Consider the following 142,663-nt stretch of genomic DNA (forward strand, 5'->3'; position numbering starts at 1 on the left):
TTGTTGGGCCCTCAAGTTAGAAACCACACAATAAGACTCAGGTTGACACCTTTGCCCTCAAATGACACACTGTGTGGTTGCCTCCTTCAAAAGTGCAGAGTTTTAACTTGCATTTTCCTAATCTTTACATTTCGTGACATCCCATATCTTTCGACAGACCTTTGAGGACAGAGCGTACAAGATCTGTCTCCCCTAAACAAAAGGAGAGCTGGCATGGGAGTGGCGTGGGAATGCTCTTGCAACAAGTCAGCAGGGAGAGGTATGGAATGACTCAAAATGACCGCCACCTGGTGGCCAACTGCTCACGCTGTGGGCATCCCGCATCCCTGTACCCAGGATGGTTTTTCTGAGGGATGCCTGTAATTTGTTGGCAGCAACTTTGGTTCCCATGTTCAAGGAAAGGCAAGACTGTTGTTGTTGTTTTGTGCCTTTCAGATCTATAATGAACCCAAGGCAACCCCAGAGCCAAAGCGCATAGTAAAACCTAGCATGGCATAGTGCAGTGGTGGCGAACCTATGGCACAAGTGCCAGAAGTGGCACTCAGAGCCCTCTCTGTGGGCACACATGCGTTCACCAGAGTTTGTTACTAGAAAGTCAGAGGGACAGTGGGTTTTGGGTTGCAGTTTGGGCACTCAGTCTCTAAAACATTCGCCATCACTGGCATAGTGTTAGACTATGACTCTGGAGACCAGGGTTTGATTCCCCGCTTGGCCATAAAACCCACTGGGAGACCTTGGGCAAGTCATATGCTCTCAGCCTCAGAGGAAGGCAATAGCAAACCTCTTCTGAATAAATCTTGCCAAGAAAACCCCATGGTAGGTTCACCTTGGTGTTGCCTTAAATCAGAAATGACTTGACGGGACAATACAACAAAAACAAGGCAACCTTAAGACATGCTATTCTTGACAAGATAGCATCAGAGGAGGTTTGCCATTGCCTTCCACTAAAGCTGAGAGAGTGTCACTTGCCCAAGGGCCACCCAGTGCGTTTCCATGCTCAAGCAGGGACTCAAACCCATAAATTAAATAAGAAATTAAGTAAGGAAGTGGATTTTTGGCTACTTCCTATTTGGCAGTCCTTTAGCACCCAGAGGGCCGTGGAGAGGAAAACTGGGACCCCAGACCTATGTCCATCAGGATTTTCCCAGCCCCCCAATTAAAACCCTGCCTGCCCAACCTCCCCACCTTGACAACCAGGAAGAAATGCTGAGGGAGCAGGACAGCAGCTACTGCTTGCTCTTCTGTCTAACTCCAGCTAGTTAACAAACCAGGCTGACCACAGCTAAGAGTACAAAAATAAGATATTTTCCTTGTCATACCAGTTATCAAAGAAACCAAAACCAAAAACCAAAGCAGAGGTAAAAAACAAACAAAACAAAAACAAAAATACAGACATACAAAGCTCAGGGCCGGCCTGACTGCATGCTCCTCAAGTGCCATGCTGTGCTCAAGCCCTTTCCTCCTCCACCTCTGCGATCCTGTGAGATCTCCTGGGGGACAATTCTCCAGCAGTGTGGTGTTTTGCAGATACTGTAAAGGGAACAGGGCAAGAATGCCTCAGGCTGCCTTGTCCCCAAAGAAGCTCAGGGCTGGTTCCTTTTTGTTCACCCCCATCACACACACACACTCTCTTTTTTGCATTTTGTTAAGTGTGAGGCCTTCAATTGAGCTTCGGATCAGTCTCTCTGGAAGCGGAGTACGAATAGGCCTTCCCCAGCACCAGTCGGTCCCTCAGGAGCTTGAAAAAGGCATAGTAGTTGCTGAAGAGGATCAGGGCCAGCGAGATAGTCTGGTGCCACTTCTCCGACATGATCAGCGAGTAGAGCTGGTAGAAGATGACAGCCCCTTCCAGCAGGATCAGGATGTTCAAGATCCGCAGAGGTTTGCTGAAAAAGAACTGGAAAAGCCAAAAAGAAAAGGTTCCCTTCAGGAGAGAGATTTGTGGTTTGTTGCACATTGCCTGGCCTTTTGTCTGCAAGAAGACTAGAATGGTGCTTTTACATTTTTAAATAAATGGGAAAGAAAGTAGCTACAGCAGTGCTATTCAAAATGCCAGTTTGTGGACTGATTCGCACCGGTTTGGTGCTGATTCACAAGCCAGCAGGTGCTGATCCACAGCAAGTTTCCAAGAAAGAAACAGTTGCAGCCAACAGGCGCAAATATGGTTTTAGGTCTTAGCACAATGGGAAAAAGAAATTGCTGGTCCATTGTATCAATTCGTTTGAGAAGCATTGCTCTAAAGCTCATTCCAATCACAACTCATCTGCAGTCCAAAGGGTACTCTACGGCGGATGGATATAAAGGGGCTCCCAAATGGACTGATAAAATGGTATAAGGCTCCCCCTGATGGGCAAGGCATCTGAAAGCCTCTGCTGGAATGTATTTGCCCTCACAACCACTCAAGAAAAGCCCTGGAAGACCATGATTTCCATTTCTGACAGGGAGAAACTCAAGCCACCAGGCAGAGGTGTATAAATACAAGACCAAATTCCAGGCACTTTCTGCCTGCTCCCTTTTGATTTATGGCCCCAGCTGCTGAACGGGGTTGTATCAAAACAGTGCAACTCAAGTTATGTGATATGGGGACTAGCATCTTCCCCCCTCTCAAGTGCCAGAGACTGGTACCATGTCTGTGCCTGTTAGCTACAATTCTTTATTTCCTGGAAATCAGCAGCCAGTGCCTCTAGGAATGGTATCAATCCATGGACCACCACTTTGAGTAGCACTGTTTTAAGGCATTCCCTAGAGACAATGTGGTGTAATGATTAGGGTGGTGGCCCAGAACTGGGGTGACCCTTGTTCAAGTCCCCATTAGTTCAGTGGATGGCCTTGAGCCAGTAAATAATTCTCTCCCAGGGGTCTCTGTGCGAATATGTGGACATGAGTCTCCTATGAGCATTCTGGAGAGATGAAAGATAGAACAGAAATTTCCTTAACTCATACCCAGTCACCATAAGGGCAAAAACTTACATGAAACCGGAAGTGGGAGACGTCTGAAGGCACCGCCACGTTGTAATGGCCCACGGCTTTGTAAACGTTTTTGCTGTGCTTCACCAGCACTCCCTGTGGCCACATGCATTCCTCTGTCCACCTGGAAAAAGAAATTAAAAGTCATCTGACATGAGAAGAAAAGGAGAGGGACCACTGAACATGGCTCTTCTAGTTTGTTATTAAATATAATTAATTTTATTGTGTGAAAGGTTTTACCAAAATTGGTCATGGACTCCCAGCTAGTTCTCTTTTTATTGTGGGTTGGTAAAATCTGCTGTGGGTCATGGAGCCAAAAACTGGGCCCCACACTTCTTGGTATTACTCAGCCCTTGTGTGAACAAACCCCAAAATGTAGAAACTCCCACCCTGGATCATAAATAAGGGTCCATTTGCACAATAAAGGCTTTCCATTCAAGATTGTGCTATCCCTTGCAAATGTATCCAAACAATTTCTAAAAGATGATGATGCACAGGGATGGAACCAAATCCAGAGGGTTACTTACTGATGCTGCAACACATTGGAGCAAAGGGCTGGGTCAACCTTCTGCCAGCAGCCCAGATGTGCTGCGGCCTTGTGGAGGAGATCGCAGTAACGGGCCGGCAGGAGATGTTGCATGAGGATGACAGAGGTGCTGATGGAGACCAAGAGGAACAACTCACATGACCACCTTTTGTCATAATACTGAGTATTCTGTGGGAAAGAGAAAGATGAAAGAGAGAATGTCACCCACATAAGAGGAAGGATCAACACAGACGTAGCTATGGAGATGTAGTTACAATGCTTCTCAATGCTGCTGCTATTGTTGTGTGCCTTCAGGTCCATTCTGACTTATGGCATCCCTATCATGGGGTTTTCTTGGCAAATTTCTTCAGAGGGGGTTTGCCTTTGCCACTGCCATCCTCTGAGGCTGAGATAATACGACTTTTCCAAGGTCCCCTAGTTTCCACAAAGATGGGTTTCCACATCATGACTCACTGGGCCACTCTCTCGCATGCCAGATAGGGCTGCTTTAGAGGCAGGGTTGCAAGGCTTCAAAGGTAGGATGGCAGGGGTGAGAGTCGGGACTTTTGGCCACTGCAATTGTGCAATTACTGTAAATGTGACCTGGAATAATTACTATGTCGTAAGCCAGGCTTACAACACTATAATTACTGAATAGGATGCCAGCCAATATGTTTTTTACCTGTCATTCTTTTGCTATTTTTTAAAACTTCCTTGAGACTCAGCTTTGAGGGAAAAGTGAAGGGGATACATTTAAAAGGAACCTATCCTTTACTCAGTTAACATACCTTTACAAACCAGACTGGCACGAATGCCACATAATAGGCACTGAGCATGGAGCTGACCAGCACTTCCTTCATGCGCCAGTTGAAGCCCATCTTCAGATATTCCACCTCATTGCGGATCAGATCCGGGGAGAGGCAGCAGGCGTGGGTCGGCATGGCCTCCATGCCGTAGAGCTGCCGGGTGTGCTGCTTCCAGCTCTCCTTGAGGACTGACAGGTAGTCCTTTCCTCTTGAGCCAACGTCGCCGGTGTCCCGAGGGCCAATGTTGGCAACTTGGGAGAAGAGGCCGGTTTTGCGGAAGTCACAATTTAGCTGCAGGAAGGGGACATACATGCCAAACCTAAGGGAGAGGAGGAGGAAGAAAGCTATTCCAAAATTTCTTGTTTTTTGTCATTCATCTACAGGTACTTTACAAAGAAGGAAAGGGCAGGCCCTTGTCCTGAGAGGCTTACAATGAAAGAAATACTGCAAAGGAGACAACAGAGGAGGGAAATGGAGGCAGCACAAAACTCTGAATAACTTGAATGTAAGAATTTAAGTGTTTGCCGTGCAAAACATACAGTGCCCTGAGTATTTGTATTTGTGGTCAACTAAGGGGATTGTTTTGTTGTAGGGTTTCAAAGTTGTCTCATAGCAGAACTGGAAAATATATTTATATCTATCTATATAGATATGAGAAGATTACTCACGGATAGCACAAGAACAAGAGGTTGAGGAGAGAATATGTCGTGAAGAGGTGGATTATTGACCTGGCGAGACTCCAAACAGCCCCAGTAAGGACAGGGAAACAAGTGACCACCAGGAAAATGCAGCGTGGCAGGGAGACTTTGCTGGTATGAGAAGCCTGAGAAGAGAAAGAGAAGCAACAAGGTCAAACTCCACTCTCTCTTTGGCAGGAAAATCAGCAGTGCCCCTGAATTGCTTGTTTGGCTTTCAAAGGATTAAGAATGCAATCTCAATTAGTGGATACATCCACTGATATCAAAGTGACTTAGCTCACTTTTTAAACATATTTAAAATTGCACCCCTCTGAACAAATCTTGCCAGAAAACTCTGTGATAGGTTTTCTCTTAGGGTTGCCATAAGTCAGAAATGACTTCAAGGCACATAACAACAATGTAACTTAACCTAAACACCTTCTGCTCACAGCTTCCCCTTATTTATGCATTTATTAATATCAGGGCTCTCCTCCATCCAAGGTGGCTTACAGCATACCACTGAAACTAAACCATCAAGTGAAGCTGTACACCAGCACCCAACTCCTTCTAACCCCACCAATTGTATTTTGCAGGAAGAGAGGGCAACCTGAGGCCCCTCCAGATGTTGTTCGGCCCCAAGCCCCATCAGCCCTAACCAACACAGCCAAGAGTGACACCTGAAGGGAGGTAAAGCCCAGCAACATCTAGAGGGCTGCATTCTGCCCACTTCTATTTTAGAGGATAGTATCTATTGCAGCAGGTCCCATATTTCAGAACCTCCTTCCCCATTCTTGCTTGCTTGTGCAAAGTGGGCAATGGACACTATCCTCTGGCAAGATCTCTCAGGGAACACCCACTAAAAGGGTCAGGAGATAGAAGAGGATTGTTCTTTCCATAAGAAAAAAGGAACGTAAAGAAGCCCAAATCACAAATGACACCCCCACCCCTCTGGACTGATGGAGTGAGAGGGCTCCCCGCCTCTACCTCCTTCACCTCCTTCATGACAGCACCGATCAACCTCCGTGCCAGAACAATGGTAGTCACCGCTAGGACATTGAAGTCAATGAGATGAAAATTCTGCAGGAAGAAAAGAAAGGAGAGGCTCTAGTTAGCTCACAAGCCGAAGTCTTGCCAAGAGAAGGTCTGGTCACTAAGAAATGCATAAAAACGAATTCCACAAGAGAGCCAAAACACTCCAGCTTCTTATGGATCAATGGGGAGTTTTCCCAATCCAACACTTGTGCACCTTTGCTTTTAGCATGATGCCTAATCTCCTAGAGAGAGAGGGAGTTCCAGAAAATGACCATAAAAATCACACAAGCAAATGCTTTACTATTACAGTTGTTTGTTTCCATGGCACTTTGAATGTTTGGCCTAGTTTGCCATCCAGTGTTTCAGAATGTCCCTCTGGCAAGAAACCTTTAATAATCCCTTAACCTGGAAGGCAGCGCAATCCCACAATTCACAAAAATCTCTTATCTTTCCCCTCCCCTCTCCAGAGGAATTATTCTGCAGAGAAAAAAAGATGTGGGTTTTTGCATAGAAAAAAGTTTTCTGTGAAGAAAATGAGCTTCTTCAGCAGAAAACACCGATTCCTGTATAGAAAATGGCATGGCATTGCTTTGATTAAAATAAAGTTTGTGTCCTTAGCAAATGTCCCGTAACTCTGTATAATCTTACACAGCCTTCACAGTAAACTATTCATGGAAGTAGTACAAGATCTTCCTTTTTAGTAAGGTTTTGAGGGGTTCCTTGTAAAATATTGGGTGGGTTATTTTTCTGTATTCTAACAAGAAATAAGATTATTTTCAATGTTGGATATTCTGTCTTTCTTCCATCTCCAACCTTATGTATGTTATATTTTACCAGATATCTCTACCTTAACCAGACTCTATTCAACATATATCTCTACATTACTTATACATCATCATCCTTGTTAAATTATACTTAATTACTTCCTCTAGTGGTCCTGGTAGTTGGTCCTATCTAGAAATCAGCTTTTTGTGTTACTAAAAATAAAGTTAACACAATAAATAAATTGTGAAATATAGTATATAATATGTGTGTGTGTGTGTGTATGTGTGTATATATATATATGGGGTTATTTTGAACATACAGTTCACCCACATCATATGCAGGTGTGACATACGTGGCTTTCAGCATATGTGGAAAGCCACGCTGGCACAACCGGCGTCGTGCACCGGAAAGAGTAATGGTGCGTGTGCCCATGGTGCGCACCGCCGCGCACACGAGCCCCATTACTTTTAATGGGGCTTGAGCATATGCATAATTTCCCTTACATTGGGGGTGGATGGGTCCGGAATAGACCCCTCGCATAAGAGAAGGGACCACTGTATCTGGTTTTATGAAACTGGCTTCATGATTACAATTTGACCTTTTCCTAAACTGTGAAATGACAGACAATGACACCCACCAGTGAGGTATGAGAGGGAGGGTGGGATGGCGGATACCACCACACGGTTTTGTAGATGTTGATGTAGTGGACGAAGAGGGCGATCAGATGGCAGAAGAAGAGCTGAAGTTCAAACAAGATGCTTCTCTCGGTGGGCAGCTCCGGGATCTTGCAGTGTTGGAGGGGAACCACGGTCTGGGTCGCCAGAGGAGGGCTGGAAAGGCCTGTCCCTGAACCGCTCCTATGGGGCAGTGGGCAGAGAAAGAGTCAGCACAGGAAAAACAGTAATGCAAATGAAAAAATACCCAGGATTGGGGTTTCCCAGCAGACAATGGATCTCCTCTTTGTATATCCTCCCACCCCAAGACCATGCCATTCAACAACGGAACCATACACAGATTGACATGGACATCACTCCTCCCAACCCAGGATCACACTATATATGTATATGCGCACACCCCTTTCTCTTCCATGCCAGCATCCTCTGAAGATGCCAGACACAAATGCTGGCGAAACGTCAGGAACAAACTCTTCTAGAACATGGCCACATAACCCAAAAACCTACAAAAAAAGCTATGGATGCTGGCCATGACAGCCTTCGGCTTTTTCAACAGCGATAATACGTCTGCTGTTCTCCGAAGTAAGGAAAGTCCCAGAAATGACAGACTCAGAGGGCAATGTCCTTGGGCTTGGCCCTTACCTGGTGCGTGAGCGGACGCTGGTGACGGAGGAACTAGTGGAATGACCGGTGCCCCCAGCAGCTCCGCTTTCGCAGAGAGGGTTGCGGCAGTAGGACGTCCGGTTAGGCCCCCGTCTTCCCCCTGCCATAACCACCGAGGGTCAAAGAGGTCTCTGGCTTCTTTCCTCAAATGGTTCCTTTGGCTCTAAGGACTGGAAACAAAAGCTTTGTTAAGGCTGGGTAGTAGTTGCGGCTACTCTTTAGCTGGCTGCAAAGCACCGCACTAGTTTTAATATTTACATGTATCAGTTCAGTATGTAGAGAGATCTTGTAGTGCCTTTGAGACTCACCCAAAGAAAGAAATTGGCAGCATGTAGGCTAAAGTCTACTTCCGCAGATGCATTTGCACATAGACTGAAGTCTCTGAAAGCTCATGCTGCCAACCTCTTTCTTCCAGTGACTCTCAAAGGTGCTAGAAGAGCTCTCTACATATCATCATCATCGCATCTAAATGCATACAAACATATAAATGTGGACTATATATATATATATATAAACACATATATGTATGTGTACATACATATCACTGTCTCTGTGTGTATTTATGCGTGTGTGTATATATATATGTCTATGTACGTATATATGTGTGCATATGCATGTGTGTATGTTTGCATGTATATAAACATCTATATATATACACACACACATGTGTATATATGAGTATACGTATATGCATATGCATGCATGCATATAAATGTCTCTGTATATATGTGTGCGTGTGTGTACATAAATGTGTGTGTATGCATGTATATATCCGCATGTATATGTATGTGTATATATATACATTTGTATCTATGTGTGTATGTGTCCATACATATATGCATAAGTGTACATATGTGTGTGCATGCACATCAATGCCTGTGTGTATATACTTTGTGTGTGCCGTGTCAACCCAAGTCACACTCTCTCAGCCTCAGAGGATGGCAATGGCAACCCTCCTCGGAAGGAGCTTGACAATGGGCTGCATCCACACTGGAGAGATAACCCGGTTTGGCACCGCTTTAACTCTGGTTCAAGGCTATGGAATTCTGGGAGTTGGAGTTTGTTGTGGGGCCCAGAGCGGAGCAGAGCTCCGCTCTGGGCCCCACAACAAACTCCAACTCCCAGAATTCCATAGCAGTGAGCCAGACAAAGAGTTAAAGCGGTACCAAACCGGGTTATTTCTCCAGTGTGGACGCATAGACATACAAAACAAAGCCGTCCCCCTACGAAGCCCAAGGGTCCCTTCCCTCCTTCCTTCCTTCCTCACCCATCTCCGCCCGGCTTCCTCCACTTCGGGTCCAGGAAAGAGCCGCCTCCGCCGCCGCCTCCAAGGGAGACAAGATGGATGGATGGATGGAGAGAGGCAGCGGTGACGGCGGCCCCGCCAGGACAAAAGGCCTCCGCCGCGAAGGCAGCGCCGCCATGGAGAACTGCGCATGCGCGCCACTAAACAAAGGACAGGAGACAAGCTCCCAGCTGCACGTGGCGGGAAAGGATGGATGGAGGGTGCTTTGTGTCTCTTACATTGGGGGACTTTGGGGGATCTTGGTATCCCCCCTCCCCCATGGGGACCAAAATCTGTGGGTGCTCAAGTCCCCATTAAAATTCAGTGGGGCATCATTATCATTATAGTGGCCCCTTGGTATCTTCTAGGGCAGCGGTCCCCAAACGGTGCCCTTTAAGAGATTTTTGGACTTCAGCTCCCAGAAGCCTCAGCCATGTTGGCCAATAGTTTGGGATTCTGGGAGCTGAAGTCCAAAACCATTTAAAAGAGCAGTTTGGGGGCCACTGTTCAAGGGTTTGGTTCCAGGACCCTCCCATACCAAAATCCATGGATGCTCAAATCCCATTATAATACAATGGGGTATTATTATTATTCCTTTATCTGTTGGGGCTTGGTTCCAGGAACCCCCCCCCCCCCCAACCAGTATCTATGGATGATGAAGTCCCCAATGTATAGTGGAGTGTTATTATTACTACTAGTAGTAGTAGTACAGTGGGCCCTTGGTTATCTGTTGGAGTTTGGTTGCAGGACTCCCTCCCCCATGGATGCTCCAGTACCATTAAATACAATGGGTATTATTATTATTAGTAGTAGTACTTCGTATCTTCTGGGGTTTGGTTCCAGGACACAACCCCCAGATACCAAAATCCATGGGTGCTCAACTCCCCATTATATAGTGGGGTGTTACTACTACTACTACTGTGGGCCCTTCACATCTGTTGGGGTTTGGTTCCAGGCCCCCACCCCCATGGATGCTCAAGTCCCATTAAATCCAATGGGTATTATTATTATTAGTCCTTTGTATCTGTTGGGGTTTCGTTCCAGGACCCCCCCCCATACCAAAATCCATGAATACTCAAGCCCCATTACATACAACAGCATAGGGAAATGGCACCCCTTCTAGTACTGTGTGTATACCTACACATACATATATATAGATAGATAGATATACTGTCTATCTTATTGCAAACCAATGACAGTTTTAAGTTGAAAGCACCGAACTATGCACCCGTGTAGTTATGGCTTTCTCTTCTGCAGCATCCGGAGAAGGCTGATCTGTACCAAAGGGATGCCAAGAGCTGTAGACCAACAATACTTCGGACCATTATGAGATTCCCATCCTGGCCCTAAAGTCACCAGAATCCCATGCTCAGGTGCAAAGTAAGACAAAATGGCTATTAAGTGCAGGGATGGTGTCCTGCTGGGCCCACTACAGAGAGGCTGACCTGGGCCCTTGCTTTGCTTTTGGTCACAGGTTTTATTGCTTTAGAATGTATTCTCATTGTGGTTTCAGCTTGCTTTCAAACTCCTCTGTATTTGTATTCTGTGGTTTTCAGCTCTGCCCAGCCACTCGGATACAGTGGTCCCTCCACATTCACTGCAGTTAGGGGTAAAGGACCCCTGGGAATCTGCAGGTTCTCCAGTGCAATGCCGTGGTCAACATCTGCCAGACATTCATCATAGAATTGTGTTGGAGGACCTACAAATGCCTAGAGAAGTGTTTTCTCTAGGAACTTCTCGGTTCTCCAGCACATTTTGGTCAACTTATGGCAGAGTTGCACTGGAGGATCCAGAGAGAACATATTAATTAAAACTGGTAATAAAGCCACAAAAGTCAAAGCTGTGGAGGGCTAACTGTAATATATTAGTGGGTGCTATACAAAAGTACCGTTAATAAACTAAAAACTGCCAGCATCTGTAGCTTAGTTCTTTGGGCCAGGAGTTAAACTTTCATGCATTCCATTCTGGTGGCCCCACTTAACTCAATAGATTTGGGAAGAGTCAACATATGCACAGAAAATGTGTTCCCTTAGAAGCACAGTACTGTATTTCACAATAAAAACCCTTCACCCTTCACATTTTTGTGCCTGCTGTGGAAGACGCCTTAACTCTTTTTAGACGAGTGTTGCCAAATTATTTAGACTTTGATTTGGCTCAGAAAGGCAAGAAAAGTCTGTCCAACAGCTATGGCTCCGGCGGTAACCACACACATTGCGCAACGGCTGCTGTTTTTCCAACAACCAAAGATCTTGTCATTTATCCTTGTCAAAATCACTGAAGTGGAGAACACTTTCGTGGCTACGAACTGGAATGCAAAGGACTGCATAATGCAGCTTCAGGACAGAAACGCAGGCACAAAAAGCATCAAGCCACAACTAGAACCAGCTGTATAAAGCATGGTTACTATTATAACACAGGAGTCATAAGGCTGTGCAAAAAGCAAAGAGAAAAGTGAACAGTTTCTGTCCTTGAGAGGCTGAAGCTGTACGAGTTCCAGCTTCCCTTCACCAATTAAAATATTGTGCTTCTAGTCCTTAAGGTTTGGTGGGTAACATGCGGTCCACAAGCTGCATACATGCCCAAAGACCATCTCCCCACACTGTATCACTGAATATTGGAGGCAAATGGCCACCAAAATAAATACTGCTATCTGTGGACCCTGGATTCTATTTTTGTGGTCCCTGAATCATAGAGTTGGAAGAGACCGCAAGGGCCATCCAGTCCAACCCCATTCTGCCATGCAGGAACGCTCAGTCAAAGCATCCCCGACAGATGGCCAACCAGCCTCTGTTTAAAGACCTCCAAGGAAGGAGATTCCACTACACTGAGAGGAAGGAGTGTGTTTCACTGTTGAACAGCCCTTACTGTCAGGAAGTTCTTCCTAATGTTGAGGTGGACTCTCTTTTCCTGTAGCTTGCATCCATTGCTCCGGGTCCTAGTCTCCAGAGCAGCAGAAAACAAGTCAGCTCATTGTCTCCCCAAAGCCTCCCAATTTCATCCCCCTAAAAACTGGCACAATTTTTGCCCCCCATGTCTGCTTTTTTCTTAGATCGTGTAACATTTGGATGTTTTTCTCTTTTTAGATCCACACCAAAGCTGAACTGCGGTTTGAAAATGAAAATCCAAGTGAAATACAGAAACATGGTCAAAACTGACTTAAATAATTAACAGGAGATCATATTTTACCAAAAAATAATAATGGGAGTACCTTTATTAAAATGTACTAAAAACTACAGCACACTGAAATGTAACAGAGTCTCACACACTTGCTGTTCCACCAACAGACAGACCGTTGTGATAGCCATGCAAACGAACACCCTCCAGAAAACCAGCTGTGAGAAGTGCACACAGTAAATGTGTTACTAGGTCAGTGTCTACCACAATTGTCCAGGTGTGGCGTTACATGAACCCACGACAGCAAAGGTGCAGGTTTCACACGCAACAGCATCATCTTTTTGGTATCATCCTTGGCAGTTCTGAAAACCTGCTCCAAAGGGTTTCCCCAGCCCTCAGAAGCAGGTTTTTAGGTGCGCTAAAAGGGTGCAGCAGGTAGGAGTGAAGAGTGCTCTCCTCCAACTTCTGCCAGTGCAAGCGCACTGTGGGATACTACTCAATAATTACATCCTGTCTTCTAGAGGTTTATCTGCCAGCACTTCCAGTTTTCAGGACTAGTCAAAAGGCTGTGTTTTAAATGAACCAAACTGAGTTTACCCTCTGAAGCGCTAGTACAAATATAGTCGACAAGTGATTTGGAAATTGTCCAGAGTGCTTCTTGGTTAAGAATATACCCTAGAGAAAAGTCCCCTCCTCTGAGCCATCTTCTTGGATTTGAGCATTCCACCTGTTGGGAGAAAAATGGGAGAAGGCTAGGTGAATGTAACACTGTCATCAAGCATGTGCCACAACCTTTATGTCAAGAGCTCTCAACCAATGGTTTTGTGGATCATGCTTTCAGGTAGCCCCATGAGATCTTGATGAAACTTAAAATCTGCACTGCTAAAAGGCAATGCCAAGAAGCAACAGAATTATTCAGCTTGTCTTGCTGAAGCATCAACCTACTTTTCAGTTTAAATTCCAAAAAACAGCTTGTCTCTTCAGTACTGCAAAGAACCCCTCATACTAAGCTTTCTCTCCCATGCATGAATATACATTTGTTGGGACTGTAGCCTCAAAAGGAGAACTGCTCAGCTTCAGTTAACCTGGACTAATTTCATATTGTGCCCCAAAAGTAAAAGAATATGGTAGTTCGCAAAGAACAAACACACCAGGAGAGAAAGACTGTGGGTCTGCAAGTGTAGCAACTTTTGTCAGTTCAGCAAAAATAAAAGAGTCCTATCACACCCTGAAGATTAACAAATGCAAAAATACATGAGACCAACAACCATTTGTTAGTGCTAAAGACTCTTGGTTTTTAATTATACTGGACAAATTATTAATCTAAAGCCGCTAGAGGGAGCTCCTTCATTACTCACTGGCTAATATGCTAACAAAGGAACCATGTGCTCCATTCATACAGCACATGTTATTCATTTGGTAGGCCATTTTCAGAGCCAAGGACGGTTGCGCCGAATTCTGTCCCCAAACCAGCACTAGTTAATTCACTGCTTTGTATGTGCATGCATACATGTGCCTTCAACTCACCTGTCTGCCCATGGACAGGTTCTTATCTATTTTATTGTTTGTATGTACAGCACTGTGCAAATCTACAGCACTATATAAATAAAGCATAATAATAATAATAATAATAATAATAATAATAATAATAATAATAATGGCAACCCTATGAATTTCGTAGGGTATTCTTAGGCAAGGAATCCTCAGGGTTGACTTTGCCAGCAATTGTCTTCCTTGGAAATGTGGCCCACAACACCTGGGCTTCCTTGGCGATCTCCCATCAAAGTACTAACCAGGCCTGACCCTGCTCAGCACCCAAGATCAGACAGGATCTGCTGCTGTATTTAAGCGACAGCAGCAAAACTATCACATTAGATTTATAGGGGACAAAATTAATCTTCCAGAAAGTGCGTCTGGTGTTTAAAGAGTGATATTATGCAAAATAGAAATGCTAAGTTTGTGCTACTTGCTTTCTGAAATAACTGATTTTGCTTCAGGCCTTGCTCACACACCTTCTGTCTCATCACTAACACCCTCCTTTTGTCAAAAATAGCCCTAAATCAGTGATGGTGAACGTTTTAGAGACCGAGTGGCCAAACCGCAACCCAAAACCCACTTATTTATCGCAAAGTGCCATGTCCCTCTGGCTTTCTAGTAACAAACTCTGGCTAACTCTGTGCTGGGGTGATGGCATCTGTGCCCACAGAGAGGGCTCTGAGTGCCACCTCTGGCACTAGTGCCATAGGTTCGCCACCACTGCCCTAAATCAAGGGCCAAGTGACTATGCCTGCAAACCTAGTCTATAGATGTTACTAAGGGTCTTTGGCTCCAAATCAGATGGAAAGTCAACTAGCTTACCTGTTAGTTCTTCAGGAAAAGAGACTTCCGCCCCAACTAGCAGAGCGCCTCCTGCAAACAGAGAGGAAGAGTAAGTCTCCTCGGAATAACACACAAATTGAAACAAATCTTTCAACACAACTCTCGCATGCAATTTAAACATTCTAGGAAAAGAAAACATGCAACTAAACACCTAAGTGCTAAATATTTTTAATACAGTGAACAGCAATATTGGGTCAATAAGGGCTGAGGTTTTACTTGAATAACTGAGATTTTGTTACTTTGCTGCATCCAGTTTTGATATTTAAGGTTTGATTCTCTTTTGTTGTTGCTGTTTTGCCCCAAGGTTACAGTTGCATTGACAAAAGGGCACAAGTATTAAAACATTATCACTAATTTATGCAGAAGCAAGTGGATATATTTTAAGTATCTATTTTTAAAACCATCTCTTTTTTTTAAAACCAAAATTTTACATTTAAAATTAACATTTGAAGAACCTCTTCAGTAATAAATAATAATAAAAAAAATAGTTTATGCAAGTTGCCGTCACAGTTTATGTAAAAAGAAATGTGCTATTAAAATCAGACATTTAGGTTACCTTTTGAGTTTTTCGGTGCATGTTAGCTTTAAGACATCCTGAATTCTCCTGCGATAATTTTCCTTTAAAAGGGGGGTTTGGGCGATCTTTTCATCAAGCAAGACATTAAGCCCTGAAAGCTGACTCCAAACCGTTGCGGAAAATTCAGTTATTTACATTTTTTAAAAATAACAATCTACAAATACAACTCTCTTTTTTTTGTGTGTGTGTTTGCTTTTTGTCTGGCTTTTAAAAGTAGCTTCCCTCAATCATGCACTGCTTTGAGCAATTTTTTGACAGTAACAGTGGACTCTTTTTTTTCACCCCCAAGCAGTTACTTTCCCAGTGAATATCCCATTTTTATTTTCCTCTTTTTCCTTTGCCAAGAAGGGAGAAGACAAACAAGATGCCCCAACCCTGCGCAGCCATCTGTGCTGCTATTATGTCAAACTTGTAAACAGCCATTCAGCCTTGCTGCCTGGGGAGGATTTAGACTTTCCTCCAGACAAGAAAGTTGGTTCTCGCTCTCTCTCTCTCAATCTCTCTTTCTCCATCAAGGCGTATCAATTGCTAACGCTGGGAGTTGGCGGGGAGCGAACAGGGGCAGAATGGCTGGTTGCAAAGCTGCATTTATGTGCCTTCGTTCGGCTGCAGAATCTCTTTTCTGCCCTCTACTAAGCTTCCGCTTGTGCTCTGTGTAACTGCTTTGGAACCCAGGCTGGTTGTCTTGGGAGAAGGAAATCTGTGGCCACAGAAGGAAGATTCGTGTCCTATTAGTTAGAAAAAAAAGGCAATGTGAAATTTCTCAGGAGACTAGGCTACTATGACAAAGCAAGACCTGTCTGGATCAACCCGTTATCAGCTTTTCCGCAGAGGGTACAATAGCGGGGAACGACATTCCTTGCACAAGCGCCGCCAAAACGAATAGGGCTTGTGAAAGGACGGGCCGTGCCCTTTGGAAATCAATAGCCTCGGTCCAATGGCGGGCGGGGGAAGAGTAGCAGCTGCTGCCCACAAACTAAAGCTCAAAAAGCCAGCAGATGTCTCAAGTCTTCAATGCAACAGGACACTTGAAAGCTGCCAGTTGAAGGCCAGTTTCTGGCCCAAGAGGCTCAACTTCCAGGGGGTGAAAAATAAAATTTTGTATTACAATTAAAACTCATTTGACTTATTTTTTTAAAACTTTGGAACACTTAAGGATTTGATTTTTAGTGTCTTTTCTTTTAAAACAAATACAAACCATGTACTTTAGCGTTAGTTTAAAGTCCTAAGAGAGTAAAATCTACTTTACGATTGGATGTAAGTTTTTTTTTCTTTTAAAAAAATGACAATTCATCACATTTACTTTGATTTAAAAAAGGACTAAACTTTATTGACAAACTGCTGCAGACATCTTGACAAATTTTAGCTACCTATTTAGGCAGGCTTACACATGTAGTAGCATTTAATCTTCCAAGAACAAAAATGGGAGGACAGCGTACAAATCTTTATGTACAAAATAAGCTCTTTCTCCTTGGTTTTTCAGCTGCAATGTCCCTTTTTAACATAATGCTAGTGCGGAGACACACAAACATGTCACTGGAACGGCTTGAAAGCTTGACAGCTTTGTCAGTTCCAAGCCTGAACTGTGTTATGTATTGCAAACACCCAAGTGTTCAGAATCTTCCTTTAAGGGGGGTAAAATAAAAAGAAGAGAGAGAGAGAGAGACACAATGCACAGCTAATCATTTAATACTTCCTAATATCAAAACACTGGGCAATTAGAGCAATATAAAAAAATTACAGAGCAGCTAGATGTCCATTTCTCTTAAAAGGTTTTTCATGCAGAATTAAGCTAAAGAACAACGTTTGCTGGAAATATTCTCCACCACTTAGCATCTCAACACTGGAGCTAGATTTCAAAACCCACATGGAAAGAGCCAATGTTATAAGCCTACAGGTTGTTTTTTTGAGGGGGGCTAAATTAGATTAATTGAAGAAAACATATTTAATTTGTTAAGCAGGATCTTTTCTACTAATGTTTAAACTTAAAAAGATTAATCAAGCAATCTGCTTTTTAAGGGCAAGGTTTTGACATTTGAGCTTACTTTTTAAGTCGCGGCAGTCACTATCATTACGATTTTAATTCTTAAAAAAACAAAACAATCCTGAATTTTGAAATGTAGCCTATTTTGGGATTCTGCGACTACAACTTTTATGGGTGGCCTAAAAAAACAAACCAACAAAATAAAAAAAATACTTAAAAAGATTAACAAAGTTTTAATTTCAGAACTGTTAAGCAAGCATGTCACTTTGGAAACTAACATTTTATCTCGGCTTTTTCTTTTTAAAGGTACAGTTGTGTTTATATATCTAAACAGAGAGAAAGAAAAAAAGCATTCTACACACTTAAAAATCGAATCCCATTTTCTAAATCTAACTTATATATATATGTTTTTTTAAAATACTACATACAGAAGCAAGAATGCAGGGTCAAGTGGTGGGGGAGGATGGAGGTGGGAGAAAAAGGGAGCCAGAGAAAAATCAGGGAGACAATTACTTGTCTGTTGTGGGTAAAGCAACAGGAATCCTGGGAGATACAAGAATCAGAAACAACTGTTTGCTCAAAAGTGATATTTCCCCCTCATGAATGCTTTAGTAGCGTCCGTATGGGTGCTCTCTATAAGCTCCTTTCACGGGCCTCGCTGGAGGGGCCTTGAGGGAGGGCCGGGTCCCATTCCAGTCATCTTGACCTGAAGAAAGAACAGAGCACATTGGCACACTGGGCAAAGAGAGAGAAGGACAAAGTGTCTGCTTTCTACGAATTACTGTGTTAGCAATAATAGACTGCAAGGCCGCGATTTCAGACTGCTACTCTCCTGCATTGGGGGGGGGGGGGGGGGAGACATTTTGTTGTTGTTGTTGTTAAGCCCTGGGAAGCTGCAGAGGAGGCTATACCAACTGCCAGGAATCTAAGATGGGATGGGTTTGCTCCTGGAGGCAGAATCCCAACAGACAGTTGACTTTGGAAAGCTGGTTTTTTAAAAGGAGCTCTGCTTTTAACAGAGAGCACACTCCTTTCTGGGGCTTACCATCCATCTGCTTTCGTGCCTGCCTCTGCTAGTTTAAATCACAAAGAGGATTCAAGTCTAAAGCCTCCAAAGAACATGACTGGTTTGCAGAATCCCCAGAGACATAACTACTTGGGCTCTGTAGGAGAGTGCACTGTTTCCTTGCTGTGGCCTGCAGAATTTGTTTTTCTTATTTTGTCTGCAGGAAAGGAAACACCAAAGAAAGCTGCTATGATGAAACTAATTAAGAAGTAGCAATGTGGTACTTCTTAAGGAATGTTGGCAATCTAAAGAGACTCAGAAGATGTACTTGGGATTGCCTAAAGGAAGAAGGCAGGAAAAAAGGGCACCATGTCAGAGTTGAGTGCAGTGACATTGTCAGAGCCAGTGGCTCAATACCTTGGGGTCTAGAGGGAACCGAGAAGGCAAGGATTTGACTGGCTTAAGGTGGAGCCATTGGTTCAATCCTATTTTTATTTGGTGAGAATCCCTTGGTAGCTCAGTAAACTTTACAAAGATAGGAGCGCACTGAAAATTCTAGCACAGAAACCTAAAGCCCCTATCAATTGCACTTTTCCATAGCTATCACGTTTATATACCATTTATTTCCAAATATTTATAAAACTGCTTTTAATTTTAAAACAACAAAACACTGGTGAATAGGAGAAAAAGATAAATCAATAACAACAATCCTTCAATATTAACAAATTAGAAAAATTAACAGGAAAGTCCATTGGTAAACAGGTCTTCCCAACTTTTAGAGATTACCTAATTCTGAGAGACCCTCTGACATGGCAGGACCCAAATCATTACAACAAACAGAGCCCCAGCCCCCCAAACCATATAAGAAGTGGTGTGGTCTATATGAGATCAGGCAATCTCTGAATCTGGGTCTGTATAAGGCTTTATGAGTGAGAAGTAATACCTGGAAGATGGCTTCCTAGCTAAATGGTAACCAGTATGAATCATTTAGCAGAGCATGAATATGTACATGGTAGGAATCCCCACTAAGGAACCTGGACTATTCTAAAATATTACCCCAAAAATAATCACTTCTCTATTTAACCAGTTTAGTAATCAGGGGAGAAATGCTTAGCTCACTGCAACTTCTGTGATTGTATTCAAGTCAGACATAAGTGGAAACATATGCAAAAGACCCAGTTATTTTCAAGTCAACTCTAGTCCCACCTCTGTCAACTGCAACAGAGTGTGCAGACGTACCATATGCCTCATAAGATTCTTGAGCCTCACCATGTCCGTAGTCATAATATTCTGTTTCCCTGCAAGAACAAGATGGGGCAGGATTATTCCTTGAGATGGCAGTGGCCATCGTTCCTGAAAATCATACAATTATTATTTCGGATAGGCCACTTTGACCTCTTGCCTAATGGAAGGTGGTCATGTGCACCTGCCTCTTGCAATGGCTAGCAATCCCTCCCCCAGTTGAGGACACTGCACTTCTTTGCAATACTGTTCATGCGCCAAGGAAAGGGGGGCTGTTCAGATTCAACTATCACTGCATGCAGCCCAGGAAAAGGCAGGGCTGCTAACAGTCACAGAGAGGAAGATAAAGGCTCTGTGATGGTTGGAACCCACTGTCCCTTTTCTGCAGAACAAAGTCCTTTGTTAATAGGCGGCTTCTACTTCCCTTGAACCACAGAATGCTGGGTACTGCTGCTCCTTGTGATATACTCCCCTGGTTCAGAAGTACACAGTTCAGTCAAACAGAAGATGCTCTGCACTTCTTTTGTTCAAGATATTTGATAATTGGGAAAGAAGCATGCTAATGGCACCAGAAACCAATAAGAACACTCACTGTTGACCCTGGCTGTAGTAGCCTTCATAGCCTTCATAACTTTGTTCTGCATAAGCATCATCATAACCCTGAAACAGACAGAGAGATAAAGACAGAGTCAGTGAATTTAAATGGACAACTGCCAACAGGAGACAAGGATAAAGGGCAGGCCAAGTACAAGTCATGAAAGGGAGGAAAAACATATACAAGAAAACAATATGATCCTCCCCAGCTGCTTTGGTGACTGTCCAAGAGATGGCCAAGAAGTGTATCTTTTAAAGAGCGAGACATATACTGTGGCCCTGTTTAGACATGGGTCCAAGTAACTGTGGAGGACATTTCTGTGCCCATTAACTCCCTCTCCCACTGCATGCTGTAATGAAAAAAAGTGTGCTATCCCCATGCCTTCTGAATGAGAAGGGTTTGCATGCACTAGATCTCTGACAACCAATATAACCCTTGAAAGGTTTCTTACATAATCTTCATAGGTCTCTGGTGCAGGAGGGGGAGGAAGAGGTATTCTCTGAATGCCCGCAGCACGAGCTCTTGGGGCAGGAGCACCTCTCACTGCTGGCAGAGGGGGAACGCCACGGGCCACAGCTGCTCCTCTTGCGATGGCACCTCTCACTGGGGCTCCTCGGACAAGGGCTCCACGTGGAGGAGGAGGAGGTGGCCCCACACCACGTCCCCTAGAAAGGAAGGTGAGGAAATACAGGCACATGTAATCTGAACATCTTCCACAGAGGATGAGAAAACAGATACCTGGAGAAAGATGCTAAAGTTGAAAAGGCCTAGCTTCTGAAATTAATGATAAAATTAACCTCGGCTGAAGCACAGCCAGAAAGTCCCAGATAGGAAAAACCAGGATGAGCAAACAGCAAGGGCCAGTCAGAAGGTAAGCCAAACAGGATAAGTCAGTACAAAGCAGAGCCCAAGACTTCTCAAAATTGGTTTGTGCCTTTGGAAGTTTTTTTTAGTTTTATCACAAAGTACTGGGTGGAGGGAGGGTGTGACAAAGTAGTGCCATCAACAAAACACATGGCTCAGGCTGTGCAGAAATAAACCCTACACAATAGACTTTCCTTTTTGAACAGTTATGATGTTCAAGACTGAAAGACACCAGAGGGGATGTACAGAGAGCGATTCCATGAATCCAGGAGGGATGAACAGAGCTAGGAAAAGAAATCAGAAGCTTTACAGAACAGCAGAATTTAGGCTCAAAGGAGCTGAAGGAAAGTAGCCATAGAAAAGCAAAAAGAAGCAGTGTGAGACATTCACACGGACACCCTGTCACTGTAACCCATCATATTAGTGAGACTTTGAGAAGAGGAAGCATGCAGACAAACTTCTCTCTGAAGCCATGAGGACTAGATCTTTCTTAAAGGAAAGCCAAAGTTCAGAATGACAAATTACAGGTGCTTAGTGCAGAACATCTTGGCAGTGACATGGGTGGGTATAGTTAAAGATCATCTGTAATGAAAGGGGCAATAAAGTGGCCAGAACCTCTCCCCCCATAAATCTGGTGTCCGGTTGAATGCTGAATGAGACACCATTTGCAATTTCAAGAGTAATCCCAGACTCAAAATCCACCACCCAAGAAATATAACTGAGCATTTTTGCTATCGCCCCATACCTGTTCATCAATGCTGCCCCACTCCACACACTAAAAAATAAACAAAATTAAAAAAATGAAATATCAATTTAAGTTTGTTTTGCTTCCCCACATTCCTGAAGTGCCAAATGTCCCACGCTTAATGCTTAAAGATATGACTGCAACTGGGAAGAGCCTGTCCTTAGAGACACTTCCATTTATTACCTAGGAACAGGTGGAGGTGGGGGAACAGCTCCCCTTCCCCTGACAGGAATCCCTCGGCCACGGGTTGGTTCTGGCACACCATTGAGATAGGACAGCTCCAAAAACTGTTCCTGGCAGATGTCATCCATCATGTCCTAAGGAACAAAGAGAAAATTAAGTGTCTGGGCCAGTTTTGCAGACTGAGTGCCCAAACTGCAACCCAAACCCCACTTATTTATTGCAAAGTGCCACGTCCCTCTGGCTTTCTAGGAATGAACTCTGGCAAACTCTGTGCTGGGGCGACAGCATGCGTGCCCACAAAGAATGCTCTGAGTGTCACCTCTGGCATATGCACCACAGGTTCTCCACCACTGGTCTGGGCCATCCAAAATGCTCTTATCTGAAACAATGTTCTGTGTCATTAATGAAAGGCACCGCTTGCTGCTCTATTTGGGAGCGTGCAGGAGTTGCACAGGGTATGGTTGCTGTTGCAAAACATCTCCTGCTCCCTTCAGAGCACTGTTCTGAAACAGGACAGACCATTTAGGAAACTGACAATCCAGGAAATATTATTTATCACAGTATCCAAAGGTCAGATGTTTTTGGCCAATCCCATCCCATCCAACAGAGATCTGCAAAGTTAGTGAAAAACTTAGGTTCAATCTTATCCAATGTTTCTATTGTGAAAGAAACAATGCCTACCAAATTTTCTGGAAGCAAGGCTTGACAAGTTTAGTTTTCTTTCAAGCTTTTCTATTTTAATAACAATTCTTATATACTTGTTATTAACATCTTGAACTGTCCTCTTTTCCTGATATGTATCTGACATAATTTACAAATCAACTGCTTTTTTGGGGGGCAACTTTCTACTTTAATCTGGGTTGTCAGGTTTTATTAGTTTTCAAATGAAGGCTGTGAAGATGGCTATCAGAATTTCACAAGATAAGAATAGCCTTTCAGGTGAGGCAGCACAAATTTATCCAAGATGGAGAGGACAGGAAAGATTTACCTTCAAATCCAATACTTTTAAAATATTACAAGGCCTTCCTTATCCTTTGTTGCTTAGGAGTCATTTTTCCCCCAAACAGACAATGGTATAGTCAGGCTAGCTCAAAAGGTATTTTTGGAGCTCAACAGTATCCCTTCAGCACTAGCCATAAAACTGTAAAACATTCTGTCCTACAGTTAAAGTGGCTAAATAATTGTGAAACCAACCTCTGAAGGAGTAAACCCAAGAGCTTACTGGTGACCAATGTCTGAGAACTCCTAAGCAATGCACACAAACTTGCCAAGGCCCATTACAATCCATTTAGATCTTCTCAGCAGCAGTTTAAGACTAAACTGAATGTTTTAAATGTCATCCGCTACCTCTCTCTGATTACGGTGAAGATATGATGAAAGGCAGTTACGTACCGGAACAAGGAACTTCTTGACTTCTTCCATGGCATGGGCCATAAGAGCATAAGCCTCACAGGGTGGTCCAAAGACTTCAATGAAAACATGCAGGTCCATATTTAAGTGAGCATATTTTGGATCACCTCCTTTGCGCAGCTCTTCCTCCTGAAAATGGACACCATCATGGACTGCCATGTATTTTAAAACCTAAGACAAACTATACCAATATTCACATGTGACTCTTGCCGACTAATGGTCAGCTGTAACAGTTCAGAACTTGACTTCATAAGCAGCAATGCTGTAAGTTGGAAGGGAGTGAGAGAATTCTCTCATTTTAGAATATACCTTACACTGAAAAATAAGTAAAGCAACATTCTTAACTACTTAAAAGGCCATATGCTCTCAAACAAAAGGGGAGAAGCTACAATAAAAGGCTCAACTCTTATCCTACAAGCAGAGAAACATTTGCAGGAGTTCTGCAACAGGGCAGTCACCGTATTTCAAGCCCAGGGCTCCTACCTTCGCCTTGTCTCTCATTGATCCCTTCCCCAGAACAGAAATCTTTGCTCCGGTTTCTTCTTGCAGTCGCTTGATGGTGTTGCCTTGTGGTCCCAGTATCTTTCCAACAAAGTTAAACTAAGAGAGGACAGACAGACATTTCCCCTCGGTTACTTTCAATGATCAAGGTTAATTATTCTTCTTGTTGCTGTGTGCATTCAAGTCATTTCTAACTTATGATCACCCTAAGTCAAACCTATTATGGGGTATTCGTGGCAAGATTTGTTCAGAGAGGGTTTGCCTTTACATCCCTCTTAGTCTGAGAGTGTGATTTAAACAAGGTTAATGAGGGAAAAAATGTTAGGCATATCCCTCTCCTCCCACCCCCCTTCACAGAGGCAGAGAGACTTTTGATCACCCTAAATTTGGTTTCTGTCCCCCTGCTCTGCCGTCACTCAATGAAATGAATCTCACTGAAATTACTGCCAGACAAAAGATATGGCCCATCTTGTTCATTTCTAGATTCTGCACAGATTTCATCCTCATTTTCCAAGCCCTTCACTGCTTTGCCTTGTCCCTGATAATCTAAAAAATTGCCTTCTTTAATGCTGTAAGATGCTGGGCTGAATAGTAAAGCAGTATGTTTTTATGATCAGATATGTACCACTGTTCTAATTTTGACATGTTAAGAAATATATGATGTTAAGAAACATATGGAAAAATGACTGGTGGTAATCTTAAATCTGTGATTCAGATTAGGTATAAACCTACCTACATCAGGGATCATGAGAGCTGTATTTTAACACATCTAAGGGATAGCAGGCTGTGTATCTCTTACATATGGCAAGGCAACATAGACTTTCATTTTACAGAAGTTGCTAGATAAGTGCTGGTCCTTACCTTGGGATACTGCTTGACTGGGATCAGAACTCTTTCCTTCAGCTTCATGTTTTTATGGGAAAACAAGTCCAGGTAGGTCTCCTCCTCATCCTTCTTTGACTCACCCTTCTGAATCTTGTCAATTTCTAAAGAAGACAAAACCTATTTCAGTGGTGGACAAGACTTTAAACTTTTTTGTAACATGTGTAACCAGGAGCAGCGATGGAGGGGGCCAAAAGGCAGGCCATCTAGTCTTGCCCTCCCACTTCCATTATCCCTGAACCTCAAAGCTCACTAAAGAATTTCAGGACTACAGACATTTCTGGAAAAGCTTTTAAATGAATAAAGAACAGAAGTGGTACAAGGCTTCTGACAAGGCTATGGTCTGTAGCCAAGATAATTATTAAGACCTGGAAGTTATATACTTGGTGAAGATGCTTATTCAAACGTAGCAAATGGTTACCAGATATTGGTCGAGTTTCTGCTTAAAACGTGTGAGCTTTTGCTATCATGTGTTTTTTGCTCTGCACTGAGTAGCGTGTGTATATGACTGTTCCAACTGATATATAGATAGCCATAATGCACTTGTTAGCACATTATACACCTAATGCCTTATATGAATACTTTTTATAACCATGTTTAGCAAACTATTTCCGCAACCACTTTGTTTATTTAGCACCTGTTCATTGTATTTCCTACTTGTCACCACCAAACATTTAGTGGCATCATATATATATACTCTTCCTACTTCATTTTGTCTAGGCAGCAGCCATTTTGGAAGCAGTTCAGTTTTTTTGTAGAAGTCTGATCTTGGACTGTTTTGGTTTCTAGAATGCGAGATTTATGCAGTTTTGCAATCTGCGAATCAAGATAGGCACACTTACTGTATATATGCTTTGCCATAAATATGACCCGAAGCTCAAGCCTTTCTCAAATCACTTATAGAGAGACTCTGGAGCACTAGGAACCCAGTGCTGAACCCCTCCTGTCTTTGCAATGCTAGAAGGACATTCCTGGTGCAAGACCCCTTGAGCAACTAGATCTTTCCTGCTTGATTTTGAGGGGGGCAAGGGGGGCTATTTTTGGAGTAGGATGATCTGGTTCAAGTATTTGAAGATGTATGCCTTGGCACTAACAGTGATCTCAAGAATTTAACAGGCAAGTTCACAATCTGCAACTGAAAACACTGGGCTGTTTTCCAAGTGCCAAAGCTTTCTGTAGTAAGCAGGTCCGGGTGAAACCTGAGAACTGCTAGCCGGTTGTGATATATATTTTTGGTAGAAGTTTTCCAACTCGCGTGATGTTCTTGAGGACGAAAGAACAAGAGCATCCAACTCACAGAGGTTTTTACTCAGTAACTACAGAACAAACAAAGGAGAGCCAGGAAGTAAAAATACTGGTAGCCATAAAAATGTCTGAGTTGGGAGCAGCACTTCCAAATGAAGGATTTTTGGACATAATTAAAATAAAGGTCCTGATCTGCAATTTCCCCCATGTCTTTTTAAAGTGACCTTGGACAGACCTTCTACCCAAGACAGGCGCTTGAATAGTAAATGAATTTTCATAGCACTCAGTGAAGCATGCTGAAAATTTCCTGAGTTTTCTTTGCTTTTGGCACACCTTATTAAGGTTTTTAAAGCACAGCCTGTCAAGAGAAATTACTCAAGCACAGAATCCAATTTCTTCTGTTAAGAGGCATACATTTGGGGTGGGCAGACGATTGCCTTTTGCAAGAAGAGCTATACCTACACGATAGACATATTTAGTAAAATAAATTCTATTTTAAGAGGCATCCATATCTTGCCAATAGTATTATGACCTTAGAATCTCCAGAATGAACAATGATGAATTAGGCTTTTTGCCATAGGGGAGATTAACTGATCTTGTTAACAGCCTCTAGACCTCTGGTTGGTGCTATAGAGTTGGTTGAGGGTAAGTACAGTGGGCCCTTGGTATCCGCTGGGTTTGGTTCTTGGGCTTCCCGCAGATACCAAAATCTGTAGATGCTCAAGTCCCATTAAATAAAATGCCACAGTAAAATGCTGTCCCTTATATAAAATGAAAAAAGTCAAGGTTTGCTTTTTGGAATTTATATATATATTGGGAATATTTTCAAGCCGTGGATGGTTGAATCTGTGGATACGGAGGGCTTACTGTACAATCTTACTTCCTTACAGATGTACCTAGGGAGGCATGAACAAACTCCCCACAGAAAGAAGCAAGTCCTTCCCGCTCCTTTTCAAAAAACACACCCAGAAAGCATTCAGAGGAACTCAAGAGATAAGGTTCCAGGGAGTGTGGATAGATAAGGAAAGTCACTAACACACTTTGCAATGTTCTATGCATGCTGAAAGCTAAGCTTTCATGCATGCTTTCAAGCAATAGGCTTCTCTTGCTGCAGAGGCAGACCAAGGAGCAGCTGAGTGGAGAAACTGCCTTGAGGTGGCTTTGCTGACCCTTACCGGGAAGCTGTAAAAGTCTGCTCAGGCGTCAGGGTCTACATGACTCACGGAGATGGTGGTGGCAGTGGAAACTGCAGATGACGGGCAACTCAAACATGACACATTTCCATCAGCTTCTGCAGAGGAAAGACTCTCAAGCTGTTGCCAACTACTTCTTTGCATGTAGTTTCATCAGCATTAGAAGGCAGAGACCAAATGCTGCTTCCCATTAAGAAGAGTAGGCAGAGGTGTGATCATTACACTTCATACAGCTTCTGTGCAACGGAAGAGGTCTCTGTGTAGGAACTTGTGAGATACCTGGATCAGCAGTTTTTAGGATCGCTAGAAAACTTTCCAATATTTTAGAGCTAAAATAACCATGCCACCTCCAATGAGAATGAATTGCAGTCCTACAGCATCAGGACGGCCGCCAAATTCTCAGCCTTGCTTTAAGTGAAGGCTCAGAAATCCTTGGCTCCAAATACGAAGCAAAAGCCAGCACTCCTATCAGTTTCTAGCAAGTAAATACAAAGTCTTATTTTGTCTTCAGCTTAGGCACAAAAACGATAAAAATGTGTTGGAGGTGAAGCGGTCTCATGAGCAAATGGGTTTTACCCTGAATGGTTAAAAGAGGAAAATACCCAGCCAGCAAATTGTTTAGCAGAAATTACAAAATGTTCAGTATTGCATTTCAACGCCCACTCGCACACCCGGCATTTTGCTAAGTGGGGACAGAGCACCATTCTTTGTGTGTGAATTAGCTAGACTGTACTTTCCCTGTATGACTCCGGCAACAGGACTCTGAAAAGGCATTCATCCAGCCACTGGAGGAGGAGAAAAAAGAGTGCCAGAGGGCAGTGCTAATTGAAGAATTAAAAGCTATATGTTAGGCTGGGAAAATTCTAAGAGGAACCCATGAATGATCTTAAGGCAATTGGTTTACACCTCTAGGTCAGAGCTGGGGAACCTGCTGGCCTCCAGATGCTGATAAAGGACTGACTCCATCATTCTCCATCTCTGGCCAGGATGACTGGTCTCCATGGGAAGCCTGAGTCCAGCAGCATCTGGAGGACCACAGGCCCCAGTAATTTGGACAGAGGTCATTGTGGATAGTGCATCCGCCATTGTCTTGGAAGCAATCTTTTATTATTGTGGATTGAAGGACATTATTGTCCAGCTATAGATTCTAGGCTTCTCCCCTCTCTATCTTAAGCTATTTTTAAAATGTGCGTTGAAAATAGCACATTCAGTTGTTTAGGATGGAGGGTTTGTTAAAAACCACCTAAAGCATGACTATTCCCCAGATGAACAGCTTATAAATTAATCTCCAGCTTTCTTTGTATAAACATTTTCTCATATTTAAGATGGGGTAAACCTACAAAAGTCCCAGAGACAGGAAGGGCTATACACAGTATTGGCAAGAAACATGTAAGCAAGGAAGAGGGAGCATGGGCATAGAACTCATGTCTTAGGCCTTAACAGGTTCATTCTTCCAGCTGTGGCATTTGCTGTTGCTACAAGCACTGTGATCTGATATTCACAAGTGGTAGAAATGGCCAAAAAGAAATATGGCAGTGGCAAGGTTACTTTTTATATCTTCTGCTAAATTCAACCTTTGGTCCCAACTAGAATAGATCCCTTGAACCGAGGGACCAAACCTTTTGCAAACCCCATTGATTCAAAGGGCCTCTTTCAGTTGGAATTAACACACTGATAGCATTGATTCAGCCAGTTGTTTGATAGAAGGCTTTTAATTGTTTTTAAACTGTATCATGGCACTAAAATGGTTCCAGGAATTTTAGTAAACGGTAACACAGGACCAAGAAAACAATACATCTTGAGAGAAATAGACCAGTGGTGTCTCCATAAAGCCTTCGTGAAATCACGGCAAGGCCTAAAAGGGTTTTCTAAATGCCCACAGTTTAGGGATTTTGTTTTGGTGGTTGTGGGGTTTAAAGGTTTTCTGCAGACAGAGTTTACTGTTGGATTTTACTAAATCAGAAATCTCTGGCACTTTTCGTGCTAAAATTCCACACTAATAGGGTCTAAGCACTTGTGTAAAACAAAGCTCCTCAACTGCAGAAGAACAAAACAAAGGAAAGGGACAGCCATCCTTCAAAGTGGCCTGAGAAGTGACCTCCAAAGAAGTATGAGAATTTGCCTGAACTGCATGGCTTGATGAGCCATCCTCATCTCTGGCGCCGGTTTAAAATCCAGCGTTTCCCCTTTGTTCTAAACCCTGCCTAGTTATTTCCAGGCGGTTGGGTTCACTTGATATAGGAAGAGGCTGAAAGCCCAGCAGCTGCACTGTGGCGATTAGACACTGTCAAGACTGAGATGGGGAAGGAGGGTGCTAGTGAGACAAAGGCTGCCATTTCCACTCTGTTTAGTTCCAGGGGAAGCATGAAAGAAAGGCCAAGGCAGATACACACAGCAATGAACAAGAGGTAGATTACAAAGCCCTCTGTCTCCGCGGGAGGGAAAGAGGAGAGACAGACGGGCTGAGTCTGGCTTTGAAACCTCTACTCTTGGAATAAAACAGAAAGGAAGAAAGGAAATACTCATGGCTAGCATCATGGCTACTTTAATAAGTGGAAGGCTGACATGGGAGCGCCATAGAAGGAGCCAACGCATGGTGGCATTTTCTTTTCAAACGTGCGAACGCAAAGCAATAGCTTTGGGAATTACAAAGCTCCTATAGCTGCTCATCCCTCTACATTTGCCAGGGTTAGGGGCACAAGACCCCCATGAATGTAGAAAAAACACAAGTAACACAAACACTAAGAGAGAACACTTCTCTAGGAATCTCTAGGTCCTTTAGTGCAACTCTGTGGTCAACGCCCAACAGACATTGACCATAGAGTTGCACTGGAGGCGCTACAAATACCTAGTGAATGTGTTCCCTCTAGGAATCTCTGAGTCCTTCAGTGCGACTTTTGGTTAAAGTCGACCAAAGAGGTGCTGCGCTGGAGGCCTTAGATGATCCTAGAGTGAACATATTAATAAAATCCGTTAATAGTCAAAAGCTGCAAAAGCCAAAGCTGCAAAAGTGGTGGAGACTACTGCAGTGATGGTGAACCTTTTAGAGGCCGAGTGCCCAAACTGTAACCCCAAACCCACTTATTTATTGCAAAGTGCCATGTCCCTCTGGCTTTCTAGTAACAAACTCTGTGCTGGGGCGACAACACATGTGCCACAGAGAGGGCTCTGAGGGTGCCACCTCTGGCATGTGTGCCATAGGTTCGCCATCACTGGACTAGTGACTGGAACCCCACAAGGGGGAATAGAGCCCGGTACATGACTATCCCCTTCCCCTCCTGTCTTCCATGCAAGAAGTAGCAGAGTACCAGCCACTCCCCCCCCCCCCCCAAATTGGAACAATAGGCAGGAAATCCCCTGGTTATCTCCAAATCAGCCACATAATAAGGGAGTGGCATGGAAGGAGGGGGGGATTCCTTGTAATTAGCTCCAGTTTAGTTACAGCTGCACCCACAGCCAGAGAAGTCAAACAAACTGACTTTCTTGGTTACTCCTTTTGGACTCCCTGGATGGTCCAGCTTGGATAGCGTGACTTCTTTGGACATTGACTCCTAGAATTGTCATTCCCAACCAGCACAGCAACCTTGGATAATAAGGCTTTTTCTGAGACATCGGCCCCATACAGACAGGCCAAAATAAAGCTGCTTCGAGTCACTTTGGAGGTATTCTGTTTAAATGATGCATGCATATTAAGAGCCCGGAAGCTGCACCAAAGCCACGATCCAGTCCTAAGGACTGGTGCACAGCTTTGGTGCCGCTTCCGGACTCTTAGGATGCATGCATCATTGAAACACCATACCTCCAAAGTGACCTGAAGCAGCTTTATTTTGGCCTGTCTGTATGGGGCCTACAGCCCCCAGAATCCCTCTCCCTGCGTTGCAAGATTGGGGAGGGAGTGCGACTTTTTGAACAACTCCCATCATCTTCCTCCTTCCCAGTGTGAGACATTTGGAAAAAATGCAGGGTTTCTTGTACTACAACTTCCAGAACCTTCCTCCAGCCACCATGAGTCTCAGCTTTGGGATAAAGGGCGGGATATAAATTAATAATCATAATAATAATAATCACCATAATGGGTCATAGAATCATAGAGTTGGAGGAGACCCCAATTAGGGCCCTGATCCAGTCCAACCCCTTTATTCTGCCATGCAGGAACTCTCAATCAAAGCATCCCCATTGACAGATGGCCACCCAGCCGCTGTTTGAAGACCTCCAAGGAAGGAGACTCCACTACCCTCCAAGGAAGGAGTGTGTTCCACTGTTGAACAGCCCTTACTCTCAGGAAGGTCCTCCTAATGTTGAGGTGGAATCTCTTTTCCTGGAGCTTGCATCCATTGCTCTGGATCCTATTCTCTGCAGCAGCAGAAAACAAGCTTGTTCCCCCCTCAATATGAAATCCCTTCAAATACTTAAACAGGGCTATCATATCTCCTCTTAACCTTCTCTTCTCCAGGCTAAACATCCTTGATATCCACTGGAGTTTGGTCCCAGGATCCGCTGTGGATACCAAAATACATGGATTCTCAAGTCCAATAACAATGGGGCATTATTATTATTTTTATTACTACTATTATTGCGAGACCCTTGATATCTGTTGGGTTTTGGTTCCCCTGCGGATGCCAAAATACATGGATGCCGAAGTCCCATTAATGGGGTGTTACTATTTCTACTATTGCGGTGGGTTCATGGCAGCCATCGAGGTCCGATTATTGGATACCAAAATCTGTGGATATAGTTGTGGTTGTCGATGTCTCATAATAACAAAGTATTATTATTATTATTATTATTATTATTAGAGTGGTCCCTTGGTATCTTCTGGGGTTTGGTCCCAGGCCTCACCCCTGATGGATACCAATACAATGGCGCACTTACAATGACATAAAATGGCAAAACCAAGGCCTTATGTTTGGAATCTGTATACGCTTTTGACTATTTCCAAGCGGTGGATGGTCGGATCCGTGGATACAGAGGGCAGGCTGTATTCCCTGGCCTTTGGGAGGCCCCTTATAAATTCGTGGTGTGTGTGTATATATATATAGATATAGATGTCCATTGCACTCTCTCTCTCTCTCTCTCTCTCTCTATATATATATATATATATATATATATCCTTTTATTAATGCATCCCAGGCCCTTTCATTCCCTGGCACCCTTCTGTTACTAGGCTTAGGGCCTCTATCTATGTATTGTAAGTCAATCGATTTATTGAGAGGGCTTTACTTCACTTACGTTTTGCATTTAGTCTATTATTATTATTATTATTATTATTATTATTTTAAATTATATTTTGTATGTATTTCACGTGTTTCGCATTCCTGCTCCATAGCAGCCCCTCAGGGCTTGACATTACTTATATTTACCCCTTCATCCCCCCTTCCTGCCCCCTCAGGGCCCGATTCCCCTCCTCTCTCGCCTCCCCGCCCCATAGCAGCCCCTGGGGGCCTTATTGTCCTTGTATCTCCCCCTTCCTTCTCCCCCGAGGGCCTGATTCCATCCCCACGGCCCTCTCTCTCTCTCTCACCGGCCTGGAGGAGCTGCGTGGCGTGGGTGAAGGACGGGTCGAGGCTGTCCTTCTCGGCCATGAGCTCCGGGAGGTACTTGGTCTCGGTCTCGCTCTCGGCGGCGGCTGCAGCTGCGGAGGCGGCCTTGGCGGTGGTGCCTCCGGGGAGGAGCGGGGTGGGCGCGGCGGTGGGCCCCGGCGGCGGCGGCGGCGGGGCAGAGCCGGTGGCCGAGGGCGGGAGCAGCGGCGGCGGCTGAGGGCCTCCTCCGCGGCCGCCGCCTCCTCCTCTGGGAGGCCTCCGGGGCGAGGAGGCCGCGGCCTGCGGGGATTGGAGGCGCCCGGGGGCGGAGGCCGGGCCCGGGGCCCTTCCGAGCCGGACGGCGCTGGCGGGCGCCAGGTCCTCGCGGCGCTGCATCCGCGGCCGAAAGAGCGGCAAGGGCGCCTGAGGAAACAGGGTTGCCACGCCGACGGGACACACAGGAAGCGGAAGGAACGGAGCGGCGGAAGTGCCTCCCTCGCTCGCGCTCGCTTCTCTTTCTTTCTTTCTTCTTCGAGCCTCGCCGCACCGTCGCCAACCGTCGCTGCCTCCTCGACTCGAAAAGAGAACGCCACTGCGCCTGCGCACAGAGATAAAGGGGCGGGGCCGCGCATGCGCGCAACCACAGCAGCGGCAGGGCCGCCCTCCTTAGACAAAATGGCGGATAAGATAGGGGATGGAGTGGCGGGAGGAGCTGCGCATGCGCGACATTCTTTTCGTTCTGCGCGCGAGGTTGGCCTTCCGCGCATGCGCATTAGGGGCGAAGTAAATGGCGCCGCTGAGCGTGGAACGAGTGGGCGGGGCTTAGGGAACGACGTTGAATCAGAGGGATTTGTTTATTTGTTTATCTGTTTTATTTATTTATTTACCACAGATGCTTTTTTTAAAAAAAAATCTTGATTGGTTAATAATAGTCGGTTTATTATTATTATTATTGTGAAAAGTAAGCTATTCTGGGTTGTTTTGGTGAAGTTATTGTTTAGTTACTTATCTAGTTACTTATTTAGTTACTTTTCAAGTTACATTGGAAGAGGCACTGTAATTTTTCCCCCCCATAAATGAATAACAGCAATATTCAAAGTGTGTCAGTATTTCAGTGAGAGAGTTACATTTTGAAACTGGCAAAAGTTTATTATTGTGAAAAGTAAGCTATTCTGGGTCTATTTTTTGTGAAGTTACTTTTCAAGTTAGATTTGAAGAGACACTTTTTTAATTTTTAGAAACAAATTGGTGTTTAACAACAATATTCGAAGCTTCTCAGTATTTAAACGGGAGAGTTACATTTCAAAACCGACTTAAAAGGCAACGGTTGGTTTATTTCTGCGAAAAGCAATTCTGGTCTTTTTAAAGTTACTTTATCAATATTCAACAACAGTCCAGCCTCAGCATTTAAAGAGGTGCCTAGCTTTTGGGTTTCACCGCCGTTCGGTCAATGCAATCCTAGGGTTTTCCTCCGCTCAAAAAAGTAACATTTAAAGAGGCACTTTTAAATAATGTTTTTTAGCCTTAAATTGTATTGATATTCAACAATCTCTGTATTCAAAAAGGCACAGCGATGGAAAGTATTCAAGCCAATATCCCTCTGCCTTTGGGATCCGTGCCTTTGGACGTCTTCACGAAAGATGGAAAGGATCCTGGTTGGGACTGGATCCTTTAAGATCTAGCCTTGTTAGTCTGTAGGAACAGTATGTAGAGAGATCTTGTAACACCTTTGAGACTAACCGAAAGAATGAAATCGGCAACATGAGCTTTCCTAGGCTTCAATCTACTTCCTCAGATGCATTTAGGGTTAGGGTCGAGGATGTAGACTGAAGCCTAGGAAAGTAGGATCAATATCTGGAGAGTTATCCCTGTTGCTTCCTTGCGGTTGGAAGGCTGTCGTCTGCTGCTCTCTAGTGGCACTTCAAGCAGAAAATAGGGAGCTTCTGAAATGGAAAAGCCAAATTAGTACAAGGCGTTATTAAAGGGAAGATAGAGTACTGTGTCCAGTTATTATCGGCTCCACAATCCAAGAGGGAGGTTGAGAAGCTGGACCATGTCCAGAAAAGGGCAACTAAATTGGTGAAGGGTCTGGAAACCATGCCCTATGAGGAACGCCTTAGGGAGCTTGGGATGTTTAGCCTGGAGAAAAGAAGGTTAAGAGGTGATATGATAGCCCTGTTTAAATATTTGAAGGGAGGTCATATTGAGGAGGGAGCAAGCTTGTTTTCTGCTGCTCTAGAGAACAGGACATGGAGCAATGGATTCAAACTACAGAAAAAGAGATTCCACCTCAACATTAGGAGGAACTTCCTGACAGTAAGGGCTGTTAGATAGTAGAAGACACTGCCTCAGAGTTTGGTGAAGTCTTCTTCTTTGGAGTCTTTAAACAGAGGCTGGATGGCCGTCTGTCGGGGATGCTTTGATTTTGAGTTCCTGCATGGCAGAAGAATGGGGTTGGACTGGATCAGGGCCCTTGTGGTCTCTTCCAACTCTACAATTCTATGGCCCCATACAGACAGGCCAAAATAAAGCTGCTTCAGGTCACTTTGGAGGTATACTGTTTAAAAGATGTGTGTGTCCTAAGAGTCCGGAGGCCATACCAAAGCCACGCTCCAGTCCTGGAGCGTGGCTTTGGCATAGCTTCTGGACTCTTAGGACACAGAGCATGGCTTTGGCGTGGCTTCCGGACTCTTAGGACACAGAGCATGGCTTTGGCGTGGCTTCCGGACTCTTAGGACACAGAGCATGGCTTTGGCGTGGCTTCCGGACTCTTAGGACACAGAGCATGGCTTTGGCGTGGCTTCCGGACTCTTAGGACACAGAGCATGGCTTTGGCGTGGCTTCCGGACTCTTAGGACACAGAGCATGGCTTTGGCGTGGCTTCCGGACTCTTAGGACACAGAGCATGGCTTTGGCGTGGCTTCCGGACTCTTAGGACACAGAGCATGGCTTTGGCGTGGCTTCCGGACTCTTAGGACACAGAGCATGGCTTTGGCGTGGCTTCCGGACTCTTAGGACACAGAGCATGGCTTTGGCGTGGCTTCCGGACTCTTAGGACACAGAGCATGGCTTTGGCGTGGCTTCCGGACTCTTAGGACACAGAGCATGGCTTTGGCGTGGCTTCCGGACTCTTAGGACACAGAGCATGGCTTTGGCGTGGCTTCCGGACTCTTAGGACACAGAGCATGGCTTTGGCGTGGCTTCCGGACTCTTAGGACACAGAGCATGGCTTTGGCGTGGCTTCCGGACTCTTAGGACACAGAGCATGGCTTTGGCGTGGCTTCCGGACTCTTAGGACACAGAGCATGGCTTTGGCGTGGCTTCCGGACTCTTAGGACACAGAGCATGGCTTTGGCGTGGCTTCCGGACTCTTAGGACACAGAGCATGGCTTTGGCGTGGCTTCCGGACTCTTAGGACACATGCATCATTTAAACAGCATACCTCCAAAGTGACCTGAAGCAGCTTTATTTTGGCCTTTCTCTATGGGGCCTATGATTCTGTGGTGATGGCCCTTTGGATCTCTTTCAACCCTATGATTCTAGGTTGTGTCTTCCTCCATGGCAGAACGGGGTTGGACTGGGTGGCCCCTTGTGGTCTCTTTCAGCTCTGTGAATCTATGGTGCTCATCCTTGGAAAGGTGCCTTGGTGGATGGGCTTTAAAAATTTGGGATTGGGGGAGGACCGCTTGCAAAACCTATAGAGTTTCTTTCTTTCTTTCTTACTCTCACCCTTTCCCTCTTGACATCAGGAACCAGCCTTTCTTGGGAATGGCGAAACCTTCCGCCTCCCCCATAAAACAAAACCTGCTTTCTCCTTATTTACCCAGGCAAGCCACTGGTACTTTTCCACTGCTGTCCGCTGGGAAACTACCTGCCTTCGGATTATAAATACCAAGACCACTATCAGCAGGAAGAAGGAGAAGACGTTCTGCATCATATGGCAGTGGTATGGCAGCCATAAAAATTGTTTGCTCAGGAGTCATGCGCTGAGGCGGAGGCCCCACCTGGCCTCTACCTGAAGTGACATTGCGCTTGTCTTGGCATTGTGTCCGACCCAAACGGGCCCCTCTGGAACTGCTTTTAAGCTGGAGAGGGGGTCATCATTTGCAGGCAGGTTGTTCTTCATTTTGCCTCTTTGCAGATGCACACAGTTTCCTTTCCCTATCCATTATCATCCAAATTTGTTGCGGATGAGACATCTCCAAGACTCCCTATGCGCTATTGCTCTGCTTAATTCCTGCAATGTGTTCCCATGGCTTCCTTCATAGAGTCCATCCGTCTAGCATGCACTCTCCCTCTCTTTCTGCTTCCATCCACCTTTCCCAGCATTATGGCCTTTTCCAGCGAGTCCATCCTTCTCATGATGCGTCTGAAGTACAACAGCCTCAGTTTGGTCGTCTTGGCTTCTTCCAGGGAGGTTTGCAGCTTGATCTTTCCACACCCAAAGGATTTTGAATTTGAATTGACATCCTCACATACCAATGGCATATATTATTATTATTATTATTATTATTAAGCTTTATTTATATAGTGCTGTAAATTTACACAGCACTGTACATAAAATCATTTAATTAGACGGTTCCCTGCCTTCATGCTTACAATCTAAGAAGACACGACACAAAAGGAGAAGGGAATGGTTGAGGGGAAGAATATATATATATATATGTGTGTGTGTGTGTGTGTGTGTGTGTGTGTCTGTCTGTCCCTGGCTTCCACTCCACCAAAAGCATCTGAGGAAGCAGACCGTGCCAACTTCTGTCTTTCAATGAGTCTCAAAGGTACTACAAGATCTCTCTACATATTATTGCATCTAAATGCACCTGAGGAAGTAGGCTGAAGTCTAGGAAAGCTCCTGCTGCCAACTTATCTCCTTCAATTAAGTCTCAAAGGTGCCACAAGACATATCTACATCCCATAAGTATTGTTCCTCTATTTATGGCACTGTGCAAAGCCTGAGATCTCAGGTTCCTGCCCCAAAGATCTTGCAAATTAAAACAAATATGGGAAATGGCACCCAAAAGGGAGGGGAATAAAGACATATATATATATACACACACACACACACACACACACACATATATATATATATATATATAAAAGCATATATGGTTTTGTTGCAATTGCATACTCTTGGGCCAGCAATTCAAGGGGTGAGATGGTCATCTTCCAAAAGTTTCAGGTTTTGGGGGAAATTAAATTTTTGCACAACAACAACAACAACAATAATAATAATATTTCCTCTATTCTCCACTTAATAGAATAACAACAAAGTGAAAAACTGCAGCAGCCTCAACCCTAGATAAAGAGAAAAGGGCACCTGGAGCGTACCATTACAGGACAGGAGGGGTGTGCGCGCGCGTCTTGTCCGCCTTAAAGCGGGACGTACCATTCTATTTGTGCGTGGGGGGTGTTGTGTGTGAGTGCGCATGCGCGTGAAGGGACCCGCTTGCGTCCCAAAGCCGGGCGGGTGGGCGAGACCATTTTCACAGGAAGGGGGGGGAAAGAAGAGAAGACGCTACGATTTCTCAAAAAGCAGGGTTGGGGTAACGCGTGTGTAGCCCGAATGGAGGACGAGGGAAAGGAAGAGGAGGAAGTGCTTGAGTGTTTCTGTCAGCTCCGGCGAGATAAGGGCGGCTGGAATGTACCATTTTTATCGAGTGGCGTATGCGCATGCGCGAAGGGGCGGGCCCGTCCCCACCCCGGTCGGGGCTTGTGATTGGCTGGCGGCGCCCTGCCTGTCTCGTCGCCTTTGAGGGGAGAGCTTACCGCGCGTGCGCACACGCGTCCGTCCTTCCTTCCTTCCTCCCTTCCGTCAGTCAGTCAGTCTCCTCAGCCGCCGGTCGAGTCCGGTTTTTGGGTCGCGAGGCTGCCGGCCTTCGACGCCTCCTTCCCGGCTTCTCTTCCTTCTCTTCCTCCGCGGCTCTGGCCCGGCTTCTAGGCCTCGACTCCTCGGGCGCAGGGGCCCTCCTCGGCTTGGCCGCCGAGACGGAGGCGCCCGCTCCGACGCTCGCCAGTCAATGCTCCCGGTGCGTCAGACTTTGTTCATCACCGTCGCTATGGATTAGCATTAAGGGTTATTATTATGGGGCGGGGTCTCCCTTTCCTGGCACCTATTTACCCCCCCCCCCAAATTAAAGGGATTAAGAGCATTAATTATATTCATTATTACTATTTATGAGTATATTTATTATTGTAATTCATAGTTTTCACACAGCTTTGGGGTTTATTTCCTACCTTTTTTGCCCCTAATTTGCGCCAAGGAGAAGCTGACTTTGGGGTTTTTAAGGGGAGGTGTATTAAAACCAATGGCAGGACTTGCCCCATAGGGATACCGTCCTTTCTTCCCCATAGAGAGCGATGGGGGGAATACTTGCCCATAGAAGGTTGTTATTAGAAAGTATTTTCCCATAGGGAAGCATTGGGGGATATTTGCCCATAGGGAAGCATTGGGGGATATTTGCCCATAGAGAAGCATTGGGAATATTTGCCCATAGAGAAGCATTGGGGAATATTTGCTCATAGGGAAGCATTGGGAATATTTGCCCATAGAGAAGCATTGGGGAATATTTGCCCATAGAGAAGCATTGGGGAATATTTGCCCATAGAGAAGCATTGGGGAATATTTGCCCATAGAGAAGCATTGGGGAATATTTGCCCATAGAGAAGCATTGGGAATATTTGCCCATAGAGAAGCATTGGGGAATATTTGCCCATAGAGAAGCATTGGGGGATATTTGCCCATAGGGAAGCATTGGGGGATATTTGCCCATAGAGAAGCATTGGGAATATTTGCCCATAGAGAAGCATTGGGGGATATTTGCCCATAGAGAAGCATTGGGGAATATTTGCCCATAGAGAAGCATTGGGAATATTTGCCCATAGAGAAGCATTGGGAATATTTGCCCATAGAGAAGCATTGGGGGATATTTGCCCATAGGGAAGCATTGGGGAATATTTGCCCATAGAGAAGCATTGGGAATATTTGCCCATAGAGAAGCATTGGGGGATATTTGCCCATAGAGAAGCATTGGGGAATATTTGCCCATAGAGAAGCATTGGGAATATTTGCCCATAGAGAAGCATTGGGGGATATTTGCCCATAGGGAAGCATTGGGGGATATTTGCCCATAGAGAAGCATTGGGGGATATTTGCCCATAGAGAAGCATTGGGGAATATTTGCCCATAGAGAAGCATTGGGGAATATTTGCCCATAGAGAAGCATTGGGAATATTTGCCCATAGAGAAGCATTGGGGGATATTTGCCCATAGGGAAGCATTGGGGGATATTTGCCCATAGGGAAGCATTGGGGGATATTTGCCCATAGAGAAGCATTGGGGGATATTTGCCCATAGGGAAGCATTGGGGGATAGTTGCCCATAGGGAAGCATTGGGAATATTTGCCCATAGGGAAGCATTGGGGGAATATTTGCCCATAGGGAAGCATTGGGGGAATATTTTCCCATAGGGAAGCATTGGGGGATATTTGCCCATAGGGAAGCATTGGGGGATATTTGCCCATAGGGAAGCATTGGGGGAATATTTGCCCATAGGGAAGCATTGGGGGATATTTGCCCATAGGGAAGCATTGGGGGATATTTGCCCATAGGGAAGCATTGGGGGAATATTTGCCCATAGGGAAGCATTGGGGGATATTTGCCCATAGGGAAGCATTGGGGGATATTTGCCCATAGGGAAGCATTGGGGGAATATTTGCCCATAGGGAAGCATTGGGGGAATATTTGCCCATAGGGAAGCATTGGGGGATATTTGCCCATAGGGAAGCATTGGGGGATATTTGCCCATAGGGAAGCATTGGGGGATATTTGCCCATAGGGAAGCATTGGGGGATATTTGCCCATAGGGAAGCATTGGGGGATATTTGCCCATAGGGAAGCATTGGGGGATATTTGCCCATAGGGAAGCATTGGGGGATATTTGCCCATAGGGAAGCATTGGGGGATATTTGCCCATAGGGAAGCATTGGGGGATATTTGCCCATAGGGAAGCATTGGGGGATATTTGCCCATAGGGAAGCATTGGGGGATATTTGCCCATAGGGAAGCATTGGGGGATATTTGCCCATAGGGAAGCATTGGGGGATATTTGCCCATAGGGAAGCATTGGGGGATATTTGCCCATAGGGAAGCATTGGGGGATATTTGCCCATAGGGAAGCATTGGGGGATATTTGCCCATAGGGAAGCATTGGGGGATATTTGCCCATAGGGAAGCATTGGGGGATATTTGCCCATAGGGAAGCATTGGGGGATATTTGCCCATAGGGAAGCATTGGGGGATATTTGCCCATAGGGAAGCATTGGGGGATATTTGCCCATAGGGAAGCATTGGGGGATATTTGCCCATAGGGAAGCATTGGGGGATATTTGCCCATAGGGAAGCATTGGGGGATATTTGCCCATAGGGAAGCATTGGGGGATATTTGCCCATAGGGAAGCATTGGGGGATATTTGCCCATAGGGAAGCATTGGGGGATATTTGCCCATAGGGAAGCATTGGGGGATATTTGCCCATAGGGAAGCATTGGGGGATATTTGCCCATAGGGAAGCATTGGGGGATATTTGCCCATAGGGAAGCATTGGGGGATATTTGCCCATAGGGAAGCATTGGGGGATATTTGCCCATAGGGAAGCATTGGGGGATATTTGCCCATAGGGAAGCATTGGGGGATATTTGCCCATAGGGAAGCATTGGGGGATATTTGCCCATAGGGAAGCATTGGGGGATATTTGCCCATAGGGAAGCATTGGGGGATATTTGCCCATAGGGAAGCATTGGGGGATATTTGCCCATAGGGAAGCATTGGGGGATATTTGCCCATAGGGAAGCATTGGGGGATATTTGCCCATAGGGAAGCATTGGGGGATATTTGCCCATAGGGAAGCATTGGGGGATATTTGCCCATAGGGAAGCATTGGGGGATATTTGCCCATAGGGAAGCATTGGGGGATATTTGCCCATAGGGAAGCATTGGGGGATATTTGCCCATAGGGAAGCATTGGGGGATATTTGCCCATAGGGAAGCATTGGGGGATATTTGCCCATAGGGAAGCATTGGGGGATATTTGCCCATAGGGAAGCATTGGGGGATATTTGCCCATAGGGAAGCATTGGGGGATATTTGCCCATAGGGAAGCATTGGGGGATATTTGCCCATAGGGAAGCATTGGGGGATATTTGCCCATAGGGAAGCATTGGGGGATATTTGCCCATAGGGAAGCATTGGGGGATATTTGCCCATAGGGAAGCATTGGGGGATATTTGCCCATAGGGAAGCATTGGGGGATATTTGCCCATAGGGAAGCATTGGGGGATATTTGCCCATAGGGAAGCATTGGGGGATATTTGCCCATAGGGAAGCATTGGGGGATATTTGCCCATAGGGAAGCATTGGGGGATATTTGCCCATAGGGAAGCATTGGGGGATATTTGCCCATAGGGAAGCATTGGGGGATATTTGCCCATAGGGAAGCATTGGGGGATATTTGCCCATAGGGAAGCATTGGGGGATATTTGCCCATAGGGAAGCATTGGGGGATATTTGCCCATAGGGAAGCATTGGGGGATATTTGCCCATAGGGAAGCATTGGGGGATATTTGCCCATAGGGAAGCATTGGGGGATATTTGCCCATAGGGAAGCATTGGGGGATATTTGCCCATAGGGAAGCATTGGGGGATATTTGCCCATAGGGAAGCATTGGGGGATATTTGCCCATAGGGAAGCATTGGGGGATATTTGCCCATAGGGAAGCATTGGGGGATATTTGCCCATAGGGAAGCATTGGGGGATATTTGCCCATAGGGAAGCATTGGGGGATATTTGCCCATAGGGAAGCATTGGGGGATATTTGCCCATAGGGAAGCATTGGGGGATATTTGCCCATAGGGAAGCATTGGGGGATATTTGCCCATAGGGAAGCATTGGGGGATATTTGCCCATAGGGAAGCATTGGGGGATATTTGCCCATAGGGAAGCATTGGGGGATATTTGCCCATAGGGAAGCATTGGGGGATATTTGCCCATAGGGAAGCATTGGGGGATATTTGCCCATAGGGAAGCATTGGGGGATATTTGCCCATAGGGAAGCATTGGGGGATATTTGCCCATAGGGAAGCATTGGGGGATATTTGCCCATAGGGAAGCATTGGGGGATATTTGCCCATAGGGAAGCATTGGGGGATATTTGCCCATAGGGAAGCATTGGGGGATATTTGCCCATAGGGAAGCATTGGGGGATATTTGCCCATAGGGAAGCATTGGGGGATATTTGCCCATAGGGAAGCATTGGGGGATATTTGCCCATAGGGAAGCATTGGGGGATATTTGCCCATAGGGAAGCATTGGGGGATATTTGCCCATAGGGAAGCATTGGGGGATATTTGCCCATAGGGAAGCATTGGGGGATATTTGCCCATAGGGAAGCATTGGGGGATATTTGCCCATAGGGAAGCATTGGGGGATATTTGCCCATAGGGAAGCACTGGGGGATATTTGCCCATAGGGAAGCATTGGGGGATATTTGCCCATAGGGAAGCATTGGGGGATATTTGCCCATAGGGAAGCACTGGGGGATATTTGCCCATAGGGAAGCACTGGGGGATATTTGCCCATAGGGAAGCATTGGGGGATATTTGCCCATAGGGAAGCATTGGGGGATATTTGCCCATAGGGAAGCATTGGGGGATATTTGCCCATAGGGAAGCATTGGGGGATATTTGCCCATAGGGAAGCATTGGGGGATATTTGCCCATAGGGAAGCATTGGGGGATATTTGCCCATAGGGAAGCATTGGGGGATATTTGCCCATAGGGAAGCATTGGGGGATATTTGCCCATAGGGAAGCATTGGGGGATATTTGCCCATAGGGAAGCATTGGGGGATATTTGCCCATAGGGAAGCATTGGGGGATATTTGCCCATAGGGAAGCATTGGGGGATATTTGCCCATAGGGAAGCATTGGGGGATATTTGCCCATAGGGAAGCATTGGGGGATATTTGCCCATAGGGAAGCATTGGGGGATATTTGCCCATAGGGAAGCATTGGGGGATATTTGCCCATAGGGAAGCATTGGGGGATATTTGCCCATAGGGAAGCATTGGGGGATATTTGCCCATAGGGAAGCATTGGGGGATATTTGCCCATAGGGAAGCATTGGGGGATATTTGCCCATAGGGAAGCATTGGGGGATATTTGCCCATAGGGAAGCATTGGGGGATATTTGCCCATAGGGAAGCATTGGGGGATATTTGCCCATAGGGAAGCATTGGGGGATATTTGCCCATAGGGAAGCATTGGGGGATATTTGCCCATAGGGAAGCATTGGGGGATATTTGCCCATAGGGAAGCATTGGGGGATATTTGCCCATAGGGAAGCATTGGGGGATATTTGCCCATAGGGAAGCATTGGGGGATAGTTGCCCATAGGGAAGCATTGGGGGATATTTGCCCATAGGGAAGCATTGGGGGATATTTGCCCATAGGGAAGCATTGGGGGATAGTTGCCCATAGGGAAGCATTGGGGGATAGTTGCCCATAGGGAAGCATTGGGGGATAGTTGCCCATAGGGAAGCATTGGGGGATAGTTGCCCATAGGGAAGCATTGGGGGATAGTTGCCCATAGGGAAGCATTGGGGGATAGTTGCCCATAGGGAAGCATTGGGGGATAGTTGCCCATAGGGAAGCATTGGGGGATAGTTGCCCATAGGGAAGCATTGGGGGATAGTTGCCCATAGGGAAGCATTGGGGGATAGTTGCCCATAGGGAAGCATTGGGGGATAGTTGCCCATAGGGAAGCATTGGGGGATAGTTGCCCATAGGGAAGCATTGGGGGATAGTTGCCCATAGGGAAGCATTGGGGGATAGTTGCCCATAGGGAAGCATTGGGGGATAGTTGCCCATAGGGAAGCATTGGGGGATAGTTGCCCATAGGGAAGCATTGGGGGATAGTTGCCCATAGGGAAGCATTGGGGGATAGTTGCCCATAGGGAAGCATTGGGGGATAGTTGCCCATAGGGAAGCATTGGGGGATAGTTGCCCATAGGGAAGCATTGGGGGATAGTTGCCCATAGGGAAGCATTGGGGGATAGTTGCCCATAGGGAAGCATTGGGGGATAGTTGCCCATAGGGAAGCATTGGGGGATAGTTGCCCATAGGGAAGCATTGGGGGATAGTTGCCCATAGGGAAGCATTGGGGGATAGTTGCCCATAGGGAAGCATTGGGGGATAGTTGCCCATAGAGAAGCATTGGGGAATATTTGCCCATAGAGAAGCATTGGGGAATATTTGCCCATAGGGAAGCATTGGGAATAATTGCCCATAGGGAATAATTGAAGAATACTTGCCCATAGGGAATAATAGGGGAATGCTTGGCCATAGAGGATTATTATTAGAAAAAATGGACCTATAGAGAATGATTGGCGAACACTTGCCCTTAAGGAAACATGGGGAAACATTTGCCCATAGGGAAGCATTGGGGAATACTGGCCCATAGGGAATAAATGAAGAATAGTTGCCCATAGGGAATCATAGGAGAATATTTGTCCATAGGGAATAATGGGGGAATGCTTGGCCAATAGAGGATTATTATTAGACCATGAGCTTTCATAGACTTCAGTCTAATTTCTCAGATCCATTTAGATGCAATAGTAGTAGTAGTAGTAGTAGTAATAATATGTAGAGAGATCTTGCAGCACTTTTGAAGTTCACTGAAAGAAAGAAAAGGGAAGCATGAGCTTTCCTAGAATTAACTCTACTTCCTCAGACACATTTAGATACAATAATAGTAATAGTACAGTAATATGTAGAGAGCTCTTGTAGCACCTTTGAGACTGAGTGAAAGAAAGGAGTTGGCAGCGTGAGCTTTCCTAGGCTTCGTTCTGCTAATCTTGGCCACAGAGTTACTTACTGCCTTCCTCTTGCGGTTATGAGACTTCCTGGCTGCTTGCAAAATTGTGAAACTCTGGGGAGGTTTGCTGATGGAAGAGCATTTTGGACTACATCTCCCAGAAGCCTCAGCCATGTTGGCCAATTGCCTGGGATTCTGGGAGCTGGAGTCCAAAGATCCCTTCAAGAGCACAGTTTGGAGAGAGCACTGCTTTAGAGAAACTGGGGGAGGCCAAATGAAAGAGGAGGTTTCTCCTGGGGATGATGAAGGTAGGGATGGCATTTTCAGGCCTGTTTTTCTTATGTGACTCAGGAGTGAGTCAGGGTACGCTTTGTAACTAGGAGTGGGACATTCAGGGTGAAAGTTGGCACAGTTGTCGCTTTCGTGGTGGTGGTTCCCAGAAGATGCCAGCCACAGATGCTGACGAAACGTCAGGAAGAAGCTCTTCTAGAACATGGCCATGTAGCCTGAAAACCCCACAACAAAACCACTTCTTGGTGCTGGTTTGACCTAGTTTGGAGGTGGGGCGGCTTTGGTGAGCGGGTGATAATAAGTTCATGCAGCTTGTATTGGGAAGTTAAGGGGGGTGTCGCTCAGCTTGGGAAGGCAAGATAGTGGAACTGGGCAGCGTTGCAGGAGAAGAGGATCCCTGAAGGATCATAGACTCAGATGGAGTTGGAAGTGGCATTAGTCCTCCAGGGAGCCACAAGGCCAAAAGCAAAACTGCTCTGAGAGTGAGCTACGAAAAGTCATGCCTGTTGTTAATGACTGACAAATATAGTTTTTGTGTGGGTTTTTCGGGCTCTGTGGCCATGTTCTGGAAGGGTTTATTCCTAATTTTTCAGCATTAGGATGCTGGCATGGAAGAGTGGTGTGTGTGTGCGTGTATATGTGTGTGTGTATATATATATATACTCTCTCTCTCTCTCTCTCTGTGACCATGGGTTGGGAGGAGTGATGTCCATGTTAATCTGTGTATTGTTCCGTTGCCGAACATAACAAATATGTTACGATACAAGCTTTTGTAGGTTACAATCTGCTTTGTCATTAGGGTAAATGATGATCTAGAACAGTGGTTCTCCACCTTCCTAATGCCGCAACCCTTTAATACAGTTCCTCATGTCGTGGTGACCTCCAACTATATGTCTTGGTTCCTAAGACCATTGGAAGTACATCTTTTCTGATGGTCTTAGGCGACCCCTGTGATCCCCAAAGGGGTTGCGACCCACAGGTTGAGAGCCGCTGCTCTGGAATTTCAGGTATCTACCTGATTGGGATGGGTATGTGTGGAACTGTGGGCAGTTATATAGCATTAAATGTAGAGAGAACGGATGGAAACAAACCAATTAACACATTTATTAGTGTCTCAATTTGGATCTCTGGAAACGGATTGGAGTATTAGCTCACCTCTGCCTCACTCCAATCTCCCTTTGAGGTTTCTTTGCTCCATAGAGGCTACTTTAAGGTCAGTGTCATGGAAGGACACTTGCTTCCCCATTGGTTTCTGAAAATCGCTCTTTCTGATGCGCAGTGCGTTCTGCATGGGTCAGATATGACAGTCTCTGCGCAAGAGACAGAAATCTGATATTGGATGGGGGAGAAAAGCTTTTTCCTCAAGAGGAAGAGGCCATGTCACAATTCAGTGAGATTATATATATATATATATATATATATGAAAAGGTCACAAAATATTGTGCAAGCTTTCCAGTTTTCTATCAAGCAAATTGTGGCTGTATTTGATTACAGATGGAAAGTGGTGGGAAGTTGGAGTTAGGCCCCTTTTGCTGGCTACTGAAAAGGAGAAACGGAAAAGTTGACATCCCATTTTGAAAATATAAATTCCAACTGTTACTCACAGTCTGGGTAGAGATAGCACTTTATTATCATCTTATGTGTGTTGCTATGCATTATCAGCAACGCCATTTGTGAATAGATACAGTTGTTCAATAACATAATTGTTCCTTTCAGTTCTTTTTGCGTTAAATATCTCTTGAAGTTCACTGTTCACGGCTTACCAGCCCCACCTGTAATCTATGTATGTCATGTGTCCTAGATAAGGCTTCATACATCCAATGAAGGGAATGGCATTTTGTGAAAACTTAGGCAGTAAATTTGATAACTTTTAGGGAGCCACCGAACTCTTTGTTGCTTCTGCTGCCACAAAGTTAACACAGCAATTGCTTTGGAAATGGTTGCAGTGTCAGGGATGGAAACGTTGAAGAAGGAAAATACTTGATAAAGGAAATGTTCAAAATGTGTGTATTATACTCATCTCTCCACGTTTGCGGCTTTGACATTTGCGGATTTGATTATTCACGGATTTGATTAATACGTTCTCTCTAGGAATATCTAGGTCCTCCAATGCAACTCTATGGTCAATTTTAATGTTGCATTGAAGGACATAGAGATTCTTAAAGCAAACCCTCTACTAGGCTTTTGTAGCTCCTCCAGTGCAATTCTGTGGCCAAAGTCTGGTAGATGGAGGACCTCTAGGTCCTGGAGGACCTAGAGATTCCTAGAGAGGTTTTCTCTCAGGTAAAAACACAGTGTTTTTGTTGTTTGCGGTTTTTCCACATTCACTGAGGTCCTGTGTCCCTATCCCTACCGAATGCGTATTTGTAGAATGCTTTGCTTTTTGTCTCTAAGTTCTTTGGGAATAATCTCTTTTGTTTTTCCCCCCAGCAAAACTGACAATTCTGGTAGACAACTGAGGATTGGTAGCCTTAGCAAAGACTAGTGTAGGCCCCTGGGGTGGCAGCTACACCAGAAGGGAAGAGGAAGCACAAGGATGGGGCAATGCAACAAGGCTTGGTTGCTGTGATGGGTGAGTCGCAGCATAAGGGGGCATGGGTAGTTCTTCAGATTTTCTTGGCATTTGATTGCAGAAAGGCAGCAGCAGTAGTCCAAGTAAGTGGCTTTGTACCAAAGGATTTCCTATAGGGAAACCTATAGATCCAGACCATGGAAAGATGCAATGGGAGCATAAAACCAGGGGCAGAAAAGATATAAATGGGATACCTGTAGCTGGAGGAATTAACTTGGAGTAGAAAAGCAGAAGGCGGTTTATGGCAGATCTGTACAGGAGACAGCGGAGTTGAGGGAAGTCTTTACAGGTGAGTGACAGCTCTGGAGTACCAAGGAGAGTTGGGAGTGTGCTACAGCAGAAGGTTAGACCTGGGGCAAAAGACACTGGGAACGCAGTTTAAGGCCATGTGTGTTAGGTGTGCCACAGGTGACTGAGAGAACAGGAAGAGACCGTGTGGGAAAGAAATGGAGGCAGAAACCTCTGAATAGTCAACACCTAGAGTAGTAAAGGCAAGTGTGGAAGTACAATAGGAGAAGGGCCAGGTGATAAAGGACCAAGCAAATATGAGGAAGTGATGTGTGGGGTAGGGGTGGCTTAGTGCTGGAAATGAACTAAGTGCCAGGGTTTGTGACACCAGAGCAGAGGTCATTGCCACTTGAACCCTCTTGGTAGCTCCTTTGTTTCACTGGGTTGCTTAGTCACAAAGCCACTTTCCTCATGCTGGGCAGCTGTCTGTGCCTCATTTTTAGGACCCAGGAACAGGCTGGCACTCAGGCTCCCGTGTGAATTGAAAATGAAAAACACGCCCACCCTCTGGTTGTTGAATGAGCCGAGCAGGTTGTGACTCAGAACTGCAGTAGTAAGGAAGATGAAGCACCTCCCTCTGTGAGTCAAAGCACAGAAATGTTATCTTTGGTCAGCCCTGGATGGGACCGGATTGCTTCTGTGGGGCTGGAAGAGGTGGGGGTAGATGCCAGGTAAAACCCGCAAGTGGCTTTCTTTGTGGGGGAGAGGGATTGGGTTAGCTTCGCCGGAGTGTTTAAGAGGGGCTTCTTATAACTGTAGCACTTCATTCAGGAGACGTGAGGAACCGTCAAGATCGTTTGCTTGGCTCTGTGCTTGATTTACTTTTTGCAGTGGCCGAAACCGAGGCTGTTTTGACCACATTTGCATTAGGTTACCGTCCTGGCTCTAAGGTTGATGATTCTCACAATACAGTGCTGGTGATATCGACTAATATTTCCTTGAAAATTTACTGGTCAGTCTAGACTCCTTCTTTGGATGGTTTAAAACAGAGTCTGGGTGGCTATTTGTTGGGGGTGCTTTGATTGTGAGTTCCTGCATGGCAGAATAAGGATTGGACTGGATGGCCTTTGTGGTCTCTTCCAACTCTGTGATTCTTTGACTATGATATTTCATGGTGTAGCTTTGGTTTTGGCACTCAAGGTGTCAGCGAAGGTAATGCTTTCCCCTCCATTGTGTCAGAAAGGTGAGACAGCCTTACTGGGTTTTTGTGTGTAAGACAAGCCAGGCAATCTTCTGAGATTCTCGGTTACTGAGATTCTCAGTAGTCTGTGGCATTTATTTTTTCTAAAGAGCTTGTGGTTTAGGATTGTAGACTTGGCTAAATGCAACACTTGCCATTAACACTTGGTAACTTCTAGTTAGATACTCGTAAACTGAACAGAACCTTATTTCATAGTAAGCTAAGCTGCGTGTAGTATCTCTGCTGTTCCTGTCACTGTACTTTGCCCCATGGTGGAATGCTTTGCTGGTGAGTTGTTGTGGGGCCTCAAGAGGGAAGAGGAACAACATGGTAGCACTCCTTCTTCTCATTTTTCCTTTTAAAGTGCAGGTAAGCTTCCTGGTTTTTCTGTGAAAGCAGAAAGGCGGAATCCATTTTAGCTGCTGCGGTGTGGTTTGAGAAATATATTTGAATTTTAGGCATTTCACTAATGCTTTGTAGGAGCGTGGATTAGAGAAGTAAGTAAAACTTCAGTATAGATTGAGTCGGGTTTGTTAGAATTCAAGGTTCTGCAATAATTTTGTTTCAAAAGCATCTCTGAACTCATGACCCACTTATGAAAGACTGCTTTTCTGGTAAAGAGGGAACAGCGAGGGAATAAAAAATTTGAGCACAACACCACAAAAAAACCTCCCTAACTTTATATTTTGATAGAGGCTGAAGTCTTGTGCATATTTCCTTGGGAGTAAGAAGCGAAAATAACCGAGGGTGTTATAATATAACCCAGGATGTGTATAGAGTATACATACAGGCCAACCGGGTAAAGGTTGTGCTAGCAGTACAAATATGGGCTGATCGACTTATAGGGTTATACAGTCAGAGCCAAGTTTATTTAGCTCAGCCTTTTGCCTTCATGGCTTTGCCACAACTTGACAGGCAACTTGAAGGCACGCACATACACACACATGTTCTATACAATCTTTACTTAGTTGGCCCATAAGTATATTCTGTATAATCTTTTATAATCTGAGGGTGAGTTTGACCTTTATCTCGCAGTTCCTTGGAGTGAGCATGCCTTCTGAAAATGCATTCTGCTGACTGCGTGATCTAGAGGGACATCAAATAATTACTCATTTGGGCAAACAGAAGTGTTGACATAGGTCATGGAAGATGGTGGGCGGTGGGTCATTGGGTTGCTTACAGGCTGACATCTGGCTTTGGGTGGAGACTGGGTTTTATGTTGACAAAAACAGCCCTGTTTCCACCCACATACCCAAACTGGGAATTGCTGGCACCCACCGGAAGCACACACTCACATAATTTGAAGCGTTAAAATAGGAATCCCACAACTTCCCTTTCAGTGATTTTTAAGTTCATTTCCTTTTGCATTCATTTACATCTCTTTTATTTGCATCCGGTTCCATGGTCATCTACTTCCTCTGTCAGCTGCTTGGTGCACCCACAAAAAGTTTCCATTATGTTTAATTTGGTACAAAAATACCCGTAAGTCTTGTACTTTTTATATTTTTACCCCTTCTCGTATTTATTGAGTGTATGATTAAGAGATGAAACAACAGTTAAGATGGAGATGCAGAAAAGGCCTCCTCGATAGGACGGTGCTCAAACTTGTCCTGTCCCTTTGCCTTCCAGGGTCCTACTGACTTTGTTCCTAACCAGCCAATTTGGTAAATTACAGCGCTTTATAAATAAAGGTGAATAATAATAATAATAATAATAATAATAATAATAATAATAAATGGACCTAAAGTAGAATGAAACTATTTTGCAACTAGTCACTACTATGTAAATGCAGGAACAGCCCCCCAAAGGCAGGCCTGGGTTTATACAGTGAGTATAGTATAGAGAGCCAGCATGGTGTATTGGTTTGAGTGTTGGACTATGACTCTGGAGACCAGTGTTCAAATCCCTGCTTAGCCATGGAATACCCAGTGAGTGACCTTAGGTAAGTCTCACTCTCTCAGCCTTAGAAGAAGTGTGGAATTCAGCTAAGAATAAAAGGAGTTCAGATGAGCCAAACTACAAGGTGTTGCTTGCACGCAGCAGAGGGTAATCTTTGATGACTGGCTGACAAATTAGCAGGTTTCCCTTCCTCCTCCCCAACTGCTTTGCTCTGTTATGTTGAAAGGTGATCCAGCTAACCTTTTCCAAAGCATTTGTCTCCTGCAGTCCTTGGAAACTGCAGCTGTTGCGGCCTGTCCTACAGCCTCAGAGCCCCCAAGGCAAGTCAGAGATGCAAGTTCCAAGGAGGTCCTTTTGGTAGGGCTTCCCTCTTAGTAGGAAATCGAACTGGAGGATGAGGGAATAACTATAGATGATACGACAGGTGAGTTAGCTGCTTTGAAGAGAGTCTACGGGAAAGCTGTGTGCCATTGTAGGGGTTCTGGTTCAACGCTAAGCCTAAGAAAACCTGTGAAATTCAGGGCTCACCATAACTTGATGGGCAACTTGAGAGCATGTATACCCATATACTCTTGTATGGACTGTTGGTTAATATTTCCATTTAGGAAATATTAGGTAGATGGAACATGATCTTTATGTTGAAAAGCCCACAATAAATCTAGAACTTAAACTTGTGATTTGCTTTTTACTTATCGGCATTCTTGTGGGGTTTCTTCAGCCTTGTGCTTCAGAATTTCAGCCTATGCGGGGATCATTGTTGATGTCACTTGGGTTCTTATAGTGGTGGGGTGATACCTGCACACATGTATTTCTGGATGAATAGCCTTGTAAGTCCTTTTACTTTTAAAGTTGACTTGATAACCAAGAAAGTGAGGGTGGTAATTAATGACCCCTTCCCCCCCAAAAAGAAGCATTGGTAAGGAATTGAAATCCTCATAACTGCCTTTCAATATAGATCCAGGGAGGAATAGATTTCCACTTACTTGAAAGAGGAATTTTTGGAGACGAGTCTGGTAGCGTTCCCTTTACGTAAGTGCCTTTTGGTTTTCTTCAGTATCTAATTGTTTAAGGATGGCCTCTCAGATCCCTATGAACATAAATAGTTTAATATAAATCGACAGTTCTGGGGAAAAAATTGCTGCGTTCCTCTTTCCATTTTTACAACGGAAAGCTACGCGGAGCTGTATGAAAAGGAGAAGATAGACTTTTTTAAAAACTAAGATAACGGAAGAGACCCTCAAAGGCAAACTCACTTACATAAAGGGAATGCTACCAGACCTGTTTTTTCCTCTCCTTTCAACTCTATCTCAAAATATCCAGAGGCCTTTAGTAACTGGCTCCTCTGGCTGGGAGAGAAAAGGAGGGAGATGGTTTCTCAACAGAGCTTTGGCTTCTCTGCTTATTCGGTCAGGTCAAGCTGTTCTTCTGTCCCTTTTCTTGTAGTGTAAGGCATGCTAGTTGTTTTTGATGGAGTTTACTCAGCCGTACCCTGCCCTGAAATAAACACGTTTTCCTTCTAAAAAGGAAAAAATAGCTGTATTGGCTATAAGACTCCAAAACCCGTATTAAGTTAATACCCTTTACAATGGTAACTTGAGCCAGAAAATACTTTGCAAGGCACTAATTCATAACCTTTGGATTATTATTACCCTAATAAGACTAATTGTTTGATTTCCCCTTCTACATTAGGCATTACTGATGTCACTGGTATAGATTCTTAAAGTATAAATATCTTGCTGTGAAATTGCAGAAAGATAGCTATTTTCAGACATCGATGTGTGAAGACATGAAGGTGGGTGATTTCTGCATGTGAGAACGCACAGTTGAAACAGATTCATACAGCATCGCTCACTCACACATAAGGTTTCATCCAGATTCAGACTGGCTTAAGTGATGGCATGCATCCCTGTTCTTAGCTCAGGCAACTTAAAGTGTTGTCATGCCTTGAGGAGCTTTGTTTCATGGAAACAGTGAAAGGCCTAGAAGCGGTCTATAGTATCTGGCTACAGTAGTACTACTTAATTAGTAGTACTACTGTAAGTAAGTCTGAAGCTGTACTTTATTAACCTCCTGTCCCAGACATGTTGTTGTTGTTATTTTGCCGGAGACAATGTCTTAGACAATATTGTCGGTCTACATCGTTGCGAATTGTGCAACAAAAGTGGTAATAGCAGCTTCAAAAGTGCATACGTTGTGTACTAGTTCAGTCCCAATGTTTGAGTCAAAGATTTTTTAAAGCGTAGGAAAAGCAAACAAGGCTTAACACTAGTGACACAGAGGATCCTGTATGTGGTTTACCTCCAGTCTATTTATTGCATTCATGGCAACCACCAATGACTGGAAATTCCCTCTAGATGACCAGGCTGAAGCCTCAGGTTCAGTACCTCTGGTTTGAGCCTAGTCTTTAGAGAGCAGATCTATTGGATATCCTCCCTTCAGTGCTATTCACAAACCTGATACTTTGGGACGAAAAGTTTCTCTTTTGTCGTACAAAGAGCTCCGTTGTTTGTATGCTCTTTGTACTGGTCAAATCTCAGTCAACGTAGCCAATTCCTCAGTGAGTAGATTGTGTCCTGTGACTGTGGTCTTTGTCTTTGGAAGAAGCCCTTACCTCTAAGACTATGAGAGAATAAGGTGTGAAATCTGACTAGCTGTTGCCTTTGCCATAGCAGCCATCAGGGAAAACTAGCCTGGAAACTGCTTTTGTAGAGTTTCAGAGTTAAGAGGAAAAGCCCAAAACAATAATTCTGAATGAGAAACAAGCCGAGAAATGATCAACAAGGAGAACGATACAGTAAACATTCAGTTCATAAGTTACAAAAGCACCAATTCAGCTAATATAGAAATCACCTATAATGATTTTTTATCGTTACAAAAATATTTACACCAATTACAAACATACGAAATGGGGACATTAAGGCAGAGACTGTATTTTAGCCAGAAGTAGATCTGTCTGTACCCTTGTGTCCTAGCTGTGTGGATGGTCTGTTAAGGAAGCAGAGCCACCCTAGAACCGGACAAAACAAGAACAGGCAAAACCAGTTAATACAGTGACACCAGAAGATCACATACTTCCAATTCCTAAAACGTTTCTGACTTGTAGCAAAAAGAGCAGGAGCTTTCAGCATCTTAAAAGGTGAGCATATTTATTATGGCATATCCTTTCATCAGATGAAAGAAGTGTTATCCTCTGACTTCTTGTGTCTGATAGTGTGTGTGTGTGTATTTGTGTGTATACACACACACACACACACACACACACACACATATGGAGTAGGATTGTAAATAGTGAAGAATATATTTTACTCTGAAGTCACTGTTGACAACATCTCTGCCAATCTCTGAAAGCTAATGCCACGACAAGAGTATTAGTCACTGAGGGGTAACAAGATTCTTTGGCTTTCTTGGAAAAGATTAAGAGGGCTAGCCTTTAGGGAAACTCCAGCTTAGTGTTTGCTTTACCTGGCATGTGGTACTTGCCTGTTGTGGTTTGAACAGCTAAAAACTGCTTTGGGTCCCATATTGGGGGGAAAGTGGGGTGTAAATCAAAGCCTTGTGTAGAAATAAAAAGTTGTTACAGCTTATGATTTGGTTGAAACTTTTCTGATCCTTGTTGGCATACCATAGTACCATGTATTCTTGCCTTTTGTCAAGAGTCTCACTCAGTATATATAAGCTCTGTTGTCCTTTGTAATGGAGCACAGGTGGGCAAGTTGGTGAGCAGAAGAGCCTAATAGTCTATGCTTTGTCTGGTTGCTTCCCATGGGAAGCCTTCTCCTGGCAGAAATTACAGAGGAGCGTAACAGCAAGGCTATCTCCATGAAGACTTCAGTACCTTTATGCAACCATCGGCCGCTGTTATTTATTTTGGGTAATTTTTATTCCTTCCCCCTTTCAGCCTTTAAAAGCCAGTTCCTGGAGCAGCTGACATCCAGTCCAGAAACGCAAGGCGGCCCTTGCCCTCAGGAAACAAAAGTGGGATATGAATTCCCTTCCCTCTTGCGTGTTTGAATCGTAGTACTAATTGATAAGTGGCTGTTTGTGTTCTGTACGTTTTGATTTCAGGCTTGCCTAGCAACGTGCTGCGCCTCGCCTCATATAAAGTTCGCTGTGGCCTTTGGACAACTCTGCAGCACCTTACAGTGCTGACATGTAGGAAGGGAGATAAGCAGGAGCAGCTTTGCAAACAAATCTCGTGGGGTTGGTCACCTGCCTGTTTCTCTTTGTTTGATTTGAGACCCCCCCCCTCGCTGACTCCAGCTGTGAATAGCCAACTTGTATGGGGGTTTGGGGTACTTTTTTACTACTTTGGGGTGCTGTAGTGTTGAATCTGCAGACTGATGGGGGTGTTTCCTGTTGCATGTGGATTCTGAATGTGGCATTCTCCCTTGAGGATAAATGGGGAGTTCTTGAGCTCCAGAATACAGGCTCCATGCTACAATACAGGTCTGTGGTCCAGAAGCTGTTAGGAGGAGGAACGTCCTGAGAGTAAGAGCTGTTTGACAAAGGAATAGGCTGAAGGCCTCGGAGATTGGTGGTCTCCTTCTTTGGAGGTTTTAAACAGAGGCTGGATGGCCATCTGTCAGGGATGCTTTGATTGTGAGTTCCTGCATGGCAGAGGGGGGAGGTTGGACTGGATGGTCCTTGGGGTCTCTTCCAACTCTATGATTCGATGATTCCCTTCCAGCTTTAAAATCCGATCAGTGATTGTCTGAGGTTGAAAGGGATAGCAAGATCCGTACAATTCTGTTACTACATTAGATGAAAATAAGATTAAGTTGCTTTCAGTTTAGTGCAGAAAGGCCAGCATTTAGAAGTTCTAAGTGCAAAAAATCAGATCTGTCAAATGTTGGCAGGGACATTGGGTGGCCTGTTCCAGGACAGCCTTCAGCCTGTTCCTTGTGGACGAAACTTCTCTGCACTAAAAACTTAAGATTACGAGCAGGACTTTGTTAGAGGCTTTAACTGGACTATGTAGCCAGGTTACTGGAGTGCAATCCCTTCCTTAATGCATTGTCTTAGCTGGTGTACGTCATAACCTTGGTAAAGATCAACACTGAAGTGAGGCAGGTTAGCATTTCCTGGTATTTGTTTTACGCTGTGCGTCATGGAACACTGTGCCTTGTGAAAATGTGAGTTGGACCGTTCTTGGCTTTCAGCTTCCTTCTGGCATGACTTGTGTGCATGTGGCCGAGGCAAACGGAGCACTTCATGAAACTCTTCGGCTGTATGTGTTGAAACTGAATCTTCCATACGCAGCTTATGAAAGCTAACAGGTTTCTATCAGTAGTATTTGCTTCTGGATTCCAGCGTGCTAAGGTGCGTGCTTACAGCTACAAGGCCTGGTTCACACAAAATTATGGTGGGGGTTCTTGGAAACAAGAATTGCTCTTATGTCTGTCTGGGGTTGGGGTAGTGTGATCTAGAATCTGGAAAGATCTCAGCCACAGACCAGGCCTTACGAATCAGGTCGAAAGCTGGCCTCGATTAATCAAAATGAGAGAGTTCATAGCACAGGAATGTTGTTGTGCTACAGATAACTATTCTCAGTATATCAAAAACAGTTGGAGATACAGATTTGCTTTGTGACCCTCTGAGCGTTATATGACTTTTGTTAGAAGTCAAATTTTCTTTGCGTAATTCTTTCTAAGCATGGATGTGTTTTTTTCCTTTCCTCTTAGGTTTTCCGTTTGAATCTACGCCACACATTTATGGCGATTCTGAGAGTCAGGGCAGATTTCTGCCGGGCCCAGCACAGCACCCTGGTCAAGAAGTAAGCTGGGGGCCGGGGTCTTACGTGCCATAACTAAACTTTGCCTTGAAGACTTCCAGACACCAAGACACAAAAAGCCTCAAATATATGGGGTTATCTTCTGCACATTGGAAACCTCTTCCTCTTAGTGACACTAGAGAAGCGAAGCCTGGCTGAACCCAAGTGGAGAGAAGACCTGTCCTTACATTTTCTTTGTGCCTCACCAGTGCCTAAATGTAGTAAAGGCTGCCTATTTTTTGCATGTAGTAGAAGACTGCGGAATCTGAAGGAGCGCCACCTGCAGTGATCGAGGCTAAAGTTGAATTCCAGCGGATGCCCAAGGAAACCGGCTTTTCTTGAAGTGAAGAATCATCCCGAAGAACAAACCAACAAGAAAAGCTCTGATCAATCCCTGGACACTTTAGTGGTCTTTTTTTTTTAATGTTTTCTGCTGTGAAACGTTGCAAGATTTGAATTTTTTTCTCTCCCAACACATCTCTTCCCCCCTTTGCCACAATGAACCGTCCTGCTCCAGTGGAGATTACCTATGAGAGTATGCGCTTCCTGATCACCCACAACCCAACCAATGCAACCCTCACCAAATTTACAGAGGTAAGAAACGTACTCAGAAAACACAGAGGCTGGGAGGGATGACCCTGATCTACCTGGACTGTGGTGTTTAATACTGTGCTTTGGGGAGTTTTGAAGTGGGGATGGTGGGGACATTAGAATCATAGAATCATAGAGTTGGAAGAGGCCACAAGGGCCATCCAGTCCAACCCCCTGCCATGCAGGAAATCACAATCAAAGCATCCCCATTGACAGATGTGTATCCAGCCTCTGTTCGAAGACCTCTAAGGAAGGAGACTCCACTACACTCCAAGAGAGTTTGTTCCACTGTCGAACAGCCCTTACTGTCAGGAAGTTCCTCCTAAGGTTGAGGTGGAATCTCTTTTCTTTTAGTTTGCATCCATTGTTCCGCGTTCTAGTCTCTGGAGCAGCAGAAAACAAGCTTGCTCCCTCCTCATCATGACATTCCTTCAAATATCTAAACAGGGCCATCATATCACCTCTCAACCTTCTCATCTCCAGGCTAAGCATCTCCAGCTCCCTAAGGGCTCCCTCATAGGGCATGGTTTCCAGACCCATCACTATTTTGGTCGCCCTCCTTTGGACACGCTCAGTTTCTCAATGTCCTTTATTAATTGTGGTGCCCAGAACTGGACACAGTATTCCATTCTTCAGAAGCTTATTGGCGACTTGTCGCGAAAAGTTCAAGAATGATGGACAAATGTCGTTCGCAGTGATTGAGATTATAATCCCTGCTGGATAAAATAAAAAACAGATTTACACCTACCTGCCCCTCATGTTTCCTTTCCTTCTAAAAGGGCAGTTCAGTTTCCATATTTAGTATGAGAATTGAAGTTTTTCTGCCAGACACCAAAAGATCCACCTTGATTACTTATCCCTACCAATGATAAAATTGCTCATACTCTTTTCAGTTCAGAAATGAACAGCGCTGTCTCATTTCCTGGGTTGGTTGGCTGCCAGCAGGCCATTATTGATCCCAGTGACCTAAACTTCTGCAGCAGAGAGCTTGTGTGGTACAGCAACGTGGATGACAATGTAATGAAGGTCATTTTCCTCCCTGACCTGTGTCGGATGAGCAGATGCCATCCTGCATTTTCAAAAGTGACCTAATTTCTGCCTGCTCCTTTTCATACGTCATATGATGGCTCCTGCTGCACCAAATTTTGCTGTTCGACAGCATGCTTGTATTGCTCACTGAGGGATTGCCTTGCTAGGAGCCAGGATGTTCCTTGCTGCTTCGTCTGGAGTGGCCTCTAAACCTGGGTCATGTCATAATGATATGGATGGTAGCCCTCAGTATAAATTTGTTGGTAGAATATGTGTGTTTACAAAGTAAACAGAGATCTCTTGATGCATCAGCTCATGATGATGCAATCCTTTTGGCAGGAAAAAAAGGCTACTTATTTTCCATGTTTTGCACCTAAAGTGGTGTGTTTGCTTATCCGGATAATCATTTGTACATACAGGACATTGCTAGAAGACAAGACTCTCCTTCAGACGCAAGCTGTCTGAAGGCTGTGTAAACCAGACAACCACATGTTTCCGTTTAAAGGAGACTAAGGAGGTGGCGGTGTTAACTTTGCTCTTCCATATTGCCTCTGTATTCCTTATTCATGCTCAGGAGGCTTAACAGTTAACCATATTACATTCCCCTTATACTCAGGTGTAGGGCGTTCAGAATAAGAGAGTTGTAGAATGACCATGGTTCCTTTTTCATGCGTGTTTTGTCCTTTATCCTTGTTGGTTTCAGTATGGGCTTCTGCTTTGACAGGTCTTGGTAACTGTGCCCAAAGTCTATATTTTACACCTCAATAGGGGAGTGATATATGTGTGAATTTAGCTGTTCTGCTCACTTTTCCTCTGTCCTGAAACAGTTCAGTCCTGGCAGGTTACTCATTCAGAGGCAGCTGTCAGTATTTGGCTACCGTAAGTGACAAACATGAAACGTGTCCCTTGCCTACTTGCCAGTGAATAAAGGCTCGCCTCCTGTGGCTCAACCAACTGTACCCACTACTTCATTGTGCCCCCTTTCGCTAGTAAGCCCTCCTTTTCAAAGCCCACCCCTTCATTCTTTTATGTCCTGCTGCTCTCAGACAGTTGAAGTTGATGCTAAACAGTCACACTCTCATTTGCTTCTGCTGCAAGAAAGGTGGCGTCCCTTGAGAGAGGCTGCCTTAAGCTGCTGCCTACCTTCGGGGAATCAATAAAGCCTTGTACGCCTTTTTATTTTTTTGTTTTGTTTTTTTTTTTGTTTCAGTCTTCCTCAGGGAAGTCAATTTGACATGTTTCCTGTTTGTTCTCAAAGGAGCTGAAGAAGTATGGAGTAACAACCTTGGTGCGAGTCTGCGATGCTACCTATGATAAAGCACCTGTTGAAAAAGAAGGAATCCAAGTTCTAGTGAGTATTTTCCACCTTTCCACTTCTGAGTGTGTTTTTGAAATATCTAATGACCATGCCATATCTTTGGCAAGAGCTTCATCTGTGGGAGGGTGGCCCATGAAGACTAAAGTCCAAACCACACTGCAGAAATAAACCAGTTTGAGACTGCTCAAACTGCCCTGGCTCAGTGCTAGGCAATGCTGGGGATTGTAGTTTATTGTGGCACCAGAGCTCTCTGACAGAGAAGGCTAAATGTCTCCCAAAGCTATAGTTCCCAGTATTCCCTACCATTGAGGCAGGGCAGTTAAAGCGATCTCAAACTGGATTATTTCTGCAATGTGTTTTGGGCCTTGGTTGCATAGTCTTCTGTGCTTAGCATATGAGCACTTGGCTAAGCCATTTGGAAGACAAGCTCCAAAGATGGTGCGTTTCTCTAGAGATGGCATTGAGTGTGAGAGTTGAAGTAACCATGTGAGCTCTGCCAGTGATTTACTCGGAGGATACTCATCCTAAATAGCAAGGTGAGGATGAAGGGAAAGGTGAGATTGTAGGCTGTGACAAGTGGGAGCGATAAAGGTAGGTGTCACTCAGATGATGATTATTACTATATTCATTTATATCCCACCTTTCTCTCAATAATAATTTTTCCCACCAGTGATAATATACGCAAAGTGGACAGTTGTTAACCAACTTCTTAATGGCTCATAGAATAACGTAAATATAAATATTCGATGTCAAGAAAAGTCCTAGCTAACAATGTCTTTTCTTACACTATGAATTCATGCCAATGAAGTATTTGCTTCTTAGCAGGTGTTAAACTCAGATATTCAAGGATTGATTTTTAACTAGAAAAAGATCCATACCAAATATTTCATGCTAGTATAATTGTGTTTGAGATAAAATAAATGGTTCTGTTTATTTTAAATACCATATCTGTTTCGTAAGTCACCCCGAGAGCTTCTGTTATTGGGCAGATCCATAACTGATAAAGGTCTTCAAACTTTGCAATGGAACACCAAAGCACTGGGGAACAAACATTTTAAATCCAGTATTGGAATCATCCATTTAAATTCACTTTTTTCTGGAATTGAAAAAGAGCATTCAATAAAGGTTTGTCTTCATTAGAGAGAACAGAGATCTACATTCTGTTAAGACAGTCTTCAGTGTCCTTGCCATCAAGGATGATCAGAAGAACTGTAAATTTCTTAAACCTCTCCAGAACTCATTAATATTTCACCATTTTGTGCCATCCTTTTCAGTTGATCAGAATAGATCAATGATAGCATTCTGTCCTCTTGTAATCATTCCAAGTTTATGAGCAAGAAAATTGTCAGCCTTATCTTCTTTTGAATTTTTTTTTGCTGTGTATACTTGAAAGATCTTTATGCTTTGGGGATGCCAGAATGATTTAAAGGACTTCTGAAACTTTCTGTCTGCTCCTTTATATTAGCGTTCGAAGTAAATTTACATAGCCTTTCCGTTTCATTAATTTCTTCCACTTATTTCTGGTGTTCAGGCCTTTGGTCTTTTTTAGAGAAACAAATGTTGCATGCAGCTACTCTTCTGGTTGAAATTGTCTGTGCTATTAGTTTCAAGGGGTTGTTTAATATCATTTCTGACTTGATCTTCCACTCTTCAACTCCCAACAAAGATTAAAATGGTAGTTCCTACTTCAATCTCACAGCCGTACTGACAGAGATGCATGGCTCTGATACACTTTTTCACTTGTCCTCACTCCTGAAAATCCTCAGGGTCCATAGAGGAGCTTGAAGCTACTTCCTAACCTTCAAAATACAATAATCCAGTTACATTTCCTGTAACCTCTCTGCTTTCTATCTATCTTCCCAATTCAGCAATTCAACTTTCATAAGCGTGTGCTTTGTTAAACATGAGCAGAATTGTGGAATCGGGTTCTGTGTGTGACAATGATGCAAAATGTTTTTTGAACCTTTAACCAAATTACCCCTAATTCTAACTATCTTTTCTGTTCCCTTTATTCTTCGCATCTGAATGCTCCTTACTTCTAGCACTAATTTTCTCTGCTATGTCAGACAGAGGCTTGAGGCTTTTGAATAGCTTTGTGTAGAATCAAATACTTATTTTGATCTTTCTACATTCATCATTTACTTCACGCCTCTCTCAGAAGTATATCTACCTTTCATTTCTACCTAATTTTGAAGTTATTCTTTAAAACCTTGTGAGGAATGATTAAATATTGTGAAATCTCCTGCAAGCCACTTCTTCATGTCTTCTGCATCTCAACTAGGAGGATTCATCATTCTCATTTTCTACTGTCCCTGCATTTATTCCGTAAAATAAGAATTTTAAGCTCCAACTAAAAGGAAAATCAATCAAATGCATTTTTTAAGGGAAAGGAAAATGCCTAAGTGATTAGACTCTCACTCTTTCATTTTGTATCTATCAAATATAATGTACAAAATCAATATCAACTAAAGAATGAAGCGTTCAGTCTCAGTACACTGACAGCAGCCTTGGAATAGTGTACATTTCCCACTGTTCCACAAAATTGTTAACTCTTTTATTTTTGATACAATTTGCGTGGAAGCCTTGCACTGACAACTTTCTGTGCTTTCCGCAAGTGTGAGTGTGTACATAATAAAGCTATATATTGCTCTCTTGTTCGGTTAACTCAGTCCTGGTTAATGGCTCTAGATTTGCACTGAAAGCAGGCGAGCTCAGAATTGCCCATGAGAATAACCGAGACGAATTGTTTCTCATAAGAAATGTGGACACAGAAAGTGCATTTGCAAGTTATAGTCTTTGTTATAGTCTGGATATTTTGATACATTATTTAATAATGTTCCAATCTTCTCTGATTATTGTTTATTTTTCTTTTGGCTATAACCTTTATTTGATAGTCTAATAATAATAAAATGGAGATTGGGTGTGTACTTAAAAGAACCCACTTGGTGCAAGCACCCTGGAACAACATGATGGGGCAGAAGAAATATGTTGATTTCTACACTAATCTCTGCCCTCTCTAGTTTATAAAAAGCAGTCTAGTGCTGGGCATGGTGAGTAGCATGGAGGCAGGAGCTGACTGACAGAGAAAGCACATGTCACGCAAGTCCTTGTTGCCCCTTTTCTGACAGGTTCTTTTTAGAGAAGGAAGTTCACTTTGGGTAATCCTAGGAAGGGATGTCTTGAGTTCTCCTTGGATAATATTTCCATGAACAACTAGTTCTCACTATACATGCTTTCAATGAGATCATTACTGAGGTAAAAGCATGTCGCCAAAACAGCTGCTGATGGGTACATGCCTTCAGACAGCATGTTGATGCCTTGTTGTGTTTGTTCAACAAGGGAAAACTGGGTTTAGTTCCACTGGAGACACTGGTTTTCCGTGGCCACTACACTTTGGAGACCACCAGGATCATGACAGGCAGCTGCTACCAACACCTATTCCCTTTCTCACAACATGCACTTTTTTGAGGAGTGAGTCCACATGCGGTCAGGTCACAGGTGTGGTGTACACAGCCTCTTGACTGACAAGCGTTTGCTGCCACAGCATCACGGCAGTTGATCTTCTTTTGGCACATTTGTTGCCCTGACAGAATAGCAGCACCTTGTGTGTGCAGATCCATCCTTGTTCCTCTTTTGCATCTGCTCTCACGTTAGTGACTGTTCAGTCACTAATTCGTAGAATCATAGAGTTGGAAAAGACCGCATGGGCCATCCAGTCCAACCTCCTGCCAAGCAGGAAATCCAAATCAAAACATTTCTGACAGATGGCCGTTTAGTCTCTGCTTAAAGACCTCCAAGGAAGGAGACTCCACTACACTCCGAGGGAGTGTGTTCCACTGTCGAACAGCCCTTACTTCTTCAGTTCAAGCTTGTTACGCTTAACTAGTATGATAAGTTTTACTGCAGAAATTAGCCAATCCAAATAATTCCATCCTGGAGCTTCTTCTCTAAGTTGACTTTCCTGTTGGAGAGGAGAAAAGGCATCTTCTGGGCCTAAAATGGCTTAAAGAGGGCCAGGTAAACTTATGCACGCACTCACTCTGTGTTTGTGTGAGTGTGTACACACACACACAGCCTCTCCTTCCTTCAAGCCCTTGGAATACACACTCACATACACTCACTCACTCTCTCTCTCTCTCTCTATCTATCTATATATATATATATATATATATAGTGTGTGTGTGTGTGTGTGTGTGTGTGTGTGTATGTATGTATGTATATGTATATGTATATGTATTCCAAGGGCTTGAGGGAAGGAGAGCCAATGCAGATCCCTGACAGTTGCCCACCCTGATTTACAAAACGGAGTCACTCTTTCAGTTCCTCCAAATGAATTAGCTATCATCTGGGTTCTGACTTACTGGAAATCTAGAAAGTACTCTGATAGATTAAAAAGGGGAGGGAAAATAATGAGTAATAATACTGGCATCCCCTTTCCCTTTCCTGGTTCTCTCCCATCAGCTGCACTATTTTTGCTCTTGAGAGACTTTCTGTTCTGCTTCTCCCCCTGCCCTCACCCTACTTGGCTGCTGAGCTTTGCTTTTGAAAGACTGTGCCTATCTTGTGACCATTCCGAAATGGAACTGAGTGACCATCAGGCTGGCAAAATTACGTTGCTGATGTCTGAAATTAACTTCTTGCTACAAAGGCTTGGCAGTGTAAGCAAAACGGATTGCATTTCTGTACCTGAGGGGCCTAAATACCCTACAGGCACCAGATTCCATCAGATCTTGGAAGCTAAGCAGGGTCAGCCATGGTTAATACTTGGATAGGTTACTGCTAATGAATATCAGGTGCCGCAGGCTACATTTCAGAGGAAGGAACTGGAAGAACCACCTTTGAATATTCCTTCCCAAGAAAATCCTACCAACATTAAAAGTTGTGAGGTGTGGGACAAATCTGATAAGACCTTGCTTGTAGACTGGGAAGAACTCAGTGTCAAATCCTAACCATCTGGGCATCCATCCTTTTGCTTGTTACAATCTTTTGACGTAGTCTGTCTTGTGCAGTGGTTGTGAGGATAACGTGGTAGGATGAACATAATAGCTTTGAGCTTTATAGAGCCAGGGAAGCAACTTCGATGGGGATGGTGGTAATAATAATAAAATGATGAGGTTGTTCCAGTTCCAGTAGTGATTAGTATTCTGGGAACAGTTTCAAATGGCAAATGGACTGACATCTGAATGAAATCATCATAGAAAGCTCACAGCAGCACAGTCACAAAAAGCGACTCTGCTTGGACTGTGCCACATCACCAAACGAAACCTTGCATATTTCTCAGTTCTGGATAGAATCTGAATCACTGATGGTCCAAAACTCCAGTTGGCATACCGTGGCATGCTGTGAAACTGATGGGCATAAAACAAATTAAAAATTGAATCTGGATATCAATTTCCAGTTTCAGTTTTTCAGGTTATGGGCTCTGTGGGCTGGGGGAGGTTTCTTTTGCGCCAAAGTGTCTGTTGCTATTTGGAAGCCTCTAGGATTAGGACATGACAATTCCTCCCATTTGTTCCCAGCAGATTTCATTATCATTTATTAATATTGCTAGAGGAGCAGGGTCTAGGACATATCGTAGGGGCTAAGAAAACCCCCCTTGGGGAGGTGATGGGTAGCCTGTGAGCCAAAAGGTAAGGTCCGATATGGATGTGATTTTGACAACTCAAAATCCTTTTATATGTAGGGATATTTGGAAGGATGTGTACAACCATCACTCATCCTTCACTGACAGATGGTAAAAGCGGGCATCAGCATTAGACCTAGCCTGTTTGAGCTGGTGGTGTTGGTAAACAAGCGCATGAAGTAAAGGGATTAAATGAAGGAAAAGGCAAGGGGGTGGGAAGGGTGGCCTTGGCACAGGTCCATGCCAGCTGCTGAAATTTTCACAGGTTCATGTGTCTTTCAAAAATAGGCTTCTGTTGAAGAGCAGGCGTGGCTTAGGATAATCTGCAGCTAAGACGAGGGCTGAATTCATTTCTAAAAATGCTTGGGTTCACTATAGGGTGCCTGCGGAAAAGTAGTTATGCACAGAAGGGAAACAACACATACCTTTTCTAAGCTGTAGGTTCAGGTTTGGTGCAAATCTACGTAACCTGTCTTGGCCAGGGGTTCAGAGTGACCGCGAAGCCAAAGAATTTGGTTGACAGAAGTTGCCTTGGATCTGTGGGACCTTCTTGTTGTCCTAGATGACTCTTGTTGGCCCAGCCATTGTTATGAATGCAAAGAAGCATAAATCAATTTTTTAACAACCCATACCCAGCATTGTCGGTAGCAATAAGTGCAGCCTCTATCTTTTTGTCTTCTTAAGGGTGTTTTGACCTGAAAGGTCAGTCTTACAAGCTGTGAAATTTCTGCGGTTTCGTTCGGCTTGTTAAAAGGAGCACTTGGTGCTGTGCTGGATGAGGTCAAACCGAAACAAACTGATGTCAGTGGGAACTCAATTTTGGTGGCTCTGCTGTTGAACAGTAACCTCTTGCACTAACCATCATCTGAGGGCTGGGAGTCCCCCTTGTGCTGGCATCTGGTCTGATAAGCTGCAGCAACGGCAGCTGTACAGAGCTGTTAACCTGTGAAAAATCCCAGGCTTTACAGTCTTGAGGGCTGGATTTTTTCTTTTTAATTGTGGTACTCGAGGTCTGTTCCAGGAACTACCATCAGTCTGTTTTCACCCTGATAACATGGCGTCCTTTTGATCAGACGGTGTAGAAGCCAGCTCCATTAGAGGTGTGTTGAAGATTTCGGTTCCAAGGTACCCAGCAAACCACATCCTTTGTCCTTCTGTCTTTCCATCCTTCCATTTCCTTGCCTAGGGACTTGGTTCCTCCAACTTGAACTGTCTTTTGCCCACCCATCAAGTATCCTCCTCTCTCTGTGTTGCACTGGATGTAGAGAAGAGACAACTTAAAATCGCTATACGAATAGATCATGCCATTTTGCTGAACTGGGTGCTTCATTTATTAATGAATTGCATTTAGAATCTCCTGGATGAGCTGTGCCTTGGTCCTCTGTACCGTTTGTGTTTCTCTGATTTGGAATATGCCTACTCTACTAGATTTTACACCAGTAAAATGCCAACAAATTTGCTATGACTACAGTAATAAAACCGAACTAATTATTAAAGGTTGTAATGCTGCCTTTAAAGACATCTGCTCATTTCCTTCCCCTCCTGGCTTAGGCAGTCATTAAGTGAGAAGGTGTGGTTTCTGCAAAATCGAGTTAACAGTTTCATGCTTTCGGCTAATTAGTTTAACTCACCTGCTCACACGCCATTGGCTTCATTGCAAAGATCTCTGGTACGTGTGGCTCAAGGTGGATCTGGAAGTGTGCTATTTTTCCTGCTGGAATCTCTCTTCTCTTCAGAAACTGGGGTCTCTGCCCCCTTTTTGTCACCTGGACTCTCTTCTCTTGCCTTCTTTTGCCTCATCTTGGCTTCCCGTCTGCTCCCACAAAGTTTGTCCTTACCTTCAAATCCCTCTGCCTCGGTCTCTCCACTTTTGCATTGTGACCCCTTCCTGCCTATATCCACTATTCTTTAAGCTCCCCTATTCCTGCAAACAATTCCCTTTCTTCCTTTTCTGCTCCATTTGCTTAGAATTGTCTCCCAGGACACTTGGGCAAGGCTGCCTCCCTTTTTATTTCCTAGTTCCCACGCTTTACTGTGATTCAGCCGGAGCACAAGCAAAACAGCTGCATGTTGTTTCTCTGCTAACGCTGGCCTTCGTTTTCGCCTTCTGTTTTTCCTGTATCAGATTTTAGAAGTAAGCTCCTTAGGTCTAGAACCTGGTTTCTTGTACTCATTAAAGTGCCATATTGTACTCATTAAAGCACCATATTGCCATATTGAAGCTGTAGTACTGTACTGGAAATAAATAAAATTGCAGTGAACATGCATCAAAGCAACACATAAAGAGGAAGAGCATGAACCCCCAGATTTTCTTTTGAGGCCTCCTTTGGATGCTGTGCCAAATGAGCTGGCTATGAGAGAAAAGGAAGTTTTCAGTGGTGGCACCCTGGTGGTGGGTTGACCTTCCCAAAGTGGCTCATTGAGCACATACGTTTCAGTATGTTTGGTGGCAGATTAAAAACTGTATCTTTCCCCAGGCCTTTGAGTGTTAATCTTTTACATTCTTTTAATGATTTGTAGAACTTAATGTTTATAAGAAGTTTTCAAACTGGTGAAATATCTGATTATGCCATATGTTCTGTTCTCTGCTGGGCTTTATGCTGCATTTAGATGTTAGGGTTATAGCACTGTGCTGTCAGTTTTATTGTATGCCATTCCAAGAACTTAGTGAATGGCCCATAATCATATTTATTGTTTTTATTTGTTAGAGTCTTCTAGGGAGAGAGCCAATGTGGTATTGTGGTTTGAGTGTTTGCACTAGGATTTGGGCAGACAGGAGTCTGAACCCCCACTTAGCTATGGAAACCTAATGGGTGACTTTGGGCAAGACGCATTTAACCTTAGAGGAAAGCCGTGGCAAGCCTCCTCTGAACAGATCTTTTCAAGATAATCCTTAAGGTTGCCATAACTCATTAACAACTTGAAGGCACAGGACAGAAACAAAAGCAGTCTTCCAACAGTCCTCCTTCCCCAACAGCATCTTCTGCATCAGGCTTATTACTATCATACAAGAAAGCTGAGGTCATCTCCCTGCTCCATCTCCCCAACTGCTATAATTAAGATAACAACATTGAATTATTTAGTGGAAGCAGTGCCCAAAGCTGAAGCAAAGGGCGACATGGGATGTTGAGGTCAGGTTCAGTTCTGTCTGACTGCAAAGTGGGTTGGTTAAAGGTCTCTCTGGCCTGTTACAGACTGCCAAAATAAAGCTGCTTCGGGTCTCGTTGGAGGTATGCTATTTAAATGATGCATGGGTCCTAAGAGTCCGGAGGTCGCGCCAAAGCCACACTCCATTCTCAAGCACTGGAGTGCAGCTTTGGTGCAGCTTCGGATTCTTAGGATGCATGCATCATTTAAATAGCATACCTCCAACGAGACCTGAAGCAGCTTTATTTTGGCAGTCTGTAACAGGCCTCTGAAAAGCAGCAGTGTGCCACCCTTCCATTTGGAGCACTGAGCAAAAGTAACACATCCTCTCCCCTTCTTTCACAGGACTGGCCCTTTGATGATGGAGCACCACCACCGAGTGAGATCGTGGATGACTGGCTCAACCTCTTGAAAACCAAATTCCGTGAAGAACCCGGCTGCTGCGTTGCTGTACATTGTGTGGCAGGGCTGGGAAGGTGAGCTTCTGACCCTCTTTTTTTTCTAGGACAGAGGTGGGCACCTGTGGGAGGCTAGAGGGCTGCATTGGGGGAGCACCGCCACACCTCCATCACAAAACACTCTAAATTTTTGTTGTCAAGTATCCCTCAATATCCTTTAGGGGCTGAGGGTGAGGATTTTCTTTTTTGCCCTTTTATAGATCTGATTTGTATCAGATACAAATCTTGTTGTGCTACTGTTAATTTAAAGAGACTAGAAGTGCAATGAATAGGCTTTTTGATGGTCTTCAGAAGGCTACAACTCATCGCAGGGCACCTGTTGAAAACTACTTTGCTTGGTTTAGTTACCCTTTTAAGGAACTTTCCTGCTCCCAGTAATGGTAAAATGGGAAAGGAATGCATATGTATGAAGTGGGATTTCTCATCTACATTAGTGCCATGAACCTAGGGCTGGGTGTGTGCTGTTTCTTTTGAAAATCTGACATCCTAGTGGCTGTAGCTTCTCTCCCAGTTGGCTTTTTAATGCTGCTCATGATGGTTGCTGGTGTTCCTGTTTTACTGGCCGTGCCCCTTGCTCTCCTGAGCATGCTCAGTATTGTAAGGGAACGGATTGGCTGACACTGGATGCCAGAAGCTCTTGCCCTGATCTTTTTCTTGCTGCTCACAGCCAGAGCTGCAATGCTGAGCTGATAATCCAGTTAATCAAAAACTGTTTGACTGGAAAGGTGCCCCTGACTAATTGTGGGAAGACGTTAAAAATCTCTTTAAAATAACTTTAAAAATCTGCAAATGGCCAGGGCCATTCTGCTTCAATTTTTTGCAGTATACTTTTCCAGAAAATGTACTGGGTTGCTGTGCCCTCATATTGGGCACCCACAAGGTCTTTGATTTAGTACTGCGTGCAGAGCTGGCAACAACTAAGCAAAGCAGGCAAAGGCTGTTCTGTAGCTGGAAGACAAAAGCAGTCTGAACCTATGTCTCCCTGAATTGTATCTATTCTTGATCTGTTTACTGGAGCTACTCTAAATCTGTATTGATTTTCTCTTCTCAGAGCCCCTGTTCTGGTTGCCCTCGCACTCATTGAATGTGGAATGAAGTATGAGGACGCCGTGCAGTTTATAAGACAGTAAGTTAAGGAGAGGATGTTTCCCTCTCCTATGCTCTCATTCTTTGCATTGAGTAATTGTTTGCTTATCACAAGACTGGGCAGAAGCTGTTGATTCCTCGGGGCATTACTGAACTTGCGATAGAGGCAACTGCTTAAGCTCGAGGGCCAGATTGTTCCTTCTTTATATAAAAAAGAGCCAACCTTGTGATTGGTACAACTAGCATAGAATTCCATTGTAAGAACAAGTGAGATCAAACAAGAGATCAAGAACAGCCTTGTGAAACTGACCAGTTTCTTCGGCACCTAAAATAAATATAACATATGCTGGTTGGCACAGTTGCTTTCCCTTGCTGATCATAGGCTCTGCTTTGCTGTTCCTGGCTTGGTTGATAGGAGGCAGCCTTTCCAAAGAAATCCAGGATTGCTGGCTGTGCAGCGGTCTCCTCCTGGTGGAGCTAACACCCTTCCACTGTTCACTAAGGGAGTGGGCTGCTCTTATCAGACACAACGCATTTTGCTCAGAACTTCTCTCCACATGCTGCATAGCCTGATGGATTCATCCAGAGACACTCTTGCTTGCACAGTATTTACTTCAAGTTCATGTTTAAAACCTCATGTTTCATCTGAAGGAGTGCAGAACAGTATACATGGGCTGAGGGCCTAATTCAGAGCATGATGCTCCTCCCATAGATTTGTGTCTTACCCTTGCCCCAACAACTGCCAAACCCCAGGAAGAAATGCTGCTTCACCTCTCTAGGAAACTCTAGGTCCTCTAGAGCAATCCTGTGGACAACATCTTCCAGAGGTTGTCCATAGAATCGTGCTGGAGAACTTACAAATGCCCAGAGAAGTGTTTTCTCTAATAATCTCTTGGTCCTCCAGCACAGGTGTATGGTCAGCTTCTGACAGAGTTGTGCTGGAGGACCTAGAGAGGACATGTTAATCAAATCCACAGATAATCAAATCTGTGCAGATTTCAAAGCTGCAAATGTGGAAGGCTAACTGTAGTGCAAGAACTCAGTTAGACTCAACTGTTGATCTGTAAGTTAAAAGGCTGCAGTCCAAAGGTAGTACATTGATCTTCATGCCTCGTCTGTGTTTGCTTGGCTCGAGTCCTGCCATCTCGGGTATGGAGCAGTGGGGTGAGGAGCTGGAATGGCTAGTTTGTTTTAGATGTGTGCTTTGTGAGAGTGAGGACGATTTAATCCCATGGGTGTGTGATTCCATTCCAGGAAAAGGAGGGGAGCTTTCAACTCCAAACAGCTGCTTTATCTTGAGAAATACCGACCGAAGATGCGATTACGCTTCAGAGATGCCAACGGCCACTGCATCGTGCAGTAAGTGAGAGGCCCCCGGTGAAGTCGTGACGCTGTCGTGGTTGTCTTTCTGGACTCGTGGAACCTGGAAATGTAATTCTGGAATTGGATGGCATCCTTACCGTAGTGGAGTCAGTGCTCCTCAGCCTTTGTCCTAATGATGATGATTGTGATACAAAAATAAAATTAAAACATTTCAGTGAAGGATTGTCTTCTCATGTTGCAGTCTGATCATCTGCCAAGAGACAAAAGTTCCTTGAACCTTCTGTATTTTTAACTTTTTGGATAGAAATCAATAAAATCGATTTTATGTTTCAAGGAAAACCAGAGTATTTGGGCTGTGCAGAAATTGTAATTTTGGAGTGGGACAAGGTTCCTCAGTGAAGCCTTTTAGTGCTGTAGTAGATCATTCTGTTTCCTTTTGCTGGAAGCTGGCAGACAGACTTCATGGAAAGTCTTTGTAGTTGTGCGGTTAACAGCCTTAAACCCAATATGGATGCTCTTAGAAATAGGCGGTGCATGTATGTCCAGTTTGTAGCTGACAGGTTGTGCATAGCGGTTCGGAAAGGATGCTGTTAGTAAGCCTCACATGCTGGGTGGCACAGGCATCTTCAGACATCTTTCAGTTGGCACATAGGCACTCCATCATCTGAATCAATGGGGATGGGATTCTTTGTGACCTTTGGGGCTTCCTTCATAAGTCTGAGAATCCTTGATAATCTGAATGAGTGACTTTCTATCCCCCATGACAGATATTTCAGACATGATCCTCAGCATTGCCTATGTATTTAGTCCTCAAAAGAAATTGGGCAGAAGAACCTGCCCAGCATAGGCTTGGTATTTTCAAATAACTGTTGATGTGCAGGCTAATGGAAAGGCTATCTGCTTGTTGTCTGGATGATCTTTGTCTAAAAGGAATACACTTGAAAGAAGCCTAGTTCCAATAGTGCTTCAGTGCCCACTGGCATCTTGAGCTTGATTTCTCAGTGCCCATGGGTCATTTCCCCCCAGACTAGCATCATGTAAAGCTCACCTTAACCACCGATTGCCTTGTTTCTGACTTTCCACTAGGTATTTTAAGAGAGACTTGCTGGTCACACAATGCCAGATGCCTCCATGTAGATGCTGTCCTGAAGGTGTAAAATATGGGAGACTTCTGTTGACTTTTGTTTAGGAAGGACCAGAGCTCATTGTTTGTGGACTTGTCTAGTGTTAGCCAATTTCCTCTGCCAAATCTAAACCAGGTAGGCAAGGTTCCCAGTTGGAAGTGCCAATGCAGGCTGGGTCCCTTTCTTTCAGCTCAGATTGGATTTTTTGAACTGTGGCTATTAATTCATTCTGAATTGGTGGGCATTGTGTTGCAATCGGGGGGTCCAACAAGACATCTCCAGTTATTGGTGGACTACAACTCCCAGCATTACTCACCATTGACAGTGCTGGGTAAGGCAGCTGAGAGCTTCAGCCTAATGTGGAAGGATGGCACTCTGGCCAGCCCTTACTCTATAGTTAGTTTGCCCTTTAGTCTCTTGTGCAATGTCAAGATTTGTGGAAGGTTCCTCACAGAGGTTCTCTCAGAGGGCAGACACACAATGCCTTGCTGCTCTTCCAAACAGGGTAACTTTTCCCGTTGTGTCTGATCACTGAACCCAGTCCCATCTACATCTTAGGAAGCAGATCATGTTCTCTGGAGCTGCCCTACAAGCCAGTTGTTAATGGTACTGTGCCAGTGAATACAGTAATGATGGACGTTACAGTACAATCCTTCACATGGTTCCTCAGAAGTAAGTCCCACTGACTTCAGTGAGACTTACTCCCAGGCAAGTCTATGGGGTTGCAGCCTTAACAGATCTTAAGTCTCGTTAGCCCCAAATGCTACTTTCCCTCAAATAATGATTTGTATGTATTTCCCTTCTCAGCATTGTAGTTAAACATGTGAGTATCCAAAGTGGCACAACCTTTTATGTTCGCAAGAGGAGAGCAATCATGCTGGAAAAACTAGAGGTATATTTTTCTCATCCCTGGTTGTCCTCATGTATGCACAAAGGGACAATATGTTCTTGTAACTGGTCTCATTTCTACAGTAGTGCAAGCTGCATTTAAAAATCAGCTATGAGTCCAGATGTTGTAGATGAATAAACATCAGCCCTAGATTTGTGGAACAAGTGGACTTTTCCCCGTGTGTGGTTTTAATTCTTTTTTTACCCATCCGCCCCCGGTTAGTTTCACTTTGATGTATTTCAGTCTATTTGCGTGTATTTCGATCTTACAAGAAACGAGAAGGCAGGGCGGTTCACCAGACATGGATGCACATTCTGTGGTAGAGTAGAAGTGCTAAAGCTCCATCGTGAGTGCGGCTTGGTAGGCACAATTTCTGGTTCAGCACTGGGAACAAAGTGCAATAAAGTTCTTTCTGTACAATGTCTCCTCCTTGGTTCTCAGTGAATTTCTTGCAGCCATTGGTTCTGGTGTTTCTGTCAGAGCAAAAATATATGAAGGCCTGGGTTTTGCCAAAGGCTCCTGAAGAGGTTGCATTTGCAGTGTCAGGAAAATACATGTGACTTAGCGGGAGCTGGGTATGTTTAGTTTGGAAAAGAGAAGGCTGAGAGGTGGCATGAGAGCCTTGAAGGGATGTCAGATTGAGGATGGGACAAGTTTGATCTCTTCAGACATGGAGCAATGGGTACAAACTAGAGGAAAAGAGATTCCACCTAAATGTTAGGAAAAACTTCCTGATGCTTTTCGACAATGGAATATACTGCCATGTAGCATAATGGACCCTTTTTAAAAAACGTTTATTGCATTAGGGAAATATACATATTTATATTGTTTAATTGCATATTCCATATGCTTATTCACAATTATTTCAGCATCTCTTATTTTCTTTCTTCATTTTTCTTTTTTTTTTGGTTGTTTTAGGGTCCCATACAGACAGGTCAAAATAAAGCTGCTTCGGGTCACTTTGGAGGTATGCTGTTTAAATGGTGCAGGCGTCCTAAGAGTCCAGAAGCTGCGCCAAAGCCACGATCCAGTCCTAAAAACTGCAGCGCAGCTTTGGCGCAGCTTCTGAACTCTTAGGATGCATGCATCATTTAAACAGCATACCTCCAAAGTGACCCGAAGCAGCTTTATTTTGGCAGTCTGTATAGAGCCTTACCTTTAATTTTTCTACCTTCTGCTTCTACTTTCCTTTCATCCTTTCCTTATCCCTCTTCATTTCCCTCATTCCTACTACTCTATTTCCTAATTCTCCCTTAACTTTTCATCTGAGGATAGTGGACTTTCTGAAGGTCTTTAAACAGAGGGTGGATAGACATCTTTCAGGAGTGCTTTAATGGTGTATTTCTGCATGGTGGGATGAGTCTAGGTGGCCTTTGCAGCCCCTTTGAACTCCTTAAGAGTCTATTTTTATGTAGGAGTGTTTGGGGAAGATGACATCTATGTGTGTCAAGTGTCTCTTGTCAACAAAAACTGACATGAGGATAGGTATTGTTCCACTTGCTGCTCCTTCAAGGTGTTGGACAAGCCAGGGGTAAGATCTAAACCAATTTTATTTTCTCTCTTTCAAGATGGGCTAAAGAATGGGAGGATCCAAGGAAGAGGCTCATTACACTTATTAAAATAATGCAAGGGAGGGCAAAGTGGGCTTTGTGTAGCATCCGACCTGATTTTTACAACACACCCAGAAAAAAATAAATGTACACAAAATAAAAGCAAAGCAAAACACTAGTCTGCTGCTGAAATGAGTGCAATTTGCTCTCTAAATTCAGTGTTAAGTGCAATGGGCTAACATAGTCCATTAGGTAGTCAATCCCATAGTGTAATTGACTAATACAATCAATTATCCTTTCAATTACCAGTCAAGGAAAATCTTGGACTTTGCAGGCATTTCCAAGGTTTTCCTACCTAGTCAATTGAATCAGGATGTCTTTGATTTTCCTCCCATTGCTGTCTGTGCTTTTCTTTTATACCGCATGTAGGATATGAAATCTTATTACGGTCAACAGCTAAAGTGAAATAAATACAAATCTATCTCCACTATTACTTAAAGGGGGGGGGAGCCTAATATATTATAAATCCAGCTATTTATTATTCATAATCACTTTCCTAGAAGTAGTAGCAAATCCACAAAATCTTCCTTCCGCGTATGTAAACTGAGAATTGCAGGCCCGATAATAAATAACCCACATAAAATGTGCTGTCAGGTCTCTATGGAGAATTGGCAGCAATAATATTATGACAGAAAGAACATTGCAATAATGGATGGGTGACAGTCTTTGCATCATCTACCTTGCATGCCCATAAATGCTCCTAGATGGATATCCTACAAAACTCTCTTTCCAGCCGTGCGGAAGGGTAGGACGTTAAGCACAGCCAATGGGAAAGCCCCTCTGAATTTAATCATTGTCAGATTTGATATATATTTCTGGGGTGCGTGTGTCTGTGCATGGGTTTATATCTATCCTAAAAACAGCAGTCAGCCACGTAGGATCTCACCCCTGGAATTCAAAGCATTTGCATCCCTTTAAAGTATCTTAAGCAGGCTGTCAGTTTTAGAAGCATCATGACTGGCAGTTCCTATTATATTAAACCACACATCACCTGCGAGTCCTGCAATCTTATTTTTGTGATCAAATGCAGACACACAGGATGTCATCTGCAATATGTGAGCAAAACAACCGCAGACCTTCATACATGCTTCAGGAGCCACAAGTCTTGCAATTCTGATTAGGAAGCTTGAATAGCCAACAACCCTGGCATTTCAACTTAGAACGTCTCTGTGATTTACCCCCGTTTGGTACGGAAGTGCTGCCTCCTTCAGGCATTTTGGACAAAAGTGAGGATTTCTGGATTCAGAAACAAAAGACCCTAACACCAACATGGCCTCAGCCCAGAGCATGATACCATCATTCACCAAGAATGATCAAAATGCACACCGGGATGCAGTTCTGTTTCATCTGTACCAACTGACGAAGGTGGAAGCCAAAGCTTTTTGCTCATTTAACCTGTATACCATTTGAGGTTTTCTTCCAAAATGCATCCAGAGGTGAGCTTTCAATGTTCTTGTTCTGTGCCTTCACGTTGTTTCCAACTTATGGTGACCCTAAAGTAGTGATGGTGAACCTTTTTGAGGCCGAGTGCCCAAACTACAACCCAAAACCCACTTATTTATTACAAGGTGTCATGTCCCTCTGGCTTTCTAGTAACAACCTCTGGCAAACTGTGCTAGGATGATGGCACATGCGCCCACAGAGAGGGCTCTGAGTGCCACCTCCGGCACGCGTGCCATAGGTTCGCCATCACTGCCCTAAAGCAACCCTATCATGGGGTTTTCTTGGTAAGTTTCTTCGGGGCGGGGGGGTTTGCCATTCCCATCCTTTGAAGCTGAGAGAATGTGACTTGCCCTAGGTCAACCTGTGGGTTTCTATGGCAAAACGGTAATTTGAACCTTGGTCATAGTTCAAAGCTGCAACCACTACGCCATCCTGGCTCTCAGTAATGAAGTACATATAGGAAAATGGAAAGGAAGATGAAAACGAGAGGGGAGTGCCTATGCATGTCTAACACGCAACCAGCCTTAGTGTGCAATCAACCATTGGAAGATTTGGTACTGTCCTGGGTGTGTTAATCGGCCAAAATAACCAAATGGCCCCTTAAAGGTTGAATGTTTTATTAGGGCTGAAAATTCTTTGGACTAGAGACCAGGGCACCTTGTTTGTTGGGATTACCCACACATCAGTGTAAAGGGAAGCGAAACCATTGTTGGAATTACAAGGGAATGGATGGAGAAAATAACACTTGTGGCAAAGGTTCCCAAACGTAGGCCCCATACAGACAGGCCAAAATAAAGCTGCTTCGAGTCACTTTGGAGGTATGCTGTTTAAATGATGCATGGGTCCTAAGAGTCTGGAAGTTGCTCCAAAGCTGCACTCCAGTCCTTAGGACTGGATCATGGCTTTGGTGCGGCTTCCGGACTCTTTGGACGCATGCATCATTTGAACAGCATATCTCCAAAGTGACTCGAAGCAGCTTTATTTTGGCCTGTATGTATGGGGCCATTGTTCTTCTAGATGTTTTGGACTGCAGCTCCCATAACTCCTGGATGTTGACCAAGCTGTCTGGGACTTCTGGGAGCTGAAGTCCAAAACACCCAGAGGACCACTGCCCTGAGGACCATAAATAATATGTAAAATGATATTCCACTACAGCAGAGGTGGGAATCCTAAAGCTCTCCAGATGTTATTGGACTGCAACTCCCCGCAGTCCTAGCCAGTGATGAGGAATACTGGGAACTGCAGTCCAGGAACATCTGGAGGGCCACAGGACTCCCACCCCTGTGCGACAGCAACTGGGGAAAACACAGTTGCAACCACTCAGCATTGTGTATATATATTATATATATAATCAACCTGGAAGCGGAGCAGTTGAATGTTACATTTAAACTCTAATTGAATTGTCACAGATTGCGGTTCTTTTGCGTCCTGCTGCCATTCAATCTGAACTTTTTAATGTTTCCCCCTTCCCTTTAAAACCAAGGCAGCCCTGACAAATGGAGATGTGAGCATGGCTGCTTCTGTCATCATAAAAACGTATGAAGCCTTTAAGGTGCCAGCAAACTCCGTGTTAATGGCTGTATTAATCTGAAAACAGATGAAGGAACCCCCGTTAAATCTTCCAAAGCATTTTAAAAGAAATTATATTCCCTCTCTTTGTCTCAAGTCGGGTCCAATTAAAATCCCAGACTTTGGCCTCTTAAAGAGAAGATGGATGTGCAAAAGGCCCATGAATTAGGGGTGAGGAGAAGCGAGGATTAGCCATTGGGGTTATGGTTGGAGGCTTGGAGCTCTCCACCATTTTATATTTTGTCAAAGGCGTAGTGGATCCACTTCAGGTTTCATTGCAGATATTGAAGGAACTATCCAAGTTGGGGGGAAAAAATAGGTTGCATTTCTCCCTTGTTGAGATTCATTTTGTTAGTTCTTTGACCCATTCATTCTTCACTATCCAGCTTCAAATGATAGAAATCAGGAATATTTGTTGTTGTGTGCCTCCCAAATCATGCTTTTTTGAGGAATACTATTCCTTAAACAACTGTCTTCGATGCAAAACGCTGAGAGTTTTCTATCTTTATTTTGGAACCGTCCACGGAGGAAGCATTTATCTATTTTGAAATCCATACAGATTTAATTTGTTGGGTGGGGAATGTCAGCCGAACGTCGACATAAACCCAATACAGTACTATTTCTTGCAAGTCTCAGGCGACGTGCAGCTGAACTACGTCTCCCGTGGTGGAAACTGTTGGGAAATTGTTCCTGGGAAATTGGATTTTTGCAAACCTGTGGTTAAATTCTTTACGTTTGACTTGCGCTGCATCTGAAAGCAACCATCCACGAGACAGGCTGACCAAGTTTCCTTTAATGGCGCAGAATAACTCTGCTTCTACAATAGGATGGTTTTCTTCATATCTAAATCTCTCTCTGGAGAACAGGGTTCGAATCCCCTGTCAGACATGATGAAATCCACTTGGTGACCCTGGGCAAGTCACACACTCTTAACCTCAAAGGATGGCAATGGCAAAGGCAAAGCTCTCTGAAGGAAGTTGTTAAGGAAACCCAATGGTAGTTTTGCCACAGGTCAGGGTCTCCTTAGATTAGAAATGACTTGAAGGCACACCACAAAATACACAAAACACACAAAGTGGACCCTTGGCATCCACTGGGTTTTGGCAGCAGAACCAAAATCCCAAAAGAGGACTTTAATCTTCAAGAAAATAGCTAGAAAAAGTTCTCTTTTTCAAACTACAACTCCCAGCAGCTGCTTGAGGATGCTAGGACCTGAAGAGAGAGAGAGAGAGAGAGTATATATGTATATATATGTATATATATACTCCTTGAATATAAGCTTTAAGGAAAGAGCTGGGAAAAGTTCCCTTTGTCAGAACTATAACTCCCAGCAGCTGCTTGAGGATGCTAGAACCTGGAGTGTCTGTGTGTATATATGTATATATATACTCCTTGAATATAAGCTTCAAGGAAAGAGCTGAGAAAAGTTCCCTTTGTCAGTACTACAACTCCCAGCAGCTGCTTGAGGATGCTAAGACATGGAGTGTGTGTGTGTATGTATGTGTACATACTCCTTGAATATAAGCTTCAAGGAAAGAGCTGGGAAAAGTTCCCGTTGTTGTCAGTACTACAACTCCCAGCAGCTGCTTGAGGATGCTAGGACCTGGAGTCCCTAAAGAGACCTTTTCCTATCAATTCTCCTTTCTCTATATTCACGTCAAAGTGGCTCTTTTTATTTATTTACTATAGTTATAAATATTTTTGAGCACATTTGTGGGGGAAAAAATGGCCTTTTGGGGCTCCCAAAAGCATCCTCGGGCAGCCACTGGGAGTTGTAGTCCAAAAAGAGAACTTTAGAGGAGTTACTCCCAAACTGGTTCCCTCAGCTGTTTTGGACTTCAACTCCCAGAAGCCCCTGTCAGCTTGGCCAACAGCCAGGAATTCTGGGAGTTGAAGTCCAAAACATCTGGAGGACCAAAGTTTGGGAATCACTGCTTTAGAAGGTGATTCTTTTTATTTATATGCTATAGTCCTTAATATTCTTGGGGGGCAAATTTTAGTTTTGGGACTCCAACTCCCATCAACTTCAGGAGGCTGCTGGGAATTGTAGTCCAAGAAGATAACATTGGACCCATTCTCTTCAGGTTCTCTCCTTTTTTATTTCTGCTTACTCTTGGTATAAATAATCTTGAACACACTTATGAGGGAAATGCCCTTTTGGGACTCCAAGTCCCAGCATCCTCAGCCAGCCAGTGGGAGTTGTAGTCCCAAAAAAGAGAACTTTAGACCTCCAGAAGGAAAAAAGGTTCTCTTGTTCTGGGGACTACAACTCTCAGTTGAGGATGCTGGGACTTTGAGTCCTCAAAAGAGCCTTTTTCCTGAGGGTTTAATTTCCCTCTATTAGGCCAGGCCGCTTGCGCATGCGTACAAGATCCACCGCGCCAACGGTCTCTGTTCTCCTTATAAGGTTAAGCCCCGCCCCTTTCTCTGTGACGCAAAACAGAAGAGAACGTTCCATCTTCTAGCTCTGGGGCGGCTGTTTCTCGTCCGCTTAGGCATTGGCCACACCCCTTTCCTCCGCTGCCCAATCTCAGGGCTGTCTCGCCTGTGTCACGTGACGATCTGCCCCGCCCCTTGCAGCGAAACCGAGGAGGTGGAGGTCCGAAGCGGCGCGCGCGCTTGCGCACTACAGGCGCGCGCGGAGAAAGACACATGCTGGGGGAGTGGGCGGGGCTTCGCTGACCGTTTTTATTTCAAATCTTTGAAGTAAGGAGGGCATATTTTATATATATATATATATATATATATATATATAATATGTTATTAAATATATATAATATATATTTAAATATATATATGTGTATGTGTTATATATGATATATTTTTATATATATATATATATATATAGTATATTATTAAATATATATAATATATATTTAAATTATATATATATATATATTGTGTATATATAATATAATATACTGTATTATATATATCTAACGTTTGAGATATTTAAACATGGTTTTTATTTTTATTTTTTAATTTTCTTTTATTAAATGTTGCTTATATTAATTCATTTCATTTGATTCCCCCCCCTCACACAGGGAGAAGCTAAGCAGGGTCGGCCCTGGCTGATCCTTGGAGGGGAGACCTGCCGACGAAATCCCAGGTGCTGTTTGGGGCTGTATTTCAGAAGAAAGAACCAGCAAAATCATCATCATCGCCATCATCACCATCTCTTTAACGTCCATCACGCACTGCAGAAATAATCCACTTTAACTGCCAGGGAATCCTGGGAATTGTAGTGTGTTGTGGCCCTAGAGCTATCTGACAGAAACTGCAGTTCCCAGAATCCCCTAGCGTCGAGCCAAGGCGGTTAAAGCGGTCTGAGGCTGGATTACTTCTGCAGTGTGAGTTTTGGACTGAAGGCTTCCTTGTCTAAGAAGGCCCTCTGAAATTAATTGGGGGGGGGGTCACCAATAATAATAATAATAATAATAATAATAATAATAATAATAATGTATTTCTTCCCCAGCTCTCCACATAAGTTGACAGGAGACTTGAAGGTCCATGTGTCTAAATATCTTCAAGGATCTTGGAATCTAATCAGGATTCCTTGCTTAAGAAAACCCTCTGAAACCTATGGGGTCGCCATAAGCCGACAGGGGACTCAGTGGTACCTACATTACATATGCGTTTTGTAAGGACACCAGACTCCTTTTTGATCTTGGAAGCTAAGTAGGCTCAGTCCTGGTTAGTCCTGGGGTGGGAGACCGCCAAGGTCTGGAGGATGCTGTATTTCAGAGTGGTTCCTTGCCTGGGAAAACATTCTGAAATCCATGGGGCCACTATAGGTTGACAGCCAACTTGAGGGCACATACTGTAAAGACTCCAGATCCTGGCTAGCCTTGGACACTAGGCAGGGTCAGCCCTGGTTAGCCTTAGGATGGGAGACCCACCAAGGATGACCAGGGGGCTGTAGGCTGCATTTTAGAGAAAGGAACTGGGTGGCAAAAAGGATCCCTTCCTTAAGAAAACCCTTTGAAACCCATGGGGCTGCCTTAGGCAGGCAGCTTGAAGGCACATACTGTAAAGGCACTGGATCTGTCTGATCTTGGGAACTAAGTAGGGGCAGCCCTGGTTAGTCCTGAGATGGGAGACCGCCAGGGCTGGAGGAGGCTGTATTTCAGAGCGGGCAGCAAATAGGATTCCTTGCCTAAGAAAACCCTCTGAAATCCATAGGGTTACCTTGGGTTGACAGGCGACTGGGAGGCACCTACATACACGCATCCTGTAAAGGCTCCAGATCCTGTCTGATCTTGGAAGCTAAGTGACATCAGCCCTGGTTAGTCCTCGGATGGGAGGCCGCCATCAAATATCAGGTATTTCAGAGGAAGGAACTGGCAAAATCACCTCTGATAACTGCTTGACTGAGAAAACCCTGTGAAATCCATGGGGTCACCAGAGATTGATAGGAGACTTCAAACACACACACACACACACACACATGTATGTGTATACATTCATCCCTCCATAACTGCGGCTGTGATATTTCCGGGTTTGATTATTCACGGATTTGATTAATATGTCCTCTAGGAATATCTAGGTCCTCCGGTGCAACTCTGTGGTCAACTTTAACTAAAAGTTGCACTGAAAGAGCTAGAGATTCCTAGAGAGACTACTCTGCTAGGCCTTTGTAGCTCTTCCAGTGCAACTCTATGGTCAGTGTCTGTCAGACATTGACCACAGAGTTGCATTGGAGGACCTAGAGGTTCCTAGAGAGGTGTCCTCTCAGGTAGAAACATGGTGTTTTTGTCATTGGTTGTTTTTCCATATTCACGTCTTGTGCCCTTAACCCTAACAAATATGGAGGGACTATATATATATATATATATATGCACGCACACACACACATACATATACAGTGCGCCCGCGCCATACACGGCCTTGAGCATACGTGCTCAAGCCGCGGCGCACGTGCGGGACAGAAGGGGCGGCGCGTCTCATTCAATTGAATGGGCACGCGCGCCCGTTGCACCCCACGCGCGCCTGCGCCGCCGCACCGCCACACACGAGCCCCATTGTTTCCAATGGGGCTCGAGCATAGGCAGAATTCGCCTTACGTGGGGGATCCGGAACGGATCCCCGCGTAAGGCGAGGACGGACTGTATATACACACACATAGAGATACCCTAAAGGCACTAGATCCCATCTGAACTTGGAAGCTAATCAGGCTCAGCTCTGGTTAATACTTGGATGGGAGACTGCCAACGAATCCCAGGGGCTGCAGGCTATATTTATTTATGTTTAGCCTGAGAAAACACCTCTCTAGGAATCTCTAGGGACGTTATCGGACAAGGGAAATTGGAAGTATAATCCAATGGCAATCCGAACGCAATCATGGGGTTTGACATTATTGCGTGATAGACTACCACACGCAATTTTGGGCAGTGGGAAGCCACTCCGAACGCAATCATGGGGATTCATATTATTGCGTGAGAGGTGATCACACACAATTTCGGGCAATGGCAAGCTATTTTCGGGCAATGGGAAGTCAATTCGAATGCAGTTCGAATTCACGTAAATTCGCTGAAATAGCGAATTCACCTGAATGCGTTCTGACCCCACTTTCTTTTCATTCGAAATTAAGAGAAATTCCTCCCATGTGATACTCCTAGGTCCTCTGGTGCAAATCTGTGGTCAGCATCCACCAGCAGCTGACCATAGAATTGCACTGGAGGACCTACAAATGCCTAGAGGAGTATTTTCTCTTGGCTTTGCATTGCAACATCTGGCAGGCATTGACCATAGAGCCACGCTGGAGGACCTAGAGATTCCTATAGCCAACATATTAATGAAATTGGCGAATAACCAAATCCGTAAAAGTCAAAGCTGTAAGCGTAGAGGGCTGGCTGTATTTGTTAGGTGGAATAGCTTGTTGAATATATATTAAACGTAAGTATCCGCTACTATAATACGTTTTCTTTCTCCCTCCTTTTAAATAGTTCTTTATATGTGAGACCTGACCAGTAAGGATGTGCAGCAGATAGAAAAGGCACCGTTGGGAGAACGACAAGAGGAAATGGAGAGAAGCGACAACAGATAAGCTAGATCAATGCAGTGATGGTTTGGAGCTCATTCTGAATATTGGTGGCAAAAACATATATGCCCACGAGATGCCACAAGATCCAGATAATCATGCCAAAAAGAGGAAGCTTAAAAGAGTAAGATTTGTGGAAGATTTCACTGAAGCTGAGAAGGTTTCTGAAATGTCAGATATTGCTGAAAAAGCAATCAGAAGAGCCTTACACGAAAAATGTTTTGTGAAGCTAACCCCTCTTGACGGCATCGAAGGCAAAAACTGTATTAAACAGGAAAAAGCCGATTTGTGGTTTCCGGAGACGGAGATACTGGGGACACAGAAGCATTTTTATAAGAGATTACTTGGCCCAGAGGAGGAAACTGTAGAGAAGGGATCGAGACCGGGCGTTCCCGACGTCGCTGAAAAAACATTTGATTTTAACAGCCGCAAGACCAAAGTGGGAAGCCATACTGCTAATTTTGGTTTTTCTGAACGGTGTTTGGGTTCCTGGGAGAAGGGGGTTCGCTCCACCTCTCCAGTTGTTTCTGATGAAGAAGATAGCAGGGGAGAAATATTCAGGTGATTCCCGTTCCATAAAGCAGTGGAGGATTGAATTGCTTGGCACTTTTGGCTTCTGCTTCGTTGCTTACGTTTCCACATCCCAGTTCTACACCTCTTTGGCTGCATCTGGGCTGGAGAAATAATCCAGTTTGACACCACTTTTAACTGCCATGCCTCCATGCAGTGGAGTTTTGGGAACTGTACTTTTGTGAGATATTCAGAGAGCTCTGATGCTACAGCCAACTACAAACCCCTGGATTCCATAGCATAGCCATGGCAGTTAAAGAGGTGCCAAACTGCAATATTTCCACAGTGCAGATGCAGCCAAAGGCTATGGAAGGTCGGCAAGTCCTCTCCTGAAAAAGCTTTGGTCCAGAAAAGTTCAGATGTTTATTGTGGCACCAGAGCTCTCTAACCAAAAAGGCTCAATACCACACAAAACCACAGTTCCCAGTATTCCCTAGCATTGAGCCAGGGCAGTTAAAGCAGTCTCAGACTGGATTATTTCTGCAGTGTGTTTTGGACCTTGGATACTTGCAGAGATGTGAGATAAAGATGCAGAACTGAACTGGGATGGTCATGGTTTTTGATCAAAATTGGGAGGTGGGTGTTGTTGCAAAGTTTAGCTTTGGAGTCAATGCCTTCAGTCATTTCCCCCCTCCTTTTGTATTATAATCTGGCAGTATTTGATGCCAGATTATTTAGCACTACATCCTTCTTAAGCCTTTATTTTTATTTATGCCTTGCCTGTCCAGCTCAGACAGTGGCTTTAGTGTGGCTAATAAAAGGATTGATTTAAAAACGGAAAACCAAAGCAATCTGTATTTGCACCTCCCGCTTCATACTCAATGGGAGCCTACATCCACATTTAAAGATACGGATTTACTTCTGGCTTCAGATTTAATAGATTAAGGGATGGCAAGGGACAATAAATGAAAGCTAAGTGGGGCTGTGCCTTATATATTGCATCATTAGCAGAATGAAACCTTTTTCTTTTTTACCACAGCATTCCCTGCCATTCACATAAGGAGCAGTCTGCAGACAAAACAGGGAAGAGAGCATCTGATAATGACTACGTTTCAGAGAAAGGACAGTATAAGAGACTGATAACTTTTCCTGTTAAACACGACAGAAAGAAGGGCTTGGAACAAGAAGCTGTAGTGTCTGAAGAGAATTTCTCATGGGGTCTTGATGTAAAAAAAAGAAATTGTAAGGAAGAGACATGCTCTGAATCTGAAAGTTTGTCCAAACCTCTCCCAAGCGAAAGGGAAAGTATAAAGGCACATGTAACAATAAAAGAATGTAGTGTGCTTTTGGAGGACATATATAAAAGAAAAGAAAAGCCTCGGTATTGCTTAAAACCTCCAAATGCAAAGAAACCGCCACCAAAACTGCCAGAAGATAAGGCTATTTTTTGGAAAAAACTGAAAGTTGTCCTACATGATATGTTGGAGAACAGCTCTCTTAAAAATTCAGGGAATCCCTTCCCAGTAAAAAATGCTGAGAGACCCCCGGAAAATATAAAAGTGGACGAAGTAGAAGTAGAAAGGGACCTGGATCTGAATAGGCCAGCGCAAAATTCTGGACGATCAGGTGCTGTGGGAATAAACATTGCAAAACCTGGCACTCAACTCAGCTCTTTAGAGATTTCTGCGTTATGTGATCAGGGTGTTTTTGCAAGGTTTTCTATTATAGACGCCGACCATGAAAATTCTGCCGTGAGTCATATAGAAGAGAATGAAAAAGTAACAGAGAGCAGGCAGGGAGATTCTTTCCTGATTTCTGGGTCGCCGAGCCTGAAGACCACATCTTCCAAACCCACTGAGTTGTTCATGGAATATGAGAATGAGTCGGTTAAAGAGGTTCACGGGGAAGATACATGTCACACAGCAGAAGAGTACCCAGAAACACACAGTCCAACGTTTTCTGAAGTAGCCGATGTTGAGGATGTTGGCCAACCCAGTGGAATAAATCTCTCCTCTGTTTTTAGTGATAGAACCTTTCACATGTACAAAATGGACTCTGAAACTGGACATGAAGACATACTTCAGGGAAACTGTGAATTTGAACCTCGGGTTGTTCTGTTACATTTAGGTGATCCTCTTAAACTTGATCTCGACGAGAACAGTTCAAGCAAAACCGAAACAGAGACATTCACAGACGGAAGAATTGCTCCAGATTGCAATGCGCTGGATGGAGAAGTTAGTAAAGAGCAGGTGGATGTAGAGGAGAAGGAAACGGTAAACCAAAGTGACTCCGTATCCATGAGCAGGAACCCAGATAGCTGCTTGTTTCTGCTGGACTTGGATGGAGTCTTAGATGATCATGTTCCTGAGTATGCCGCAGAGAACAACAGCGACCTGGAGTATGGATATATTAATTTTGATCGTGGTTGTGATAGTCCTCCGTTGGAAGACACATCAACGTCTCTGTCACCGGCAGATGACACTGCGGTTATGACAGATGAAGTGGGCTGCGATGGAGACATCGACAGTGGAGAAGGAAATGCGAATTTTCAACCTGACAAAGAAAAGAGTCCTGTGGGAGTATGCTTATAATTATTGTCTTTATGGATAGCGGTAATTCGCGGCAGTTCTCCTTTCACAGTGAAAGGGGAGCTTTGACGCTGAACTATAGTATAGCCTGGTGCAAAGGTAATGAAAGATAATCTTAAGAATGGTTAAGGGAACAGGAGCAAACCAGGACAGGAGGGGACAATCTCTCCAACTGCGGATGCTCCTGTCCTGTCTTACAGAAGGCATGTGCTGCTGCTAAACAAAAGGTTTCTAACCATACTGATCTGGATTAAAGATTCCTTGTGGAGTAGCAGACTTGAACATTTGGATCTTTTAAAACAAATTTGGAAATGGTTTTTAGTCATTGTAAACAGTTCAGAGCGGGAGGAGGGCGAGAGCTGTGTAACGGAGGAGAGATTGAAAGAACTTCTTCGCACATACGCTCTTTTGTCTTTTCTGGACTTGATGCTCAAATGAAATGGTTGGAAGAGCATTCTTGAAGACAAAAATGCCTGGAAAGGGGCTTATAATTGGTGTGTTCTTTTTCTGTCTAAGGAAGAAGAAGGCCTGCAGCCACGTCAGTCTCAGGGCACCAAAATTGTCTTTTACGTACGTTCTGTTCCTTCTTTTCCACCTTTTTCATTCCTTTATGGCTCTGGTTTAGGCACAGGAGTATTTGGCAAGCATTACGGCAGGAGCCTAATTTTAGTGCAAAATTGGCTCTGTACTGCTACATGCGTTAACATTTTTTCCTTCCAAGTTTGAAAGTGATTCTATGATCTGGATGGACAGAAGTCCTTTAACATGTAATGAGTAAGAAATGATGTTGACCAAGGCCTCATGCCTCAACACACATGAAGCAGTGGCTTCTGATAAAAGTGTGTCTGCTCCCCAAGAACAACTGCTGAATGGATATCATAAATGCCTTGTTCTTAGCTAACACTAGTCAACTATAGATGCAAATTGTAATGAAGTTATTAGTAGGCAGTGGAAGAGAGCCCTGCATTGTAGAATTATAGGATCTTACAGTTGGAAGGGACCATAAAGGCCATTGAATCCAACCCTCTGCCACACAGGACTAAACAACCAAAGCACCCCTGAAAGTGACCCAGCCAACCTTTGCTTAAAGACCTCCAAAGAAAGGAGAGTCCACCACCCTCTGAGGCAAACCATTCTACGGTTGAACAAGTCCTAACAGTTAAGAAGGTCTTCGTAACATTTAGATGGAATCTCTTTTCTGGTAACTTGAATCAGTTGGTTTGTGCTCTAGTCTCTGGAGCAGCAGAAAAGAAGCTCGCTCCATCTTCTGCATGGCAACATTTCAGATATTTCAAGGCAACTAGTATAACTGTGGGCTGGGTTGTATACTGATGTGTACAGTAGGTTTTGTTCTGATCATGTGGACTGATGAATGTGAACTTCAGGCAACGTAGTGTCCATGTGTAGTGAGTTGGGCATAGGCTCCAGAATGGATAGTGCTAGTGCCAGTTAAGGTGTGTTTGTTATAGTATGCAGAAGAGTCTGCTACAACTGGATTTTCAATCTGCAATACAGATAGATGGAAAGTGGCTGTGACTTATAAGAAGTGACTTATAGATACTTCAGCACTGAAAGCCAGATTTCCTGATAAAAAGAATTTTTGATACTGGGAAATGCTTGTCTGGTCACACAGGTGGTTTACATGCTTTAGCAAGTTAGCGTTGGAGAAGCTGTTGGAAAATGCAGATCTTCTATGAGCAGTACTGTTCACATCCCTGTGGCTTCCCTCAATAAGATTGTTCAACTTTGCGCTGTTCAAATAAGCAGACCATTTCTGTGACAGTTGTTTAGAGCTGATATGTAATGTCTGAACCGGCTCTAAGTCGGTGTTGGATGTTGAGAGGCAAAAGGGGCATGTGAGAAGAAATCTGTGTATTTCACGTAGAAATTGGGGAAGGCACCCTCTCACTGCAAAATGGCAGGCATTGCCCTCCTTGTCCAGTTAGGGAAAGCTCATGGTACACACATCTTCAGAGCGTTTGACCAAACCTGTTTGATTCAATAATACTTTGGATAGGTATAATGCTTTGGGTACTGCATTTTTGTGCGGGTGCACAGTCTGACCTCATTCAAATATCAGCATTTAGGCCGTGCAGATTTTAAAACGAACATTAATAGAAATGTTCACATCTTGATTGTTGGAATGAGTGTTGTCTTTGTCATTAAAAAGCCCGCCGCAGGTTTCTTGTTATCTGTATCTGCTGAGGGAGAGGAGGTGAAAGCATTTTTGCTCTGCTCTGAGGCAGGTTGCTTTGCCTTGCCGAGAGCCAGATGGAAGCGAGACAAAAGTGAGACATTGCAGAGGCTTTCCAAGAGTATCTTTGTAGTAATTACGAAGTGAAATAGGCCGCTGGTGGTGGGAAAATGGATCCTAATTAGTTATCATAATGAGTTGATAAATATCAGTATCCTGGAGAGACAGTTCAGAGTGTTGTGGACTTATTCTTCTTCCCTTGAGAACGGTCTGTGTGCTGTTCAGATGTCACACTTTTTTGTCTGCTTAATCTATCTTTCTCTAATTATATCATTTTGTATATCAGTGTTGTAACTGGGCTTTGCTTTTGTAACTGATTTTTAAACCTGTTGTGTATGGAGACCTATCTCCAGTGTGTTTCCCAGCTCTGCTTGTTTGTGATCCTTTAGCCCGGCTTTCTTTGTGCCTTTTGCTTTTGTGCCTTTCTGAATGATTATGGAGGTGTGTACCTATGTACAGAAGCAGCTTTGGGATGGCCAGGCGCCAACCAAGTTTGCTTTGACACTAGAACAGTAAAAGTAATAACAATCAGAATGTGGCTTAAAGTGTCTTTGAGCATGTCTCTTGATTTGCTGGTATGTTAAAGCCCAGGGATAAAGCAAAATTTAATAATAATAATAATAATAATAATAATAATAAAACATTTTATTTATATCTCCCGGTTCTCCCTTTGGCTCGACAGCTAGCTAGAATTTAGGCATGTACAATGGAACGGGACATTTTGGTTAGTTTTGGTTTTACGTCCACATTACAAGCACAAACAGATCAAGACCTCATGCTGTGCATTCCCTATTCTGGAGCTTGCTAGGCAATATCTATCTCTGTCCAACATGGAATACATATTTGGACTCTCCTCCCCCCCGCTATCTGGTCGTCTTGCACTTGCAGGACTTTGTTTTGTTGTTTTCCTCTTCCTCCTTCTTCTTCCAGGAATTGTCTGGGCCATTGGTCAAGCTTCGTGGGACTCCCAGGGATAACCGTGACGTGTTCGGTTTGGAAAAGCTCAAAGAGTTGGAAAAGTCTTCCAGCGACAAGGTGCACATTTCTAGGTCTCATGCCATGTAGATATTTTCATTTCACTTTGCAGCGCGATGAAATAATGACGTAGTCAATTAGCAGCTAATGGCAGCTGCTTTGATCGCTGCGAAGGGTCCTTTGCAGGGAAGGATGATTAAATTAGTGGCTAGGAATACATTTCAGGCCACTTTCTGCCCTAGCGGTGATGCTGAGAGCTTGTTAACATGTGTAAGAGCTTCTGCAAACCTGTCTCTAGTGCTACTGCTGCTATTTCTCCTAGCCCACACTTATATTCTCAACAGTCAAGATGAGTTTAGTTTAGAAATCAGATCCGTATATGTTAATACACAAATAGCTGTTTTAGTTTTGGGGCACAAATACAGTAAGGGGGTCACAATTTCATTCATGGGCTCTTGTTTGTTGCTTCTTTGTAAAATTGCTTGAGGAATGACTAATTCCATCTTCCTTTTTGAAAATCTATCCATCATCAATGAAATTCCTGCCACTCAAGGAAAGCCAAGGCAGCATTGCTAGTCTGTCCCCGTGTAGCAAAGGTGAACGGAAGCTATATTCAGCAAACAGATTTTCAAATTTAGGTAAGTAAATATTAATTCGATTAAAATACTAAGCTTCCAGGGCTTTGTTTTCAATGCTTTCCTTCATGATAGATGGGCAGGCTGTTCTCTGCCTGGGGATAACCCTATTTTTTCCCCTCACAGCCCTGTGGAATGGGGCAGGAGAAGAAGTAACAACTGGTCTAAAGTCATACAGAAAACTTGGTGGCAGAGTGAGAAATTTGAACCAGGGTCTCCATGCTCCAGGTCTCTGAACTGAATCACACATGTGATTGCCTGAAAACTTGTTCTGTGCCTTCAGGTCCTTTCCAACTTATGGTAACCTTAAGGGGTTTTCTAGGGCTGATAGTGTATGTCTCCAAAGGTTACCCAATATCCAGTGGGTTTCTATGGCTGAGAGGGAAATTAAAACTCGGTCTCCAGAGACATAGTCCAGCTCTCAAGCCACTACACCACACTAGCTCACCTGAAAACGACAAAATCCTTAGTCTGACCTATAGATGCAGCAAAAGAGGTACCAAAGGTCCCTGCAGTCCTAATCTCTGGAAGGTAGTTCACTTCAGTGACTGTGCTTGGCTCAGAGCCTGGTTTATGGTGTACATGTTTTGCACCATCTTCTACAGTTCAGGCCTTTCAGTTGTCAATTTAGTATCACTTGATAAATCTCCAAGCTTCTTCAGATTGATGAAAGCCCTCTTGGTGTCCAGAAAATTACCTGTGAGCTAGCTGTTACAAAGCCACCTCTTGATGTCCTCGAAGTCAGAAGTAGCAGATCCAGGATTTTGTCAGGGAAGATTTTCTTCCCCCCCCTCCCTTTTTCTTTCAAAATAGAAAATGAAATGCTGCGCTTATACTACACCTTGTCTGAAGTGGTTAAGGGTTATGTGTTTTATGCTTCACTTTCGACATTGAAAGAAAAAGTGGGGGGGGGGGGGGAAACCCTGCTGTTGGTACTTTGCTTTCCTGGGGATGGAACAAAGATGAGGGCAAGATCTTTATTCTGTGTACTTTTCATCATAGTGGTCATAATAACTCTAGGAAGCCCACCTTGGTTACCAAACTGATGAAAGTCCTGCTATACTCAGGAGAACAACTGGCAAGACACACTGAGGCTCATGCTTTTCATTCAATGGATTTAAAAAACCCTCTTACATGTTATTTTTAGGAAGCTGAGGCAGAGGTTTGGAAGGGGAAAAATCTCAACCTCCCTATTTAAAACCCTACATTTCAGCCACTGAAATACATAAAGTAGATTAGACGGTGTTGATGAATCCACTGCATTTGTACTGAGGTTGCAAAGTGGATTTTTTAAAAAATCTTTCATTGGCTTTCAGTAATATAGAATAAAAGCAACAGCATTTTGTAACTCCGCAACAAAATCCTCCAGTACATCTTGGTGACAGTGGAGGTACTAGCTGGGGGAGAAGTACATAAAGCAGCAAGTCAGGCGCATTTATCATTCAGCCCCTCGGGAAAGAGAGTGACAACCTGGGATGGGTTAGAAGAAAAAAGGATGATGCGTGCATGTGTTGCCACAAAAAAAAAGGCTTAGAAAGACCAGCCTATGTAAGATCTAAGTACCTTGTTTACTACTTAGTCTTTTGAGGTTGGATTTGTAGGTTTAAAAGAGCTACTGAGATCTTTTTGTAATATAAGTCTGTGCAAGAATGGTCTTTGCACAGATACTCAGTTAACCAAAATGACTTAAGAGGGCAAAAGTTCTAAATCCTTCCACCACGTTCACTTGGGGAAAGGGAGTAAGTCCTGCTGTTTATTGGAAATACCCCTCCCAGCAGCTGTTGCAACTGAAAAACGTAACTACTGATAATAGGAAAGGCTTAAACTGTTAAAATGATCATTGTTAGGGCTGCCTATCATTTCTCTTCTGTAAATTCCTTGGGGGGAAAGCCAGAGAATCTGAAGTTCTTTCTTTTTTGTCCCAAGATGATAGCAACTCAAAGAAGAGAAGTCAGAGACTGAATAGTTCAGTAGTTCGCACCCTGACTGAGGAAGAATGTCGTGATAAGGTTGTGGCTGACTTGAGGGCAACACTCCAGAAAAGGTAAGCCAGCAAATCCTAGTGCATATAGGATGGGTCTCTGATTCATACTGTAGGAGGACAAAGGTAAGTTTGAAACTCATTTTGATTTACTGTTATGTGTAAAACATTTCCACCCCAGATTTCTTTCAAAGAGAACAGGTTTGGCATAAGTAGAGTTATCCGGATGACAAAGGTAGAAAGCGAATGAGCTAAGATTATCAGTAAGTTTTATGGCTAAGGGAGGAGCTGAACCCAGATCTTTTTGGCCAAAGTCCCAGACTCTAGCCATTATACTATAATTGTAGATCTGTCTGATCTACGAAATGGATCCTTCCAAAGTTTCTCTCTTTTAGAATACAGTCCTTCAAATTCAAGCCTTTTTACAGGGTGGGGTAACCCTATAAATAAATGAATAACTATATACTGTATGTACACTCATCCCTCCATATTTGCAGCTTTGATATTTGCGGCTTTGATTAATATGTTCTCTCTAGGAATATCTAGGTCCTCCAGTGCAACTCTGTGGTCAACTTTAACTAAAAGTTGCGCTGAAAGACCTAAAGATTCCTAGAGAGAATACTCTACTAGGCATTTGTAGCTCCTCTAGTGCAATTCTGTGCTCAGCGTCTGTCGAATGTTGACCATAGAGTTGCACTGGAGGACCTAGAGATTCCTAGAGAGGTGTCCTCTCAGGTAAAAACGTGCTATTTTTGTTATTTGCAGTTTTTCCATATTCATGGGGGTCTTGTGCCCCTAACCCTAGCAAATATGGAGGGACAAGTGTATAAAGTCCTCATAAAGATTTGTGATCTGGGCCTACTCTGAAATGAATATGCACATAACACTTATGTGACACAGCCACCTTTGGCCTTTAACTGGCCAGTCCTGAGAGAATAATGGCCTTCTGGCTGGTGAGAAGGTGACCTGAAAAGGACAAAGGTATTTGCAAATCAGGCCCCATATAGAGTAATTGGCACATTTTTTCCTTGCCTGCTGCTTTTCAGGTTGGATGCCTCCCCTGACTTGGATGTGGAGAGAAGTACAGTTTCCAAGATTGCAAAGCAAGTGGAGAGAGAGATCTTCAAGCTTTCTTGCTGTGTTGACCAGCATTATAAAAAGAAGTATCGCAGCCTGCTGTTCAACCTGAAATCACCAGGAAATCGGGTCAGAAATCCTTTATTCGCCTTGTAACCTCTTTAATGAGCAACACACTCCTCATTATTAAGCCAAGGCTGTGGTGCAGGGCTAGTAGGGAGACCTCCTGCTCTCTTCTGTTACTAATACCCTTTGCAACACTTGCTACCCATTAATCTTAATTCTCTCGCTAGACTTTAAAGATATATGTCTAATCACCAAGGGTTTCTTTAATTGGCTCTGCTAGTGGAGATTCCTCAGTAGACAAAATCATTCTCTTTTACCTTTGTCCTCTCTGTTCTGTTTCGGCAGTGGGTCGCTGATGCGGTGACCTGTGGCTTCCCCAGGCTCTTGCTATTTGAGTCACCTGATGATACCTGCCAGGGATGAGCCTGAAAGGAATACTTTGTGTACTCCTTAATTTGTCTCTGAGAACCATTTCCAGCTTGGACATGTTTGGAGAAGCGTGCAAAGAGAATTTTGGGTAGACCCAAACAGTGTTCTAGAATACTGGGATATTGGACTGGTGATGAGGAATTTGTGTATATAACAGTTTCTTTTCTGTTTCATCCTAAATCTGCTCTACCCTTGGACTGTCTTCTAGGGTCAGTGTTATCTATATCTATATCATCTATCTATCTATCTATCTATCTATCTATCTATCTATCTATCTATCTAATATTATATTCTTCGAAGCACTGCCTCCTTTTCTTGTTTTTTTCAGCCCCTCTTTAAGAATGTGGTCCTGGGAGAGATCACTCCCAAGAGGCTCGTTCAGATGAACTCTTTAGAGATGGCACCCAAGCAACTTGCAGAGTGGAGAGCCAAAGAAAACAAACGGGTAAGTCTTTCATTTGTACCTGGGAAAAGGAGATGGTGAAACTACTAAATGTCTAGCTTGGCCCCCAAAGTTTTTCCAAGCCTCTGACTTGCTCTGTGTACAGAAAACTAGACCTGAAGACTATCATTCCAAGAAAAGGATGTTTCTCATTAGAAGTCCAACAGCCCTTGGATTTTGCACAGCTGCTGATTTCTTAAAACTTTACTGCGTGCGAGTAAATATTAGAATTATGTCACACTTTAAACGTCCCTAAGTGCCTGCTCTAGGAATCACAGTCAGTCCTGGTTTCCTAGCATGCAGCCGTGTATAACGCTGTTTCAAAAACACAGGTTAACACCCATCTGCCATCTTAGGAACCTAACTAAAAACAGGGTGCTTGAAGCAGCCCAAAAAAGATATGTCTGGAGCCATGCTGATAACACTGTGCCCCTTGCAGGTGTTAGACATTATACAGAAAGAGGAGCAAGAAGCACCAAAGCATTGCTTGGAAAAATTCACCCACAAAGGAATCGTAGAGATACACAGAGAAACACAGGAGGACTTGACAGCCCAGGAGATCTTTGTAAGTAGGTGGCAATGGGTGTTCAGACGGGTGTGACCGATTGAGCACATTGTGTATGTGCGCATGTGCATGTGTGTATCGCCCTTCAAGTCGCATTTAGACTTATGGTGACCTCGATGAATACCCAGATTGCTTAATAGGGGGATCCAGTTTTACATGACAGAACTAAAACATAAGAGCACGATAATTTATTATCTTTCATTTCTTTTAAGAAATCACAGTCATTTGAGGGCGAATCTAGTTCTGTTAGCCTGATGGAGCTTGAAAAAGACCCAGGAGATAACTCAGATTGTTCAAAACATCCTGGTAAGTAATCTTGGGCAAAGCACAAGGTCACCTTGGCCTCTGTGAATTTTCTATCCAAATGACTTAGGAATGTAGCAGTAAGAAACTTTGAGTCCCACTGAGGAGACATGGGATTTAAGGTGCAGTCTGTCAGATGTTTTTCTAGTGGCAGCACTGTTGAAACAAGGGGAAAATATATGTACTTTTAAATAGCTGCTTTTCTCTCATTGCAACAAGGCCAGTTCCTAGAGATGTTGTGCATGTCCTTACCAGGCACATGATGCTTTGTTGCTGGAGAGAAATACACAAGATTGCGCTGCCTTGAGATTGTGGGCATTGTTGGATGGAGCAACTGGAGGGATTGGACTAGAGAAGGATTAATTTTTTGGGAGTACTGGATGAAGGGGCCCAGCCCATTTGTGCCAAAATAAACTTTTGCATTTGGGAATTAAAAAAATTAAAGTTAATCTTGACATCTAAATGATAAAAAGGATGTACTTTTGACCTTTGACCGCAAGGATTCTGCAAAAGTGTTACAGAATAACTGAAGGTGTAAATGGGGGGAAATAACCCTCTTTATTCTGCTTCTACAGGAAAGATGACTGCTAGTAGTGAGATGGACTTTAAGCCACCTACAAAAAAACGTACTTTAAACCAGAAAGCAAATACCTCAAGAGATTTGAGTCCATGCATCACGTACTCAGAGGGACGAGGGAAACCTTTACAGGAGAAGAGGTCTGTATAACATGCACATTGCAACCTTCTGAAGTTTACAAGTGAAGGTTTGAAACACTTAACAACAAATAACAAAATACTTAAAAGCAAGAGATACATTCAGTCCTTACACACACACACACACACACAGCCCAATTAGACTAAGAAATGTTTTAGTTTGATGGGACACTTAGACATGATTGCCATTTTCCTTTTTTTGCAAGGGTAAGGGGGGAAACTACACTTGAAATCTTTTAGAAGGGAGTCTGAGCTTTTCGAGGTCAGCTTAGTCTGCTGTTTTAGAACACTCTATAGCTATTGACCGCCAAGTCTTTGGTCTTGTCTACACTGGTGGGAAACCGTGTCTTTGCCCCGTAGCTGCAGCGCAGTTTCCCAGTCAGCGGTGACTCCGATAAAGCCACACTCGCTGGCCAGATTGGAGTGACCCGGAAGAAATGGGCGGCCCTATGATCATCATGTGTCCTATAGTGGGGAATATTTCCGGCCAATTGGCTGTGTCCTCACCGCCGATTGGGATTTTCCAGGTGAGTGCAGGGTAAAAAGGTAGCTCTTTTTTCTCTTTGATTTTTGGAAAAGGAGCACCGCGTTGCATGAGAATCCTGGGGAACCGTGTGTGCCTGGGTTGCAGCTATTACTTTCACTGGTGTAGACAAGCTGTAAGTTTGTGGAAATGAACTTTCTCTCGCAGTTGACTGCATCTACACTATAGAAATAATGTAGTTTGACACCACTTTGACTGCTGTGGAATTTCTGGGATTTGTAGTTTTGTGACGTATTTACCCTCCTCTGTCAGAGAGGTCTGGTGCTACAACAAATGACAGATCCCACTGCTGTGTCCAGCATGCCCACTCATAGGCATCGCTGGAGCTGCACCTGTGGAAGTACACTGGCAGTCCCCACATGCCATAGGATAGATGAGTGGATGTCAGGATTAAACAGGTACACTGTGGCAGATTTTGCCACTGAGGAAGAATGGATCTTTTTACAAAATAGGGGTTTGCCAGCTGGATTGTGATCTGCTTCCTGTTCCTTCCAACCCATTTTTGCCTCTACTACTTAGTGTTTAATGTTTACATGGATGCTCCACTAGTGCACTTGTGCACTTTACAAGAATAATGTTCAGGTAGTTTCTAACCAAAGCTTGTGATAACATTTGGCTGAAAACTAGAGACACAGATAACATATGTGTCTTTATTAAACATTGGTTGAAACAGCAGTACAGTTAAAGAGGAAGTAATAAATAAGTAAAATAATAAGTAATAAATAATAAATACGTCAAATGGGGAGGAGGAGGTAATGGCAACATATTGTTATTCTGGAACATTTGTTCATCTGTTAAATGCATACCATGACCTTCTATCCAAAGAGGCACTTGAACAGAATTTGATCTGCAAACTTCCCTATCTTTCTTCAGTTCCGTCTCACCTGACATTCCCAAGAAACGGCGGGTGGAGAAGCAGGCCAGCCCTTCATCCATCTGGAAAGGATTCATCCAAATGTTTGGTATAAAGCAATTTTTGGCAAAAGCTTATCCCGTTTCTGGCTCAAGCTGCCTTCTCTGTCAGGTATTTTCCCGTGAAACTGGATTGACAGATGGATGGGGGGTGGACAGAGGTTAATCGCTCTGGAGGAATTGAGTGACTGCAAACTTTCTATGAAAGCTGTTTTTAAAATCTGTTTTTTGAGCTATTGTCAATGAGACGTCCCTAGTGTTTTCATTGGCTTTTAGTTATTTATTTAAAATGTTAAAACTGTTTTTGCTTGCTGCATGCTGCCTTGATCAAGAGGCAATAAAGCCTGACATAAATAAATAAAAATGAAATAAAGGTAGCTTTATTAGCTGGGTAGAGCATCAAGAAAAAGAAAAGGCAAGGCTTCTTCCTGCCCTTTTTTAGTCTGTGAGATGCTGTTGTGCATGTCCTTTCTATAATCATGAAAGCTAAAAAAAGATGTTGCAGGGATTTCCAAGCACTTTGGTCATTGGACAGTTTAAAAACATGTTTAGAAATAATTTTGCAGTCTAGAAGGTGGCTTAGTGACGAATAGTCCCAGCGACGAAATCAGCAGTTGCTGGTTCAAATCTCGCCTCTCCTGGCAGCTCATTAGGAGGCTTCATTCTTTTAGCCTCCTCCTGCTTCCTCCTCTGGCTTTGAACTGCTTGCCGGCTTCAGAACATCCCTGTAAGAACCGCTGAAAGAAGGTGTGCTTAGCACTTACGTTAGATAAACTATGTTGTCGGGTGGGCAAATTGTGTCACAGGCTTGTTGTGGATGTCTTTTCTGTGATAGTCACAGCTATCCCCTTTGCCGCCCCTTTCTTCCCTCTCTGTCGCCTTGCGGTTCCTCTAGGACTTACCTCATCTTCTTCAGTCAAAGGGCTGCATTATTCCAGAGGACGTCTGGGCCTATTTAGACAGCATATGGCCAGCAAGTAGCAAGGTATCTACATTCAGAAAAGTCCCTTTTTCCCTTTGCCTTCTGGTTCTTTTGCTGATATAATAACTGGTGCCTTTGAATCTCTGCATCTGCCCAGCCCTTTTTGCGCAAGACTGAGACCCCAATTAGCATCTGAAGCAGATTTGTGCTACTTGAGACTCCTTCTGGGCAGATGCAGCTCTGTGGGGAAGTTCCCTCATTGAGGCTGCTTTTCCACTGATCATGTTCTTTTATGAAGGAATGGTACAGGCTGAGAAGGAGGAAGAGGAGGTTAGCCTCAAAACAGTATGTATGGAGCAAGATGCTCTTGCTTGAAAGGGTAAGCAGCAGGGCTTTTTGAGGTGTGGCTTCATTACGGCTGCTTGAAAAGTCAAGGTGGTTTAATCCTTTAATGCCTCCTTTCAGTCTTTTAGTCCAAGGGCCCATCGTTCAAGAATTATTGCTGTTCTTGAATACTTTGTGAACTGCACTCAGTCACTGTAGGTATACAGTTTGGTAGCATTGTATTAAGAAGTGTGTGTGCAGTTGCTGAATTCGGTAGTAAGATATCCGCTGTGTTCTGCCACAGAAGGGGCACAGCATGAATCAAAAGAGCAGCAGAAATCCTTGCAGTTAGATAAGGAGGCCAACACCACTATTCTTTCGGACTCACATGCCCCAGATAGCTGGGAATATATTTGCAATTATTTAATTCATTAACCAGTGAAGGAGTTACTTGTGGAGTTGTCCACAGAAAGGGGCTGAATGTTAGTGACTTAAAAACAAACAAGCAAAACCATAAGGCATAGGTGAGAGCTGAAGGCCTTTTTTTCTTACTGACTGTGAGTGATGTAACAGGGAGGCTGAACCCCATTTGAATGCTCCTCTCATCCCCACTCCTTCCTGGGCAGCATCTTCCCCTTCCCTCCCTCCTTGAAAGAGATTTAGCTCTCTGGAGATCATCAGCCACCATTGAGGTGTCACCAGGGAAGATGCCAGCCTTCAGCCCTCTCCTCCACTGTAGAAGAAACCTATAGGTGGAAACTTCACTTGACAAACAGAGAGGATTGCCAGGTTGTGGACTCAGCAACTCATTTTTCCTTCTCCCACCACCCTGATACTGGATGGGATAGTTTATTGCCCTGACCTGGGGGATGGACTGAAGCCGCAGTGGTGTTCCAGTGTCCTTTTGTGGGAGACCTTTATTCCCAAGATATTTGAAAAAGGGGGACATGTAAGCTTTCATCTGTAATGTCTGTTCTGAGTTGGAGTTGCAATGAGTTGTAGTTGCACTGCACTCATCCTTCCTAAGGGGAATGCTTTTATGTCTCAATCCAGTAGGTCTCACCATATTTATCAGCAACACTTCTTGCTCTGTGATAATGGTCTTCCTCCTTTTTCTTTGTTTTTTGAAGGAAATGGGTGTGATACGATTTCAACCCAGCCTGCCCAAAGACTCCAACCCTTACAACATGCTCTACACCTACCTGAACAACAAGCAGAGATACGGCGTGGTGGACAGCGACCAGATGGAGATATTCATGGTGCCCTTAGCAGCCTACCAGCCTGTGCCTTCTAAGTTTCACCCACTTGGGGGCCCAGGTAAGGACCCCTAACAAGCCTATCTCCTTCTCTTGAGGCTTGGGGTGGTGGAGTCGGAACAGCTAATAGCCATTGTGGACACCCTTCTGAGAGGAACACTTTGTGCCACTGTAAATCATTACTTTATCCTCTGTTTTCCTTTCACTGCTTTAAACTAATATGGCTACTCTGCTGTCATTTGTCTTCTGCAAGGAGTTTTGTTTGTGTAAGCAGTTTTGTCAGCTTGGGGAAAAAAAAGAAAACAGAGGAGGAAAGGACATAATAGAGGTTTATAAGATTATGGGCACCATGGCTTTGGGGGAGGAGGGGTAAGCAACAGGGAAATGTTCACCTCTCAGCGCACATAAACTTGGAATCATTTAATGACACTGATAGGCAGGAGGCATAAGGCAAATAAATGAGAGGAAAGATGCTGAATGGTTTGGGGAGTGAGATTTCCCTTGGGACAACTCTTCAAAAAGAGCCGGGGCCTTTTGCTAACAGCAGCAAGATTGCCAAGGCACTCTGTATGTATTCCTTTAAAAAAACAAACCCAATTATAGCTCCAGAGTACAGATAATGTTGAAATGAGATATATTAGTTATTTTTGCAAAACAGCATCTGGCAGGGAGCAATGGTCCTTGAGAAGAAGGCAGTGAAGGGGGCCTTGGATTTCTGTGTCTTCCCCAGATGTTGGGTCTGACCAGAGTTTCTGTTGGGTATCTGCAGGCTGATTATCCCAAAAAGTTCGTCTTCCTAAATTGTTCCTCCACCCATTTTTCTTCTTCTTCTTCTTTTATATTATTCACTGTGACCTTTGCATCCTGAGACGGCATGGCATTAGATTGTCCTCCTGCAACCGGATATTAAAATTTCCTTGTCGACATTTGGAGTGGACTCATTTTTTTTTATTTCTCATTGCAAAATGCTAGAAAGGCATGTGCCCATTTACCAAGTGTGCTATTTACCCAGGGCCGTTGCGAGAGGATGAGGGGAGGCAGTCAAGGCAAAAAGGCTGGAGTGAATCCTTCATGTAGTAAAGTTTCATAGAGAAGATCAGTGTACTTTATTGCATTCTTCTGTTCCTCATCAAATTTCTTTTTATATGTGCAAAAAACAGCTCTCAAAAGGTTACATGTTCTAAAGCAGTGTGGAGCACATCTTCTTTCCCACTGAGTAAAGGGGAAATAACTGCCAGTGAGTTGGCCTACTTGTCTTACAACTCTGAGATTTAAAAATCCTAGACAAGTTTGCTTTTCTCTCCCTCAGACCTGATTTGACTTCCAAAATGTCACATTGCTGTTGGTTTCTGTGCACCCCTTGGGGCCAGAGCACTTATTTTAAGCACCTTGGATTCTGGTGCTTTTATCACCAGTTTGTAACTAGAACTAGATGTACATGATTTGATTTCCACTGCTTTTTTTCCCCATATGCAGGGCTTGATCCATCCCACCCTTCTTTGCTGCTAGGGTTAATTCTTCCCAAGAGAACTTGTGGAACTGCTTTAGAAGCTAAGACCAGTCCCGTGCCAAAAGCCAAGAAGACTGTCACTTTTAGTGACAGCATCCAAACCAGATGCGTGGACCTTCCTTCCCATTCGCAAGAAAGCATTGGCCAGCCCTGTGCGCCGGGACCTCTGTCCGAAGGTGGGTTCATCTATGGAAGGGAGAACCAAGCCGAGATTGTGATGCCAGTACAAGAGCCGCTCACGCTCAGTTCTTTCGTTAGTATCCCTGAAGGGTTTGACACACAGACACTTCATAGAGAGCCTTTCATTTTGCACCCTGAAAGGCAAGGCGCTGAAGCCTTTCCCATCATTTTAGGTGAGTCTGTCCAGTCACTCAGTGGCCCTACTTGGCCTGGAGGGCAGCTGAGCAATTTGCCTCTGGAAATTGTGGGCGCACAGCCATGTCAGGGTGAAGATCAGGTGCAACTTTTCATTAATTCTGACCCTTCACAATTCTGGAACAATTTTGGACTTCTCTTGCTTCCGGGGGCTGTTGGTCCAGATCAATATGGACCCAGTGGAGCACAAGCCCTAGATGTAAAGGACCCAGTTTTGTCCAGAATACTGTCCGCTGAAGGTGTGCCTTCTTGCAACGTGTCTCAAGTTCTACCTTCATCTCAGATCCTTTGCACTGGCTCCCTTGCTGAAGAATCCAGTTCGGTTGTGGAGGAAACTTTACGCCTCATTCAGCAGATGGCCCAGTTGGACTCCAACGTACAGATACCGGAGCTTCAGCCACTACCACCACCACCACCTCCACCACCACCACCTCCTCCGGCTGCCGTCAGTCTTCCCATAATGCCAGCTGAAATCACTTCTGCTTTGTCTCAGACCTTAGCAGGGCTAGAAATCCCCCCAGTTCAGCACGAGGATGGTACGTATGCCCAGCTTCAGCAGCTCTTGTCTGCTTTGAGTGGACAGATGCAGCCCCCTTCTGCTCCTTAATATCTCTGCTCACTTAATGGTGGACTTGCCAGAGGCATAACCAGGAGAAAGAATCCTCCATGTTATCTGAAAAAGAGGTCAAGAGCTTTGATTAACTGAACGAAGAATGTGCAGGGGGAGTAGTTAGCCAGCTATTAAGAATAACCAAGATATAAATAACCTTAACTGATTAATGATTGAGACCCAGTGATTGAGAAAGAGAGAAATGAGGAGCGGCTGGAAACATTGCCTACTGGCTGTATGCCAAAACTAACCCTTTAGTATTGTATCCTATCCTTAACCATAACAGGGCCCATTGGTGCCTCCAGTATATTTCCCCCTCCTCCTTTTTTTCTCCTGGATTTTCTTCTTCCCATTTCCATTTTTCATTTTTTTTTTTTTTGGAGGGGAGTGTGGTGTTACTTAAAACCACAATAAACATTTTAAAAATACAATAGTAAGAACATAGTTCATGTTGCAGAATACTGGTTTGCAAACAGAATCCACACATTGGTGGATTTAGCAAAGGAGAAGGCAGAGGGGGGAAAAAACAGTATTGGATCTGCGCTTAGACGATTGCTGGTTGTTACTGGTTTTTTAAATGTTAACTTACGTTGAAGCAATAAAGCTCTTCTTATTTTTCTAAGAGAGATGCGGTTCTTTTGCTTTCTTAGCTATGCACACCCTGCGTGTAATGTGGGCTCCAGGAGCTCTTGGCATGTCTTTTGGGGATGGGTGCGTGAAAAACATGGCTTTCCAGAGCTGTAGATAACATAATGTTAGGAAAATGTAAAATCGTAGTGTTGAGAAGGGCCAGAGGGCAATCTTGTCCCCATTCCCTGCCAGAAGGAGAAAGCAGAATGCTTTAGAAAAGATGCCTCTGTCGCATCAGGTCAAAGGAACAGGGAGGGAGAGAAATACTCTTTCTCAGTATTGTTAGCCAGTTCTTCTGGGAGCTCTAGCTGGGAGTTCATTTCTTACCTCCTAAAATGACCTCCAGTCACTCCATAACCTGAACAAAAATTCATTTCACCTGTTTTGTTAAATGGCAGTCTCGGAACAGAGGAGGCACGCTTCACAGTCACCCATTCAATCCATCACTTTATTCATATCCAGCCTTTCGCTTCCAAAAGGGTGCTGAAGAAGGCTAAGGGAGTAAGGAGAGATACGAGTAAAATGACAGATTGCTAAAACATACAAAAAAGATAAGGTTAAAACAATATGAAATAGCCTATAGATATAGCGGTTTGAGTGTTGGGACTACAACTCTGGAGATTGGGGTTCGATTCCCCGCTTGAGTCTAAAACCCATCTGAATAACATCGGGTAAGTCACATTCTCTCAGCTTCAGATGATGGCAATGGCAACCCCTCTCTGGCTTGCCTCCATAGTGTGGGGCATGTTTTTGGAAGGGAACAGCAAATGTGTGGGGCAATGGGCCTTGAGATGGAAGGATGCTAAATCTTTTGAAAAGCCCTTACAATCTTGGGCATAACAAAGGACCCTCTGATGCGCCACGTGGACCTCGACCCTCACCACAAGTCCATTACCAAATGCACTTGCTGTTCCTTTCTTGAGAGATGCACCCAGCCTTAAAAGTTGGCTACCACACTTGAGAGTCGAAAGTGTCTTGCAGGGGCTTGAGACGTGACTTGAGACTTGGACTAAATACATCACTGTGTTTCAGTCTGAATGCCCCTTATAGAGCCAAGGTTCAATTTGGCTGGAAGATCAGCCCCGCTGCAAAAAAGCCTAGCGGTTACAATAATGGAAGTTTGCATTTAGGACCACCTGTGTTTCCCAGAGCCATCATCCGTAGGCAACCCCAGTCCCCACCAACACAAACTGGAGCCCGTGGAAAACAAAACCAAGCAGCAAAGTTTGACTTGGAGCATCCACAACAAACAAGAGTGTCATTTTTAAAGAGCAATTATCTCTCTTTCCCCTCCAAACGCTGTAATGGAGAGACTCTAATTACCAGATGCGGCTATTGGACAACTGGGGATTGTAAAGTGAGCTTTTAACCACCGCAGTTAAAAGACACTTAGTCTCTTCCTCTATGTCTCATTCCTTCACTCCTTCTATCCCCAAAATGCACAGGCGCCAACATTTGGGTCCTCAGGATGGCTTAGCAAAAGGAGTAAAACCGGCAGGAAAATATTAATGGCTTAAACTGAAAAGTAAAACAAAAAAAGGGGAGGACTTAAAGATCTGGGAAAGTACCAGGTACCATAAAAGATGGCTTCATCTCCTCATGCCCAGCCATTGCGATCCTGAGAAGGAGAACATTGGATGGTTTCCTCCACACGACTCTTGAGTTTTATCTTGTGAGTAGAAAGAGCTGACAACAGTAAGACTTCAGAGAAGGAATGGCACAATTTGGGAGCAGCCACCAAGAAGGCTCTCTCCCATGTGAAGGTGCTTTGGAAGAAAGTCCTCTTTCAAAGTTCTTACAATTCAGGTTGACTTCTATTTGGAGATAGGATCTTTCAGATCATATTGGAAGTGGCAAACCATGGAAACTTTATTTTGGGGGGCTGAAATGTCCTGTATCCAGTCCAAGGAAAAAGGCCCAAACCTGTCCACATCCTTGAGAGAGATTTAATTTACGACATTATTTTTGCATCCTGCTCTTCCTCCAATATTGTTATCTCCTTTGCTTCATAACTACCAGCGTTCTGGCTTGGAAAGAAAAGTTTGGAGTGGACATCGCTATGTTTGGGCAGAGGGGAAACCATTCCAAATCAAGTGGAAGATTGCTAAAATAATATGCTATTATAGGGTTATTTTTTGTCTTTTTGGAGATAGAAAGAAAAATCTTCCCATTCCATTGTTCCACAGGCCTTGCGTTAAAAATAACTCCATTAAGCGGCTTGCTTTTGCAATTAAGGCTGACTATCAATCTTGACGAGGATTATAATAGTCCGCTTTTTTTGTTGCTGAATAAAGGAATCCACACTGGAAATACAGTGTATATAGGTTTGCCTTGGGGTCGCCGTAAGTCAGAAACGGCTCCAAGGCGCACAACCGCCACGAGAAAAATATATATGGATGAAGTGCATTTTCTTTGTTTCAAAATGGTCCTTTAAAGGTTTTATCTGTGAGCCGTCTTGGGTCCCTCTGGGACCCAACATCGAGTTTCCTCGAAAGGGGAGATATCTTTTGGACACAGAGAGAACGCCTTGTAAGTATCCCATAACGTGTGGCTCCCTTATCGACGGGCGTTTCAGCGTGCAAAAATAAAAGCAACATAGAAACGAAAGATGAATTTGAAAGGCGGCTGCGCGGCGGACGAGTTCTTGGCCCCTGAGAGAGGCATCCTCTCTTATTCTTTTGGTCTGGTCCGGTGGGATTCCAGCAGATGTTGCTGCATTGTAAACAAAACAAATTAATTAAACGCAAAATCAGAACATCGGCAGATTCTTAATTGGCTAATCCGCCAGCCCCTAATATAATTAATTATGTTAATGCAGCTGGCAGCTGCCAGGAAGGAAAACACACCACTGATTAATGCGATCGGCGCCATCGGGGGGGGGGGGTTGCCTATGTGGAAATGCAACATTTCTCAATGAGGGGCATAACATGGGAGAGGCTCATCTCTTGCACCATTCCCACTTGGTCGGTCTATCTATCTATCTATCTATCTATCTATCTATCTATCTATCTATCTATCTATCATCTATTTTATTTTCTTATATCCCACCTTTGTCCCAACACTGGGACTCAAGGCAGCGTATGCAGGGGACCTTCCCATCACCTGCAAATGCTTCCCCTTGGTCCTCTATAGAGTTCAGGAGACAAAGAGCTATAATGGCCGTCATGCGTTTTAAAGGAGATATTTCTTCCCGATATCAATAGACTTCTAAACTTATAGATCGATCACCTCTTCCGAGTTTGTCCTTCTGATGAAGATGATGATAGCGATGTCATTGATGTTCATCTGTATAAAGCAACTGGTAATGGCTGAAGAAAAGTACATTTAAAGAAATTCTACAGGGAAAAGCAAAACCATTCCTCATTACTTTTAAGGGTAAATGCATCTGAGGAGGTAGACTTTAGTTTAGGAAAGCTCACGCTTCCAACCTCTTTCAGTGAGTCTCAAAGGTGTTACAAGATCCCTTTGCATACAATATAGTGTAATATTGACCCATGAAAGCTTATGTTGCCAACTTCTCTCTTTCAGTGAGTCTCAAAGGTGCAAGAAGACCCCTTTACATACGGATCCTACAGACTAACATGGCAGTATCATTGAATAAATTGACCATGGCTTGCATTTTCTCAAGTTGCTGCTGTTGCTGTTCTTTGGAGGGATATCTTTGCCAGCAAGTCCCTCCTGCTTTTGGGCCTGTGCCCCTGGGAACAAAGCCTTCCAAAGCCCAGGCAATAAAAGCTGAATGGACATTACATCTCTCAAGAGAAGCATCCAGTGTTTCATTCTAGCCTCAAGACCTCTTTCTCCTTGCTTCCTGAACATGGCAGCAGGGGGCAGAAGAGCTCCGGCAAACCATCCTTGTGGCAACCCTGGCATGGCATCATGATGGCACACGGCGCATCCCAAGAGCTGTCTGCACATGATGAGCATGAAAGCAAACGTTTTAAGGTCTATCAGCCAGGATCTCCTTCTTCCAAAGCCTGGGACGTTAAGTGACAGCGGGGAGGATGTATGGAGAGTTCATTTGTCTCATATATATATATATATATATATATATATATATGTATGTATGTATATGCGCTGTTGGAATTTCTTTCTTTTTTAACCCTGGCATCCAAAGAAATTTGAAATGGCTTTCTTTTTTAAAAAAACCCCAAGGGCTGGCATGTCGTAGAAAAACCGACCCAGTATCTGCAAGGAGAGGCCTTCTCTGGCAAAGGTTTGAATGCTGGAACATGACTCTGGACATTGGGATTTGAATCCCTCATTGACCCACTCGGTAGCCTTGGTTGAGTCACACTTTCTCAGCCTCGGAGGGAGGCAAAGGCAAAAACACTTTAGTGTGAAGTTACAGGAGAGCAGATTTCGATTGAACCTTAGAAGAAGCATCTTGGTGGTAAGAGTGGTTCGGAAATGAAACCAATTGCCCAGGGAGATGGTGAGGTCTTCTTCTCCGGACATCTTCACAACAAAGCTGGACAGATCTAAGATTCCCAAACTTTGACCCTCCAGATGTTTTGGACTTTCAACTCCCAGAAGCCCCAGCCAGCTTGGCCAACAGTCAGGAATTCTGGGCAGTGATGTCCAAAACATCTGGAGGACCAACGTTTGGGAAGCACTGCTAGCTGGGGATCCTGAACTGAGCAGAGGATAGGATGGTCTCTGGGATCTCTTCCAACTCTAGGATTCTGTGATCCTAATGGATTTTGATATTAACAGCCTTGCCCTTTGTCTTCTCACTATTAATCATTGATAAGGTTGTTCTTGCTGTTTATTTGGTAACCCAGTTTTGATATTGCTACCGTACTATGGATTATATGGTGCCTATTTACTGAAGACATGAATTATTTTTCTTGAATTAAACTGATTTAGCACCCTTTAATGTTTAGTACCGAAATATTAGGAAGACCTTCCTGACTGTAAGAGCTGTTCAAGGTTGTTATTTTTGTTTTTATTGTTATTATTATTATTACTACAGTGAGCCCTTGGTATCATCCACTGGGGTTTGCTTCCAGGAGCCCCTGTGGATGGCAAAATTCATGGATGCTCAAGTTCCATTATAAACAATGGATGGTGATTATTATTATTATTATTATTATTATTACAGTGGACCCTTGGTATCTGTTGGGGCTTGGTTCCAGGATCTGCCATGGATGCCAAAATTCATGGATGTTCAAGTTCCATTATAAACAAAGGTCTATTGTTATTATTATTATTATCATCATCATCATCATCATCATCATCATTATCATTATCATTATTATTGCAGTGAGCCCTTGGTATCTGCTGGGGTTTGCTTCCAGGAGCTCCTGTGGATGCCAGCATTCAAAGTGGAAGATGCTCCCTCGGAGAGCAATGGAGTCTCCTTCTTTGGATGGTTTTTAAACAGAGGATGGATGGCCATCTGTACTTTGATTGTGTGTTCTTGCATGGCAGAAATGGGGTTGGAATGGATGACCTTTGGGGATCCCTTACAACTCTGCGATCCTATGATTCTCTTCCATGGTTTCCTTTTTGTTGACGTTTTTAGCACCTGAGGTCTTTCCTGCCTGTGTTTACAGACTACAACTCTCATCATCCCCAGCCAGCACTGGGAAGAAGGCACCTCTGGAAGGTGGGCCGGGATTTGTGGTTGGCATTCTGCCTTGATCACATTGAGAAAAACACCCGCACATCTCCTCACGCAAAATCCATTCGGCTTGCTGGCCTCTGCTGCCCTTTTCCACCTTGGCCGATTCGCAGCACTTAATTACCAGCCAATTGAAGCTGTCTCTCCTTCTTTTTCTCTTTTTTCCTCCCCCTCTCTCTCTGTCTCTCTCTGTTTCTTTTCCCCTGCCACTTCTGCACTGCAAAGCTTGGGGGAAATTCTGCCCAAATTCTGTGATGGAGAAGAGACTGGTCAATAAATCTCTCGGCCGGGATGGACGTGGCTGGAATAATACGCCTGGCCTCCAAGAGAGCCAGCCAAGCCCAGATTCAGCTGGAAACCTGCTCTCTTGACCTCTCTCTAGTTCCACTTAGAGTAGTGATCCTCAACCTTCCCAATGCTGCGACCCACAGGTTGAGAAGCGCAAAGGGGTCGCACCCCAAAGGTTGAGAAGCGCTGCACTAGAGTATTCTAGATTATGGCACCAACCCTGGGTCTTAGGCGACCCCTGTGAAAGGGTCCTTCGACCCCCAAAGAGGTTGCAGCCTACAGTTTGGGAACCGCTGCCTTAGAGTCTGGGAGAGCTTCACGCCAGATTTCCTCCCAAGAACATTTGTTCACTCCAAAAAAATCCCAGTTCTCCCTAGGCCAAGGGTAGGAAACCCTTTCCAGCCTGAGAACTGAATTCACTTTCAGATATAGTGGGCCCTTGGATTTGGTTCCAGGAGCCCATGTGGATACCAAAATTCATAGATGCTCGAGTTCCATTATAAACAATGGGCTATTATTATTATTATTATTATTACTACAGTATCTGTAGTAGCCCTTGGTATCTGCTATGGTTTGGTTCTAGAACTCCCCTCGTGGATGCCAAAATACATGGATGCTCAATGTGTTGTTGTTACTATTATTATTATTACAGTAGACCCTTGGTACCTGATATGGTTGATTCTAGGACTCCCCCGTGGATGCCAAAATACATGGTTGCTCAGTGGGTTGTTGTCGTTGTTGATGATGTTGTTGCTGTTGTTGTTGTTGTTATTATTATTATTATTCCTTGGTATCCCCTGGGGTTTGCTTGGGTGCCACAACAGACTACAAATCCCATGGTTCCATAGATTAAGGACATGCATGCCCCTCCGGATGTCGTGGGACCATGACTCCCAGCACTCCTCACCATCGGCTAAGCTGGCTGGGGCTGATGGGACATGCAGTCCAACAAGAGAAGTTGGCACATCTCCTTTCAGGTCTGCCTTCTGAGTGCTTCCATAGAGAGACTTTTCCGTCTCACGTCCTTCAAGGTGGAGGATGAACTCCAGCCAAGGCTATTATTATTATTATTATTATTATTATTATTATCCTTTATTTATAAAGCGCTGTAAATTTACACAGCTCTTATCTCACCCAACGGTTGGTCAGTCGGCTGCGGTGCTGATTTCTTCCCCGCCAGTCCTGATAAATCACCCTTCGTTTCCTCCGAAAGGGGGGAAAGGTGATCTTTGTCTGCCTCCGTGGAGCTAATCTCAAATGAACCCATGTTAAAACATTTCTGTTTAGCCTAATGAAAACATCAGATCAATTCCTGGAGGTAATAGTTGCCATTAAATCAATCACCCACGATCCCTGTTACACTGACAAGGAAGCCGTGGGGATTGCCACCTCCATCATCCTGACACCAGGATCCTACAATCCTAGAGATGGAAGGGACCGCAAGGGGACACTCAGCCGAAGCCCATTCTGCCATGCAGGAAGACACTAGGATTGTAGGATTACGTATAAATTTTAACTTGCAAGCCGTCTTGATTGTCATCGATAGAGAGGCGGGATATAAATAAAAGCTTTATTATTTTATTTCATCAGGATGATGGAGGTGGCAATCCCCCATGGCCTCCCTGAGGATAGATAGCGAAGCCTAAATGTCATTCCCCCCAAAAAACTACGCAAAGCCGAAAGAGTGAGAGTGAGGAAGGGAGGGAGAAAGAAAGAGAAAGAAAGAAAGAAATAATGTGGAAGTAATAATAATAATAGTAATAATAATAATAGTAATAATATTTTATTTATATGCTGCCTCTCCGGATGGATCGAGGCAGCTTACAATATGAATAAAATACATCATAAAGAAATGAGATAAAATACAAAATAAAACATGTTCTCCCTCCTACAGTAACTTATGATTCCTAATAAACGATACAAACGATAAAATGATATTCAATAATAAAAACGACAGCAGGACAATGGAAGGGAAGAGAAAAGGCAAGATGCTACAGAGCATCTTGGTGATTTCGTTGGACTATAACTCCCAAGTGGTTGGCTCTTAGGTCACCTCCAGGTTTTAGTAAAGTGTTATCCAAGGTCCTGAAAACATCTCCCCAACGTAGTTTCAGTTGGACAGCTCTTTTAAAGTTACTCAATGGATTCAGTACACCACTGACCTGGCATCGACCAGCCATTACACCTCCCATAATCCCCAGTTAGTGGGGATTCTGGTCCCGAAAGTCACTTTCCCAAGTTCTAACCTGTGTCCAAACTCTCCCTCTTTGCAAGCGCTTGCTCCAACTGTGGTGTCTTTTCACATGCCACAACTTTGTCCCACTTGAACTCCATGCTATGGCTCCATGCTATGGCATCCTGGGATTTGTAGCTTGGTGAGAGAGCCACAGTGGTTTGAGTCTTGAACCACAGCTCTGGAGGCCAGGGTTCGATTCCCGGCTTGTCTGTGAAACTTTGCCTGTCTCAGGGGAAGGCAATGGCAAACCTGCTCCGAACAAATCTTGCCAAGAAAACCATTTGATAGGTTAACTTTAAGTTGGAAATGACTCGAAGGCACACAACAGCAAAAACAACAAGAACAACAAGAGGCCCCAGGGTTTTCCGGCAGGGAGTTTGAAGCACCTTTGGAAACTACAAAGCCCAGGATTTTGGAAGTGTGACCAAAATGCCAGAACTGTGGAAGGTGAAAAAGGACCCGTCTCCATACAAGTGTCTCCATCATGAGCATCCCTTGCTGAGCCTTCATTTGGCTTATCCTCAGTTGACCGCTTGGGCCCTGAACCCCAAAACATGAAAATTGGGGGAGAGGGACATGAGAGTGTATCTCCCTTGTTTCAATGCAAGCGTCTCCCCTTCCTCTTTTTCCAAAGCCAGCAAATGGCAGTCACGTCTCATCGTGAGACTGTGAAACAAATGCTGCCTGAGCAGAAGGCACACACCCGGCCTTCTCTTCCTCCCTTTAAAATTTAAATGTCAAAATCATTATCTGCAGCAAAGCACAGCCCCAGACAGCTCAGGAAGGAGCCAACGGAGGGGGAGGGAAGGGAATTGTAAGGCAAATGGCATCTCCTGCCGAAAGGCTAACTGGAAGGAGGGATGAGAAGCTGGGGAGGATGCTTGGCAAAAGCATCAGCAGCTAGGACTGGTCTAGAAACAGCAGAAATGTGCAGCTTGGCTCACTGGCTCGAGTCGTGCAAAAGCACCGACACACAACGAACTCCAAAGAACAGGCTGACGGATCTCTAAGATGCAAACAGACCATCTGGTGCCACAGTATGGACTTTTCTTGACAAGATTAGTTCAGAGGAGGTTTGCCATTGCCTTCCCCTGAGGCTGAGAGAGTGTGACTTGCCCAAAGTCATCCAGTGGGTTTCATGGCTTTGCTGAGAATCGAACTCTGGCCTCCAGACTCATAGTCCAACACTCAAACCACTACTCAACCTTTATTATACTATCAAATGGCTAGTTTCTGCCAGGTCGACCCATTGAATAAGGCTTTCTTTTCACCAGCAGGCAAAGATCTTGGCCCGAATCCCCTATGCCAGTAATACTACTACTACTACTACTACTAACAATAATTTCTTACCCACATCTCCCCATGGACACACATCCATTTAAAACACACATCCATTTAAAAGGACAAATAAATTGTACACATATTGAAAAGTTCCGCATATTAAATTCAACATTTAAAATTCACAATTAAAATACCATCAGGATAACAGTCTGGGAGTGGCTGAAGAAAATGTCCTCTGGCTTTTTAATCGACGCGTAACTTGGAGTTACACACTTGTAACTATTCAAAGCCCCTAGTTTAAGGGACATATAAGGACTGTGAATCCCTGCTTATGGGAAGCGATCACTATTATGGATGGGATCTGTTCCTCTGTTGCCCGGGAAGCAGCAGTAGCAAAAGCAAGTACATTTCTGTAGCACTTACTGATGTACTATGTTGCTTACAAAGTGTAAGCTAATTGCTCCCAACAAGCTGGATACTCATTATAGCAACGTACGGATGGATGCCAGGCTGAGTTGACCCAGAGACCTTGGATGGGGTTGAACTCACAGCCTTGTGGTTTGTGAGTGAGTGGCTGCAGTATAGGCATTTAAACACTGCGCCACCGAGGCTCAGTTGCATAAAGTTGCCACCTCCCTTTGCACAAGTGGTCTCCAATGCAAGGGGGAATTGCAACATAAGTCTTGCTTTTGGCTATTGCAAAAAAATGATAGCCCATGAGAAGGGCTGGGAACATAACACTCGGTGGGGAAAGGAGATGAAGGTGGCATGAGATGGGGAGGAGTCCTCCCTTTCCTGGCCTGGTCAGCATCCCTACTGGATCCAGATTGGGCTGTTGGGCATCATCTGCACCCAATCCCATCAGTGGCCACAGCTGATGGATGGCAGAGTTGGGCAAAAGGAGTGGCCAAGGGGTCTTGGGACGGACTGTGAGTGGCCATCCCACTGGATGTCACCCGATGTGGTCCGCACTCCTCGCACCCCCATAATGACACCTCTATGGAAACATAACTGCTTGACATCAGTTTACATGGGAGAGAAATCAAGGCGTGTAACCAATTTCTCCGGAGATCCATGGAGGAATTGCAAAGCAAGGAGATGAAATTGAACTGTTTCCCATATAGCAATAGCAATAGCAAATACATATCTATACTGCTTATCAATGCACTTAAGCACTCCTTAAGCGGTTTACAATGTGGAAGCTCATCTGCAATGCCTAATGTCTTTCAGGGGCCCCTCATATATATGTATGTATGTGTGATATACACTGGTGCCTTGGGATACGAAATGATCGGGTTACGAAATTTCCGGAATACGAAAAAGTTGGATTGGCAAAAACTGTTTCGGGTTACGAAATATTTTTCGGGTTACGAAATTCATTTCGGCACGAAATTCAAATGCTGCAAAGTGCAGCTACTGTATATTTTCGGGTTTTCGGGTTACGAAATTTTCGGGTTACGAAAGGAATGGCGGAACGAATTAATTTCGTAACCCGAGGCACCAGTGTAAATGCCTGTCTTGAACCCAGAACCCTGGAGGGATCACTTTTTGAGAAACGTGACATTTATCCAGCTGCGTTCCTCCTTCCCTCCCTTTCTCTGCTCTTTTTTAAATTAGCGGGAAACAATCGAGGAGCAAGGAAAATAAAGCCCTCTGGATGCTATAAATTAAGGACGCTACTGTTCCGCATTTCCCAACACAACTTTAAATAAAGGCAAACCCTTCCTCAACCCCATGCCAGCCTTCTGAAGATGCTGCCAAGAGATTTCAACGGGGAAAAGGGCTTTATAGTCCAAGAATACACCTTCGCGCGTATAAAGTGCTCCAAATTACCTAGCGCTCATTTAAAACAATTAGGCTTTTTAAAAAAATCTTTGGATTAAAAACCCGTCACAATTGTTCATGGCAATTAGGAAAAAAAGGGAGGCTTAGCAAAAAACTACTGTTTAATTTTTATAGCTTTAAGGGGGAGAGTTGGGAAGCGTGATACGGAGAGATAAGTCAGGCAATATGGAGAGAGCCTACAAATGGGACTTCATAAGCCCTGGACGTGGGAAAATAGCCAAAGCATGAGGAATTACCATTATTATTATTATTATTATTGGTCAGAACCCTCTATCAGCTACTTAGTTAAGTATAATTAAGTATACTTAACTAAGAAATCTCTCCCATCTTCACCAGCAAAATGGGCCTCCTTCCCATTCCTAGTCTTCTTCTCATTTCCTGACTGCAGTCTCCATTTTGATCCATGTTTGGCCCAAGATATGGGAAATCTTGCACTGTTTTGATGTCCCCCTTATTTAGGTTGAATTTATCTAGATCCTCTGTGGTCATTATTTTCGTTCTCTTTATGTTCAGCCTTTGCACTTTCTTCTTTGACCTTCCTTAGTAGTTGTTCCAAGTCTGTGACATTTTCCGCTAGTATTATGGTGTCGTCTGTGTATCTTAGATTGTTGATTTTCCTTCTTCATATCTTCGCTCTTCCTACTTCCGTGTCTAAACCTTCATATGATTTTTATTAATTCATTAGTCATTTCATTTGTATGCCGCCTTATATTGTATGATATTTTCTGCACGCAAGTTGAACAAGTAGGGTGATAAAATGCAGCCTTGCTTGACCCTTGTCAACTTCTATGGTCCTTTACCTTTGGATGGGCTGTGGGTGGACTGATGAATGTTGGGACCCTAAACCAAATTGGGATGCCAAAGTCGTCTTTATTGGCTACAAAGTAGCCTTCTAGTGGCTGCCAAATGGACACTTGGTTTAACCCTGCACTTTCCAAGTGTGCTGTCCAAGGTCCAGAAACTATCTGGAAAGGCAAGTGGCCTCCAGAACCTTGGAGAACTCCTGCAATTATTCATCCTAAAGCAGTGGTTCTCAACCTTCATAACACTGAGACCCTTTAATACAGTTCTTCATGTTGTGGTGACCCCCAACCATAAAATTGCGGCATCTTGGTTCCTTACACCATCGGAAATATGTGTTTTCCGATGGTCTTAGGCGACCCCTGTGAAAGGGTCGTTCGACCCCCAAAGGGGCCACGACCCACAGTTTGAGAACCACTGTCCTAAAGCCTACTGTGGAATCGCCATCCCAATGACATGGAAGCCACCAGCTGCGTCTGGATTCAAGATGGTGTATACATCAGAAGCCTGGTCTTCTGCTCCTTGTCTGGTCCTTTGGATCACAATCTCTCCAATGCTATACTTTGGAGAAAACTCTATCCATCCAGTGGCTTCCCAGCCGGGTATCCTCCCAAACCCTTCCCAACCCCAAACTCCTTCCCCGTCCCCAGACAGCTTCTGTCCTACCGGCTGCTGCTTTTCTAATCTTGAATAATTGGATTTACAGGGAGTGCTGTATCCAATTACGGTCTCCTAATTAAAGGACCAAAGTTACAAGTGCGATGTGTCTTGCTTTCAGCAATTATGATTAATTTTGCCAGAATACACACGCAGACGTTGATTATGGGATCTGCGGGCAAACAGGAGCTGAATGCTGATAATTGAGCCATCAGCGCGGGAGGAGGGAAGGAGAAAGGCTCTGGCACGCAGGGGACGGTGGCATTTCCATTGAGGTCTCTGTTCCCTTGGCAAGCGTTTGGGGGTGTGTGGGCAGGATTGATGTTGGTTTTTGTGGTTGTTGTTGTTGCTAGCAGTGCGAAGACGATGTTGCAGGAAGGGAAGGAGAGATGCAGCTGCCTTCTTGGAAACATCACATCTCCTTCCTTTGCAGCATGGCAAAAAGGTCTTCCTGGAAACTCCCTCAGTTTTTTAAAACCTCATTTTTCTTCATGCCATGTTGGAGTTAATTTTCCACCCAAACCAGCAAAATGCATCCTCAACTGGTTGGAAATGACAACCCCAATGAATTCCCTTCACTGGCAAGGAGTTGGTATAGATGACCCTAGGGAACTCAATTCTAAGTCTACAACTGTATTATTCTATGCATTGAATCCCAGGGTGCTTATTTAAGATCCACTCCAGGTGGGCGAAAGATAAAAAGGATTGCCATTCCCTTTTGGATCTGGCTTCCTGAAAAGACTTGTCAGGTGTCAGAAACAGAATATGTTATCCTGGGCAGAAAAGAGGAGATGCCTTTGGGGAGTTTGGGAGTCTTGAAGGACTCACAGTGAGTGCAATGAAAGTTACTCCATGGTTATGGTGGTGGTGGAGGTGTGTGTGGTGACTGTGTGAAATGTGTGCGTGTGTATGCACCTGGCAGGACAAAAGCTTATCAAAAAGGGTCTCCAGGGAGGAGACAGAAGACTGACAGGCAATTCAAGGAGCTATGAATCCATGCGGGATGCAGTCCATGAGGAATATGTGAAAGGAGCTGACCTACTTGAGCAGAACTTGGAGGAACAAAGATGCAAAGCTAGGAAGGATGCTGGAGAGCGGATCCAATTCTCCATTCGGTTTTTCCCTTTGCCTGCAGCAAACTTGTCTAGAGATCCCAACCATTTCAAGATCTGAAGACTATCTCTAGCAGGGTGCATTCTTATTTTATTGATTGATTGATGGATGGATGTATTTATTTCAGTTTTGTGTTCCGCCTGTCTTCCAATATGAGACCCTTCAGTGGGCTTGCAATAGAGTGGATGCTTGGTAACTGCTAGGCTTTGGGTCTAAGACCTCTTGTGGATACCAAAATCCATGGAGGCTCCAATCTCATTAAATAAAATGGTGTAGTAAAATTGTATTCCTTATATAAAATGGTAAAATCAAAGTTTGCTTTTTGGAATATATTATACACACACATATATTAGAGCCATGGAAGGTTGAATCTGTGGATAACAAATCCATGGATACAGAGGGCCGACTGTATAAACAGACGAAACAACACTGTCAACTAAGCGTAAACTTACTCTCAGGTACTTAAGTGGTGGTTGTGCTACTCCATCCTTCTGCTGCCTACTAACATTGTGCAGCCAGTTGCAGATCTGAGAATGTGCTTGTTGTTTTCACAATCCCAGTGACTCAAATGATACACTGAAGGCACTGCTGTGCAGTTGTGCACCGTCCAAAAATGTCCAACTTCACATGAAACAGTTGCACGTGTGATGTTCTGGTTATATAAGTGTGAATATGGACTTTACACCCCAGAACTTTATTGACCTAGCACTTTTCTTCAGAGAGATGGGATTTAAGGATTTGCCAAAAAAGCCTCTATGCAAAAGCAAAAGATGCTGTGATTGTGTGATGGCTAAATGGGGCTGGGGGAGGAGTGTGAAAATGCAAGCCGGGAGGAATGGAGAATGAGAGGAGCATTATGCATAATATAAAGCGGATGGGCTCATGGTTGCTAATGAGAGCACTTGACAGAATGGAGTGAAAATCTCCTCCTTGACTTTGCCCTTTAGCTCTCTCTGGCTAATTAGTCTCCAAGAGGACAAGGCATGACAGGGCAAGATGCCCCTTTGGTCTGGTCAACTCCAAGGCAGCTCTCTGAGGAATGCCAAAGGAGCTGGATGGACTCATCCACCTCAAGGTCCCTGTCCCACCGCTGGTCTCTTGAGAGGACTGAAAACCTGTTTCCTTCCCACAGATGATAGTCAGAATTATGTGCCAGCCTTACTGTCCTGCTGCAACAGGATGCAGAGTGCCAAAAGTGCAACATTGCCATTCTGTAGTGAGGCAAAGTAGCAGAAAGGGACATGAGTGTAAACTTACACGACGGCTGGAAATCACAAAGTGGCAGAAGCAGAGTTGCACAGCAAATATATTCATTGTGCATTATGTACTGTGGTTGTGCAGCCTATACTTTGCATTCCAGTTGTGCATCCCATACTTTGCATTGTGATGCTTTATGGTTGTGCATCCCGTACTTTACATTGTGTATCCTGTACCTTTCTATTGTGGTTGGGCATCCTACACTTTGACTTGTGGCGCATTATGGTTGCGCATCCTGTGCTTTGCATTGTGATATTTAGTGGTTGCGCTTCCTGTTCTTTGCATTGTTGTTGCACGCTGTGGTTATACATCCCATACTTTATAGTATGGTTGTACGTCCTATACTTTGCATTGCAGTTGTGAATTACTTTATTTGACGTTGCACGATGGCACCCAGTCATCGATATGGCTTGCACAGTGTTGCTATTCTGCATGTAGCATATCTCCACGTGTGGATATTTACACAATGAGGACGCTGAGTTGAGATCAATGTCCCTTTTATGCAGGACCTTGGCCATGACTTCTTCCTTTAACCTCAAAACAACATCCAGAGTAATTACTCTTGTATCTGCCATAATAAGCTCATATGTCACCAGCCCTGCTGCATACAGATACCGAATACTTCTACACTCCAAGACAACCAAACCCAAGTCTAACAGCTGCCCACCCCTGGATGCTTTTCTAGCCTTCCTTCTTGGCTGGAGTTCTCTTTACTCCAGACAGTCCATCTTCTCCAAACTGAGGATGTCTCGGTTGGAGATATTTTGGATGGATGTGGCTGCCTTCCAGTAACGTCTTGTCCTAGCCTTATCCTGCCATTCGGAAGCAATTGTAAGCCCTCCCTTCAGCATACAAATCTCGTGCAGCTCAGGAAGCTGTGAATAATTTAAAATCCCAAAGTAGATACATTTTATATATTTCTTTCTTTATTTGCAAAGAAATAGCCCTCTTCTCATCTCCAAATCTGTCTATTTACCGAGAGGGTACCTCCTGCTTACTCTATCTTGTTTTCAGGCTTCTCGGCTGGACTATCTGCCCCTTCACTTCAGCGTACTTTGCCTCCTTCCTCGCCTTCCGAAAACAGCCGTATCTACACGGAAATTGCTCTCCAAACAAGCCAGGGAAGCAATCGGTGGCTATCAGGCAGCTGGGATGGAGAACGCACGCGGCATCCGTCTGCGGAGGAATAAAGGGAAGCGAAAGCAATCATGCCCTTTTGTCAGGCCTGGCTTGCTCAAATGATGTCGCTCCATGGTGCGCATGATAGTTGGTTGGGATGGTGAGGAAAACTGGAGGAGGTGGCATCAGAATGAGTTTGCACAGCAAAATAATGGACCTACTGAGCAAAGAGAGGAGAGGGAGAACCAGAAAGAAAGAAAGAAAGAAAAGAAGTATTGCAGGCTTAAGTTTGGATGAGAAACATGGAACTTCCCCAATGGCTGGTTCATGTTCTGATTGGCAGGGCAGAAGGCAAAGTCATCAATGGAAGGGGAAGCCAGGGTACCCAAGAGAGCCAGATGGTTCACATTCTGATTGGTGAGGAAGAAGGCACAGCCATCAATGGTGGGAGGATCCAAGGTAACCAAGAGAGCCATTCTAATTGGTGGAATAGAAGGCATGCTGTCAATGGTGGGAGGAGCCAGGACAGCAGAGGCAACCAGCTGGTTGACATTGTGATTAGTGAGGGGGAAGCCTCAGTCATCAATGGTGGGAGGAGCCTGGACAATAGAGACAGCCAACTGGTTGGCATTCTGATTGGTGGGGTGGAAGGCACAGTCATCAATGGTGGGAGGAGCCTGGATAATAGAGACAGCCAACTGGTTGGCATTCTGATTGGTGGAGCGGAAGGCACAGTCATCAATGGTGGGAGGAGCCTGGACAATAGAGACAGCCAACTGGTTGGCATTCTGATTGGTGGAGCGGAAGGCACAGTCATAAATGGTGGGAGGAGCCTGGACAATAGAGACAACCAACTGGTTGACAGTCATCAATGGTGGGAGGAGCCTGGACAATAGAGACAACCAACTGGTTGACAGTCATCAATGGTGGGAGAAGCCTGGACAATAGAGAACCAACTGGTTGACAGTCATCAATGTTGGGAGGAGCCTGGACAATAGAGAGCCAACTGGTTGACAGTCATCAATGGTGGGAGGAGCCTGGACAATAGAGACAGCCAACTGGTTGGCATTCTGATTGGTGGAGCGGAAGGCACAGTCATCAATGGTGAGAGGAGCCTGGACAATAGAGACAACCAACTGGTTGACAGTCATCAATGGTGGGAGGAGCCTGGACAATAGAGAACCAACTGGTTGACAGTCATCAATGGTGGGAGGAGCCTGGATAATAGAGAGCCAACTGGTTGACAGTCATCAATGGTGGGAGGAGCCTGGACAATAGAGACAGCCAACTGGTTGGCATTCTGATTGGTGGAGCGGAAGGCACAGTCATCAATGGTGAGAGGAGCCTGGACAATAGAGAACCAACTGGTTGACAGTCATCAATGGTGAGAGGAGCCTGGATAATAGAGACAGCCAACTGGTTGACAGTCACCAATGGTGGGAGGAGCCAGCAATGTGGCATCAAAGTGCATTGTATGTTGCACATCATCAGACAGTGATTTCACTGTAATGAGGTGGCATAGCCTAATGGAGGTGTAACTTCTTGACTGTAGAGTTAATACCACAATGCGGCATCTTGCTCTACATTTTCTTTGTGTGTGTGTGTGTGTGTAATTCTATTCTATTTTATTTCAACACAGAAGTCTCGGGAACCGATCAGGACAAACGCTGCCTCTTCCCAGGGAGTGTATAGAAACCAGCAGCTAAAGGGACGCTTTGCCCGCGATCAAATCAGTAAGCGTAAGTTATCGGAAAGGGTCCTGGTTCTTTGATTCTCAAAGGCGCTTTTGATGGGTGCAGAGACAGAGAGCATGAAAACATTTCTTTTCCTTAGCAGCCTTTGGTGCCTCTTTCTTTTCAAAACGCTGACTCTGTCCGCTTGTGTGATGTCGCAAGTCTTGCTTCCGAACCATGCCATGCACCGTGATGCAGATCTTTCCATCTCTCTTTTCCTCCTTCCTTTCTTCTCCTTCCCCTCTTCTTCTCCCTGAGTCTTTGCTTCTTTTTGCTTTCTCCAGCATTCAAACAGGGCTTTGATCTCACTTGGACTGTCCTTCCTCGCTTCACCCTCCCAGATTTATTTAGGCTCTGGCTTATTAAAATAGATGAAGACTGCTCTTTGATCTTTCCTTCATCTTCTCCAACCTCCTCTGCCTGACTCACTATCCCTGCCAGGCTCCTGGCAAAGTCGGCACTCCACTTATTTGCCAATACTTTTCTGGAGTTGGCCGACAGTCTTGTTGAACTCTGGCAGCACATGGCTCCTCATTCGGTGGGTTGGAAAACCCACTCCAAGCTTTCAAACAACTATCCAAAGATCCTGAGTGTATTTGGGGCGGATGGTGTTCATCACCTTTAAAGTTCGGAGTGAAACCTGGAGTGAATTTTTGTTTTGGATCCAAACTCTGCAGACTCTTTTGGGCTTTGTGTTTTGTCCATATCCTTTGGAAAGAGATGGGGGAGACAGTCATCTTAAATTTAATTTAACCTTTTTGGGGTTTTATTTAATGTAATCTGGCCTTTCACACAGTGCAGAATCCAAAGCTGCTTACAGCAAAGTTAAAATAAAGCACAGCTGGAAGACCTAATGTTTAAATAAGTTAAAAACAAGAAAGCTTTCAGATTAAAGACATCAATAATTTAATCCATCTATCCATCCATCCATCCATCCATCCATCCATCCATCCATCCGTTAAATAATTATATTTGGTATCCCCTCCTTTCTAAAGCAAGCAGAAGCCGAAAACCTGACGATGATTTGAAAAACAGTTAAACCACAATTAAACAAGTCATTCATATTAAAATGCCATTAAATTTTTAAAAAGCGTGGGATCATTAAAAAAACATAACAACGAAGTGTAAAAATACGGTACCTGCCCCCCTGAAAAGGACTCGGTGCGACCGATTAATCATTAAATGCCTGTTTAAATAGAAAGGTGTATAATCTTAATGATTTAAAACAGTATAAATTATGTAAGGACCTAATAAGGGTAAAACTGCAGCAGTCACGGCCTGGAGAAGGACTCTTCTGCAAAACCCGATTGATCGTTGGATGGTGGTTTGAATGGAAAAGTCTTTGGCTGCTGGTGGAAAGAGAGCAGAGAGGAGGCCAGTTGAGCCTTCGGTGGGTGGGAAGGACTTCTGCAGCCCAGAATTGCCACCAAGATGGTCCTGTTTCATGTGTCCTCACCAGAGAGAATCATAGACTTGGAAGAAACCACAAAGGCCATCCAGTCCAACTCCATTCTGCCATGCAGGAACTCTCAATCAAAGCATCCCCAACACATGGCCATCCAGCCTCTATTTAAAGACCTCCAGGGAAGGAGACCCCACTGCACTCTGAGGAAGGAGTCTGTTCCACTGTAGAACAGCCCTTACTGTCAGGAAGTTCCTCCTAATGTTGAGCTGGAATCTCTTTTCCTGGAGCTTGCATCCATTGTTCCGGATCCTGTTCTCTGGAGCAGCAGAAAACAAGCTCGCTCCATCCTCAGTGTGACTCCCTCTCAAATATTTAAACAGGGCTGTCATATCACCGCTTAACCGTCTCTTCTCCAAACTAAACATACCCAGCTCCCTAAGTCGTTCCTTGTAGGGCATGGTTTCCAGACCCTTCACCATTTTGGTGGCCCTCCTTTGGACATGCTCCAGTTTCTCTATGTCTTTTTTGAATTGTGGTGCCCAGAAAGGGAAACAGTATTATTCCAGGTGGGTCCTGACCAAAGCAGAATAGAGTGGCACTATTACTTCCCTTGATCTAGACACTATACTTTTATTGATGCAGCCTAAAATTGCATTGGCCTTTTTAGCTGCCGCATTGCACTGTTGACTCATGTTCAATTTGTGGTCTACTAGGACTCCTGGATCCCTTTCACACATATAAGTCTCCTTAAGACAGATGTCCCCCATCCTATATCTGAGTGTGTATTTCATTTTTTTGCCCTAAGTGCAGTACCTTACATTTCTCTGTGTTGAAATTCATTTTGTTAGCTTTGGCCCAGCTTCCTAGCTACCTTGGTTTCCTCCCATTAAAAAAAATATCTGTGTGGTCCTTGGAGGGTCCTGAGACAGAAAATTGACCCTAGGACATGCTGAAGTTGTCCATCCCTGCCTTAAGGACCCCTGTCTTGGTCTCTCCCAATGCTGCAATCTTTTCATCTGTCTCTTCTTAGGCTGTCCTCTGTTAACCCTGCAGCCGGACAGCAGGAGGTCGGACTCTGCTGTTTGTTTAAACTCTGCTTTGAACACAGCAGCCGTCTCTGAACTCTGCAGAGAGGAAGCATCGGAAATAGGTCAGGCTGGCATGAAACAGTGATGTGTCAAAACGCGTGCCCAGAATCACAGAATGGGACACATATGAAGGGAAAGCAGCAGACCCCTCTTCTCTCTCTTGGCTTCCATGCTTTACGACTGCAACACTATATTCCACTTTAACTACCATTAGGGTTGCCAAGTGACTGGCACCTTTCAAGCATACGATAAAGACATTGATATGGATCAAGACCGTCCATGCCTTGTCTCAGAAAGGAGACTACAGTCAAGGTATCAGAAGATGTCTTGGGATGCATCTGCACTGCAGAAATAATGCAGTTTGGCACCGCTTTAACTGCCAAGGCTCAATGCTATGGACTTCTGGGATTTGTAGTTTGGTGACTATAGTGCTGCTTTTTATAGCCAAGGCTCTTTGGGGGCAGAAGGACTTTTTTGCCCCAGAATAACTTGGCTTTGGGTACCATAAATTGGTGCCACCTCTTTATATCCAGGATTGGAGATGAGATTATATATGAATGCAAAGCCCAGGATTGTAAGGATCCCTGCTTTCATTCAGTGGCAACTGGTGATTCCGATGCCAGGCTTTAAAAAGTAAATCTCTAAAGCATTCAACTCATGGAGGGGATAGAGTTCAGCACTTTAGTCAGCTTCTTCATATATTATATTATATTAATTTAGAATTAAATTAGAATGAATCCACCAACGCATGACATGGGAGCCAATACCCGCCACCACTGTCTCCATGAACAAGAAACTAAAAGAAAGAAAGAGAGAACATTTCTAGCCCTTGAAGCTATATAGATAAACCATGCTAAGGGCAATCTGAAAGCAAGGTGCTGAGTGAGAAGTCCATGAGAAGCGGTTGGAGCCATTTCTTCATTGCTAAATGGATGGGATTTCGATGCCTTACCTATATGACTAGCAGAATGTATTATATACATTGGCTGCAATTCAACATCTCCTCTGCATAGTGTAAATATTGGCCTGGAGAGATCCCTTATGCAACCTGTGGAACAGCAATGTCTCATATGACATGTCAATGGCTAGGTGCCACTGTGCAATGCACAACACACATTGCAAAGTGTAAGGTGCGCAACCACAACCTGGAATGCACAATGCGCAACTTGAAAAGGAAATGCATCAGAGGAAGCCGACTCAAGTCTACAAACTACCGACTTCTGTCTTTCAGTTAGTCAAAGGTGCTGCAAGATCTCTTTGCTTTTGAAAAGGAAAGACATAGAAGAACATGCGCTCTGTGTCAATCCCCTTCCGCCGTTATCAGCAGAATATGTCTGTCATGCCATTGTGACTTTTTGGCCCTTGCGTACATAGCATGACATAGTCATTTGTACGCTCCTAACAGAAATTCATGCAAATACTTGCACCTCTATTAAAGTTGCAAAGGCTATTTCATTTGCAACTCAGGTCTCAGCTTTGCAGAATGTGTGGAGCGCCTGAGATTGCTGAGCTGCCAATTTTTTTTTACTCTTTCCTCCCTTGGTCTCAAACAATGCACAGTTCTGGCCGCACATTGAAAAATAGAAAGGAATGGCTGGCTGGCTGGGATTCTCTTTAAGGTGAAAATAAAAGTATGAAAAATAATGAAACCGTTTTGAAGCAAGAGGGGGGAAAAATAAAAGGAGGAGAGCCTGTGGCGAGGAACATTGCCCTGGGGACTGGAACAACTTGTTAGACCTTTAAACGCGACACGTCTGAATTTGCTAAAATATGAATAATTAATCTGGATCCCCTGTGGGCTCTGCTCTTCATGTATTAGCCACTAAGTGCAATCCTGCCGGGAATGAACCCCCCTTCCCACATGTTAATCTGATTAATCCTGGCTGCCATGTGCCTTTGTGTGTGCATCATGAAAAGGCCTCCTGTTTTTGCAGAGCGAGCCTGGATTTGCCATGCGCGGCAGACAAAAGCTGTGGCTGAAGCCCTCTTCAAAGGCAATGGAGGGCTCTTGATATCTCCCCCCAAAATCATTAATCTGGTCTAATGGGAGTTTGGATGAGGATGCAGAACAAGAGGCAATCCTTGCGTCGCATGAGGTGGTGTGACCGCTGCTGCTGTGTGTTGCGTGCCTTCAAGTCGTTTTTGACTTATGGAGAGCATAAGGTGAACCTATCAAGGGATTTTATTGGCAACTCTATAATGATGATGATGATGATGATTTATATCCCACCTCTCCATCAGGATCGAGGCGGCTTACAATAAAGGTAAAAATACTACAATATAACAATATAGAATAAAACCATTATCCCTCCCACCAATGCAACAATTCAAATCCCCTTATAACAATAAATTGACATTCAGATTATTAAAACAACCAAACAGTCAAGCAACAACAAAGAGATGGGTACATAGAATATTCTGTATGGGGTCTAGCTGATTTTTTGAGACACAGAGAGTGTGACTTGCCCAAGGTGCCCCCCTCCCCAATGCAGTTCCATGGCTGAGCAGGGATTTGAACCTGGGTCTCCAGAGTTGTCATCCAGTGCACAAACCTCTATTCCATGTGACATGTAACCCATTTGTGTGTATTCGCAGATGACCACTCGAAGAAATGCAGGGACAGGTAAACTACCTGTCCTTTTGCAGATTTGTGAAGAAAGGCGGTGCAAATCAATATTATTATTATTTATTATTTCATTTTCTTACATCCCGTCTTTCTCCCAACATAGGGACTCAAGGCGGCAAACAGCATGTATAAAACAATACAATTAAAAACAATATAAGAATATTAAAATATATAAATATGAAATTGTAAAAATAATTAGACAATTAAAAATACCCGCCTGAGGATGGAGTCTGAAGGAGGGGTCCTCCTCTGTGTCCCACCAGAATGCAAAGTGTGTGGGTCCAGGAGGAGGTCTTCTTGGTTGTGGCACCCGATTGTCGAATGCCCTCCCCTTGGAGGTCCAACTGGCCCTGGCTTTGATTTTTTTCCATTGCCACACCAAACTGACTGAGTTAAATGAGTTAATGGAGTGCAAACTGCTTTGTCTCGATTGAGAGGTAGATTCCCCAAGGTGTTAACCCCTTTCCTGGGAAAGATGAAGACTGACTCAATTAAGACTCAGCCTTCCTTTGCAGAGTTTGTGAATGGAAGCGGTGAATCTCTTGGGTCTCTCTCTGAGACTAGTTTTAGCAAAGCAAAGCAAGCAGGCTGTATGCAAGATTCATAGCTAAAAACTCCACTAATTACATTTAAAGGTACGTGCAAACATTATTTACATGCAGTGCCTCGGCCCTGGCTAACTAAGGAAGAGTTTCAAGAAGAGGAGCAGCACAGCGCAGGTTGCGCTTACCAACTTGAAGGAGAAGGGAGAAAAAAGCGAGCGGAAGAGATGGAGAAGTCTTTTAGGTGTCTGCAAACACACCTGGGAGGTCCTCTGCTTGCATGGTGTGGTTGTTTGGTTACATCCCCACAAAGCATGACTGAGCGAATGGGAAAAGTGCTAGAGACAGCATGTACAGATCGCCCTCTGCATCCATGGAGTCAACCAAGCATGGCTCAAAAATATTCACACATGCACCTGTTGTTGTTGCTGCTGTGTGCCTTCAAGTTGTTTCCAACTTATGGCAACCTTATCACAAGATTTTCTTGGCAAGATTTGTTCACACACACACACACACACACACACACACACACACACACACTCAAAAAGCAAACCTTGATCTTGTCATTTTATATAAGGGTTGCCATTTTACTGTGCCATAGTATATAATGGGATGTGAGCATCTTCAAATTTTGGTATCCATGGTGAATCCTGGAACCAATTCCAGTGGAGACCAAGGGCCTACTGTATAAGGAAACCCTTACTGTCTAAAGCCCCAATAGTAATATTTTCCATGGCCAAGTGAGGATTCAAACCCTGGTCTCCCGATGTCCAACATTCAAACCACTATGCTGCACTGGCCTGGCAAGTTCTATCACATCACCTTCATTCAAACTTCAGATAATGCCTTTATTACTAATGACATGGCTGGAGCATTTCCCATTTCCACAAGACACACATGGATATATGCTGTGATCAAAGCACTGCAGAAAAGCGCAACTACCAGAGCTGTTGCAAAGTTTATCCTCCCTCCCTATCCAGGGAAAAAGAATCTCTGCACCCTTCGGCCATATTAGAGCTGAACGAGGCCAAGATGTGAACAAGATCTTGTCAAAGGAACAAAGAGGCCGAGGAGTTCTTTTGCCTGAGAATACAAATCAGTCCTCTGCCTCCTGGAAGTGATAGAGCACACTGCTCCAGTGGAGGGAAAGAAAATAGTTGGGGTGATGTGGGGAGGAGAAGAAAGATAGTTGCTTGCAAAAGTTACATTTCGACGCATCTGGGAAGCAGAGCATGGAATCAGTGCCAGGACAGTGGGCAAAGTCGGGGTCTCCCCTCTTCCTTTCAACTTGGCTTTTGCAACCCTCAGACTATCTCTCCTTGTCCCTCCAGCCCTGCTGGACCACTCCTACTCAATACCTCTAAGCGCACAGAGATGCATGAAAAATAAATGTTACTGGAAAGAGACAGCCGTAAAGGACTGGGAAGCAATTAGGAGGCAGGGAAGCATAATTAGTGTTCAGAAATGCGAGTGCCGGCAAAAGAAATAAAGTAGCGTTCGGATGCAATCAGGGTCGTGCCTGAATTACCAACTGTTCGCTGAATTGCTAATTATGCTCAATGAGTGAATCACATCTTATTAAGGGCCCAAGCGCAAGCCTTACTTAACTCGCTGGTGGTGCAAAGCAAAGGCGGAGCGGAGGCCAGGAGTGGTGCCCAGCCCTAACACAGCGGCCCTCGGGTGATTTTAGCAAAGGGGTTGCTGTTGCTGTTTGTGTGCCTTCAGACAAATTCTGCCAAGACAATCCTGCAATAGGTTCACTTTGTGCATGTGGGTTGGGTGCCTTCAAGTTGTTGGGTGCCAACGTATGGCAACCCTAGGCAACCCTATATCACCGGGTTTCCTTGGTATGTTTCCTTCAGAGAAGGTTTACCATTGCCTTCCCCTGAGGCTGAGAGAGCATGACTTGCCCAAAGTCACTCAGTGGGTTTCATGGCTGAGCAGGAATCGAAACCGGGTCTCCAGAGTGGTAGTCTAATACTCAAACATTTGCGCCATGTTGGCTCTGCCGCAGAGGTAGGAAATGTGTATTCTTTGGCCCACAGGAAGGAGTCCCATGTGGCTGACCTCCCCAGGCCCTCAATGCACAGAGCCAAAAGATTTAGGCTGAGGAAACCCTTTCAGGGAGAACAAAAACCTTGAAAATTAAACATTAAAATATAGTCCTAAATAAACACCTTAGATGATGATAACAATAACAACAACAACAACAACAACAACAACAACAACAACAACAACAGTAATAAGGTAGGTTCCACAGGTGCAGCAATTTCACATTTATAGTCCTAACTAGAAATTAGCCATTGAATCAACTGGATTTACCTATCCGTTGACTCACTATGCAATAATTAGAGTCAATGGGTCTACTCTAGATGGGACTGACCAAGAGGAATCCAGCCTTATGGTTGCTTGTTCTCAAAGGCTGCATAACTATTTGTTCCCCAGGGCCAGCTTATTCTGACTTCAATGTCCCCCTTGATTCCTTGAAATGACTCCTAGGCTTTCCCCCGAAACCACTGCAGGTTTTAGTCTGAACTTTTCAAGAGCTATTTCTATTTCCAAAATTGATCCAGCTCCTTTCTATTGGGCCTTTCAAATTCAGACCGAAACGCAGAGAGATTGACCCTTATGACTGAGCCGCGAGTCCAAAATGTTGTAACAGCAGGTCGAGACTTGGCGTTTCGGAGCGGAGGCAGTCAAGTTTATCCTTCCCCCCCCCCCCCCCCTTCCTCTTTACTACTGCGAAGAAGTGGACATGGACAGATGGCAGGAGATGATTTTTTTCCATTGCATAGCAACAGATTGGAAAATATAATTATTCTATGATGCAAGGGCTGTAACAGCTGTGACCCTCCTCCTCCCCTTCCTCCTTCCTTGAAATTCCAGAATATGGAATCGAGAAGGCAATGGGGAAATGAATGGATGATACAAACTGAACCGAACGGAGAATTGAAAACAGTTGTGATGCTGGTGGTAAGAGGTCTGTGTATTGATTCTCCTTGATCAGTCTGTGGGTTGCGTTTAACAAGGGAGTGAGGGGAAGAGATCATCTGGTTGACCGAATAAATGACAGAGATGATCACATTCTGAGAAAACTCTATTTAACCACGGACCAAACCTTGTAGTGTTATATAGCAAATGGTTGGGGTTACCATTGGGTGGTCTGGTGCTCATTTGTTGCTATGTGCCTTCAAGTCGATTCTGACTCAAGGCAATCCTATGCTGGGTTTTCGTCACATGGTTTATCCATAGCAGGAGTGCCTTTGCTTTTTTGCTTAGGATGCGAGAATGTGACTTGCCCAGAGTCACCCTTTGGGATTTCATAGGTGAGTGGGGGGATTCAAACCTTGGCATCAGCCCCCAGCAAGCAAGCAAGCAAGCAAGCAAGCAAGCAAGCAAGCAAGCAAGCAAGCAAGCAAGCAAGCAAGCAAGCAAGCAAGGTATTTAATTAATTAAAAACCCAACCCTCCTCCATCTATTAACCCCATATTCAGAACTCTGGCAGAATCCATGCATGCATGGTTTTGACAACTGCCTTCTATGTACATGATGCAGCCATTGAGGGAAAGAAGAAAAATATTTGCAGGTATTGCTGCAGTGGAGGAAGCCAGGCCTTGGAAAAGAAGCTGCTTGACAGTGGCAGACTTGGCTTGCTTTTCCTTGGCATCATGGCGCACCCCTGGCCCAGAGAATCCCAAAAATTGCAGCCATGCCCCCCTGTCCTCCACATGTCCCAGCCCTGGCACCAAGGATGACTCCTCACCCCGATCTAACAATAAAGTAAACACCACAAAAACAGCTTCTTGCACATTGATGCAGAGCTACTTCATTAATCAAGCGAGAAAAACCCATGGGAGCAATTGGCATTTCTTTAATTGGGCCATAACCATCGCGCATGAGAGACCAATGGGTTGAGTGGTTAATGAGGGCACCTGAATGTAATCAATTGATTAATTAATCCATCAATTAAAAATTAAGCGGTTGACCAAAAAAAATTTGTATTTTTTTTGTTTTAAAAAGGACCAGGATTGCAGTCAATGCTGGCAAAGTGGCAAAGTTTCCTGATATGCTTTTGTGAACAACTTAAAAAGATGGAGGGTGGCATTGTCCCCATGGTCCTTCTGGCCTGTTCTGATTGTTTTCCTGGGTCTTGGAGAAGGCAGAGCTGTGGCTGTGTGTCCAACTATCATTTATGACAGTTTGCCGCTCTAGTTTTGAGTCCGAAGTTTAAAGGAGGCCTCCCAGCCTGTTGCATAGTACACACAGGGGAATACTGGATAGCTCCTTACAAAGGACGTAATTGCGAGAATGATTATCACACGCAATTGTGCAAATAAAGTGTTATTGAAAATGCATTGTTGCCGAAATCCTGAAAGTAAAAAGATGTGCATGAATGCTTCTTTGTGACCACTTTAATGGCGGGTTTTGTGCGACATCATGAGAAGTCGCTTCACGTGAATATCCCAATGTTCCTGGGATATTCACAGGATGAATCCTGATCTCCTTCATGTGATAAACTCCTCCTGCATCTAGTTAGGCTGAGGTTTAATTCCTTTACAGGTTAATCCAAACAAAAGGTCCCAGCTCCTTTTGCAGATGGCCCACACTCCCCTTCTGCATTTTGATCCCTTTCATCTCCCATGGGCAAGTTCAATGGCTGTCCATGAAATGTTCCCTCTTTGCATTCGATCACGGAGGAGGTGGGGATGAAACAGGAGAAGAAGAAGATGGGCCCAGGATAAAGAAGCCCACCCAAGGCAATTATGGTGCAATGGAAACAGTCATGCGGAGGAGGACACCCCAGGAAGCCGCTCATGCCTATTGATCCATTAAGTTTATGATCTTCAAAAAATTGGGTGGAAAAAAAGGGAGCGATGAGCAATGATTGGAGCATAATTTTTTGTGTGTGCTTCAGAAGCAAAATTAGCATTGTAAGCCCTCTCTGCTTTTCACCTTCAAAGGCCGGCTTTTCTAAAAGCGGGAAGTAGAAGCTTGTTAAACGGAGACAAACTTCAAGCGGATCTCTGGTTCCTTTTTAAAACATAAAATAAAGTGTTCCTAGCATAATTATGTTGGCTTTTATGGTAGCTTCCTCTTTAGCATGTTATCACCGTACGTATTGTTTTCACAACTGTGACATTCTTGCAAAGGTGTATTACCATTTGGTCTGCTTTTACACTGGCGGACGAAAGCCACCATGTCTGTAGGACAGCTAATTCACTTAGGCTCCTAGTCCGAACTATAAGGGTGCCGTCTAAGTTGCCGAACCTGTTTTGGGGGCTAGGGTTCAGCAACTTGGGCAGCTTTTCCAAAGTTTGGGAAAAAATCAAGAGAAGATTCCTTGTCCCACTGCAGCAGAGTCTCCTTCCTTGGAGGTCTTTAAACAGATGCTGGATGGCCATCTGTCGGGGATGCTTTGATCTGGATTTCCTGCATGGCAGGGGGTTGGACTGGATTGCCCTTGCGGTCTCTTCCAACTCTATGATTCTATGATTCTATGAGCCACCAGCTGTTACTGCCTTCCAGATACCATTGGGTTGCAACCCCCATCATTTATAGCCAGCACAACCAATGGGTAAGGATGATGGGAGTTGCTATTCTGCAACATGCTTTATTATTCTGCAACTGATGGATTTTTTGTTTGTATTTGTTAAGTAGCCAACATAGCTACCCCTGCGTGCTTTCCAGGCTTCTTTAAGAGGCAAGGAAAGAAGGCATTCCTTGGAAGTTGAGGTTAAAACTCAGAGCAGATTCACCTAGCAAGATATCTGACCACCCTCTGAAAGAAAATGGAAGCATTTCAATGTGCTGGTGCATGGGTTGCTCCATCTGGAGGGTCAGAGGGGTTGGAAACAGGCTTTTTGTCCCTGCCAAGGCCCCATTCCCACTTACAGATAAATTGGTGTGTGATCCGAATTGATGGATCGATTTGACAGCGGAGTGTGGTTCCCACTACATTTGCCCCGATCGCATTTTCCCTCTGTAAAATAACCCACTTGTGGTTCACATTCATGCATGAATCGATTCAAAATGGACCCGCTCCAGCCGGCCGAAGGGCAAATTTAAATCGATTCCGATCCTCATCTGGTTCCCAATTGCGCAGAATTGATTTATCGAAAAAGATGTGGAAAAATCAGCATCAAAAAGACGTAGGTTAAATGGGTCTGGTGCCTAGCCTTCTTCACCGAATTGCTTCAGCGATTCAATTTTAGTGGGAACCAGGGTCATTTGAACCGGTTCAACCCAAATTGCAATCCAGTTTAAAAGGTAGTGCGAATGAGGCCCTAGTTGCTCATCCTTGCTCTAACGTATCTTAACAGCATGCAAAGAGATCTTGTAGCACCTTTGAGACAAACTGAAAGAAAGATGTTGGCAGCGTGAGCTTTCCTAGACTTAAGTTTACTTCCACAGATGCATCTGAGACCCTCTTTCCCCTTCCTGACTCATGCAAGTTTGCTCTCATCCCCTGTTTCTCCTTAAAAGAAGGATAATTTTATCCCACCCTCATTTTATTCCACCTTGTGTATGCCTCCTTCAACCGTCTGGCCCACAAGTTGGCAGGTGGCGGTTGCAAGGAGCGGGGGGAGGCTGTGATGCCGGTGGCACGAAAGCCATGCGAGTGGCACGCTTTTATAGGGCGGGTAATTGATTCGAGCCCAGCTGCTCCCCACACGGCTTGCTTTGCCACACCTGTGCAAATCAATGAAAGAGTGGGATCAGCTGAGCCCATTTCTCTGCAGGGGTGGCAGGTCCTCTTCAGTCGGAGGCACCGTTCCCAAAATGTGCAAATATTTGCTGAGAAATTGGCAGCGCCTTCACAAACATGACAACAAAGGAGGGTATGTGTGAGCATGGTGCGGAGCAGAGAGTCCCATGAGTCGCCCGAACTGTTCCAGCTGGGAGCTCCGGTGGTATTTTAGTTCAGGTATGAAAGGAATTATCCACGGTCCTGAGCCCTAGCCACCAAACTGGACAGCTCCTTTAACGTTTGCATGCGAACCCGGAGTAGCTTCACTACTCCGCTGATAGGGAGTCACAAGTTGTTACTACTTAGATGGTGAAACAAGAATTGCTTATGTGAAGTTGAAGGCTTTCATGGCTGGCATCCATAGATTTTTATGGGATTTTCGGGCTATGGGGCCATGCTCTAGAAGAGTTTGTTACTGATGTTTCGCCAACATCTGTGGCTGGCATCTACAGAGAAATTGCTTACATTTAGTTTTCTGAAAGTGACCAATTTGGAGGGCAAATGGATTAATAAATTGATATTAGGCTCACCAAATTGAAAATAATACAAATGCAAGGGGAGCCATGTTGACAATGAAACAAAATCCAGATCCCAAAAGGCACGTTGGTGATACCATTATTAGATCAACAAAAAAGTGTGGGGTAAAGAAAGAATGATGCTAGCTTTCAAAATACACTGGCTTCTTCATCAAATGAACCTGGCACAGAGTTCATGAAGGGGAAAGAAAAATGAACCACAGGTTGTAAGTTTGCTTATTCTTTGGTTCAGTATTACAGAGAGTGTGTTAAGCAGGAAAAATGTTAAGATCCCACTTCCATGCCTGCTTCTTTCCAATGCAAAGGAAGGAAATGACCAGAACAGATGTGATATCAATGAAAAAGCAAAAGCAAGAGAGAATAGGAATTTTAACACCCTCCCCTTTTTTTGGTAACATGCCTGGTGAAGAAACCAGTGACTTTCAAAAGCTCACACAATTCCTTTTGCATCTTCTAACAGAGGTATCGCTGGTGTCTGTTTTGACATCAGACTCCCCGAAGTGCTCTTTCCACCCCTTCTTTCGGACAGTTTTGCCACCAAACCACACAGAAATGTCCAAAAACATGCAAACACACACACACACACACACACACACACACACACACACACCTGCTAGAACCTTCCCTGTTATCTTTGCATTTGTTTTCATCAGAGTCCTTCCCAAAATGGCTACATTTGAGCTGCCATTTGAGATGGACCTTGCATGCTTGTCAGGCTACTTTAACAGAGAAGGAAGGAAGGCATTCCTTGAAAGATTAAATCTCAGAGCAGATTCACCTAGCAAGATATCTGACCACCCTCTGAAGGAAAATGGAAGTGTTTCAGTGTGCTGGGGGCATGGGGGGCATCTGCGGAGGGTCATAGAGGTTGGGAGTTGACCTTTGGTTCCTGCCCAGTTGGTTATCCTTGCCCTAACACATCCCAAACCCTGGGCAGTGATGCCCCTGTGAACCATCTCTTGCTGCTTTGGCCTTGCCTGGAACGAATCTGCATCCTTCCATGCCGAACACATCCTTCCCCTGTTTATGAGCCCCCGCGATTATTGACTTTCCAGTGGACTCTTGCACCAGCCTAAGAGGGCCATAATCTCATTGCTTTGCACACACTTGGCTGGTCTCCTGCTTAAAGGGAGGGGGAAGCCAATCCCTTCTTCGCCTTATCTTTCTGTGCAGTGAGGAGGCCAGGAGGATCAGGCTCCAGAAGAGCTAGAACGCAGCTGGAATACATCATTTTAAAACAGCCACATCAAGCCAGCGTCTGTTACAGCAGCCTTTCCCAACCTGGGGGCCTCCAGATGTTTGAAAGCTTGCAACATGTATGTGGTGCATTTTGGTTGGCCCAAAGGAAAGATGATTTTTAACATCTTTGCCTAATGAAGAAACCAGTGGAGCTTTGAAAGCTTGCAACATGTATATGGTGCATTTTGGTTGGCCCAAAGAAAAGATGGTTTTTGATATCTTTGCCCGATGAAGAAGCCGGTGGTGCTTTGAAAGCTTGCAACATGTATATGGTGCACTTTGGCTGTCCCAATAAAGGTATTTTGGATGTTATTGTACTTTGCTATAGAGCCAACATGGCTCCTCCTACATGTATTACTCTGAGAAAAACTCTCCCCATTCAGGTCAATTTGCTTGGATTGTAATGAAGTGAGCTCTAACGAACATCAGGATCCTCTTCACTGGGTTCCCCTGGGAGGACTCAACATAATGTGGAAGGAATCATGTTCAACCAGCAGGTGCATTGTTCCTGCAGACCAAAGGACTCCTCTCCAGGAGCGCTTTCCAAATCTGTTTGTTTTTGCAGATAATTAAAGCGCAATTACCCCACAAATGACACTAACGAAGCAATTACACTTAGCGAGGGGGAGAAGGGGAGCAGGCAGACTGGGAAACACTGCTCTTAGACTATGTATCACATATTTTCTTTGGATACCAATTTTAATTTTTAAACAAAGCTTTGGAAGTAGCCCCACTTTCTTTGTTCAAGTCTCTCGAGGCCTTGGCCAAGATAAATAAAACAAATCCAATATTACGGGGTTATTTCCCCCTTCCCACAGTAAAGATCTAAAATACAAAATGAGATTTCCATCCCTGATAATGAAACCCTGTGAGACTCTGAAGACTTGAATCCTACAGTGAAGTCCCAACCGGAGCAGACCCATTAAAATGAAATGATTAAATCAATGGAACTTACACAAGTGTCGACATGCGCCGTTTCCATTCCTTTAATGAACCTTTCCCAGGTCAGGCTAGCAATTACATTTGGCCCTAAAAATACAGAGGATTTTACTTTATCTGTTTCTTGCTTTGCTTGTTGGACTGATTTATATCGTGACTTTCTTCCAGCTTTGGGACTCAAGAGTCTCTGCAGAAAGGTTTTTTTTAAAAAACCTGGTACAAATAATCCACAGAATAAGTTAGTATTACAACACAATCTAACAGGTTGCAACCAAATTAAAGACAATTTCCACAAGCACAATAAAAGTAGCATCTTTTATTGTGCAGAACTCTTTTCTTTTTGGTGGAAGGAGTCAAGCCCAGCTGCTCTTGGAAGTCAATGCCAAGTCTGGGAGCAGCCACTGAGAAGGCCTTGTTTCATACAAAGGACCACAGAATCAGAGAGTTGGAGGGAATCTCAAGGATCATTTCATCCATCCCTCTGCCACACAGGAATACACAACTAAAACACTCACAAGAGGTTGCCCATCCAACCTTTATTGGAAGGAGGGAGCCACAGCCCTGAGTCCGCAAGGCCTGAACAAGGTTGTTGACTTGGAGGACTCTCATTCATGAGGTTGCCATAAGTCAAAGTCAACTTTTGTAGCTAACAAGAAAAGAAGGAGATAGGATTGGGCAAAAAGGATTCAGGCCTGTGTTTCTCGCAAGCATAGAAATCCCGAATCGGTTACCAATAGTGACTCAACACTTATGAATACCCCTTGGTTCAATGGGACTCCCAAGAGGATCCATGTCTGTAACTTCTTTCACTCTGGTCTACGGCTGCACTCCAACATCTCCTTAGCATGGTGTAAATATTTCCATGCAGAGATGTGCAACACTAACACTACACAATCCCTGTGCAGAAGAGCAAACATATGCAACACATGTAAACAACCAGGTGACATTTGTGCAATATGCAAGTGCAATGCACAATTCCCAACTGAGATGTGCAAACACAATGCCCAAGAGTGCTGTGTGGGTGTAACTGCTTCCGTCATAGTAATTGGAATATGTCTCTTGCTACTTGCTGGGGATGCATAGTTTTTTGTGGGTTTTTCGGACTATGTGACTGTGTTCCGGAAGAGTTTATAAGTTTATTCCTGACGTTTTGGCGGCATCTATGGCTGGCATCTTCAGAGAACACACACACACACACACACACACACACACACACACACACACACAATTGTGACTCTTCCAAAACATGCCCACAAAACCCTACAAAAAACTATAGATTCCAGACGTGAAAGCCTTTGACTTCACATTGCTAGGGATGCTTTAGCTGGAGATCCTGCAGTCCATGACCCATGAGGCCCCTTCCAGCTCTTTACCGCATGGCAAATAATTCATCCTGCATGCTTAGTGTGACTTACGCATGTGTAACGGGATGCTAGTCTCAGTGTGTAACTTTACAAAATTTTCACCAGGGATGATGATGATGATGATTATTATTTGCAAATGTAGTCAAGGAGATCTCCAGGGTGAAGTTTTGGGATGGCGGAACTAAGCAACTGTCAGGTCCCAAATGTTTGGCTCTCTTTCCCATTGCAGCCAAAGCCTCATTTTCTTCACTAACTGTTGTCTTACGGGATGCGACTCCAGCGTTATTGCCCTTGTGTTTACTCCTTGCATCCCAGGGGTACCTGCTCCTTTGTCTTGTGACTAATGAATGCACCAAATCAAATTAGAAGAAAGATTAATGGCCTGGAAATCCACTGTGCTTTGTGGGATTGAGGGAACATTTCTTCATTGAGAGGGGAAAAGGAGGAATTTATTGACTCCTTCAAGACACAGGGGGATCCTTCTTATCCACTTGTATTCTGTTTGTGAATTACGCAAACTTAGGTCCAACCTATGTCTGCATAACTGACTGTTGTGGTCATTGCAGAGGCTGGAATTGTCTGGTGACTGAACTGTGGCCAAACTCCTCTTCCTTGCAACCCACCTTTTCTCTGCTGTAACCCCACCAACAAAATCGTTTGAAGAGCAGATTGGAAGCTGGCAGCTGAGAAGCGCCCAGCTATGTTCCTATAGCTGGATGCACAGGAAGGATATCATCCTCCAGGATTTCTGGAGGACCTTTTGGAAGTCCTGGAGGATGTTTGTTGCCTAGTGCATTCAATAGCTCCTATAGCCTTAGAGAAGATTCAGTGCTCCCATGAGATCAGAGTCAGCATAGTGCAACAGTTTTAGTGTTGGACTAGGAACTGGGGCTTCATCTGTGCTGCAGAAATAATGCAGTTTGACACCACATAAACCGCCTTGACACAATGCTATGGAATTCTGGGATGTGTAGTTTGGTGGGGTGCCAGAGCACCCTGAAAGAGAGGAATAAACAGTTCACAAAACTACAAACCCCAGATTTCCATAGCACTGAGCCATGACAGTTGACGCAAACTACATTATTTCTGCAGCACAGATGTAGCCAAAGAGACTGCATTTCTGTGCAGACATAGAAATCCATTGAGTAACCTTGGACTAACCCTACTCTCTTGACCTCAAAGGAAGGCAATGATGAACCTCCCCTGAATAAATCTTGCCAAGAAAATCCTATGAGAGGGCCACCATAAGTTGGAGTTGACCTGAAGGCATAGAACAACAACAGCAACAACATATCCTCTGAAGGCAAACTCCTGAGCCAGCCAGCTGGGTCTAATTCTCCAGCCACTGAGATAAGCTTTTGGATGAGTTCAGTTATACACAGACATCTCCAGAGGGAACCCTATGGAGAAGGTGACAGCTAACCCCCTGACGTTGACAACCGCTATTCACCCATCACCTGCCTTTGACAGTTTCAGCATCTCTCTCCCCGCAGGGAGAGAGGTAAAGCATGGAAGTAAGTGTCAGTGGAAGAGATCTATTTCTACAGCATGCTGAGAGGCAGTATTTACGAAAGGCCAGGCCTGCCATTTGATCTCTTTCAAATACTCGGCCAACTGAAGTGTTCCATCCTGTTCTGTGATGTTGTCGGCGATAGGTAGGTAATGCTATTCTTTAATACGTGCAGGATAGTCTCCCTCCTCGCCCTTTTGACTCATGGGCTGTTTTTGGACCCAATGAGAATCTTTATGTATTGAGGGTCAGGGTCAGGGTGAAGGCTTTGCTAATTGATTTACTTACCACTGTTTAATAAAATATTTATATCCTACTTTATCTTACAAATGCTAAGATTTTACATTGTGCTTGCACAGTGGGGATTTATACTCATGTATACACAGTGGTTGCTAAATGCAGATATTGTGCATTGTGTATCAACCTATGTGGCTGCTTATTGCTTCATGCAATGGGAAATAATGCGTCAGGTTATTTCTGCAATCTCAGTGAAGGCACTGAGAAAAAGTTACACACCTTCCAACCATGCACTGTTGTTGAATAGTCCCAGCTAGAGGAGACCCATTCGATCAGTTGTTGAACATGGATTCAACATATAGGTAAATCCAATTGTTTCAATGGCCTTATTCCCACTTACAAACAAATCGGTTTGCGATCTCAATTGATGGATCGATTCAACAGTGGAGCGTGGTTCAGACTACATTTGCCCTGATCACATTTTTCCCCTGTAAAATAACCCACTTGTGGTTCATATTAATGAATGAAATTGATTCAAAATGGAGTTGCTCCAGCCGGCCGAAGGGCAAATTTAAATCGATTCTGATCCACATCTGGTTCACACTTGCTCAGAATCGATTTATCCAAAAAAACCAGCGTCAAAAAGATGCGGGTTAAATGGGTCTAGTGCATGGCCCCCCCTCTCCAAATCGATTGAGTGAATCTGTTCAAGTGTGAATCAGGGTAATTTAAACTGGTTCAAACTGATTTGTGATCCGGTTTAAAAGGTAGTGGGAATGAGGCCAATGGCTCTAACATTGACAGTACCCTAGCACAGTGACAGGATCTTGGCCATTAAATACACAAGTACATGGGTACCCAGTTTCTGATTTCTAGATCCTGGGAATACTCAATCTCCATTTTGTTGTCCGTGGGAATGAACGACGGCGGACTGCATAAAAACGCTGGCATCCTCTGCAGCACGTCAGTTGACTTGTCAACTTCTAACTCCGTCTGCTCCTCATGCCGGTCTATCCGAGTCTCTATAGCAACTGTTTCCTCCTGTTCCTCTTCCACATGGCGCACAGAGAACTCAATAGACAGGAGGAGAAAAAAATAGACAGCCTGTACTCGAAGTCCCTTGGAGAATAAACTCAGACGGATGTGACTGTCTCAGGTTTCTCCAGTTTTGAAGATGATCTCGCTAAAGGAAAATAGCACCGAGAAGGTCAGCCAGTCCTAAATGATGTGGGCTGCTGAGAGCAATTTGCTTTCAGGAAAGTAGAACTGTGTGCATTAGACAGGGTTGGCTGTATGGTTATGCCAGATTGGAAACTGCACCAAATGGAGGCAACTAGTTGGTAATTTCGGCTGGGGTCTTCATACACTTTTTCCAGGGTCACCCAGAGATGGCGAGGGAAGGCAGAAAAACCCCAATGGTTCTGGGCAGCAGCATATACCTTCAGTGTTTCTCTTCCTCCACACCCAGGTTCTGGAGGGGTTCTTTTGTTCAAAATCAGTATGACCACTTGGGGATACTGGGAGTCACAGTCCAATAAAGTAATGTTTCTTAACTCTGTGTTATATTGCCCATTATCTTTGTCTCTTTTGCTCATGAAAGGGAACCAGGAGCAGGTGCCATTCCTTTCCGGTCCAAACCCCAATATTTATTGAGAACATACTACTAGGTCCGAAATTCCTCCAAATCATGTAACACAACACATCTCACTTCTGGTTGTGTTTGTTTCTGATGTGTCTCCTCTGTGCTTACCAGGACTCAGCCCCTGAAGCCTTTTTATTAAATGGAATTGATTTCTTTTGAGCCGGGACGAAGGAGCCAATTTTTATTTAAGGTCAATTAGACAGGAGGGGAAATGTGCATTGGCATTCTCTTGGTGTCTCCTGTTGGTCTCAAAGGGAC

The 142,663-nt window shown here is 44.2% G+C and overlaps 4 protein-coding genes across 18 annotated transcripts; 2 read left to right on the plus strand and 2 right to left on the minus strand.

The window, feature by feature from the left end:
• Positions 1 to 1,283: 1,283 nt before the first annotated feature.
• On the minus strand, positions 1,284 to 9,590 carry TMEM39B (transmembrane protein 39B). 2 transcript variants are annotated; one of them, XM_089478972.1, is made up of 9 exons: positions 9,378 to 9,590; positions 8,090 to 8,280; positions 7,411 to 7,630; positions 5,970 to 6,053; positions 4,968 to 5,122; positions 4,282 to 4,618; positions 3,495 to 3,682; positions 2,971 to 3,091; positions 1,284 to 1,897 (listed from the first exon to the last, which is right to left on the minus strand). In XM_089478972.1, the coding sequence occupies exons 2-9, from the start codon at positions 8,215 to 8,217 to the stop codon at positions 1,661 to 1,663; spliced, it is 1,470 nt and encodes a 489-aa protein (XP_089335098.1). In that variant the 5' UTR covers positions 8,218 to 8,280; positions 9,378 to 9,590; the 3' UTR covers positions 1,284 to 1,660. The 2 variants fall into 2 exon arrangements, with proteins under 2 accessions (XP_089335098.1, XP_089335097.1); XM_089478971.1 differs by having other exon boundaries at positions 5,961 to 6,053; positions 9,378 to 9,589.
• Positions 9,591 to 12,575: 2,985 nt separating this feature from the next.
• On the minus strand, positions 12,576 to 33,433 carry KHDRBS1 (KH RNA binding domain containing, signal transduction associated 1). 4 transcript variants are annotated; one of them, XR_016271910.1, is made up of 13 exons: positions 32,837 to 33,433; positions 24,857 to 24,981; positions 23,978 to 24,094; positions 23,477 to 23,623; positions 22,085 to 22,218; positions 21,902 to 21,931; positions 20,744 to 20,957; positions 20,290 to 20,357; positions 19,695 to 19,753; positions 17,963 to 18,155; positions 15,445 to 16,193; positions 14,868 to 14,918; positions 12,576 to 13,236 (listed from the first exon to the last, which is right to left on the minus strand). XR_016271910.1 is itself a non-coding variant. In XM_089479420.1 (10 exons), the coding sequence occupies exons 1-10, from the start codon at positions 33,228 to 33,230 to the stop codon at positions 18,058 to 18,060; spliced, it is 1,386 nt and encodes a 461-aa protein (XP_089335546.1). In that variant the 5' UTR covers positions 33,231 to 33,433; the 3' UTR covers positions 17,139 to 18,057. The 4 variants fall into 4 exon arrangements, 2 of the variants coding, with proteins under 2 accessions (XP_089335546.1, XP_089335547.1); XR_016271909.1 differs by lacking the exon at positions 15,445 to 16,193; XM_089479420.1 differs by lacking the exons at positions 12,576 to 13,236; positions 14,868 to 14,918; positions 15,445 to 16,193 and having other exon boundaries at positions 17,139 to 18,155.
• Positions 33,434 to 38,631: 5,198 nt separating this feature from the next.
• Positions 38,632 to 72,495, plus strand: LOC149305012 (protein tyrosine phosphatase type IVA 2-like). Of its 6 annotated transcripts, none has more exons than XM_089479535.1 (7): positions 52,252 to 52,355; positions 55,830 to 55,906; positions 57,613 to 58,295; positions 60,580 to 60,672; positions 69,755 to 69,885; positions 70,919 to 70,993; positions 72,208 to 72,495. In XM_089479535.1, exons 3-7 carry the CDS (start codon positions 58,200 to 58,202, stop codon positions 72,314 to 72,316), a joined length of 504 nt encoding a protein of 167 aa, XP_089335661.1. In that variant the 5' UTR covers positions 52,252 to 52,355; positions 55,830 to 55,906; positions 57,613 to 58,199; the 3' UTR covers positions 72,317 to 72,495. The 6 variants fall into 6 exon arrangements, with proteins under 6 accessions (XP_089335658.1, XP_089335662.1, XP_089335659.1 ...); XM_089479534.1 differs by lacking the exon at positions 52,252 to 52,355 and adding an exon at positions 53,644 to 53,723; XM_089479532.1 differs by lacking the exons at positions 52,252 to 52,355; positions 55,830 to 55,906 and adding an exon at positions 38,632 to 38,860.
• A 9,008-nt stretch (positions 72,496 to 81,503) lies between these two features.
• On the plus strand, positions 81,504 to 104,567 carry LOC149305013 (uncharacterized). Of its 6 annotated transcripts, none has more exons than XM_089478368.1 (17): positions 81,504 to 81,617; positions 81,956 to 82,020; positions 84,857 to 85,512; positions 86,501 to 88,040; positions 88,566 to 88,619; positions 91,234 to 91,338; positions 91,832 to 91,916; positions 93,840 to 93,957; positions 94,941 to 95,100; positions 95,795 to 95,911; positions 96,348 to 96,473; positions 96,686 to 96,779; positions 97,352 to 97,493; positions 98,908 to 99,058; positions 99,842 to 99,931; positions 101,323 to 101,509; positions 102,925 to 104,567. In XM_089478368.1, exons 3-17 carry the CDS (start codon positions 85,028 to 85,030, stop codon positions 103,938 to 103,940), a joined length of 4,470 nt encoding a protein of 1,489 aa, XP_089334494.1. In that variant the 5' UTR covers positions 81,504 to 81,617; positions 81,956 to 82,020; positions 84,857 to 85,027; the 3' UTR covers positions 103,941 to 104,567. The 6 variants fall into 6 exon arrangements, with proteins under 6 accessions (XP_089334494.1, XP_089334497.1, XP_089334498.1 ...); XM_089478371.1 differs by having other exon boundaries at positions 86,501 to 88,034; XM_089478372.1 differs by lacking the exon at positions 88,566 to 88,619.
• Positions 104,568 to 142,663: the final 38,096 nt, after the last annotated feature.

This window comes from Sceloporus occidentalis, unplaced genomic scaffold (genome assembly GCF_023333645.1).
Source record: "Sceloporus occidentalis isolate IW3139 unplaced genomic scaffold, rSceOcc1.0.p SCAF_13, whole genome shotgun sequence".
NCBI lineage: Eukaryota > Metazoa > Chordata > Lepidosauria > Squamata > Phrynosomatidae > Sceloporus > Sceloporus occidentalis.

What these genes read in the sequence shown, in the direction of transcription:
- TMEM39B (XM_089478971.1), bottom strand. Translation starts at nt 8,217, where the DNA reads ATGGCAGGGGGAAGACGGGGGCCTAACCGGACGTCCTACTGCCGCAAC. An exon ending in TGCCAGTCTGGTTTGTAAAG is followed by an intron (nt 3,683 to 4,281) that starts GTATGTTAACTG and finishes TCTTTCCCACAG; the next exon opens with AATACTCAGTATTATGACAA. An exon ending in TCCAATGTGTTGCAGCATCA is followed by an intron (nt 3,092 to 3,494) that starts GTAAGTAACCCT and finishes TTCTTTTTCCAG; the next exon opens with GTGGACAGAGGAATGCATGT.
- KHDRBS1 (XM_089479420.1), bottom strand. Translation starts at nt 33,230, where the DNA reads ATGCAGCGCCGCGAGGACCTGGCGCCCGCCAGCGCCGTCCGGCTCGGA. An exon ending in TCAAGAAGTTCCTTGTTCCG is followed by an intron (nt 22,219 to 23,476) that starts GTACGTAACTGC and finishes TTTGTTCCTTAG; the next exon opens with GACATGATGGATGACATCTG. An exon ending in GGGGCAGCATTGATGAACAG is followed by an intron (nt 20,958 to 21,901) that starts GTATGGGGCGAT and finishes CTTCCTTTCTAG; the next exon opens with GGGACGTGGTGTGGGGCCAC.
- LOC149305012 (XM_089479532.1), top strand. Translation starts at nt 58,200, where the DNA reads ATGAACCGTCCTGCTCCAGTGGAGATTACCTATGAGAGTATGCGCTTC. An exon ending in CCCTCACCAAATTTACAGAG is followed by an intron (nt 58,296 to 60,579) that starts GTAAGAAACGTA and finishes TTGTTCTCAAAG; the next exon opens with GAGCTGAAGAAGTATGGAGT. An exon ending in AAGAAGGAATCCAAGTTCTA is followed by an intron (nt 60,673 to 69,754) that starts GTGAGTATTTTC and finishes CTTCTTTCACAG; the next exon opens with GACTGGCCCTTTGATGATGG.
- LOC149305013 (XM_089478368.1), top strand. Translation starts at nt 85,028, where the DNA reads ATGCCACAAGATCCAGATAATCATGCCAAAAAGAGGAAGCTTAAAAGA. An exon ending in AGGGCAACACTCCAGAAAAG is followed by an intron (nt 93,958 to 94,940) that starts GTAAGCCAGCAA and finishes GCTGCTTTTCAG; the next exon opens with GTTGGATGCCTCCCCTGACT. An exon ending in TGAAATCACCAGGAAATCGG is followed by an intron (nt 95,101 to 95,794) that starts GTCAGAAATCCT and finishes TGTTTTTTTCAG; the next exon opens with CCCCTCTTTAAGAATGTGGT.